At 39.2% G+C, this 144179-nt stretch overlaps 4 protein-coding genes across 19 annotated transcripts in view; 2 read left to right on the top strand and 2 right to left on the bottom strand.

Moving 5' to 3' along the window:
- The window catches only part of FLVCR1 (FLVCR heme transporter 1), a 27212-nt gene extending 7845 nt beyond the window's left edge, over nucleotides 1–19367 (bottom strand). Inside the window, exons 1-5 of the mRNA XM_032393043.1 lie at nucleotides 18398–19367; nucleotides 13055–13199; nucleotides 7145–7285; nucleotides 1673–1740; nucleotides 117–220 (exon numbers count right to left, since the gene is read on the bottom strand). Coding sequence (XP_032248934.1) covers nucleotides 117–220; nucleotides 1673–1740; nucleotides 7145–7285; nucleotides 13055–13199; nucleotides 18398–19132 — 1193 coding nt within the window. The 5' untranslated portion in view covers nucleotides 19133–19367. The remainder of the gene's footprint in view (nucleotides 1–116; nucleotides 221–1672; nucleotides 1741–7144; nucleotides 7286–13054; nucleotides 13200–18397) is intronic.
- A 23-nt stretch (nucleotides 19368–19390) lies between these two features.
- SPATA45 (spermatogenesis associated 45) lies at nucleotides 19391–63426 on the top strand. Of its 9 annotated transcripts, none has more exons than XM_032393051.1 (5): nucleotides 19440–19475; nucleotides 38209–38274; nucleotides 53239–53326; nucleotides 57908–58222; nucleotides 63184–63426. In XM_032393051.1, exons 4-5 carry the CDS (start codon nucleotides 57946–57948, stop codon nucleotides 63201–63203), a joined length of 297 nt encoding a protein of 98 aa, XP_032248942.1. In that variant the 5' UTR covers nucleotides 19440–19475; nucleotides 38209–38274; nucleotides 53239–53326; nucleotides 57908–57945; the 3' UTR covers nucleotides 63204–63426. The 9 variants fall into 9 exon arrangements, with proteins under 9 accessions (XP_032248936.1, XP_032248942.1, XP_032248941.1 ...); XM_032393050.1 differs by lacking the exon at nucleotides 38209–38274 and adding an exon at nucleotides 43159–43232 and having other exon boundaries at nucleotides 19444–19475; XM_032393046.1 differs by lacking the exons at nucleotides 19440–19475; nucleotides 38209–38274 and adding exons at nucleotides 19521–20035; nucleotides 43159–43232.
- Nucleotides 63427–68393: 4967 nt separating this feature from the next.
- TATDN3 (TatD DNase domain containing 3) lies at nucleotides 68394–92222 on the bottom strand. Of its 7 annotated transcripts, none has more exons than XR_004297965.1 (11): nucleotides 92096–92222; nucleotides 90340–90372; nucleotides 89356–89429; nucleotides 88851–88935; nucleotides 84553–84615; nucleotides 83206–83315; nucleotides 82987–83042; nucleotides 81355–81467; nucleotides 76804–76884; nucleotides 69715–73294; nucleotides 68943–68960 (listed from the first exon to the last, which is right to left on the bottom strand). XR_004297965.1 is itself a non-coding variant. In XM_032393145.1 (10 exons), exons 1-10 carry the CDS (start codon nucleotides 92159–92161, stop codon nucleotides 68913–68915), a joined length of 729 nt encoding a protein of 242 aa, XP_032249036.1. In that variant the 5' UTR covers nucleotides 92162–92222; the 3' UTR covers nucleotides 68394–68912. The 7 variants fall into 7 exon arrangements, 5 of the variants coding, with proteins under 5 accessions (XP_032249036.1, XP_032249032.1, XP_032249033.1 ...); XR_004297966.1 differs by lacking the exon at nucleotides 68943–68960 and having other exon boundaries at nucleotides 69441–69861; nucleotides 71036–73294; XM_032393145.1 differs by lacking the exon at nucleotides 69715–73294 and having other exon boundaries at nucleotides 68394–68960.
- Nucleotides 92223–92294: 72 nt separating this feature from the next.
- On the top strand, nucleotides 92295–126678 carry NSL1 (NSL1 component of MIS12 kinetochore complex). Of its 2 annotated transcripts, XM_032393158.1 has the most exons (6): nucleotides 92295–92551; nucleotides 95706–95781; nucleotides 100115–100245; nucleotides 103096–103150; nucleotides 123446–123513; nucleotides 125189–126678. In XM_032393158.1, the coding sequence occupies exons 1-6, from the start codon at nucleotides 92318–92320 to the stop codon at nucleotides 125465–125467; spliced, it is 843 nt and encodes a 280-aa protein (XP_032249049.1). In that variant the 5' UTR covers nucleotides 92295–92317; the 3' UTR covers nucleotides 125468–126678. The 2 variants fall into 2 exon arrangements, with proteins under 2 accessions (XP_032249049.1, XP_032249050.1); XM_032393159.1 differs by lacking the exons at nucleotides 123446–123513; nucleotides 125189–126678 and adding an exon at nucleotides 107157–107431.
- The last annotated feature ends 17501 nt before the right edge of the window (nucleotides 126679–144179 follow it).

Here is a 144179-nt window from a genome sequence, read left to right as displayed (position 1 = left end):
TCCAAGTCTTTCAGTAATAATAACACTCTTTAAATTTCTCAAATTAAAAAGCAAAGTTTCCATTAAACCCAGAATACCCTGGGTTGTACACCATACGTTTATCTACTACCACTTACTTGTATGTTTTGGTATGATCTAGCCACAAGCCACAAAGAATAGAGCCTACCATTCCAGCTACTACCAATGTTAGCCCAATCCTTCCAGCATTGATTTCTTCTCCCTTAAAAAAATTTTTCAAAAGAAGTTAATCAGATACTTCTAACTCAAATAGATCTTTCACATTCCCATACCTTTCACAGTCAATGGAAATAATCGGATAAATTAAGCATACAATACAGTAGGAAATTTAGTACATCTGTTAGGGTGAAGGGGGTGGGGGGCAGGACACTCTATTTTCCATATCAAGGACACTCTATTTTCCAACCAGAAAAAAAAAAGAAAACCTGAAATGTGGGATAAATAAAAGAAATTTTTCTTTTTCTTTTCTTTTTTTTTTTAAAGATTTTATTTATTTATTTGAGAGAGAGAGAATGAGAGACAGAGAGCATGAGAGGGAGGAGGGTCAGAGGGAGAAGCAGACTCCCTGCCGAGCAGGGAGCCCGATGCGGGACTCGATCCAGGGACTCCAGGATCATGACCTGAGCCGAAGGCAGTCGCTTAACCAACGGAGCCACCCAGGCGCCCAAGAAATTTTTCTTGATCCTCCATGGTTAGAAAGTACAATGATTTTTGTTAGAATTCTCAGGTAATTCACAGAAGTCTGAGAAGGAGATTAATCTGATAGTTTTTACATATTACAACTGCTCTCTCCTTTCAAAAGCTAAGACAGGTCACAGCTTGATATTTACTTCTTTATATTTGGGTTGATTTCCTTTAAAATTGTTTGTTCTTTTTCCCATATAACCAGTCATTTCTTTTAAAAAGTACTAAAGAAAGGGGCGCCTGGGTGGCTCAGGCATTAAGCGTCTGCCTTTGGCTCAGGTCATGATCCCAGGGTCCTGAGATCGAGCCCCACATCGGACTCCCTGCTCCGCGGGAAGCCTGCTTCTCCCTCTCCCACTCCCCCTGCTTGTGTTCCCTGTCTCACTGTGTCTGTCTCTGTCAAATAAATAAATAAAATCTTTAAAAAAAAAAAAAGTACTGAAGAAAGACAGGCATTGTCACAGCAATAATACCTTCTGCTTTCCATTTTGTGTGTTTTATAAACTGGATTAAATGTATTCTCAATGAAAACAAATGAAAATCTTTTATTTATTTTTTAAAGATTTTATTTATTTATTCGTGAGAGACAGAGCGAGAGAGAAAGGCAGAGGGAGAAGCAGGCTCCCTGCCGAGCAGGGAGCCCGATGTGGGACTCGATCCCAGGACCCTGAGATCATGACCTGAGCCGAAGGCAGACGTTTAACCATCTGAGCCACCCAGGCGCCCAATGAAAATCTTTTAAAGCAACAAGGTCATAAATCTTTTTTTTTTAAGATTTTACTTTTAAATAATTTCTACATCCCATATAGAACCTGAACCTACAATCCTGAGATCAAGAGTTGCACGCTCCACCAACTGAGACAGCCAGGCGCCCAATAAATCTTTAATCTTATGATCATGCTATCAGGATTTACACTGTTTAAGAAACATTCTTGGCCGGGCATGCGACACAGTATAGACAGAAACTCACCTTATAATATGTCAGTATCATTTGATTTAATAATGTTGAGACTGAGTAAAATGCTCCAGTTATGATACCTACAATAATAAACAGAAAATTATAAACGTACCATTTACTAGTTCATAACGTGATATGGAGTACTCTGTGACAATGGTGAACATACAACGTATGTCTCAGACAGCTGCCAGAGAAAACTAAAAACCCTTGCCCTTCCATCTCAGACTTTGGAACGATCAATTTAACACCTCAACTTACTAGAGATTACAATAGTAAAATTCTGTCATTACACCATTTATTATTATTTAGACTCAGCTACGCCAACCATAACTTCTGTCTCCACACAGAACACTGTATACAGCAATGAAGCACTGAACGGATGGCTGAGCTCCTACAATGTACTCGAGCTAGTGAATGTTCAAACAGGAGACAGAAACTCTGCCTCAGAGATCTCACCCCTGCATCAAAGACTTCAAGGCAATTAGTAAGATAGTATTAATTACAGAATATTTAAAAAGGAAAAATAAAAAACACTTGGTTATCAGAAAGCATATGACTAGGTTTGAATCCTGTGGATTCCTGGCACATTTGCAGGACTTTATTTTATTTTTTTAAAAGATTTTATTTATTTATTTGAGAGAGAGAGAGAGCATGAGAGGGGAGAGGGTCAGAGGGAGAAGCAGACTCCCCGCTCAGCAAGGAGCCCAATGTGGGACTCGATCCCGGGACTCCGGGATCAAGACCTAAGCCAAAGGCAGTCGCTTAACCAACTGAGCCACCCAGGCGCCCACATTTGTAGGACTTTAGGTAAGCCTCTTAACCTAGCGAGGCAAGTTTGTTATTTCTCTCTATTATTAAATACTTCAAGCATAGAATAAAGCGCAGAGAATAATTTAACAAATACCCTTACTCATCACCCAGCTTTGTCAAACATTCACATTTTGCCATCTTTGCTTCAGATTCATTTTTTAGATCTCTAATCCTGTTCTTCTCTCCTATTCTTTCTGAGGTAACCCCAAACCTCATGCTAGTGCTTATCATTTTATCGTATTTACTTTATTTTATTTTAAGAGTTATTTATTTATCTTAGAGAGAGAGGGCATAAGTGGGCGAGGGGCAGAGGGAGAGAGAGGGGAAGCAGACTCCCCGCTGAGTGGGGAGCCCGACAGGGGGCTGGATTTTAGGAACCTGAGATCATGACCTGAGCCAAAACCAAGAGTCAGACATCCAACTGAGCCATCCAGGTACCCCAGTGCTTATCATTTAGATATTAATTATATGTGCATCCATAAATAACAATTAGAATTATTCTGCATGTAATTGAACTATATATAAATAATATATTATTTGTATCTATCTGTAGCTTGCTCTTATCACCCAATATTACAGTTATGAGATTTATCAGAGTTAATACTTTAAATTTTAGTTCATGGGACGCCTGGGTGGCTCAGTCGGTTAAGTATCTGCCCTCAGCTCAGGTCATGATCCCAGGGTCCTGGGATCGAGCCCTGCATTGGGCTCCCTGCTCAGCGGGGAGCCTGCTTCTCCCTCTCCCACTGCCGCTCCCTCTGCTCATGCTCTCTCGCTCTGTCAAATAAATAAATAAAATCTTTAAAAAAAAAAAACAACCCAGATTTTATTTCTTTATTTATTCGAGAGAGAGAGAGAAAGCACAAGCAGGGGGAGAAGCTGACTCCCATGCTTGAGCAGGGAGCCCAACATGGGGCTCGATCCCAGGACTGGGGGATCATGATCTGAGCCTAAGGCAGATGCTTAACTGACTGAGCCACCCAGGCATCCCAAGAAAATTTTTTTTTTTTTAAAGACTTTACCCATTTGTCAGAGAGAGAGAGTGCACAAGCAGGGGGACCGGCAGGCAGAAGAAGCAGGCTCCCTGCTGAGCAGGGAGCCCAATGCGGGACTCGATCCCAGGATGTCGGGATCACGACCTGAGCCAAGGCTGCTCAACTGACTAAGCCACCCAGGCACCCCCAATAAATTCTTTTAAGAATATTAAAGCCAGTTTCCTATATGTACTTCTAAAACTTGGAAGTTCTAATTTTCACCCTTTGGTCTTTACTCCATTGCAATTCATTTTTTTGATATAGAGAGCTAATTTTATTTTTCCCATATGGATAATCAATTATCCCAGGACAATTTACTATATAGTTTCTCTTATACAAAACATCTAGTTTTCATATATACACGTTCTAGTCATTAGAGCTGTTTGCAAATACAGTAGTCCTCTCTTATCTGCATGGGATTTGTTCCAAGTCCCCCAGAGGATGCCTGAAACTGCAGAGAGTACCAAACCCTACATATACCATGTTTTTTCCTGTATATATATATATATATATATATATATATACACATACATATGGTAAAGTTTAATTTATAAATTAGGCACAGTAAGAGATTAACAACAATACTTAATAATAAAATAGAAAAATCACAGCAATATGCAGTAATAAAGGTTATGTGAATGTGGTCACTCTCAAAATCTTATTGTACTGTGATTTTTCTTCTTCTTGTGATGATTTGAGATGACAAAGTGCCTACGTGATGAGATGAAGTGGGGTGAATGACACAAGCCGTGTGATGTAGAGTCAGGCTACTGCTGACCCACTGTAATAGGTCAGAAGGAGGAGCATCTGCTTCCTGACTGTGGTTGACCACGGGTAACTGAAACCAGAGAAAGTGAACTAGGACTACGAGGATCGCTGTATTCTAGTTTTTCTCTTTCCAGACACTTACATGGCCATTTGACTTTAGATGTGAGCAAAAGTGACATTTCCCACTTGCTGCCCTAGTAATCATGATAGCATGTGCAAAGATGTCATTCTGGGTCCCTGAGTTAACTCTGGTGAGCAGCACCTTGCTGCCAATTCGCATTGAACATGCAGGACTGACTGGCAGTAAGTAAATTTTTGACGTGTTAGGCCGCTGAGATTCTTTATTAGCAGAATTTCATTGCTATCATACGAACTAGCCTGCAAATGGATACAGAGAAGTAGGTCATGGGATTGCTACTCTGTTCCAGTAATCTAATAGTCTATCCCTTGATTATATGTGGCATCTTAATTATCATTGTTTTATAAATTCTGGTATCCGAGAATGTGTCCCTCACCTTGTTCTTCATTGACATTATCTTTGTTGTTCTTGGCCCATACTTCTTTTGCAGGAATTTTACAATTAGTCAAGTTCCCTTACAAACCCTGTTTAAATGGAAGATTGCAGGATGAGACATACAGCTGTCTAAAGATGGTATCAAAAAACCCTGAGTAACTGGCCTTGGCTGCTCACTTCCCACTGAGTTCAGATATATATAGGGACCCAGCGTGGTTAGCCTGAGGAGGCCGAGGAAAACAGGTCTAAGGGTACCCTACTGCACTCTACCCTCTGCTGATCTTGCATCTATTCCAGACTGGAGTAAAGATAGCAAGAGTGAGGATAAAGGATCATAAGAGCAAGAAATACTGTTATCTGAGCCTAGACTATTTGTCTGAGTTTCAGACAGCAAATAGCAAGAGTGGCATTGTGAAGGATCGCGTTTTCTCCAAATAGCCTTACCTCAAGAAAATGTTACCTTTGACTATTTGGTTCCTAAGTTTTGGACACTGTATATAATCCTGAAAACCTGTCCTAGGAGTATAGTCCCTATCTAGACTATCCCATGTGCAAGTCTGCTCCAACTTTATATTTTAATTTTTTTTTAAAAAAGATTTTATTTATTTATTTGTCAGAGAGAGACAGCGAGAGAGGGAACACAAGCAGGGGGAGTGGAGAGGGAGAAGCAGGCTTCCCGCTGAGCAGGGAGCCTGATGCGGGGCTCGATCCCAGGACCCTGGGATCATGACCTGAGCCGAAGGCAGACGCTTAACAACTGAGCCACCCAGGCACCCCTCCAACTTTATATATATAATACTAGTCATGGAGGGAGACAGGTGCACTGTCAAAAGGTGTGATGTGACTCACTCATTCAAAACCATGATCCCCAACTAGGCACCCCTTCAGTAAAGAATATGAGGTCAAGAAAGTTTTCCAACTCTCCTGGGGAACTCTCCACAGTGTTTCCCAATGCCTTCTTTCTGAATTTTTTTTTTTTTGAAGATTTATTTATTTATTTTAGAGAGTAAGTGAGGCAAATGTTAAGCCAGCTCTTGTAGGACTGCTTAAGGGGAAAAAGGAGTACATTTCAGGTAAAAGGAATAATGGCACAAAATTACAGAGACTAGAATTCACAGCATATATGCCCGTGGAGGCATGTTTGTGTGTGTGAGCATTTGTCTGTGACAAGGGGCTGGTTATAAATTGGCTCAAAGAAAGTCTTATCTTGGGAGTCAGGGAGAGATAAAGAAGGTAGGAATCTTTCTTCCTTAAACGACAGGCTACAGAAATGAATTTGCTCTTATAAATAATAACCGCCCACTGTATTTTCTCTACTTCCTAGTTATGTGTTTTAGGTTTAAGCTAACCAGTGGAGGGAACCAGCAAAATTAAGAAAAGGAACTATGGCATGGTGAAGTATTTAATGATGATAGGATATAACATCTGGGATTTGCTTAAAAATATTCCAGGGAAAAAAAATTCCAGGAAAAAAGCAGAAGAAAGAGATAAAGCAAGAATAGTGAAATGTTGACCATTGCAGCTGGGTGATGATAGGCACATAGGAATTCACTATATTAAATGTTTTATTTTTGTGTTCAATTATTTTCACTGAAAAAGAAAAAAAAAAAGATCAAGTAACCATGGTAAAGGGGTGAGTGAGCATTTAGGTCAGGGCATAATTTGTTATAACCCGTAAAACAGTTATGTACTAGGGTGTGTGCTCCCAAAAAGATGTAAAGAAGAGAAAGAACAGCAGTGAGTGACTTCTGAAGACAAGTAAGACAGAAATAGGGGGTGTTGGCAATTATTATAAACGGTGTTGATATAAAAAAAAAAAAACAAAGAATAAACTGTCAGCAAACTCTGAATGGAACCAAATGGGTTGGTGCCTACAGTCAAACCTACAGCATCAGAGTGAGTATCTGTCAGCTATCCTGAAATACCTAGAAGGATAAGAATTGTTTTTCAAGTTAGAACTAGTTAAGGTGATTGCATTAATGTCTAGTTTTGACTGAGTAGTCGAAACAGATGCCAGTTTGCACAGGAGCAGAGAAAGGAATTGTTGATGACATTTCCCATATGCTTACAGCAGTTTATGAAGGACTTAAAATACTTGGTGTAAACAAAAAAGAAGACAGTGCTTGTCTATTATATTTTATTTTAAAAACATAACAAATTAGATTAAGAAATTATTAAGAAATTGGATTAAGAAATTTTGCTTTTAGTTCAAAATTTAAGTTTATGACTATGCCATCATTATTTTTATAGTTAACAAACCTATCTCATTAATTAAAGCTCAATCCACTAGATTAAATGAAAAGAATCTACAATGCTCAAAGTTTTATACAGAAATCAAAGTAAAAGAAAACCACTTACCATAAGTGATCAAGAGAAGGACAAAAGGAATGTTTCTAAATAGGTTCCTTATTGATTTCTTATAGGAGTATTCAGCAGGGGAACTTTTTTGAAGAACTGCTTGAGCCTGACTTGGTGGATACTGAGGTTTTTCTTTGAATGCTGGAAACACACATGGAAAGGTAATTAAATACATGGATCTTCCTTAGTGAGCAGACTAAATCAGTTTAAGCTTAAAGAGGTAGTGAAAGTCTTATAGTGAGTCTTTCATTTTCATGAATTTCTGAAGAATATCCTCTCAGTCCTCTGAAGCGGACTACAACTCAGAGATTTGGTCAATTCACATAACTGCAAAACCATCTCAATAATATGTCACAACCTTGCCCACTGATCAGTCCATTCTTAGTTAAGCAAGATTAATTTTTATTCTAGTAAGTATTCAACAATTCCATTTCTAAACTTAGTTCAACTTGTAATTACAGGTAACATCAGAGATGAGCAAACCGGGCTATGTTACCTTTTAGAGGACTGTCCTGAGTTAGTAACTGTTTTCTTCTACTATTTGCTACAAAATTTATCATCTGATCTAATTAGATATGATTTCTAGAATTGAAAAGGTCCAGGTAGATTCACGGGAGCAGAGCTCACCAAAACATCGATTAATTAGGATATACTGAAAACTTATCAAACTAAAACAGACTTCTATTTTTACAGATGTCACAACTAATTCAAGAGGAGACATACTCATGAATATTTACTTTTGAATGTTCTTATATTGGAGGACTGGTAGACACAAAATGTTTAAGTTGTTGCAATCCCTTCTCTTCGTTCACCCTATCTGCTCCTTGCACTGTTGAGGATGCCTGTTGTCCTTTCCTGAAAGTCTCTTTGGGTCCTAGTTAAGATAGGAGATATCTCTTTTTGTTAATAGTGGCAATACACAACTCACGCGGTTGTAAAACAAAGTTTCAGAAAGTAAAAACCGTGCTTATAAGGTAATCGTGGGGATTGAGTCTTCAGTCTCTTACTTAGGTTCTTATTTACTCTGGTAAAGTAAGTATAAGTGGCTCAGATTTGAACTCAAATGCAAAGAGAAAACAATGCCTATTAGTCTTCAACTCCACTGAATTTATTTTCTAAAGACATGTGTTATCTTTCCGTTCAGGTAGTCATCTGCCCTGTTAGACAAAATCAGACCCGTATCTATCAGCTACACAATACACTAAAGTTGGGTGTCAGTCTATACGAAGAAAAGGAAACAGAGGAACAGAAAACCACTGGTCTATGACCCTGTTTACTCTGCACTGCTTCCTTTAAAGGATGGAATATGGCTTTTTCTTTCTCCTTTGAAACTGGAAAACAATAGCCTTCTTCTTTCTTCTCCCCACCAAAAATGTATGCCAATAAAATAACTAGCTATTGGGGCCCCTGGCTGGCTGAGTCAGTAGAGCATGCGACTCCTGATCTCAGGGTCCCACACTGGGCAGAGAGCTTACATAAATAATAATAATAATAATAATAATAATAATAATAATAATAATAATAAAACTATTCAAGCAGTTATTCTCCAAAGTAGCCAAAGGATTTTGGGGCACCACATTCAAACCTTTTCTCCCATGATGAATAAGAAGGAAATCTATGTGTTTAAGACTACTTCTACTTTTGGAATTAAATAATAACATTATCTTTTGATTTCATTATTTGTCCCTGTATGATTCAAGCAGACATTCCACATACTAACTTATCACAAGATATGTAGAGGTTTGAATGCTGGCCTGCCTCATATCTTTGTATAACGCAGAAGAAGTCAATTCCTGTCTCTCAACTATAGCTTTCTCATATATAAAATGGAAATAACAAGTTGTCATGAGGATTATATGATATAATATATGCAAAATAATCTTGTAATTATTGAATGCTACACAGAATACAGTGTCATTTTCAGGAATACTTGGTTTGGTTTTTTTTTTAAAGATCCATCTATTTATTTGAGAGAGAGAGCACAAGCAGGGGGAGAGAGAGAGGGAGAAGCAGACTCCCTCTGAGTGCAGAGCCCAACATGGGGCTCGATCCGAGGACTCTGAAATCATGACTTGAGCTGAAGTCAGATGTTTAACCGACTGAGCCACCCAGGTGCCCCGAGGAATACCTACTTTTATTTTTTATTTTTTTATTTTTTTTAAAGATTTTTATTTATTTATTTGAGAGAGAGAGACACAGCGAGAGAGGGAACACAAGCAGGGGGAGTGGGAGAGGGAGAAGCAGGCCTCCCGCTGAGCAGGGAGCCCGATGCGGGGCTCGATCCCAGGACCCTGGGATCATGACCTGAGCCGAAGGCAGACGCTCAACGACTGAGCCACCCAGGCGCCCCGAGGAATACCTACTTTTAAAAGTCAGAGACTTTATCTCGGGGGCTTGAAATTCTTATAGACTAAGTAAAACATATTTCTGTTAAATGTTTACAATAGCAGTCTATCTATAAATACCCTGAATATAAGAATCAAAAGTAGAATTATACATACATGTTATATACTCATGTGTTTAAGTACCTTAACATTAAATATTTTGATTGCCTTTACTTCTGGTTTCTCTCATCCACTCACATTAGTGAATCAGGAAGGTAAGGATTTTAATTTGCACATTTGAGTTACGTGATAGAGTTTACTGCCCTCCTGCACAAGGTAGTTTTCAAACACAACTGCATTACCACTTATACAAGCAGAATTTGAACTGGAACAAAAACAAGACTAATTAAAAATTAAAATGCCGTATTTTTATATATAACATTTTAAATATGGAGTTAGGGTACCTAGGCTCAAATTTCATCTTCAGTATCCACTGTGACCATGGATAGATTACCTTTACTTCAATTCTGTGTCCTAATTTCCTCATCTATCAAATGGGAATGAGAATAGTACCGCCCTCATATGGCTGTGAGGATTAGATGACGCAGTATGTAGTGTGCCTACTTTAAACATGTTTGGTACTTACCAAACCACCAAATGTTAAAGGCCACAATCGTGTGGGGTATGAAGAATGAGGTATTAGTGTGAGATCTGGTGGAAGGCTTGGGTTAATTCCTAGAAATGCTAGATGGATTACATTCATGAATAAGCTCCAGGAGGGAGGGCAATAGGGTTACATGGCATGAAGCCTCAAGATAGTATTTTTGAAAGACTGCTGAATACCAATTTAGTATATGTCACGTTGCTGAAAAGCAACAGCAAAGCCAAATTACTTTATAAAATTTGGTTGGGCTTCCAAAGTATTTATGGGAAGTATTCAGAGGGAAGTAGGATTGTCTCTTAGTAATTAAGGACCTTTAAAATAATCCCTATCTTCCTCAATAGCAAATATTTGAGTATAAGGAAAACAGATAAATTTTTTTTGCTTAAATGTCACGATTTTCAACCCAAGACATTCATGTCACAACTGTATATTATTATCTTGCTTTTATACTATGCTTGGTATCATAAGGTTAAGACTACAGGTCACCAAGCAAAACTTGACAGTGAGCCCTTTCTTCCCTGCTCCATCTCCACGGTCTCCTCAGAAGCTAGGAGTGCATAAATAAGTAATAATGTACATGAATAGGTCTCTTTTAATTTCTCAAGTAACACAGGTGCTATGTCAAAGGTCAACCTATTATTACTGCCTTTTTGTCCCCTTCCTTTCACAAATAAAAATCTTGTATTTGTTGGGGTGCCTGGGTGGCTCAGTCATTAAGCGTCTGCCTTCGGCTCAGGTCATGGTCCCAGGGTCCTGGGATCGAGCCCCACATCGGGCTCCCTGCTCAGCGGGAAGCCTGCTTCTCCCTCTCCCACTCCCCCTGCTTGTGTTCCCTCTCTCGCTGTGTCTCTCTCTGTCAAATAAATAAATAAAATCTTATATTTGTAGCATCTCATATAGATATGCTTAAACACATGTGTCATATATATGATTTCACATGTATAGATATCTTATATTTTTCCAAAGAGATAAAGCCATGAAAGACAATAAAAAAAGGAAACCAGAATTGATGTGAAGATACACAAGCAATCATAGGAAGGTGGATTTTACATTTTAATAATCCCTATTGCTAATAGAGGATCCATTTATACAAAACATATACAAACTATATGTCACTTAGCAAATCAAATATGGATACCAGAGAAGTAGACTTAAGAGTTTGTTTTTTAAAAAATATACAGATGAGGGGCACCTGGGTGGCTCAGTCATTAAGCATCTGCTGTCGGCTCAGGTCATGATCCCAGAGTCCGGGGATCGAGCCCCGCATCGGGCTCCCTGCTCCGCGGGAAGCCTGCTTCTCCCTCTCCCACTCCCCCTGCTTGTGTTCCCTCTCTCGCTGTCTCTCTCTCTGTCAAATAAATAAAAATTAAAAAAATATATATATACAGTTGACCCTTGAACAACATGGGGGTTAGGGGCACCAATCCCCCACACAGCTGAAAATTCATGTATAACTTTTGACTCCCCAAAAACTTAACAACTAGTAGCCTACTGTTGACCAGAAGCCTTACTGATAACATGGTCAATTGACTCATATTTTGTACGTTATATGTGTTACACACTGTCTTCTCAAAATAAAGTAAGCTAGAGAAAAGAAAATCTTACTAATAAAGTCATAAGGAAAATACTTTTACAGTACTATAAAAAAAATCCATGTATAAATGGACACATGCAGCTCAAGCCCATGTTGTTCAAGGGTCAACTGTAGATTTCTTCTAAAACTTTGTTAAACTGCTGAAATAGTACAGGGATAATTTGTCCTTTTTCAATAGTCTATACACAACAAAAATGTCACCCCCTAATTGAAACATAGAAACCAACCACGAGTAGATTTGGCATGTCAGAATACTTTCTATGCTACCAAGAGAATATTTTTTTCATTATCTGAAGGGAAATTAAATGTATGGGCAGTTCATCTATGAAGGCAGTCTCTATCAGAACAGTCTTCAACCTACATGCCTTTGAAAACCAAGGATTTCCTATCTGGAGATCACAAAATTTGAATTTTTCATTACTATGATAGTCATGGTAAAAATTAATCTTACACATTTTAAAGCTCCAGCTATCATGCAATTTAATGTAAATATTAATGATTAAAAGATGGCCTTTCAACTTTAAAGTTGCTCTCTTCCTCAAATCAAGTTATGATACCCTGAGTGCCCAAAGGGCAATATTCCAGTTATGTTAGCAACCACATTACTTAAAAAAACCTGTCCTTTGCCCTGCAAGCAAACTTGTTTCCCATTAAAAATAAACTTTAAAAAGCAGACCTTCCCAAATCTTCTTCCAAACTGATGATGTGGCTGCTTGCAGCTGATTTTGACTGACTGCTTCAAGAGACAGGCCCAGACGAGAGGACTCAGGGACGGGTGGAGAGAACAGTGCTTTGCTGAAGTGCTCTAACAAGCTCTGCTGAGCAGCTGAACAGCTTGCCACTGCCCAGGATCGTTCACTGGTCAACATGTTCGGATCCAGTTAATTGTTAAAATGGGGATCCTTGGAAGGATTTCTCATTAAAAAAGAGAAAAAGGTTGGTAGCCTCTTTGCATCATTTCCAAGCATAACAAGAATTCGTTCCTGGCTATGTTAGCTTCAGCTGCAGAACACGTAGAGGAAGATGCAAACAGGAGGCAGGTAGCATGTTGGAAACAACAGTTATCCAGGAAGAAAAGTTAGTAGGGAGAGAAATTAAATGAGTTAGTCTTCAAACCCTTTGCGATATATCTAAAATAGATATAGCTGCCCATAACACATCCCTAGGGGTGTAGCATTCATTATCTGAACAGGTGCAACAGCAAGAATGAAACAGGCAAATAGCAAAGGGAGATATTATCATGAAAATGTTCAGGGTCAGCTATTTTTATTTCCGTATGTTTGCCATGCATTTATCTATTTAAGCAATAGGGAAAATAATTTGCTTACCAATTACTGTTAAAAGACATAAAAATGTGGCGACGGATGATGTTCCATAAAACATGGTACTGATATTACAAGCCAGAAGATCTGTGTTATTCTGTGTGTTGGGCACTAAAACTGGTGGTAGCAAAAAGCCAACTGCAGTTCCAAGCTGTAAAACAAACAATCCTGTTAATAGCTATTATTAATAAGAGGGGAAAAAAAAGGACATACTGGCAATTAATATAGAGAAGAACAGCTAGTGTATTTAAGGTGTAAGGTGTACATTCTAAAGCACCATGTTCTGGGATGCTGGGCTGGCTCAGTTGGAGGAGCAAGGGACTCTTGATCTCGGGGTCGTGAGTTCGAGCCCCACACACCGTGTAAAGTTTACCCAAATAAATAACTATTTTAAAAAAAAACCCACCATGTTCTAATGTTGTTTGTTTTTTTGTTTTTTACTACAGTACTGTTAAATGGTAGTTGCTCCTACTATTTGAATGATTCTGCTGTAAGGATATAAGATACCGTTCTTACCTTTTAGATGCTTGCAATCAAAAAGAAGAATAAGAATATGCAGAGTAAGGCTGAGAAAAGATGATATATAGAATGGGAGAAAATAGTTGCAAATCCTATGTTGAAGAAGGGTCTACCATCTAGAACATATAGAGAACTCTCACAACAACAAAAAGACAAACATCCAATTCAAAAATGGGCAAAGGACTTGAATACACATTTTTCCAAAGAAGATATACAAATGTTCAATAAACACGTGAAAAAAAATGCTCAACATCATTAATCAGTAGGGAAACCAAATCAAAACCATAATGAGATACCACTTAATACCCACAAAGATGGCTATAATAAACAAACAAACAAACAAACAAAAAACTGGAAAATAACAAACGTTGGCAAGATGTGAAAAAATTGCAACCCTTGTACACTGCTAGCAGGATTGTAAAACAGTGCATCCACCGTGGAAAACAATTTGGCAGTTCCTTAAAAAATTAAACATAGAATTCCCATATGACCTAGCAATTCCACTCCTAAATAAATACCCCAAACACTAAAGATAGGTATTCAAACAAATATTAAATATTATACGTGAATATTCATAACAGCCCTATCTGCAATAGCCAGAAGGTAGAAACAAACCCAAATGTCCATCAGTGGATGAACGGATAAACAAAACGTGGTACACCCATATAATGAAATATTATTCAGCCCTAAAAAGAATGAAATATTACCATGGATGATCTTTGGATGAACTTTGAAAAACATGCTAAGTGAAAGAAGCCAGACATAAAAGGTCACATAGTGAATGATTCCATTTACATGAAATATCTAGAACAGCTAAATCCGTGGAGAGAAAAAGCAAATTAGTGGTTGTCAGGGGTCAGAAGAAGGGGTGAATGAAGAGTGACTGCTTAGTGTTGGGTATTGGGTCTTCTTTGAGGGTGGATGAAAATATTTTGGATCTAGATAGAGGTGATGGTTGTACAACCCTATGAGTGTACTAAATGCCACTGAGCTATAATCTAAGATGGTTAATTTTATGGTGAATGTGAATTTCACCTCAGTAAGAAAAACATAAGGTTGAATATGATAATCACAAAGCAAGAAATAAAATTAAAGTATTAAAGGAGCTCAATGGAGAAAGATAACGGGGATGGAGATGAGAAGGAAGGGCCCAAGATTGATTTCCAAAAGGAAGAGTCACCAAACACTTCATTTGCTCCTTTACAAAAAGCTGGATAGAGACCATTAAACAGGTAATTACAAGAGAGTTTGGTAAGTACAGTGATACAGTGATGGAGAGGTAGAGGGTGCTAAGACTGGGATGATCATGTGATCTATCATCCAAATGAGAATACTATTCAAAGTGAAAGGGACTAAATGAGTAGTTATCCTAATGAACAGCTCCACACCTGGATTATCCCAGGCAAACTGGAACATACAGTCACCCTAGCTAAGAAACTACTTTGAAGGAGCACTTTGTATAGACTTGGGGTTCAGGAAAAGTTTCTGGAGGAGCAAAGATCTGAAGAAGAAACTGGAGTTAGCCAAGTAAAATCAGTGTGTTCCCAGCCAAGGGAACATCAGGTACAAAGGAAGGAGGAGAGCATGACCTTGTGAGAAGCTGTAAGTAGTGGACAATTCCCCTCAGAGCAGAGAAGAAATGTGGATGTGAGGAATGGGGGCGTGTGGAGAGGTGAAGCCAGAGAGTTGACAGGAGCCAGATCCAAAAGGACTCACACTGTCTCATTAGACAGTTTGAATTTTATACTCGGCAATGGAAGCCACTGCAGAGAGCAAGGGAGTGTCCTGGACAGATTTGCACATCAGAAAGACCACAGTGGATAAATGTGAAGAGTAATAGGAAAAGTGCAAGAGCTGCAGATAGGAAAGTCAGCCAGCAATCTCAAGGTAAGGGCTGCCGGTGGCCAAAGCCAAGACAGAGGCAGCAGAAATGAAGAGAAATGAGCTAGGTGCATTTGGATGGGTGGCAGCATATGGAAATATCAGCTAGCCAGTATCTACATGAATCTGAAGCTCACTCATTTATTCAACCAATTTGTATGGAGCATCTATAACGTGCTGGGCACTGTATTAAATGCTGGTGAGACGTGCTCGCTTCGGCAGCACATATACTAAATGCTGGTGAGACAACTGTGTACATTCAGACCACATGCCTATTTTCATGAAACTTACAATCTAATGGTGGGGATGGGAAATGACTAATAACAATATATAAGCATAAATATATCAGATAGTGATAAGCGCCATATGGAGATAAATATAATGATGTAATAAGAGAGTGACTGGGCAACTCTAAATGGGTTCCTCAAGGAATGCCACAAAATGATATTTAAAATGAATTTAAGGGGCGCCTGGGTGGCTCAGTCGTTAAGCGTCTGCCTTCGGCTCAGGTCATGGTCCCAGGGTCCCGGGATCGAGCCCCGCGCTGGGCTCCCTGCTCGGTGGGAAGCCTGCTTCTCCCTCTCCCACTTCCCCTGCTTGTGTTCCCTCTCTCGCTGTGTCTCTCTCTGTCAATTAAATAAATAAAATCTTTTTAAAAAATAAAATAAAATGAATTTAAACTGAGAATTGCGTGACAGTAAGGATGTAATAATGTGATCCTAGGAGGAAGAACATTCCAGGTAGAGAGAATGCTTCTGCAAGGGCCCTTATGCAAAATCCAAGCTTAGTTTTGTTTAAGGAGCCGAAGAAGACATATTGAATAAGGTTTTGCAACCCAGAGTGAAGAGTTTAGATTTTAAGTACTATGGAAAATCATTGGTGAGTCCAAAGCAGAGCAATGACAGGATCTGATCCATGTTTTAGAAGGGTTTCTCAGGTTAGAGACCTGGCAATAGAGATGAATAGTGAAAAGCCAGGATGCAGGAAATCAGACAGACTTGGGTGTGAATGCTGCCACCAGTTCGCTGTGTGACTTCTGGAAAATAATTTCATCCCTTCAAGTCTCAGTTTCTGTATCTATAAACCGGAGAGACTAATGGTTCCTACCTTATATTATTAAATTCAAGGACACAATGCATGTAAAATACTTAGCATGGTGCCAGGTTCTTAGTGAATGCTCAATAATGTGGAATATTATTATAAATGATCACTCCATAATTTAGGCTGAAAATGAGGGCCATGAAAAGTGCAGTTACTGCAGCCAAGGAAGGACAAGAACACCTAGGGACAATAAATGTACGAAGAAGGCAGAGGTGGGCTGAACATGAGAGGGAAATCTGCCTATGAGAAAACATTTCCATTTATTATCCATAAATAGATAATCCATAGGTATGGAGTTAATAATATTTCTGCCATGCTCAATGAAGTATGAATATGGAATATAATTTTGTTAATGAAAAATACCTTAAGAAAACAGTTCCTACCTAAATATATGGAAGCAACCAACTCAAATATCAGTTATAAATTATTTTGTTTTTTTTTTTTAAGATTTTTATTTATTTATTTGACAGAGAGAGACACAGCGAGAGAGGGAACACAAGCAGGGGGAGTAGGAGAGGGAGAAGCAGGCTTCCCACCGAGCAGGGAGCCCGATGCGGGGCTCGATCCCAGGACCCTGGGATCATGACCTGAGCCGAAGGCAGATGCTTAACGACTGAGCCACCCAGGCACCCCAGTTATAAATTATTTTGAATACACAACAACTACAGTTCAAGCTACCCTTTCTTCTGTACTTTTAGAGAAAGAAGATAAACATAAAGTAATAAACATGTAGAACTAGTCTCTTTACGGATTTTAGCTAAATCTTATTGTGATCTTGAAACAAGTGTTAGACTGGAAGTAAGAGAGTAACATTCTTTTGTTACATAGCACGTAGGAATATAGGCATAGAGACAGGTGATTTTTAACTACATTCTCTTCAAGCTGAATGAACACTCAATACAATGTACATAAAGTATCACAGAATTCCATATGCAAATTTTAAATGATAAAAGAATCAATCTGCAATTACAACACACACACACACACACACAACATTCTACTTAGTAATGCTACAGGAATGCTACTGGAATTTGAACCTATGGTGTTAGAAGGACTAGGAAGCACTTTAAGGGAGAATTGGCAAAATAAGCCACCCTTTTACCATGGGTTCCATGATCTGCGATCTGTCTTGCATTTTCTGACTGTTAAAAATTGGTAATTGGACTCAGTAACGTTGTGAGGTCTTTACCACCAGAACATTTATTTAGCTGTCATTTATAAGCGTTGTGTACCAGGCACTCTGCTGATTGCTAACATATAAAATTAAACAGGAAGGGCACTTGGCTGGCTCAGTCCGAAGAGTGTACAACTCTTGATCTCAGGGTCATGAGTTCCAGCCCCACCTTGGGTGTAGAGACTACTACGAAAGATAAAAAAAACTTTAGAAAAATAAATAAGTAAAACAAAACAAAATAAAATAAAACAGGAGCTGTTCACATTGATCACTCAAAATGAAAACAAACTTCCCAGAATCCAACACCTTCCTTTTACAAAGAATACACTAGGAACGACAAAAATACCTACCTAAGTCTCACTGGTTATTACACTGACAAGTTTTCTATGATGCTAGGGATATATGGGCCAGTTCAGTTAATTATTTTATGGGTAATTCTCAAAACAAGAAGATAAGGTGGTCACTTCAAACTGGTTTTGAAGTTCTGTCCTTACAAATAAATCAAATACCCTCTTTAATCCAAGACTGCCTCCTGTCTTATGACTACACGTCTCCTTTCCTTCATTTATACACACCCGCCTCCTGAGGGTCCATCCACACGCCTGGCTCATACAGCCTATGCCTTTATCTGGTCCTTTAAGGATCCGATTTTCATCTATCACTCCAGTTCTTACCTGATTGCCTAGCACGGCAGTGGCACAAGCTGTGGATACCTCCTTGGGCCCAAACCACACCGAGGCGATGCGGGAGGGCAAGCCGAGGATGAACACCTGGGCCACGGAGCACAGGCACTGGCCCAGCATGGTGACCCAGAAGAGATGCCGCTCGACACTGGCGCACTTGATCCAGGCGCCCAGGCAGTTGAGGCCGGAGCCCAGCAGGGCCGTGAGCCGCAGGCCTCTGGTGTCCAGCAGCCACGTGGCGGGGAAGATGAGGGGCACGTAGGCCAGCATGTACACCATGGACAGCCAGTCGATGTGCAGGGAGGAGACGCCATAGAAGCCCTCAAAGACATTGCTGATGATGCTGTATTGGATCCATTGAAAGGCGTTCACCAGCGAGTACAGGCTGAAGATCAGGAGCACCACAAAGCGCCGCGCAGAGAGCGCCGTCTGGGGCACCCGGGAGCCCTCGGCCCCGGGGGTCTCCTCCCCGGGGCCCGTAGACAGCAGCCGGGTCTGGGTCTCCTCCTCTGGAGCCAGCGGAGTCTGCGGCCTGCCGAGGGATTCAGCGGCGGCCACGAGGCGGTCCCGAGACACTCCCTTCGGGGTCAGGCAGCCGGCTTTGGGTCCGTTCTGCGGCTCGGAGCTCCGCTTTCCAGGCTCGCCCCCCGGGACCAGGAGGTATCCATTCGCGGGCGGGTGCCCGGGTGCCACCGCTGCCCCCTCCTCATCGTCCAGCTTTGCCATGTCCCCGCGCTCCCCCGCGCCCCGGCCCTCCTCCCTGCGCCCCCCGGCCCAGGACCCGAGGCCCTCCCTGCACCCCAGCCGCAACCCCTTGGCCCACCGCTCATGCGACCCTTTCCCTGGCCGGGTGCGCCTGGGTGCAAGGCGCGAAACGTAGTCCGCGCCGCCGCAGGCCGCAGGCGAAGCAGAAGTCCTCGCGCCCCTCCAGGCCCGCGGTCAACCTGAGCCAGGCCCCGCCCCAAGAACGTCACCCGACCAATCGGCGGGAGAGCCAATGGGGCGCTTCTGTCAGGGACGAGGCCGGAGCAAATTTGCTGGGACTAGAGGAGGAAGGCGGGTTGGAAGGGTAAGGCCCTGCGTTCACCCCCGTGGAGTGATGCGGTCGCCGAGAGTAACCTACCTGGGAAGAGGGCGGGAGGCGGTGCCGAGGGGGAGGGGAGGGTGAGCGGGAGGGTGGGAGGCGGCCGGGGCAACTCGGCCCCTCGGAACTAGGAGCGAGGGGTTGGGAGAAACCGGGGAGACCAAGAGGTAGGCCTCGGCCTCTCCACCCGGAAGGGCTCCCTAGGACCAGGTCCACACTCGGGCAGAGGACGAATTTGGCCTCGCCCCAGCACAGCTGGCTGTCAAGATCGGACCCCGCCTTTAGAGCAGACAGGACCACATTGCAGAAATTCGTGCCACCTCGGCAGAGGAAAAATACTAAAAGGCGTTTCAGTCCAAATGAAGAGATTCGTCAGAAATCTGCCCGTGGTGAAGCTGGAATCCTCCACCCCGCTGGTGACGGAGGCGGGTGAGGCGGGCTGTGCCTGAGCAGACCCTGTGACTCAGCGTTCTCGCTTGGACTTGAACCACCTCCTGTAGGTAGTACTTACTGGACACGCACATTCAGGGGGCTCTGGATTCCAGGTACCAGACTTGTTATGTATGTTCCAGACACTGTCGTGCCCTAGGGAATGAAAGTTTCTGCTCTCAAGAGTACGTATACGCAGCCCTGAGAGTCTTCTAGAGAAAATGTCCCGCCTGCTGATCCTTAGGAAACTAATTTTGAAACAAAACAAACCGAAAGATTCCAAATATTCATTATTAAAGTGAAATTGAAACCCGGGGTATCTAACTATGGGTTTAATCTAAAAAAGTGCTGCTATCTAGAAGCCTAAAACCCTCTGCATCTTCTTTTTAATGCCTCTTAATATCATTATTGAGGTGATGTATATCCCATATATGCCTCAGATATATATCAGATGCCTCTCAGTACAGGGGAAATACTACGTAATGCTAAACTTTAAGGAATATGTGCATTTTAATGTCTTCCTTGGCCACCCTATATAAATTGCCACATGCCACCAACCCCCACCCCCCCTCCTTCTTAGTCCCCTTCCCTGCTTAATTTTTCTTCTTAGTGCTTACCACTATCTAAAATGTCCTATATTTTACTTATTTTTTTTCTGGTTATTTTCTCCCTCCCCACTAGAAGGTAAGCTCCATGAGGGCAAGTCTGAAAATTTATTGCTATTTCTTAAATGACTGCAGCTAACAAGCATTGAATTACTATTGAATATTTTAAATAATTACTTGCTTTGTAAATGAATCCATTTCTTTTTAAAAAACATGCAAATTTCCCCTGCAAATGATTTTCTAAACATTGATTAGATAATATTTCATATTATGAAGCTGTGTTCTCTGAATGAACAAACAACTAAATGTGGAATCTAAAGGACTTCAATCTAATGTGGAATCTAAAGGACTTCAATCTTAGTTAAGAAGTTTGTTTTATGGGTTTCTGAAAAAGATACTGATCGAATTGCTTAATATTCCGCACAACTTATTATTCAACATTCAGAAGCATTTTTAAAATACCTTCATGTACCATGAAACTTTCTACATAGCTTGCAGAAAAGTTGTTTAGAAAGGGAATCCAATGGGTAGAATTTTAAATGGACCTTTCTTTCCTTGTGCCAGTCATACCTCCATTCCAGATAGTCACAGTAATCATTCAGATATCTGCAAACTTCCCACCCGCTTCCTGAAACCAGAAACTGGCAGATTATATTAGGCCTCTCATTTCCCCATTAGCCGGTGTGTGTTGGCGATTGTCTTCTGCTAGATCTGAACGATAACTTCCCTCTTTGCACAGAGGCAGCTTCCTGAATGTACTTCTGCAAGGAGGCCATTCTTTCTGATTGTGTAGGCTTCTTCCGTCTAGAGATAATTTGCCTTTTCTGTGTCCTTAGCAAGAAGGATGGGGTTGAGAGTCCTCTGGGTATCCTGGATAACAGTCAGCATCTAATTTCCCTCCACATTTTTACCAGCTGGTACCTATTCTACTCTCACCCACTTCGTCATTTGCCTTTCCTGCCCATGGCAAAGCTCTCTATCTGAAACGATCACCATCTATGTGAAGGAGCATAGCATCAAGGAGGTTTAGAGTAGTGGAGAAAAGCATATCTAGAGATAGGCTACCTGGATTTGAATCCCAACTTTAGTACTCACTAGCTGCCCAACTTTGGGCAAGTTACTTGGCTGTTTTATAATAGTACATGCTATTATGAGGAATAAGGGAGTGAATGATGCCTGGCACATGGTTTAGACATTCTTAGTTACAGTTTTTAAGGTAGTTTATATAGTGGTCCAGGGTCTGGATCCAACTGGCCTGGATTCAAATCCTAGCTCTTTCACTTTCCAGCTGGATGACTTTGGACCAGTTACTCTGTGCCTCAGTTTCTACAACTAGAAAATGAAGACCATATTCTTCATGAATTTGTTGTGAGAAATAAATGGCTAATAAGTACAAAGTGCTTAAATAGTGTCTGACCTCTGATCTGTAGTAATCAGTAATATACTCAGTAAATGTTACCCAAAGCTATTATCAACTCATGTCTGACCTCAAAGTTATATCTTGTTCTCATGTTATCTTAGATTTGACCCCATCTTGCCTATTGAAGCTTGCTTGCATTGTCCTGGAGTTACTCCAAGCTCTCTCCGACTGAATTCATGATTTTAGAGACCCTCTCTGGAAGGTACTCTGAGAATGTTAGTATACACAGTGGTGTATACTAACTACCCTTGGCCTAACAAGAGGTAGATTTCTTATCAGAGGTGGTCAGCATTTGAACAGACAATATCCAGGCAACAGATGCTATCTGTGTTGGACCAGGTGTGTTGTGGATAGGATGCCTGAATTCCATAGAAAATTGAACTATGTGGGGCACCTGGGTGGCACATTTAGTTGAGCATCTGACTCTTGGTTTTGGCTCAGGTCGTCATCTTGGGGTTATGGGATCAAGCCCTGCTTTGGGCTCCATGCTCAGTGGGGAGTCTGCTTGAGCATTCTCTCTCCTTCTCCCTCTGCCCCTCCCCCTCAAATAAATAAATCTTAAAAAAAGAAGAAAAGAAAATTGAACTATGTGAGATTTAAGATGTCTTCTGACTCTAAATTTCTATGATATATGAAAAGTAAAATAAGATATTTCCAAAGAAAGGATTAGACAAAATTTATATGCTGAGTTCGACAAAGTTCCATAAGTAAAGAATGGAGTACAGAAAGGGAAAAACCAGCAGTATCTCTTTGTAGTATCATTCCAGTCTCTTAACCTTGCCTTCTCTCTCTTGAAGCTTCAATGATAGATACTTATTAACCAGTTTAGGTATGAATCATACTTTATATCATATGTTTAGAGGTATAAAACATAAACCTTACTCTCTGCCAGAGAGGACAGTACTGGGAGCATCACTTGGCTGGGAGTGGAGAGGAGATTGAGCTACATTATGGGTGTGGAATGCCAAGTCTGAAAGAGACTTGAATAAGTAACCGTTCAGCAATATGAGATCTGAATAGCATCCAGGAACCAAGGTCCAAGATGCTATCAAGTGTGATGTGGCTGTTCCTGAGCAAAGGTTTCCTGCAGTCTAAGAGGATAAGATGCAAACCAGAACAATGCTACTAGATGTAAAATCCACCACGTATTAGGGGGAGGGGCGTAGATTTTAGCAGCCTTGACTTCAGTTTACATCACTATTACTGTGCCCTGTCCACCTGAGTGGCCAAATCTCTGCTGTTGTACTCTGTGGAAGGATTAAGTTGGGAATGGAGGAGTAGAGGAAGCTGGAAATCAGAATCCTCCCATGTGTACTTTATTTTCCCCATCGAGACATTGTGTGTGTGTGTGTGTTTGTGTGTGTGTGTGTGTGTGTGTAACACTTGTAGACAAGAATCCCAGGGTTTTCCCTTCTGTGTATTTTTGTCTTGCTTCTTGGGTTCTTACAAAGAAACCAAATGGAAGGGATGGGGTGGGAGACTGAAATTTCTAACCCTTTAATCAGTTGGTTTGTTCCCCTGGCAATCAACCCCATCCCTAGGTACTTTCCAAGTCATTTCATTAGTATTACAAGGAAATCATCACAGAAAAGTCCCAAGGTTTGAGAAGCTCTGTGCAAGAAACTTTGTTCTGAAGGCCAAATATATTGTTCTTACTATAAATCACAAAAACACATCAGCATTGTAGCTGGTATGAATTAGCAAGGCTAATTCCTGATCCCCAGGCTTGGGAGTGTGAGGTTGCTAACGTACCACCCCTTTGGTCAGAATTACCAAAGGAGCTGGGTGTGGCTGAGTGTGCAGACGGAGGCCATACCAACCACAGAGGAGGACTAGCACCGGGAGGAAGAAATCACACCACATTAGTCCACTCAGTGCCTCTAGTACGCCACCTTCACATTTATCATGCAATCTGACTCATGATCTGCTCTCCATCTTCCCTTAATTTAGCCAAATCCCACCCATCCTTTATGGTCCAGGTCAGCTCAACTCCCACTCCCTTCCTTAGTCTATCTCCATGATTGGAGCCCCTAGAGATACCATCCTCTTCTGACTATTAACACCCCTGGAGCTACTCACTGAACATTTCCTGGTGGTTACCTAGCTTTTCTTTGCATATTTTAGCCCTTACCTAGAATTTAGCATCTTGAAGCCAGGGACTGGATTTTACTTTATAACACCCTCAGTACCTAAAAAAACTTTTTACATGGCAGTGTAGGGGCCCAGGACAGGACGCCCCAAAATGGGCTACAGTGGCATGTTGATTACTTTGAATTAAAGCTACTGAAGAAACAGCCAGTGCAAGGACACTCTGACCTTCCTCTCTCCTGCTGAAAACGGGAAATAAATCTATGTGAAAGGTACCCTCCCTGTACCAGGAGGTAGAGAGATAGGGAATCCTTATCACCAGAAATAGGGAATTTAGAGCCAAGAAGGCCATATAAACAAACTCTGTTACTTTTTACTAATTTACTACCTCGGCCCGCATTCTGTTTAGAATTTCGTACTAATTGAAGGTTCTGAACATAAGTTTTCTTTTTCCTGTCTACTCCTCACAAATTTATTGTCCCTTTGACTAAAATGTATAAAAACTGCTTGTTGTGGTCATTTCCATAGGTTTCAATTTCCTTAGGTCTCAATTTCATTACCCTCCATGTGCACATAATTAAAATTTGGGGTTGTTTTCTTTTCCTGTTAATCTGTCTCATGTCCATTTAATTTTTAGACCAGATAAAAGAAACTTGAAGGGTACAGGAAAATTTTTGCTCCTGGACAACAATTCATTTCATACAGAGTCACTGGCATCTAACTCAACAAATGCTTTTAGGTGACAGTGACTAATAGGAAAATGGCCAGCTCCATTATTGCAAAATTGTAAAATTTAATTTATATCAGAAGTCAAATCAGGCCCAAAATGTAAATAAACACACTTTATTCTCTTTATTTATTTTATTTAAAATCAATTAGCCAACATAGAGTACATCATTAGTTTCAGATGTTGCGTTCAATAATTCATCAGTTGCGTATAACACCCAGTGCTCATCACATGTACCCTCCTTAATACCCATCACCCAATTAACCCATTCCCCCCCCCACCTCCCCTCCAGCAACCCTCAGTTTGTTTCCTATAGTTAAGAGGCTGTCATGGTTTTTCTCCCTCTCTGATTTCTTCCCATTCAGTTTTCCCTCCCTTCCCCTATGATCCTCTGTGCTGTTTCTTATATTCCACATATGAGTGAAACCATATGATAACTGTCTTTCTCTGACTGACTTCTTTTGCTCAGCGTACTACCCTCCAGTTCCATCCACGTTATCCATTCATCTGTCCATGGACATCTCAGCTCTTTCCACAGTTTGGCTATTGTGGACATTGCTGCTATAAACATTGGGATTCAGGGGCCCCTTAAGATCACTACATTTGTATCTTTGGGGTAAATACCTACTAGTGCAATTGCTGGGTTGTAGGGTAGCTCTATTTTTAACTTCTTGAGGAACCTCCATACTGTTTTCCAGAGTGGCTGCCCTGCTGGCATTCCCACCAACAGCGTAAGAGGGTTCCCCTTTCTCTGTATCCTTGCCAACATTTGTTGTTTCCTGACTTGTGAATTTTAGCCATTCTGACTGGTGTGAGGTGGTATCTCATTGTGGTTTTGATTTGGATTTCCCTGATGCCAAGTGTGTCTGTTGGCCATTTGTATGTCTTCTTTGCAGAAATGTCTGTTCATGTCTTCTGCCCATTTCTTGACTGGATTGTTTGTTTTTTGTGTGTTGAGTTTGATAAGTTCTTTACAGATCTTGGATACTAGGCCTTTATCTGATATGTCAATTGCAAATATCTTCTCCCATTCCATAGGTTGCCTTTTAGTTTTGTTGACTGTTTCCTTTGCTGTGCAAAAGCTTTTTATCTTAATGAAGTCCTAATAGTTCATTTTTCCCTTTGTTTCCCTTGCCTTTGGAGATGTGTCTAGCAAGAAGTTGCTGTGGCCGAGGTCACAAAGGTTGATGCCTGTGTTCTCCTCTAGGATTTTGATGGATTCCTGTCTCACATTTAGGTCTTTCATCCATTTTGCGTGTATCTTTGTGTATGGTGTAAGAAAATGGTCCAGTTTCATTCTTCTACATGTGGCTGTCCAATTTTCCAAACACCATTTGTTGAAGAGACTGTCCTTTTTCCATTGGATATTCTTTCCTGCTTTGTTGAAGATTAGTTGACCATAGAGTTGAGGGTCAATTTCTGGGTTCTCTATTCTGTTCCATTGATCTACATGTCTGTTTTTGTGCCAATACCATGCTGTCTTGATGATCACAGCTTTGTAATAGAGCTTGAAGTCAGGCACTGTGATGCCACCAGCTTTGGTTTTCTTTTTCATCATTCCTCTGGCTATTCGGGGTCCTTTCTGGTTCCATACAAATTTTAGGATTATTTGTTTCAGCTCTGTGAAAAATGTCGATGGTATTTTGATAGGGATTGCATTGAATGTGTATATTGCTCTGGGTAGCATATATATTTTAACAATATTTATTCTTCCAATCCATGAACATGGAATGTTTTCCCATTTCTTTGTGTTTTCCTCAATTTCTTTCATAAGTGTTCTATAGTTTCTAGAGTACAGATCCTTTACCTCTTTGGTTAGATTTGTTCCTAGGTATCTTATGGTTTTTGATGCAATTGTAAATGGGATCAACTCCTTAATTTTTGATTCTTCTGTCTCATTGTTAGTGTATAGAAATGCAACTGATTTCTTTTTTTTAATTTAAATTCAATTAGCCAACATATATCATTTGTTTCAGATGTAGTATTCAGTAATTCATCAGTTGTGTATAACACCTAGTGCTCATCATATCACGTGCCCTCCTTAATGCCCATCACCCAATTATCCCATCCCCTGGAAATGCAACTGCTTTTTGTGCATTGATTTTACATCCTGCCATGTTTCTGAATTCCTGTTTGAGTTCTAGCGATTTTGTGGTGGAGTCTTTTGGGTTTTCCATACAAAGTATCATGTAATCTGCTAAGAGAGAGAGTTTGACTTCTTTGCCAATTTGAATGCCTTTTATTTCTTTTTGTTGTCTGATTGCAGATGCTAGGACTTCTAGCACTATATTGAACAACAGTGGTGAGAATGGGCATCCCTATCCTGTTCCTGACCTTAGGGGAAAAAATTGCAGGTTTTCCCTGTTGAGAATGATATTCACTGTGGGCTTTTCATAGATGGCTTTTATGATATTGAGGTAGGTTCCCTCTATCCCTACACTGTGGAGAGTTTTAATCAAGAAAGGATGGTGTATTTTGTTAAATGCTTTGTCTGCCTCAATTGAGAGGATCATATGGTTCTTGTCCTTTCTTTATTAATGTGATGTGTCACATTGATTGATTTGTGAATGTTGAACCACCTTGCAGCCCAGGAATAAATCCCATTTGGTCGTGGTGAATAATCCTTTTAATGTACTGTTGGATCCTATTGGCTAGTATCTTGGTGAGAATTTTGGCATCCATGTTCATCAGGGATATTGGCCTGTAGTTCTCCTTTTTGGTCTTTTGGGGTCTTTTTCTGGTTTTGGGTTCAAGGTAACACTGGCCTCATAGAACGAGTTTGGAAGTTTTCCTTCCATTTCTATTTTTTTGAAACAGTTTCAGAAGAATAGGTATTAGTTCTTTAAATGTTTCGTAGAAACCCCCCAGGAAGCCACCTGGCCCTGGACTCTTGTTTGTTGGGAGATGTTTGATTACTGCTTCAATTTCCTTGCTGGTTATGGGTCTGTTCAGGTTTTTTATTTCTTCCTGTTTCAGTTTTGGTAGTTTATAAGTTTCTAGAAATGCATCTGTTTCTTCCAGATTGCCTGATTTGTTGGCATATAGCTGCTTATAAAATGTTCTTAAAATCGTTTGTATTTCCTTGGTGTTAGTCGTGATCTCTCCTCTTTCGTTCATGATTTTATTAATTTGGGCCCTTTCTCCTTTCTTTTTGATAAGTCTGGCTAGGAATTTATCAATCTTAGTCTTTCAAAGAGCTTGATCTGTTCTACTCTTCTTTTGGTTTCTATTTCATTGATTTCTGCTCTAATCTTTATTATTTCTTTTCTTCTTCCAGGTTTAGGTTTTATTTGCTATTCTTTCTCCAGCTCCTTTAGGTGTAGGTTAGCTTGTGTATTTAAGACTTTTCTAATTTTTTGAGAAAGGCTTGTATTGCTATGTACTTCCCTCTTAGGAACGCCTTTGCTGCATCCCAAAGGTTTTGAACAGTTGTGTTTTCATTTTCATTTGTTTCCATTAATTTTTTAAGTTCTTCTTTAATTTCCTGGTTGACCCATTCATTCTTTAGTAGGATGCTCTTTAACCTCCAAGTATTTGAGTTCCTTCCAAATTTCCTCTTGTGATTGAGTTCAAGTTTCAAAGCATTGTGGTCTGAAAATACGTAGGGAATAATCCCGATGTTTTGGTACCAGATGAGACCTGATTTGTGACCCAGTATGCGATTTATTCTGGAGAATGTTCCATGTGCACTTGAGAAGAATGTGTATTCTGTTGCTTTAGTATGGAATCCTCTGTATGTATCTGTGAAGTCCATCTGGTCCAGTGTGTCATTCAAAGTCCTTGTTTCCTTGTTGATCTCCTGCTTAGATGATCTGTCCATTGCTGTGAGTGGGGTGTTAAAGTCTGCTACTATTATTGTATTATTATCAATGTGTGTTTTTTTTTTTTAAGGTTGTATTTATTTATTTGACACAGAGAGAGAGAGAGCACAAGCAGGGGGAGCTGCAGGCAGAGGGAGAGGGAGAAGCAGGCTCCCCGCCAAGCAAGGAGCCTGATGCGGGGCTTGATCCCAGGACCCCGGGATCATGACCCGAGCCGAAGGCAGACGCCCAACCGACTGAGCCACCCAGGTGCCCCCAATGTGTTTCTTTAATTTTATTATTAATTGGTTTATATAATTGGCTGCTCCCAAGTTATATAAATATAAATATTTATAATTGTTAGATCTTCCTGTTGGATAGACCCTGTAAGTAGGATATAGTGTCCCTCTTCATCCCTTACTACAGTCTTTGGTTTAAAATCTAATTTGTCTGATATAAGGGTTGCTACCCCAGCTTTTTTTTGGATGTCCATTAGCATGGTAAATGGTCCTCCACCCCTCTCACTTTCAATCTGGAGGTGTCTTTGGGTCTAAAATGAGTCTCTTATAGACAGCATATTGATGCGTCTTGCTTTTTTTTTTTTTTTAAGATTTTTATTTATTTATTTGACAGAGAGACACAGCGAGAGATGGAACACAAGCAGGGGGAGTGGGAGAGGGAGAAGCAGGCTTCCCGCTGAGCAGGGAGCCCGATGCAGGGCTCAATCCCAGGACCCTGGGACCACTTCCTGAGCAGAAGGCAGACGCTTAACGACTGAGCCACCCAGGTGCCCCAAAGGGTCTTGCTTTTTTATCCAGTCTGATACCCTGTGTCTTTTGATTAGAGCATTTAACCCATTTACTTCAGTGTAACTATCAAAAGATATTAATTTATTGCCATTGTATTATCTGTAAAGTCACTGTTTCTGTATATTGTCTCTGTTCCTTTGTGGTCTATGTTACTTTTGGGCTCTCTTTGCTTACAGGATCCCCTTTAATATTTCTTGCAGGGCTGGTTTAGTGATTACAAATTCTTTTAGTTTCTGTTTGTCCTGGAAGCCCTTTATTTCTTCTTCCATTCTGAATGACAGCTTTGCTAGGTAAAGTATTCTTGGCTGCATGTTTTTCTCATTTAGTGCCCTGAATATATATATCATGCCAGCCCTTTCTGGCCTGCCAGGTCTCTATGGATAAGTCTGCTGCCAGTCTAATGTTCCCACCCTTGTAGGTTAGGGAGCTCTTGTCTTGAGCTGCTTTCAGGATTTTCTCTTTATCTCTGAAATTGGCAAGCTTCACTATTATATGTCAGGGTGTTGATCTATTTTTATTGATTTTTGAGGGGGATTCTCTGTGTCTCCTGGACTTGAATGCCTGTTTCCTTCCCCAGATTAGGGAAATTCTCAGCTATGATTTGCTCAAATATACCTTGTCTCCCTCTCTCTCTTTCTTCTTCCTCTGGGACCCAATAATTCTAATATTTTTTCATTTTATGGTATTGCTGATTTCCTGAAGCCTCCCCTCATGGTCCATTAGTTGTTTTCCTCTCTTTTCCTCAGCTTCCTTCCCTTCTATCATTTTGTCTTCTATGTCAGTGACTCCCTCTTCTGCCTCATTTACCCTAGCTGTTAGAGCATCCATTTTAGACTGCATCTCAGTTAAAGGAATTTTAACTTCGGCATGATTAGATTTTATTTCTTCACTAAGAGATTCTCTAGTGTCTTCTATGCTTTTTTCAAGCCCAGCTAGTAACTATATAATCGTTATTCTGAATTCAATTTCTGACATTTTACTTATATCCATATCGATTAGCTCTATGGCAGAGAGTATTACCTCAGGTTCTTTCTTTTGCTGTGAACTTCTTCTAGTCATTTTGTCCAGACAAGAATAGATGACGAAGAGAATATAGTCAAAAATATCAATCACGACCCCAGCGAAATACACCCTAGACAAATCTGAAGAGGTCAGAAACCAAAAAAGAAAAGAAAAGAAAAGAAAAGAAAAAAAAAAAAGAAGGTAAAAAAGAGAGAATATAACCTCACAGGTGGACAAAACAGGGTGATCCACTTGGTCCTGGGTGTATTTTGGTCTGTTTGTTAGAAGATACTAAATCCCAAAATTATAAAGAAAGAATATATTTATATATATATTTATATATATATATAAAAGCAGCGAAAGGAAGCCAAAAATGAAGAATATATCTATAAAATGTAAATGTAAAAATGAAAATTAAAAAAAAGACTTAAAAACAAAGAGTTGATAAAATAAGAAACTAGTTGAAAAGGAAAAAAAAGGGAAAAAGAAAAAGAAAAATTTAAACTGAAAGACTAAAGACTCATGAGAAAAAAACCCTCGATTTCTATATACTATTTTCCTCAGCACAGGAGTTTTTCAGTTCTGAATGATCCGTAAACTTGGTATTTGCCTGATGTTCCTGCTGATCTTCTGGGGGAGAGGCCTGTTGCACTGATTCTCAGGTGTCTTTGCCTGGGCAGAGTTGCAGCACCCCTTCCCAGGGGGCTGGGCTCAGTGTAAGCTGCTTCTCGCTGCTCTATGTGGCTTTTGTTGCCTGAAGGCTTTTCCTGCCGCTTTAGAGGATGAAAAAAAAGAAAAAAGTAAAAATGGTAGCACCTGATCTCCAGCCCCGGAGCTAGACAGTCGTGGCTCCCACTCTTCAGTGCACCCTCAGGGAAAGGCAGTCAGTCCCTTTCACGTGCGCCAAACTCCGCAGAGTCCTGCGATGCACACCTGCATCAATCCTCCCAGGGAGGGGAGCGGGGTCTCACCGGGGCCCTACGGCTGCCTAGGCCCCTACTCGGGAAGCGGTTGCTGCATTCTGCACGCACCTGCGCGGCCGCTCCCCTGGGGGAAGGAGCAGGGTCTCCCAGGGGTTGTCACTTGCTGGGCCTCTGCTTGGAGAGCGGTTGCACAATCATGCCGCGCTCCCAGTTTATGGCCACACCTAGGTGAGAGGCCACTCAGGGGCTCACTAATTGTAGCCAGTTTCCCCGCTCTAATGCTTGGGAACTCTGCCACACTCAGGCACCCCCGGTCTTCCTGTGACCCCGGGGATCCTGAGACCACACTGTCCCACCTAGGATTCTGCCCCACTTTGCCACCTAAGCACCTTTCAGGCAGGGATGTCCCTCACAGAAGCAGACCTCTAAAAGTTGCGATTTTGCACTCCAGGGCTATATCACTTTCTGGTAGCCGGCTTCTGGAGGCTCCATCCCCTCCGTCGTTTACCTTCCCCTCAGATTCACGTCTCCGCCCCTCTTACCTTGCAAAAAGTGGTCTCTTTCCTATTTGTAGAATTGCAGCAATTCTTTTCTTAGATCTCTGGTTGAGTTCACAGGTGTTCAGAATGATTTGATAGATAACTAGCTGAATTCAAGGGACCAGATGAAGCACAGGTCCCTTATTATTTCACCATCTTCCCTCTCCCTCCTAAACACACTTTAAATTCAATTTTACATATTTGGCCATGATTGTGCACGCCTGGTGTTGTATCTTATAACCTTAGAGGAGGAATGAAGTAAGGCCTTGGTGAGGTTTGAAGTGAGTAGCTATCGGGGAGGGGAAAATTTCCCCCTTACCCTCTTAGTTAAAAATATGAAAATATTAAAACAATGTAAGACAGATTAACAGGAGAAAACAAAGTTAATTAATGTGCACATGGGGAATCCACATAAACATAAGAGATTCCAAAGACAGTCAGACAAAACGAGGTGTATATGCCATCCAGAACCAAGGAGAAGGGGTAGGGGTTTAGTAACTCAAAAGAAAGGAAGTAATTCACAGGAAGATGAAACAGAGCAAATGTCTGGTGAACAGATGTTTTCTGGGCCATACAGAAACACTGGGACACAGGAATTTTAACAATCTTGGCTTGGTTCCTCCCTTCCTACCACACCTGGTCCATATTATAATGTAGTTGCCTGTGGAGCAGGTCCTCTATCTCAATTCTTTTAGAAAGTTAGGGGTGTGAAAATGAGTAAAGGAAACCTCATTTCAAATGGAGTCTCGAAGCACTGTTGGGGGTGGGGGAAGGGTGGGGAGCTCTCACACATCCTTGCAGCCTGCATAACCAGTAGGGGAAAAGAAGATAGATAAGAATTATCTTGATAAGGGAGGACATTTTCTACCTAGGTATTTATCTCCTGCTTTTAAGAAAAATAAGAAAGAGCCCTCTGTTCCCCAGCAACAACGCGTTAGTCACTGTGTACAGCCAATGAGAGCCCTCCACAACCCCAAACTCTTGTTCTTCTCCCATGAACTTTTATTCAAAACAACCCTCCCCAATTTCCTTCTAAAACCTAATAAAAACTAACCTTCCCTTTGTCTCTTTGGACTTGCCTGTGGTTCACCATAGTTTGCTTGTCCTGAATTGCAATTCCTCTGCCATTCCCAAATAAAGTAACTGACTATTTTATTTGTAAGGTTGACAGGGGGAAGGTCAAAGGTTCTTCCTGTGCCTTTTGGGCCTTGATTTCAAAATAATCCGCATGCCAAAGCAGCACATCCTGGGTGGCCTGTCCTGAACCTCAATAGTTTCTTCCTCTGAGGCTTTCTTAGAAGTTTCATATATTGAAAGCTGAGCTGGTGAGTGTGGAGAGTTAGTAGCTGAGTGGCAAGAGATCCATAAAGGGAGAAAACAACAAATAGAATAAGGATAAACAAACAGAAAAGAACAAATTGAAGCCCATTACCCCACACCCCATTAGACAAGTCTCGTACTCCTGGGAATAGGTCAGTCCCATATAGTGGGTAAATTTAATTTATCTGATGAAAATTACTAATCCTTTCTTTTAACAGATTGAAGTTAGACATAGAAGTGACATTTTTCACCCATGATTACAAATTCCTCCTTGTTGAGCTAGAGACACGTTTTGGGGTGGCAGATTTCGCTCCCCTGCAGTCCTGCCTTTGAAATTTCCCCAAGAAGTTTCATCATCCAGAAGTTGAACTGGTAGATTGTTTCATCTCATCGAACTAGACTCGTAGTCCTGACAATAGGTCAGTTCAGTTAAATTCCTTTCAGTAGGTCATCTTGCAGATAGACTCCCAAAGTTAGGCCTGTACTATGCAAACAATAAAGTATTGAGTAAGAGGCATTTCTGTGGGAACAAAGAAAAACAACAGTTAATGGGTTAATGATTGGAGTAAATTTTAAACCAGTTTCTGAGTTCTGAGGGTAACCAGTTGAGAAGATTTCTAGATGTCAGGCTTACACATTTCGAGATAGAGTGAAGGCAGCCAGGGGTCATCTGATAGACTTTCCTAGTTTGCAGCTTGAATGTTTCTGGTAATTTTTCTGAGTGGCCCCCACAGCAACAGGCAACAATGATGGTCCATACATGAGCTATTGTGGTAATTCCCCTGAAGTTCATGTATCAAGTTGTCCAAATTTAGTTTGCATGGCTTTAGGAAAAGCACAGTTTTAGCTCTTAATGATTCTAAGACAGGATAGTAGGAGAAAAATTGGAAATACGAGTTTGGAGATTTGTAGCTAGAAGACTTTTGGATCCAGTCCAGTTTGTGATGAATAGTATTAGCTTCTAATATCCACAAAGGTGTGTTATTGAAACATAATTTTTCTCTTTATAAATACTGTCATTTCTACCAAAGATAGCCAAATTAAGACTAATCTGTTTGCAAAATAAGTCTACTTTGAATAAACTTGGCCTGATTATTTACATAAAGACTAGCAAGAATAGCAACTGATCATTTAGGCTCCTTTAAATTTGCTTGCTGGAACTTTTCATAAGGAATCTCCAGGTTGAACTCCTAACAACTTTTCAAGGTGAAGAGGTCAAACCAAATACTTGCCATCAGTCTTGTAATACCTATAGATTTGGGTTAATTCCTCTCTTCTTGGGGTCTCCCAAATATCCTGAGGTACTTGCACCTGCCAAGAAGTGACCTCCTTACTCATCTGATAGGGCTGCTAGGAACCCTGTGAGCAAGGTACCAAGCTGATATTTCCAAGGGGTTTAATTGACTCCATAAAGTCAACCTTAGTCCCTTAAAGCTATCTGGTCACACCTGAGTCTATGCATGCCTCTTTTAAATATGACAGTCCAGGCAAAGCCTCAGTAATATAACCAGCTTCCAATTGTGTCCTGTTACAAGGAGAACAGATTCTTATTGAACTTGGGCAAATAACTATATTGCCATAGAATATAAGACTATTCACTGAGAGTTTCTGAATTCTGGAGAGATCAGGTAGGGAGAAAAAGATATTTCAATTCTGCTTACAAAGGTGCATTTTACCAAATTGCTGTTAAGTCATAGTTAGCTTAAGAGGAAAGGCTTCCTTCTATCTGGAAAAGAGAACATTAAAGAACCAACTATATTTTAAATAAAAAGTCATAAAAATTATAATCGTCCTCATCAGTTCATTTAGTCCCATATAATTCTTGTTCTGCTTGAATTCAGTTTTTTCATTGGTTAAGGAAATTTACCCAGTTTTATGGATATTTACATCTATTTAATTCATTTATTAATAATCATACTTAGATTGCTTATGAAAATTTCATGAGACATTAAAGCAGTTAGCCATCATCTTAAGTTATTTACTTTTTGCTGACACATTTGGTAACAAAGATAACATGAACTTGTTTGACTTTTAGTAAACCAAAGTGGAAAAGTATCATACTTTATGCCAATAACTCTAAAGACATGTCTATATATTTTTTTCAGCATCTGCATCACACTTTTTTCCTCTTTTTTAATTGAAGTGTAATTAACATACAGTGTTACATTAGTTTCAGGTGTACAATATAGTGAGTTGACAATTCTATACATTACTCAGTGCTCATCACAATAAGTGTATTCTTTTTTTTTTTTTTTTAAAGATTTTATCCATTCATTTGAGAGAGAGAGAATGAGAGAGAACACATGAGAGGGGGGACGGTCAGAGGGAGAAGCAGACTCCCTGCCGAGCAGGGAGCCCGATGCGGGACTCGATCCAGGGACTCCAGGATCATGACCTGAGCCGAAGGCAGTCGCTTAACCAACTGAGCCACCCAGGCGCCCCCACAATAAGTGTATTCTTAATCCCCTTCACCTATTTCACCCATCCCACCCACCTCCCCTCTGGTAACCATCAGTTTTCTGTATTTAAGAGTCTGTGGTTTTGGGGCGCCTGGGTGGCTCAGTCGTTAAGCACCTGCTTTAGGCTCAGGTCATGATCCCAGGGTTCTGGGATCGAGCCCCGCATTGGGCTCCCTGTTTGGCGGGAAGCCTGCTTCTCCCTCTCCCACTCCCCCTGCTTGTGTTCCCTCTCTCGCTGTCTCTCTCTGTCAAATAATAAATAAAATCTTTAAGAAATAATAGTAATAAATAAATAAAATCATAAAAAAAGAGTCTGTGGTTTGTCTCTTTTTTTGTTTGTTCATTTGTTTTGTTTCATAACTTCCACATATGAGTGAAATCATATGATATTTGTCTTTGTCTGATTGACTTTATTCCACTTAGTGTTATACCCTCTAGGTCCATCCATGTCATTGCAAATGGCAAGATTTCATTCTTTTTATGGCTGAGTAATATTCCATTGCATATATTGTATGTTATATAATATTCCATTGTATATATTACATATATATCACATCTTCTTTATCCATTCATCTATGGCATGACACTTGGGCTGCTTCCATCTTGGGTATTGTAAATAATATTGCAATAAACATAGGAGTGCATATATCTTTTCAAATTAGCATTTTCATTTTCTTTGGGTAAATACCCAGTAGTGTGATTCCTGGATCATATGGTAGTTCTATTTTAAATTTTTTGACAAACTTCCATACTGTTTCCACAGTGGCTGCATCAGTTTACATTCCCACCAACAATGCATGAAGGGTCCTTTTTCTCCAGATTCTCACCAGCACATGTTGTTTCTTATGTTTTTGATTTAAGCCATTATGATAGGATGAGGTAATATCTCATTGTAGTTTTGATTTGCATGTCCCTGATGATGAGTGATGTTGAACATCTTTTCATGTGTCTGTTGGCTGTCTGTATTTCTTATATTAATTAAACCAACAAATTTAAACTTAGATTTTATTTACTGAAAATTTTCCTAGATCACAGGAACTTGAAAAACAGGTTACCTTCTATTATATTTTTGAGATTTAGAAATGCTTGATTTATAAATGCTTAATTTTAGGCCAATTAAATAGAGCTCTCTTACTAATTAATTTTGGTAATACTATCAGGAGGTAGAAAAATACCATATTTAGGGGCGCCTGGGTGGCTCAGTTGGTTAAGCAACTGCCTTCGGCTCAGGTCATGATCCTGGAGTCCCTGGATCGAGTCCCGCATCGGGCTCCCTGCTCGGCAGGGGGTCTGCTTCTCCCTCTGACCCTTCCCCCCTCATGTGCTCTCTCTCATTCTCTCTCTCTCAAATAAATAAATAAAATCTTAAAAAAAAAAAAGAAAAATACCATATTTATAATATATAAAACAGAGGTTTTTATAGCTTTCCATTTTAAAATTTTACCTATGAATCAGGTATAACAATATAAAAACTCACTAGTTTGTAAGTTAAGTTTATCTGCTTGGATAGCTACAGCTTTTTACTCATAATATTTGTGGAGAAGGCACATGATTTATATTTGTCCTTGACAAGTAATCTTATAGAAGCTGTGGAGCACTTTGTATTTTGTAAGGTCCCTAACCCAGTCCCCCATGTAGTCTGAGGCTTGGCATTGTTTTAGGTACCTCCCAGGGTGTTTATATTTCAAATACAAGGTAAGATTCATATCTTGAAAGGACAGAGAAAGAATGTAAGTTCCTCCAAGAAGGACTTTGGTTTTTTAAGGCCAATAATTTTACAAGCCTTATGAGAAAAATAGGGGAAGTTTTAGGACTGGTAAAAAGGAATAGATGGACTTTGCATTGCATCTAGAGCTGCATTTTTTAATTTAGTAAAGATTTGTAATATAAGGATAATTGCTCTCCATTTTTTTCCCCAAGGAATAACAAGGGGTTGATCTGCCCACCCAGTTACATTAGCTCCAATTTGCTTTATTTTTCTGGATTGTTAAAAAGAAAACCACAGGCCCAAAATGGTGTTACATAGGTTAAGGCCCCACGTCAGTAAACCAAGGCTTAATACCTAACCTGACTGCAGTTTCTTTAACCCCCCAGAATTTTTTTTTTTTAAATGCAACTATTTTTTTTTTTTTTTAAGATTTTATTTATTTATTTGACAGAGAGAGATACAGCGAGAGAGGGAACAGAAGCAGGGAGAGTGGGAGAGGGAGAAGCAGGCTTCCCGCTAAGCAGGGAGCCCGATGCGGGGCTCGATCCCAGGACCCTGGGATCATGACCTGAGCTGAAAGCAGACACTTAATGACTGAGCCACCCAGGCGCCCCAACCCCCCAGAATTTTTAACCAGTCAACATGGGAATTTCCTGGTCAGCACTAGTAAGTTTACTTAGGACGGTGACCTTGCCTAAAACAATGGATTCTTTGCTAATAATTTCCTTTTTTCCCACTCCCTCTCTCCCTTTAAAAACCTTTTTCCTTTTCTGCAGCCCTTTGGAGCTCCCCTCTTGCTAGATGGGATGCTGCCTGATTCATGAATTGATTAAATAAAGCCAATTACACCTTCAAAAATTTCCTCAGTTGAATTTTTGTTTATTAACAGATTTGGTGGCAGTTATGGGATCCAAAGTGAACTTCTGGCAGCATTTGGGGACAACAAGAAATACAGGTGTGGTACCCACAAACACTTTGAGTTCACTCTCTTTCTCACATTTCCAAGGGCTATCGGTGAGTTCCTCTTGGTTCTGAGCTGTCAGTTCTGCCTAGAGCTCACGAGGGCTGGCAGTTTTGCTTGGAAGACTGACTGAGCTGGCAGAAAGGTCTGCCCAGAGCCAAGGCCCTAGCCTATCAGACCATAGATCCCCCGGGGGGAAAACCCTCAGCAAGGTTCCATGGGAATTGATGGTATGTGCACAGGGCCTTCTTGTCGTCAAGATGAAGTAACATCTCTTGGTAACTGCCAATACTTTAAGGTGCACATGTTTGTTTGTCTTGTTTTATGGAGATAAAGGTTACTGCTAGAGGGGATCTCAGAGGCCAAAAAGCCACAAAAATTGGTGGGCATGGGTCAAGCATTTAAAGGCTGCTGGAGCTCTGGCCACCTCAAGAAGGCTCCTGTGATAGGATAAGTAGGTCACAGAATGGGTTAGACTGACACTAGGTCACCTGCCAACCTCAAGAAAATTTCAGTGCAATGAGGTACACTGTCAAACACAACCCCCAATCCAGTGGCATGTTCCTTTTAAGTATTACTTCGGCTCTAAGAAACCCAAAGGCTTAGCTAATGGGATCCTTAAATCCTAGAGTCAAGTGTGCCACCTTTCAGCACATTTTATGTCTAAGAGCTATAGTCCCGGAAGTTGTAGATGTGTAGCAAAAACAGCAAATCTTACTAAGCTGGTTTTGTGTCCTGAGGAACTTCGGTCAGTAACCATCAGGTTGAAGACCCCAAAATAAGCGTGGACAAAAATGTTGGTTAACTCCATTTGCGGCCAAGGTCCTGCCAAAGTGCTGCCAGCCCTTAGGAGAATTACAACAGAGAAGCACAATGGCCATGATGGGGAAGGTTCCAATTAGCTACAATCATTTAAGAAGTGCACTTCAAAGCAAGGTTCCCAAATTAAGCAAAATGGGACATCTGTTTTAATTGGCAAGCAGAAGCCTCCAAAAGGTTATCAAAATTCCAAAGTAGTTTCATCAAATGACTCTCGTCGCAAAAGGCTAATGAAAAATTAAAGCTGTAAATGGTACTTAAAACAAAAGACCGTAAGACTGATGTAACTCCTACTGCTTCTCTCTTTCCTCTTTGGAGTGCTCATTCTACTAATTCTCTGTCTAAATTGTTTTTCCAGCTCTAAACAGACTACACAACCATGAACAAAAGTCCACCAAGTGAATGGCCTTATAGACACCCCCATATCTCCCTTCAAAGTAGAGCCCCTATATGGGTCCCTCCCAGAGTTGTCAAAACTGAGGAATTTTCTGGAACACTGCTATGTTATTTCCTTAAACAGCCAAAGAGAAACTGGTAAATACCTGCAGAGGGGATCCCAAAAAAACTGGCAGAAGCCAGCAAAGGGCGAAATTCCTTATCAGAATCTGCTCTTCCTCATCTCTGTCTGTGGTGCACAGTCAAGAGAAGACAATAACATTTCCATTGTCCCTTCCTTTCCAAATCCAGACCTACTGACTACTGATCCTTTCTCTCCCAGGGAAAGCTACTGTCTTCTTGCTTGACTCATTTTCATAACGGGGCCTGGATTTCTACCTGCCTGGGACAGGCAGGTTGCTGATTCTCTCTTTTGGCTCTCATTGGGAGCAACTCTGGATTTGGGGAAAGTAATAAATATCCTTTGCACCCTGTCTGAGGACCCCTCTTACACCAAAGGGGAGTTATTCAATACTGCCAAAAATATCTAAAGTTAAAACTATGTACGCAGAGGGAAAAAGTAAATTGAAGATAATGTAGTTGAATAGATTACAAAACTAGAAATGCAACTCAAAAGGCAATTCAAAGTTCACCTATTCTTTTACCAATCCCAAAACTTCCCCTATTACATGACTTTAAATTATTGGCTTTAGGAAACCAAAGTCCTTCAAAAAAAAACCAAACAAACAAAACAACTTGCATTCTTTCTCTGTCGCTTAGAGTTATACATCTTATCACGTATTTAAAATATAAACACAGCTCACAATTACCTGAGACTGAAAGAGAAAAAGGGGAAAGAGGCCCTTTTCACATACAAACTGCTGAAAGGGCTCTTGTGCCCAAACTCTAGTAGAGTCTCCTTAAGATTAATTCCAGGGAGGGGCGCCTGGGTGGCTCAGTCGTTAAGCCTCTGCCTTTGGCTCAGGTCATGATCCCAGGGTCCTGGGACCGATCCCCGCATCGAGCTCCCTGCTCCATGGGAAGCCTGCTTCTCCCTCTCCCACTCCCCCTGCTTGTGTTCCCTCTCTCTCTGTGTTGCTCTCTGTCAAATAAATAAATAAAATCTTAAAAAAAAAAAAAGATTAATTCCAGGGACACATAGAAATCTTAAAAATTTTCTCCACAAAGATCCTCCACTGTAGGGTCTTTGCAACTATCTGTGTGTATGTCTCTCTCTGTATATATGTAGTAAATGTGAGTTACTATTCTACCTCCGGACGGTACTGCTAAAATTAATTTGCCCAGGCAAGAGCTTATAAGGACTGGACATTCTAAAACTCTCAGATAAAAACTAACCAAAATGTGTTTTTTTCAAGTTCTCGTGATCTGGAAAAATATTGGTTTGGGTTTTGGTTTAATTGAAATAGATGTGGCTTTAGAGTTAACAGCATTAAAATTAAAACTTTAATTCTGCCTGGGTTTACAAAAAGTCAAATAAGTTGATGTGATCTCTGTTATAAAATGTAAAAAAAAAAAAGGCATCTGGGTGTCTCAGTTGTTTAAGCGTATGCCTTCAGCTCAGGTCATGATCCCAGGGTCCTGGGATTGAGTCCCACATGGGGCTCCCTGCTCAGCCGGGGAGTCGGCTTCTCCCTCTGTCCCTCCCCACCCCAACCCCGGCTTGTGCTCCCACGTGCTCTCTCTCTCTCAAAAATAAATTTAAAAATCTTAAAAAAAAATAAAAAATAAAATGTTTAAAAAAAAAAAAAGAAGAAAAGAAAAGAAAAACCCAGCTTGGGAGAATTAACTGACCTTAATGTCTCATGAAGTTTTTGGGGGGTTATCTAAACATAATTATTAAAAACAAGTAAATTAAATAGGTGTAAACAAAATAAAATAAAATTTTAGGTAAGCTTTTAAGTAGTCTCCCAAATCTTTTTGGTAACCTAAAACCCTAAAGTTTTGCTGAGTTACATTAAATGATAAATTTAGTTAAATTCATTAAATATCTAGATCATTTCTAAATAATATAAAATACTGAAATATCAATTACTGGACATAGATTTATTTACTTTTTGGCTTCCTTATTACAGAGAAACTAAAGATATGTTTGGGTCTGTTAGTAAACATGCTTGGGATTTATTAAATATTATATGATGGCGGGTGGCTGGCTGGCTCAGTTGGAAGAGAACATGCGACTCTTGATCTTAGGGTTGTGAGTTTGAGCCCCATGTTGGGGGTAGAGATTACTTAAAAATAAAATCTTCAAAAAGAAAAAGATTGTACTATGAAAAAGTACATTTCTAAAAATTGTGAAATATATTCATCAGTATACCAACTTAAAAAAATACTGGTGTAACAGAGTTTATCATTGCTTACTTACTAGCTTTCACTAGAAATTAAGGGTTTCTTTCTTTTTTAAGATTCTATTTATTTATTTGAAAGAGAGAGAGTGAGAGAGAGCATGAGAAGGGAGAGGGTCAGAAGGGAGCAGGGAGCCTGATGTGGGACTTGATCCTGGGACTCCAGGATCATGACCTGAGCCGAGGCAGCTGCTTAACCAACTGAGCCACCCAGGCGCCCGAAATTAAGGTTTCTAAGAGCTAAAAAATTCTAGTAAGGGAAACAACACTCCATGCAAAAGAAGTAAGATGTGTATTTTTGGTTACAATAAATAAGAGGGATGCGAATACATTTTAGTTGAGGGAGAAGAAAGTAATCCCGTCCTAAAGTGAGGCTGGTTATTTGAAGATGGAAACTTCAGGACAAAATCCAAATGTGAAAAACAAAGTTGCAGAAGATTTGTGAAAAAGGAATCATTGGAAAGGAATTTTATGGGTGGTCAGGACTGACTAAGATTAAAATGAGTATGTTTTAATATCAAAAGTAAGTTGGTACAAAATAAAAATTTGGTTTTCTCTCTGTTAAAAGGACAAAGGGTATTTTTTGTTGGTTTGTTTGTTTAGACTTTTGGTCTGCTTAAATCTTTTTAACCTGGAACATTCCAAAAGATTTGCTAAACTAAGTAGGCTCACTTGATATGTTAAATTATATAGGGGGCGCCTGGGTGGCTCAGTTGGTTAAGCGACTGCCTTCGGCTCAGGTCATGATCCTGGAGTCCCTGGATCGAGTCCCGCATCGGGCTCCCTGCTCGGCAGGGAGTCTGCTTCTCCCTCTGACCCTCCCCCCCTCTCATGTGCTCTCTCTCATTCTCTCTCTCTCAAATAAATAAATAAAATCTTTAAAAAAAAAAAAAAAAAAAAAATTATATAGGAAGTGTTGCCAAATAAGAAGTAATACTAAGTTTTCTTTATGTTGTATTTGTAAGATTTGGGCACATGTGAAAGCCCATTCTGCTTCTACAAACAATGGCCCCTCACTACCAGACGTTTGCCATCCCGATACCCTTGTAACTTAGCAATAGTCCAATCTGAGAAATTGAACAATGGCTGTAAATTAAACTGTCAGGGATATGGGAAAACCAAGACAGCTGCTTGGTTTTTCCCAGGTCCCTGGCAAATCCCATTTTTTGGGTTTTGCATTCCTTTACCCACCATAAGGAATTTAAGATGACGCAAGTTATAAATAGACATTGGTGGGGAGACTTTATATTGCAAGAACAGTCCACAAGCAATATCTGACTTGTCAGGTGCATAATCCTAAAAAAATTGTTTTTGTCTCCAGAGGCCTCAGACGTCTTCCCTTTGGACCCTTTGAACACCTATAGCTGGACTTCATTCAACTGCCACTTCGTAGGGGTGATCAATATCTTCCTGTTACTGTTTGTGTGTTTTTCCAGATGGGTTGAAGCCTTTCCCCATGGCAAGTCGGGTGCCTTTAAAATGGGTAAAAAAAAAAAAAAAGAATGTTTAAAAAAATGTACTTCCCACTTGGGGTACACCTTCTATAATCTCTGGTGATTGGGGCACTTCACCAGGCAAATCACATGAGCCTTAATAAAAACCTTACAAACTTTTTAAAATTCTACCAGTGTACTACTTTCTGCTGACCTTGGTTGTCTCATGAAAGCATGACCAGCTACTGTAAGTCTCTAATGTCTGTCATCCACAGGTTAAGGAAGGCTCCCTGGGGGCGCCTGGGTGGCTCCGTCGTTAGGCATCTGCCTTCGGCTCAAGTCATGATCCTGGGGTCGAGCCCCGCATCGGGCTCCCTGCTCAGTGGGGAGCCTGCTTCTCCCTCTCCCACTCCCCCTGCTTGTGTTCCCTCTCTCGCTGTGTCTCTGTCAAATAAATTATTTATTATAATAAATAAAGCAGGGAGCCCGATGTGGGGCTCGATCCTAGGACCCCGGGATCGTGACCTGAGCCGAAGGCAGATGCTTAACGACTGAGCCACCCAGGTGCCCCTAAAATCTTTTTTAAAAAGGGGGCTCCCCAGATTCCAATTCAGAGGATTCTGTTGGTCCCAGTTTAGAGCCTGATGATTAGGTGTTCTGAAAATGTTATCAGAGAAAGACAGCCCTTGAGCCCCATTGAAAGGGACTTTAGCAAGTGCTCCTGGTGACCCACACTGCTACAAAAGTAGAAGGCATTGAGCCTTGGGTACACACTTCACAGCTGAAGAAGGCCCCCCCCCCCCGACCCCTCTACAGATGCTGGGGATCTCCAAGTCACACTGGCAAGGAAAGAAGTAGCTGGCACCGAGGTAAACTGCTTCTGCCCAAGACAACAGGTCAAGACTTCACACCTGAACTAAACATGAAACCCTTTCTCCTTTTCCTTAGCTTGACTCTGGCGTTGGCCGGGAAGGATAACATTCTCATTTGTATCTCCCAGGCCATAGCTAAATGGGTGACCTCTGGAATTGAAAGCAACCTTTTATTTCAGGGTCACCCCTCACAACCCCGGGGCAGCAGCTCTTTCTGCCCACAGGTCCTGTCCTGTGCTTTAAAAAAACCACCTTTTTGCACCAAAGACGTCTCAAGAATTCTTTCTTGGTCGTCGGCTCCGGACTCCACCCCACCAAACCTCATCTATATTCCAAAACCCCATCATTAAGATCCAAACAATTAAATGCACCATCTTCTGGCACACCTTTTTAAAGACATTAAATTGTATCTACATTTCCTTCTGGAAGCTACATTATTGATAGAAATGCTTTGTTCTTGTAGATTGCTAAGACATTTGTAAACTGAGGGAGACTCATGTCTTGCAGGATTGTGATCTCTATAAATTAACTTTTTTTTTTTTTCCTTTCCTTAACTTTAGGGCAGCCAGGAGTGTCTGAAGAATGTCACCTATATCCCATGGGGGGGGGGGGTGTGTGGGGTGTCAGCTTCTGCTTTGTCCTCAGCTTGCCTTCTGCTCCCTCATCATTAAGAAGGAGGAATTTATGTTACATGTGGAGCTTTAATTTTTGTTCTAATTTCTGTTTTTTTCATCTTGGAAAAAGGATTCCAAGGATTCCCTTGGTAAAAGCCTGTTACATTCTTTTGTATCCACTTTTGAATTTGGTCTTTACATAGATGCCATTAAGACAATTCTTTAGGATGAGAGAGCCCTGTTACATTTTGCAAACATTGAAGTTTCTCTGATTCAGAAGATCCATTGTCTGGCCATTGATGAGTAGGATGTATTCATCTCAATAGTGAGTCAAACCTAAGCCTTCTTATGGCTTAACCAAGGATACAAGAGGCATCCCACAAGAGAATGTAAAATATGCCGCCCTCACAAGATCTAGAGAGTTCATTTCCAAAGATAGACTATGAAGTAAAGGCTTTTGTTGCTTATTTTTATGACTAGTAAAAATACGCTCTCTGGTCTTCACCATCTGGAGGGTGCACTTACTGGGGTGTACCTGGTAGCCAGTTGAATAGAGTGGGGTTCCAAGACATGCTCTTGGGCTGGCTGTGTCAGCAATCAGAGGAGTTTGTCATAAGGGGTCCCAGAACATACGGGGCATTTGTTATCTCAAACTTTGTTGTTTGTTAGTGCTGGAAAAGTCCCATTTCAGTAGCACCTGCTCGTGTCACAGATTAGTGATCTGTGACTGGAGGTGTTCCATGTTCCTGTGGGAGACCAGAGACACTGTTTTCATGACACCATCCTTATTGCCTGTGCAACAACAAAGGCCTTTGCTATCATAGTTTATTTTTGGGAGTGAAGTTTTTGGATCACGGGGGCTATACTGTCTGCAGTCACTGCAGGGACACCTCTTGCGTCCATGGTAAAGATTTATTCTGGGGCACCTGGGTGGCTCAGTCGTTAGGCGTCTGCCTTTGTCTCAGGTCGTGATCCCGGAGTCCTGGCATCGAGCCCCGCATTGGGCTCCCTGTTTGGCGGAAAGCCTGCTTCTCCCTCTCCCACTCCCCCTGCTTGTGTTCCCTCTCTCGCTCTTGCTGTCTCTCTTTCAAATAAATAAATAAAATAAAATAAAATAAAGATTTATTCTAAGCTTTGGAAATGAGCTCCAGGACTTCCCATAAAAAGGCTTATTGGATTGTGTCACTATTAGAATAAATATACTAATGGAGATCCTACTCATTAATGGCCAGATGATGGGTCTTTTGAGTTGGAAAAACTTCTATATTTGGAAAATTTTTTAGAGAACTCTCATTCCAAGCAGTTGCCCTTCCGGTATTTATGGGAGGATCAAATTTAAAGGAAAACACAATAAAATTTTAACAGCTAGCCTCAGGGAATCAATAAAATGAAAGAATAAAAGTCAGAACAGAAATTAAACAAATCTGACATAAATCCCCCTTTTGCTCTCCTTTATCCCCCACTCCCTGTCCCTGACCCTCTAGATATTTTGGATCTGGGCCCCTGGTCTAAACTCCCTTTCTCAAAACCCAGCCCCATCTCCTCAGCCAATTTCCTTAAATCCTGAAATTCCACCTTCCCCAGAAAAAAAACCTCTAACAACCAGCTGCCTGTTATAATTTCCCTTTCTTCATGAGATTTGCAGAGAGCACTTCTGCCTGATCTCCAGGCCCAGGGAATACAGTTTGCTTATGTAAATACTGAATGTCAGGAAGTGAATCTAGCAAAAGTGCCCAGGAAGAGCAACAAGGCTTGCTTTGCTACCCCTTATAATTCAATTCCTCCTACTTTCCAGGGCTCTGTAATCAACCTCTGCCAGTTTCAGGCATTCCTATGCCAAGTCCTTTGTGGATGTATCCTGGACCCCTAGGGCAAAGAATTCACGTCCCCAGGACAGCAGCAGATCTTTTAAATTATAAAATCCCTTTACCTCTGCTCTTGGAGTGATGTGAAAATGTTGGGGTTCGGGAGCGAACAGTCATGAAAGAATTCTTGAGATGTCTTTGGTGCAAAAAGGGTGGTTTTATTAAAGCACAGGAATAGGACCCGCAGGCAGAAAGAGCTGCACTGGCGTCATGAGGAGTGGCTGATTATATACTTTCAAGTTGGGAGGGCGTTAGGGATAGCTTAAGTCTCTAAGGAAGACTTATAGGAAGACTTATAGGATCCTGGAGTTAATGTTAAGCTAAGGTTGCCTTTTGCCCATATCAAAGTATTAACATGGAGGCAGTTGAGTTCCAAGAGGAATGTCACTCTGCCTATATCAAGGACTTGTCAATGGACTGTAAGTTGTAAGTAAATTTAATTTTGTTCTTTTGCCTTTGTTCTCCACATCAGGAGGATCCTACCAAATTTAAAGACAAATTAGAAAGATTAGTGGTTATTTACAACCCCACTCCCAGGGACCTAGACTGGCTATGAAGGGGTGTTCTTCCTACCCATGATTATATGATGGTTAGGAGACAAGCTAGATGGTCCCTGGAGAAAACCCCCTCAGAGAGGAAACAGACGGCCTGAGCCTTTCCCAGGCCTTCCTGCGCATGACCCAGAAACGGCTCAGCCGGAGGCTGATATCCAAGGCCTCAATATAGGAGCTATATTAGAGGTGTTACCCCTCAAAGTAAATTGGTCTGAGGTTGAACGATGTACTTAAAAAGAAGAGCACATAAAAGCCTTTGTTGAATGTATATACAAACTTTTCAAAGGCAAACTGTTAAATCCAGAAGCCCTGGAACATAGGAATCTTTTAATTTCTGCTTTAGTGAGAAGTTTTCTCCCTGATATTAAATAACAAATCCACATGGTCGGTTGGTCAGGGCAACCACTAAGCATAATAATGGAGGCAGCTACTTAATTCTTTGAAAAGAGCTTGCCGGAAAGCAGGAGGAAAAAAGAACTCATAGCAGCAATTCTTGCTTTGCAACTTGAGTCTTTGGAAAGGTGAAAGCATGACTGAGAGTAATTCAAGGCCCATTCAGAGCTCTCCCTATTTGCCTCTAGGCAATCACAGATATTGCAAAAATGCAGGTCACTGGAAGAGAAATTGTCCTGTACTTAAGAAAAAGTAAAGTTTAAGAAGCAATTTCCCTAAACCCCATCATCCTGAGAAAATTTGTTTTTCTCCTGAGAGACAATTCCCCCTTAAATGACAGTGTCAGCCAGGCCTCAGTCACACCCCAAAGCCCACCATTAACCTTAAAACAGAGGATCAGGAATTGGATTTCTTAATTGGCACTCATGTGACTTTCTCTACCATCTGCTCAGAGGATTTATCTCTACCTGTCACCTCTGATTCTAATCAGGGGGAATCAAACTAAGCAGGGAGCTCTTATAGTCGCCCTCATCCTCCTAAAGGCACTGGCTGAATGAGGCCATAAAGCCTCCAGATTTAAACTTCAATGGGTGCAAACAACTGTTAACTACTTAGGACCTGAGATATCTCAGGGCATTCAAAAGCTGACTCCAAAACACCTTGAGTCAATTTTGTTCATCCCTCTCCCCAAAACAAATAAGTGGTTATTATGTAAATTTTGGGGCCAGCTGACTATTGCAGCCAATGGATTCCTGATTTTGTAGACTTTGTTAAACCTCTGTATGCTCTTCTCCCAGAGAACCCCTACCCCGCCCCCAGCCCATTTCCTGGCCTTCAGAGACATTACCATCTTTTAAAGCCTGGAAATTAATATTGTCAACACCCCCAGCTCTAGGCTTACCTAATTTTAACAAACCTTTACATCTATACTCCCCTGAAAATAATGGCATTGCTATAAACATTCTATGACAATCTTGCCTCTCAGGTACAACCTATAGTATATTTCTCATGCCAGTTAGACCCTATAGCACTGGGTATGCCCTCATGCTTATGTGCACTGATTGTTTGGGGCTCAAAATAATGCTCACGCTAAAGCATCACATCCTGTGGTGGCCTACCCTAAACTCATGATAGCAAACCAGAGTGAATCCAGGAAAATAGGGATAGGATACCTTAGAATGTAGCCTGAAATCTTTACTGGGAGAGTAACCTTTGAGTGAGGGAAAATTGTTGGCTTAAGAATTATTCAAATTGGCTTTCTTATGTGACAAATAATTGCATTGTAAAATAATGATGGAGAATTACTGTTGGATACAACACACACATAACTTTCTGAATTAATAATCTAATCTAACCAATGTACATTTTAGAAAAACTCATAATGCTTGTGTTGGGGCTCAGGGTAGGTGACCCTAAAATATGCTATGTTGGCATCTTGATTATTTTGAATTAAAGTTACTTAAGAAACAGCCAGTGCGGGGCTCCTGGGTGACTCAGTTGTTAAGTGTCTGCCTTCAGCTCAGGTCATGGTCCCAGGGTCCTGGGATTGAGCCCCACATTGGGCTCCCTGCTCCGCAGGAAGCCTGCTTCTCCCTCTCCCACTCTCCCTACTTGTGTTCCCTCTCTCGCTGTGTCTCTCTCTGTCAAATAAATAAAATCTTAAAAAAAAAAAAAGAAGAAGAAAGAAACAGCCAGTGCAAAAAGGACACACTGACCCTCCTTTGTCTCCAGAAAGCAAGAAATTAACCTCCCATGTGCATGGTTCGCTCCCTGTATCAGGATGTAGAGAGACATCCTTATCATCAGAGAGAGAATTTAGGATGAAGAAGCCTATATAAACAAACCTTGTTACTTTTACTAACTGACTACCCCCATCCAAATTGTTTAGAATTCCTTACTAGTTGAAGTTCCCAAACATAAGTTTTCTTTATCCTGTCAATTGCAATTTATCGTTTCTTTGTTTAAAAAAAGCTGCCTGCCTTAGTCATATCTGTAGGACCTCGTATGTACAAATTAAATTTGATTCTTTCCTGTTAACTGTCCATGTCAATTTAATTCTTAGACCAGCCAGAAGAAGCTTGAGGGTAGAGAAAAATTTTTTTCTCCCCAACATTTGCTTTATATACTTTATGGTTTACAAGTCCCTTTATCTGTTATCTCATTTAATCCTCACAATAGCTCTGTAGTGATATCAGCCCATTTCACAGCTAAGGACACTGAAGTCCAAAGATGTAGAAATCTTCCTCCAGGTTGCACTCTAAGAAGAGAGGATTTGAATATAGCCCCAAGCCCTCAGGTGCCAGGGTTGTGCCCAACCAAGTAGGTCTCTTGATAAGCCTTTTGGATTATCTGGGAACTTTGCTAAAAAACAAACAAAAAACCCAACATCGGCAAAATACCTTCTCATCTTCAGGGGCCGCCCTGCATTAGGCTCAAGAGTTGTGTTTTTGTTTTTGTTTTTTTTACTACAGTCTCATCAGAGTTGGGTGGTCTTTTTTTGCTGACCCTTCATATAGTTCTTTAGGGAATTCATTTCTCTGGTATTGTGAACTACTTTCTTTAATACCAATCTTACTTCTTCTATCACAAATTCTTGTAAAGAGAGAAAGAAATTATGACTTTTGTATTTCTAAAATGTATTTCTGAAGATTTGTTTTTGTGGGAGGCTTCCTCTTCTGAGAAAAAAGATAAATGAATAAAATAATTCCTAAGTAAAATATGAAGTTTTAATAAAATCAATAAAAATAGCTATGATTTACTAAGTACCTACCTTAAACCTTTAAACTCTAAGCTTCATGGGGGTAGGTACCCATTTGTCTCTAGTACCCAGAACAATACCAGGCACAGAGTACATGTTCAAGAAATATCAGTACATGTAATAAATTGATACCAGGCACAATGTAAAAATGTAATATCTCATTTAATTTACATGTATATCTCATTTAATTCCAACTCCCTCCCTACCTCCTACCACATACACACAAACATACAACTTAATGGAATAGATATCTTTATCTCAGATGAAGAAATTGATATTAAGAGAAACTGAATGATTTATTCAAGGATACATGGCTGGTTAGTAAATGGTCTCTCTACTTCCAAAATTTCTCTTAATTAGGGTTCTATGAATAGAACAAAATTGGAATGGCTTAGATCATAATGTTCCATCACCAGGGTAACATTTCAGTAGGCTGATCCAAACCAGTGGATTTCAAATAGGCTTTGGGTTGCTGCACATTAAAGGTAATTTATAATAACATACCTGTAGAAACAGTAGTATATTTTCTATATATATGCAGTTGATTCTTGTTATTGCAGTAGGTATGTTCTATAAAGTGGCCCCAAACATCGAATTATCAAATACTCAGCCACTGCTCCTAGGGGAGATACAGGGTTAGCTTCTTGTGAGCCTCTGGTCATAACATTTTTGTCAACCAATCAATACATAACCTTATTTTATGTATATAACATTATTTAATACATACTATTGATTCATTAACATTGAACTCACAACTAACAGCATTATAACTCATGCCTGAACAAAGCTTATCTAACACATATAAGGCACATTACAGCCTTCTTGCTGCTTAGGAGCACTGGACAGCGCTTTAGCACTATACTTGGGGGGCATCCTAAAAAATAATGACACTAAATAGATCAGGAAAAGGACACTTGTTTACAGTATGAGAGCTGAAGCAAGAACGCAGAGTATCCCCTTGTTTGACCTTAGCTGGGAATATGCACATCAAGGAGACTAAAATTTTTGCTACTCTGTGCATTTCTGGGAATGATGATGAAAATGCCACAAGTATTGATTTTGAGATAACAAATTTTTATGAGTAGACAATTTTGCTAATATGGACTCCATGAATAATGAAGATGTTCTCTCTGTAAATCCTTAATATTTTCAAAGCCCTTTTCTTAATTTTTGGGTTTTTTTAAGATTTTATTTTATTTTGGGCGCCTGGGTGGCTCAGACGGTTAAACGTCTGCCTTCGGCTCAGGTCATGATCTCAGGGTCCTGGGATCGAGTCCCACATCGGGCTCCCTGCTCCTTGGGAGCCTGCTTCTCCCTCTGCCTTTGTCTCTCGCTCTGTCTCTCATGAATAAATAAGTGGAATCTTTAAAAAAGAAAAAAAAAGATTTTATTTTATTTTTTTAAGTAATCTCTACAACCAATGTGGGGCTTGAACTTACAACCCTGAGATCAAGAGTCACATGCTCCACCAACTGAGCCAGCCAGGCGCTACTCAAAGCCCTTTAAAGAGCCATAGGTTGTTCACGTTACTTATCTCTGTTTAAAAGACTAAAACTGGGTGAATTAATCATAGAAGTCATCCTGTTACTATGTAATACACAGAGTCAGTTTCATAGGCATGTGACCTCTGCACTAACACAGGGACCCTATGCTCAAAAGGGCCCCACAGTTGGTTTAATGCTCTGCTGTTGCCATCTTGAAATTTTCAATGAATTTTCAATAAGGGGCCCTACAATTTCATTTTTCACTGGGCCCCACAAATTATGTAGCTGATCCTGGCTGCATAGCAAGTAAACAGATCAATAACTGGAGGGACAAACAAACAAAACAAAACAAAAAATAACTGGAGGGACAAAAAATAACTGGAGGGACAAATTTCCCCAACTTATCCAATTGAACAAATCCTTTATTTCACAGTGCCTAATTGATATATTAAAGTTACCATTTATTGAGGATTGGCTATATTAGGTCATTTAATCCTTATGACACTCTGTGAGTTGGATATTATTTCCAATTAACATATAAGGAAACTGAGTGCCCAGAGAAGGTCACTTAACTAAGGTCATACAGTTATTTTGTATGACATATAAAAACATACCTTGTTTTCTTTTCTTTTCCTTTAGTCATGTCCCAATTTGATTTCAACCCCTAGAGAGGATAAACAGTAAAAGTGTTAGAGAGGATATAATTCAAAAAGTTTAAATTCTGATAAATTAGTATCTCTAGTAAAAGTAAGTTGAAACTGATGACAACAATAAGGTATTTAAACTATTTGAATAAAACCATATTTTGTTTCCACTACACTGGATAATAATTGGTGATTGGAATAGAGTTAGCTTTGTTGAGGCCAATTTAATTCTTTAGTGTTAATTGAGTGTGTAAAATATTTTGTCTTCCTTCAATTTAAACTTGCTAGATCCAATGCTGAAAAGGCATCTTTTCTCTTTTCATGTCTGCAATTGACATCTTGTCTAAAGAGAAAGTTTACTTAAATCATTTGAATACCAAGGGATCATTTTCTGGTGGGTTGTGTATTATCTTTTATATTTGTGAGCAAATATTACTGGATTTATACATTTAAGAAGGTCAATTTGTCAATTGCTTTTTATTGGGCTCCTACATTATATGAGCTTGAACTCCAATTTTATTGTGAAAGATATGCTGCCTAAGCTTGAGGATTTTTCAGGGAGATAGGAAACAGAAATGGGAAATGGAAATGATGTGCCTGCCAGAGGTGGGAAAATGAAACTGCAGTTCAAGAAAAAATTGTTTTCTTCTCATATCCTTTACCTTAAAAAAAAAAAAAATTCTCTTATGCTATTAAAATTCCTAGAAACAAAATAAGGATAAGAGATTTAGATCCCATCTGACATGTTGGATTAAAGGAAAATAGCTTTTCTTGTTTTTCCCAGTCCTAAAATTTTGGGAGCAGACCTAAGCTCAACCTTCACCGGGGAGCCAAGCCCAGCCAGAACTTCAAGCCAGAAGCCAAGTTCTCAGGTGAGCCCAGCCCAGCTCAATCCACCACTGAGCATGAGAATAAATGTTTATTGTTGTATGCTGTTGAGTTTTGCAGCATTATTGTGGCAATAACTGCTTGAGACAATTCTTTACCATCTTTCAGAAAATTCTAGTCTTCCTTGGGCTTTGGACAGGGGGAGGGGGAAAAAAGTTCAAATTCCATTCTCCCTTAAACCATTTCCTTTTGTTTAGGGACAACTATTTTCTGCAAGTACAAACACATGTAAGATTTATGTGTTAGCCAGAGAACTTTGAAACATACCTCTTCTCCTTTTGTGTATCCAGGAATGACAAACGATGACTCTGGCAGGTTTCCTAAAATAGTGTGTGTTTGTGTGATTTTTGTCACTTCAGTGTGTTTCAAAGTGTATTTTTCAAAGTGTAAGCAACCTACAAGTCTAACAATAAATGGACTAATCAAATATATTATTTTAAGTCCATATGAAAGACTACCACACTGTCATCAAATATTTCATTTTTATTATGAATGACATATATGTAATGGCATGAAAAATTCTCATGATATAATAGTGAGAGAATAGGAGTCAAGATTTATAAGTAATATACTTTTCATTCATTCAACAAATATTTATTAACCACCTGATATGCATTAGGCAATGTGCTAGGTGCTGATTCCAATTTTATTTAACAGTTTTATTGAGATGTAATTAACATATGATAGACTGTACATGTTTAAAGTACAATCTTGTAAACTTTGACATATATATACACCCATGAAACCATCACCACAATCAAAATAATGAACATAGTCATCACCCCCAAGAGTTTACTCATGTCCCTTTATAACCCCTGTCTGCTGCCCTTGTCCTCAACCCCTTCCCATTCCCAGGCAAACACTGATCTGCTGTCCCAGTAGAGTAGTTCACATTTCCTAGCATTTTACATGAAGGGAATCATATAGTATATATTCTTTCTTGTCTGGATTTTTTTTTCACTCAGCATAATTACATTGAGATTCATCCATGTTATAGTGTGTAGCAATAATATATTCCTTTTTTATAACTGAGTAGTGTCCATTGTGTGGATATACGATAATTTGTTTATCCATTCAACTGTTGATGGATATTTGGGTTGGTAGAACTTATTGGCTCATAAAAATAAAGCTGTGATGAACATTCATATATAAATTTTCTTGTGTACAAATAGTTTCTTCATACACTTGTATAGAGACTTTCACTTTTGTTGGGTAAATACTCCGGACTAGAACATATGGCAGATAAATATTTAACTTTTTTTTTTTTTTTTAAAGATTTTATTTATTTATTTGACAGAGAGAGAGACAGCGAGAGCAGGAACACAGCAGGGGGAGTGGGAGAGGGAGAAGCAGGCTTCCCGCAGAGCAGGGAGCCCGATGTGGGGCTCGATCCCAGGACCCTGGAATCATGACCTGAGCCGAAGGCAGACGCTTAACGACTGAGCCACCCAGGCGCCCAATGTTTAACTTTTTAACTACCGCACTGTTTTCCAAACAGTTGTACCATTTTACAACCTCACTAGTAGTGTCTGAGAGTTCCAGTCCTCTACATCTTCACCAGCACTTGATTTGGTCGATCTTTTTAATTTCAGCCATTCTACTGATAGGCAGTATCTCACTGTAGTATTGATTTACATTTCCCTAATGATTGATGATGCTGAGCATCTCTCTGTGTGCTGACTTTACCATCTGTATAACTTCTTTACCGCATTGAAAATATAATTTCTCTGTTTTATGGCTTCTATTGTTCCTTTTTGAAAAGTCAGCTGTTAGTTTAACTGCCCTTCCTTTTATTCTCTCATTGCTTATAAGATTTCCTTTTTTTCCAAATTCCACTATGATTTAAGTGTGGATTAAAAAAAAATCTAGGGGTGCCTGGGTGGCTCAGTTGTTAAGCGTCTGCCTTCGGCTCAGGTCATGATCCCAGGGTGCTGGGATCGAGCCCCGCATCGGGTTCCCTGCTCAGCGGGAAGCCTGCTTCTCCCTCTCCCACTCCCCTGCTTGTGTTCCTGCTCTTGCTACCTCTCTCTCTCTGTCAAATAAATAAAATCTTTAAAAAAAGTAAAATAAAATAAAATAAAATAATAAAATAAAATAAAATCTTGACTGCTATTCTTTAAGCTTCTTGAGTCTCTGGGGTGGTATCATTTGTCAGTTCTGGATATTTCTCAAACATCTTTTTAAATCTTGTCTCTGCCTCATTTTTGTCCTCTGGATTTCCCATCTCCTGTAGGTTTGACCTTCTCACTGTGTCCTCCACATATTTAGCTTTTTCATACTTTTTGTCCTTTTTTGTCCTTCTATGCTGCATTCAGGATAATGACTTCTGATTTATCTCCCAGTCCTCTAATTATCTCTTCATCTGAATCCGTATCTACTGCTAAACCTATATGAAGTGTTATTTAATAACATTTTCTCATTTCTAGAAATTCTTTTTGGCTTCTTGTTTCCTGAAGATAGCTGCAAACTTATTTTCTCGTTTCTTTAGATGTAGTCTGTGTAATTGTTCTATAATTCATCTGATGCTTCTCCCGTATGTAGATTTCATGGTTTTGTTACTGTTGTTCTCACTTTATGATGCCTCATCTACCCTTGTGCTTGATTGCTTATCCTTGGCTGTGTGCTCTTTGTTGTCTTTGAAAAAGTACTGGGGATTCCCCGAGGCCTAGGATGAAGTTCTTCCAGAAAAGATTTGAGTTTGCTTCTGTCAGTCACTTGGATGTACTCCCAGCCTGGAACCCCTTTAGCTAAATTCTTGCTACACCCTTGCTTCACAGCTTGATGTTTCTTGCACCATTCTTGCTTTTCAGCTTGACGTTTCTTGTAACCGCCCTAGCTTTGAATTTGGGTTGAAAATCAATGTGAGAGTCAGGAAGCACTTACAACTTTTCAGGGAGGGATTTTCCCCCAGAGCTGTGCCTAGTGCTAAAGCAACATTCTTCCTGCAAGTTCGTGATGGAATGTGAGTTTATTTCTTATTCACTCTCACCCTGAGGGGGTAGCCCTTTGGATGCCAACTTAATATGGAAAAGGTCTACTTTAGGGTCTCCACTGTGCATAGGCTTTGAGCTTTGATTTTTCTGTCCCTTGCCCTCTAGGCTAGCAAAATGACTTCTTTATTAACCTCCAGGATTAGAAAATGTCCTCAGGCAAGCGCAGGTTCTGTCTACCTCTCTATGTCCTTGTTCTTGCTTTCCTTCATTTTGGACCTGATATTTTCTAACTCTCTTATCATTTCATTATTAACAAATTAAAAAAAAATTTTCCCCAGAATTTTTAGTAGTTTTCACTGGGAGTTATGTCTGAATAATCGAGTCCACCATAGTCACTTAAAAGAAAGTTCTGTTCATCGATATAAAATGTTTATGTGAGATTGTTTTTTTAATGTCTGAGAGTAGCCTTTGTGTGTAGAAAGGACTATATAGTTACTTGGATTTCAAATTAATATTGATTTTATAAAATTAAAACATTAAAAACCTTTCTGTCAGCCTTTGATTTCAACATATAATTCTTATATTCTATCTATAAATTGAGTTATTTTTATATATAGAATATCCTCATTTTCTCTGAAATTAATGTTCAGTTAACCAAGTTGAAAAGACTAAACACTTCTAAGTAATTAGTCCATTTACAAACTTAGTTAATGCTTTAAATATTTAAATATTTTAAACTTCTTTTGTAAATTGAACATATTTGATTTTTAAGCACTCATATGTCTGAAAAGACAAATTGATAGTCCTAACAAGCAAAATCTTCCTAAATACTTAACATTTTACGTTTTTAAGTTTATGTTCTGCCATAGCCATTTTAATGTCTTTTTCTGTACTTTTTATAATAAAATCCCTTTGGATATTTATTGGGAAAGAAACATCCAAAATGTTAATTTGGTTGTCTCTGGATCAAGAGTGATTTTAGTGGGGCGCCTGGGTGGCTCAGTCATTAAGCGTCTGCCTTCAGCTCAGGTCATGATCCCGGGGTCCTGGGATGGAACCCCACATAGGGCTCCCTGCTCCTTGGGAAGCCTGCTTCTCCCTCTCCCACTCCCCCTGCCTGTGTTCCCTCTCTCGTTGTGTCTCTGTCAAATAAATAAATAAAATCTTTAAAAAAAAAGAGTGATTTTAGCTTGTCTACCTTATGCTTTTATGCATTTTCTTAATTTTCTACAATGAATATGTATTAGTCATATTACAATACGCTTTAAGGGACTCTCATTGTCCCTTAAAGCAAGAATCAATACATAGCGTTTCAAAAACAAAATATATTCTCTTACTAAAATCCTCTTTTTTCTTCTTTTATTTACTTAAATTCAATTAGCCAACATATAGTACATCATTAGTTTTTGATGTAGTGTTCAATGTAAAATCCTCTTTTTATGATTTTTTTTTCCTGAAGAAATATCAAAAACCAAAAAGATCTTCGGAAACAATAATAAAAATGGAGTGAGATATGGAGTGAGGGGCACAGCACAGCGGTAGTGGTATTTTACAGGAGGAGAAAGAGGAACTGACTGAAGACTGGCCGCTAGGTCAAGCAACCACTGATAGTATTTTGTCATTTGTTTGCAGGACAGTAAGAATCACTTGATGACTGGTTTGTCAGCATAATGACTTCTATGAACAGAACCAGTGAAATAATTACAAAGCTCAAAGAAAGCGAACAATGTCTCCTGAAGGAGATAAATGAAAAGCGTGAATCCAACTGCCTTGTGGAAAGAAGCAATCAAGTCAGTTTACTGAGAGTTCAAAAGAGGCATTTCAGTGGTGCCTATATGCCCTCAACTCACACCCAAATCAAAGAATATGTTCCTGATAGTGGCAGGAGCTCCTGGCTCACACTGAGTCTCCTTGCTCACACGGAGAAAAAGCACTTTCCTGCAAAAAGTGAGTTGTTGTGGTAGCATTCCCACCCAATTGACAGGAGGGATTTATAAGTAAACTTGGGGAGAGTTTCTGGGGTTGAGAGAGTTTCAGGAAGTATCTCTCTGGGATAGTTTAAAGGAAATCTGTCTGAAGTAAAAAGCATCAGTAAACAAGGTTCTTTGATATAAGATCTACTAGAGATCAGAGATTCTCAGTTTCTTGTGCTTAGAGAATCCCAAACTCCACCTCCAGACTGACTCATTCAGTAGGCTCTCCTTTGGTCCCCAGAATCTGCATTTTTCAGCAGGCTAAGGAGATGCTGATGCTGATGGCCTGAGAACCATATTTAGAGAAAAGCCGTTGTAGATAATTATAAGAGACCACAAAAACTCCAGAGACCTCCTCTCACCAATTTCTGTTGCCTATGCAAAAATTTCACATGCAAAATTGAGATACAATAGAAACTATTTTGATGACAAATATCAAACAAGAAGCCCTGAGTCACAATAATAAAGTGTGGAAGGAGGTTGGCATGGGGGTTTGCGGTGGTAGTGATATTATTTTGCAGGAGGAGGAAGAGAAAGGGTAACTACTATTGATTGGGAACACTTGTTCCTAAGTCAAGATAAGCAACTGATGGCATTTTGTCATTTATGTAAAAAGAAAAAAGAGTGTAATTGTATTAAATACAAACAACACATGATTAAGTTAGATCAGAAACAAAAGAATCACTATTTTATTTTATTTTATTTATTTATTTATTTATAAGATTTTATTCATTTATTTGACAGAGAGAGAGAGAGCGAGAGCAGGAACACAAGCAGGGGGAGCGAGGGAGAGGGAGAAGCGGGCTCCCTGCTTAGCAGGGAGCCCGATGTGGGGCTCAATCCCAGGACCCTGGGATCATGACCTGAGCTGAAGGCAGACGCTTAACGACTGAGCCATCCAGGCGCCCCAAGAATCACTATTTTAGAGATTTAACTTCAACAAGATTAACTTGATGAAGGAGTTGTGACTTTTCATTTGCCCCAAGCTCTTAGTAAATGGGATAGAGAGGTGATACAGTGTGGCATGGGAAACTGAGATTCTCCATTGTGCTTCAAAGTTAATCTGTAACAGCCATGTGTTTATTTTACTCAAAAAATAACTCTTTACAAGGAGGAGTGCATCTAGTGTTCTAATTCTAAGTGGATCTGCACAATCTTTTATTCTGCTTGAATTACTTGGAACTAGATGAGGTAAGCCACAACTAGTAGGTTAATTCTCACAAGCTTAATGGTGGTTGGTAATATCCACCTTCTATGACAAACATAGTTTACCACTTTACGTGAATACACATGGTTTTCTACAAAACAGAGTCTAACAAACATAATTTCCATAGCCAACATTAATGATATCAAGGTTATAAACCAACAATTCTGGAACATTGAAACAAACCTTTAAATATTGCAGAAAAGCTCTTTGTTTCTTTTAAGTAAGCAGAGTCAAACAGAAATTCAATTTTATGATGATGAGATACAGAATAAGCATAGACCTAATTTTTTTTTTTAAGATTTTTATTTATTTATTTGAGAGAGAGAATGAGAGAGAGCATGAGAGGGAGGAGGGGCAGAGGGAGAAGCAGACTCCCCGCTGAGCAGGGAGCCTGACGGACTCGATCCCAGGACTCCAGGATCATGACCTGAGCTGAAGGCAGTTGCTTAACCAACTGAGCCACCCAGACGCACAGCATAGACCTAATTTAAAGGTTATGGTAATTGGAATGTAAATACATGCTTTTTCTTTTTTAATCTAAGTTGGTAGTTCTGAAAGGGTGGTCTGGGGAACCCCTGTGTATTCAGGTCTTTTCAGGGACCCACAGGGTCAAAGCTATTTTCATAATAATGCTGAGATATTACTTACCTTTTATACTCTCATGGGAGTACAATAGAGTTTTCCAGAAGCAGTATGATATGCAATCACATCATTTTTCTGACCATTAAATGGAATGTTGACTTGTATTCTTGAGCTTTAAATTTTTTCTCCATTTAAATTTCTAATGTGGTAAATATTGAGAGGTACAACACACATGAACAAAACTTTGATAGGGTTTTTATTTATTTATTTATTTATTTATTTATTTTTTTAAAGATTTTATTTATTTGACAGAGAGAGACACAGTGAGAGAGGGAACACAAGCATGGGGACTGGGAGAGGGAGAAGCAGGCTTCCCGCTGAGCGGGGAGCCCGATGCGGGGCTCGATCCCAGGACCCTGGGATCATGACCTGAGCCGAAGGCAGACGCTTAACGACTGAGCCACCCAGGCGCCCCTGATAGGGTTTTTAATAATTTTTAAGAATATAATGGATCTTGAGACCAAAAAGCTTGAGAACTACCTGTTTGAACAAATGGTAGGTAATTATTGACCCAGTACTGTGTATTCTCAAAAGCTCATTAGAATTTTTTCCCCATTAATCTCTACTTGAAACTTAAGGTCTCTGGTTTCAACTTTAGATAAATAAGAGATATTGGGGGCTTTTTTTTTTTTTTCCCACAAGTAGAAAGTATGTGGGTATAGAGAAGGGTGCTGACATTTTTTTGAGTGTCTACTTTATTCTGAATACTGTAGAGGCTTGAAAAAACAATATCCTTCTATTCCTCAGTTTATATCGATTGAGAGACGGATGGAGGTAAAAATTGGCTTTGTCACTTTGTCACTGGAAAACTATCTATACTGGAGAAATTGGCTTAAAATCAGTGAAAGTTAAACTCAGCCCAAAAGAGAACTTACCACATTCCAAACCAAAAGTTCAGCCCCACCACACTAGACTGAGAACAGATATGAGAGAATACCTCCTCCCAGGAGGCCAGAAAAAAAATCCTCATTTGTAAAAATAAGGAGATGGGACATTCCTTATAAAATTTGATGAACATATTACTCCAGTAAACCATCAACAAATATGTATTGAGTTGAATGATAAACATCATTAACTGTAAAATCACATCCTTTTTCTGTAAGATGGCCCACTTCTCATCATCTACACTTAGTTTTTAGGTGATCTCAATGAGACAGATTGCTGGTCTTCAACTGTTACAGAACTTGAAAATCTCATCTCTATCCTGCACATTTCTATTTCCGGCCCTGACCTTTCTCCTGAGTTGGAGACACCCATCTTGTAACACCAGACCTGGCTACAGTGTTTGTCACTCCCTATGCTCCTTGATGGTGTCTGTTTTTTCACTGCTTTATCCATTCCGTTCCTAGAATGGTGTCTGGCATTAATTAGGCACTCAGAAAATATTCATTTGATGACTGAATAAATACTGGGACATAGAATGTATTTTTCCAGAAGTAATGGTAAATCTTACCTCATTCCTCTCGAGACCAGTAGCTGTGCTCTTGGGCGATGGCTCACAAACCTAGAGTTTCCCATGGCACATTTGTTGTTGCAGAATAATCTTTAGAAATAGAAGAGGATAATAAGAAGGTACATTTTGCTGGATATATACAGTAAGAATTAGAAAACGCTCTTTTCCTTCGTACATACCTATGTTAGAGGAAGAAGCACATTCATTCGGCAAATTTTTATGGCACTGTTCTCTGCTTGGCAGTACAGTGATAGATAAAACCCCTGCCTCATAAAACTTAGATTTCAGTGGGTACTTGAGTGGATAGAGGCAGGGAATTTTTAAGTGGGTAAGTGATATGGAGGAACATAAAGCAGCAGGCTGGGAGTGAAGAGGAAGTGCTGGGTAGGGGTTGCACTGCTGCTCATAGAGCTATGTGTTTAGCATCAGGAGATGTGGGGCAACCCAGAACTCCTGGCTTCCTTTTTTCCCCATTATTTTTATTTTATTATTTTTTTCATCATGATAAGTATACTCTTTAATCCCCATCACCTATTTGAACCATCCCCCCACCACTGGTATCCATATCGTATGACTCTATAGTTGAGTCTGTTTCTTGGTTTGTCTCTCTCTCAGAACTCCTGGCTTCTTGAGGTAGCCCAAGTAAACAGGGATAAAGAACAGAATGAGGGGGCGCCTGGGTGGCTCAATCATTAAGCGTCTGCCTTCGGTGCAGGTCATGGTCCCAGGGTCCTGGGATGGAGCCCCGCATCGGGCTCCCTGCTCCCTCTCCCACTCCCCCTGCTTGTGTTCCCTCTCTCGCTGTGTCTCTGTCAAATAAATAAATAAAATCTTTAAAAAAAAAAACGAACAGAATGAGATTAGTCTTAATGGTCTCAAGTAGTGGTGAGGCCATGAGTGTTAAAGCTGAGAATGGTTGGGACTTTGCTAAGAGTGCTTGGGGTTCTGGGGACTCCTCTTTGCTTCTATCAATAGGGATATAAAGACCAGGGAACAGGTTTTCTTAGCTGGAGATCTCCAAGCTCTCTTCTCAGTCTTCCACTTGGAGATGTGGAGGCCCAAAGAGGGGCATACTAGCCTTAAAAACAGAAGATGCAGGTATCTTAGTTCAGGCTGTTAGTTTACAACAGATGGGATGGCTGAAACAACATTTATTTCTCACAGTTCTGGAGGCTGGAATTCTGAAATTGGGGTGCCAAAACGGTCGGGTTCTTGACGAATGCCCTCTTCCTGGCTTAGAGAGGGCTGTTTTCTTGCTGTGTTGTCACACGGCAGAAAGAGCTAGCTAGCTCTCTGGCCTCTTCTTCTAAGGGCACTAATCCCATTTATGAGGACTCCACCCTCATGACTTAATTATCTCCCAAAAGCCCCAGCTCTTGACACCATCACACTCTCATTAGGGTTTCAACATAAGAATTTGGGGTGATGGGGGGGCATAAACATTCAGTCCATTGCACTTGGGTTCAAGTTCTGCTTCTGCCATTGACTAATGTCATGCGCTTAGTCATTTAATGTTTCTAAGCCTTCCTTTCTGTATCTGTGAAGCAGTACTCATCCTCTCTGCCTTTAGGGTTATTCTGGAACTATGAAATGTATTATATGTTATCAATAACTACTTCTTTTTATTTTTCAGATAATGCCATATTTGGATAAAGTGCATCTCCAGAGACACAAAGAAATATAATCTCTTTGATCCTTCTTCAATGTCTGTCTTATTTACAAATATTAATTATAAAAGAAGCAAAAAAAATTATTCACTGGATCACCAAGAAAACATTTTATTGTCACATAAAACATATCTTTATTCATTCCAAACCATTATTTAGACTTGGGATGTTCTGGAAAGGTTTTGAGTGATTAAAGATAGTTTCAAAGATGAATGACCAAAAAGTTCACTTTACAGTGATCTTCTCTTTTGTAAGTTAAAATGTTTTATTATTTTTTTTAAGTTTATTTATTTAAGTAATCTCTACACCCAACATGGGGCTCGAACCCACAACCACAAGACCAAGAGTCGCATGCTCTTCCAACTGAGCCAGCCAGGTGCCCCTAACCTAGAATGTTTAAATAGCTTGTTTTTGAAATTAGTAGATGTGTTGACCAATCCCACTAGTCAAGTTGAAGACTCAAGTTTCTCAAAGCTAACACTTGCTTCTATTGCGTAATTGCATTAACTTACTCTGTTAAAGCTGCGATTTTGATAATTTGAAGAAGTACATACTTGAGAAGGTAATATAAGGTGCCTATAGACTTCTGTTCTATTTCATTGCCCAGCTCCAAAGTGGGCATTGCCAGAATCATCTTGTGGCGAAACCCCATTTGGCTACCATCACCTCTGTGTCATTGTTTCCTGGATAGCAGACTATTTTTTGATTTTAAGCTGGTGTGTGTTCCATGTTGTAGGCTGAGGTCATAGCCTATTCCATTTGGTAAGCCAAGCACTGCCTGGCTTCTTGGCATTTGTCTTTACATCAGTGAAATATTCACCTTGTATTTAGTTGCCCTTTGCTTCCACAGAAAGCTCAGATTCATAAACCAGAGTATTTTTGTATTAGAAGGGATATGGATTCTTCAACTGGCCTAAAATCCTACCTCAGCTAGGACTTCACAAGTGCCCAATATGGATAAGATTCATTAACTCTTGATGTTAAAAAAAAAAAAAAAAAGCCAGACCCAAAACTAATTTTTTGCTTCTCAAGAAGGCAAACACCTAGTGTCAAGAGCTTTGAAGGTTAGCTTACCACAGCTTCATGAGCTTTGACAGAAAGCAGAAGACTCCTAGCTCTGAGGCAAAGGACTTTATTACTCCAAGCACAGCAAGTAGCACAAGCCTCCTGTTTAGGTGGGTCCCCCTTGCCCTCCATGGCAATATGGAACTGTCCAGATAGATGCCACATACACAGAGGTTTTGCCTCACACCTGAGGACCCCTGAGCTTAAGAAACCCAAACTTTATTATACTGGATGGTAAATAAACCTTCCCTCTGTTCCAGTGAGACATTATTTCTGCCATCCAAGGTCCTTGGCTACAAACATCCTTGAAGAGATAGTCTGGAACAAAAGCTGTTGGTGCCTCTGCTCCCAAGACATGCAGAAATGTGAGAGCTCTGTGGAGAACTATCTCCCAACACCGAGCAACTCAAATAAAGACCATCAGATACAACATCATTCCTTGGGTTCACTCTAATATGAATCCTGGGGAATAAACACACAGTGAATGAATGTCCAGTTATGTACTATATAATTAACAATTCTTCTAACCTCATTTCTCTGTAATTCCCCTCCTACCTTCTCCTCCAGGTTTTAAGGAACTATTTGTGGTTCTCTGCCTTATTGTTATCCTCCCTTCACTTGGCTCGCTTTAGTTTAAATACCACCTTCTCCTGGAAGCCTTCCCTCCCCCAGCCCTTTTTCCTAATAGGTGTTTCCGCATCCTCTTCCTCTATACATCCTTCGGCAGCCAAGGGCTAAAACCAGAAACTCAAACGTCACAAAACCGTATATATTTCGGACTCTGACCCTACAGATGGGGTTTTGGAATATAGGTGAGGTTCAGTGGGGTGGGGTCCGGAGTCGATGACCTAGAATTCTTGAGACGTCTTTGGTGCAAAAAGGTGGTTTTATTAAAGCACGGGGACAGGACCTGTGGGCAGAAAGAGCGCTGCACCGGGGTCTTGAGGAGGGGTGATTATATACTCGGGAGTTGTGGGAAGTAAGGAAAAGGGAGGTTTCAAAAGAACTTTCATATGCTAAAGAGGACAGATCTACAAGATACCTACAAGATACCAGAGGTCTTGCCATTGTCATGTTAAGGTTGTTTTCCCCTCTAGCAAAGTATTAACATTAAGATAGTTGGGAGATTCCTGGAAGAATGTCACACATGTCCCACCCAGGAGTGGGGGGTGCGGGTGGGGGGAGGTTGCAGGGTGTCAGCTTCTGCTCTGTCTTCAGCTAGCCTTCTGCTCCCTCATGACTACCTGAAATCACGAGGAGTCCAGTCACCTCCTCTACCCCCTCCCAGTAATGTTTCATATCTGTTGATGCACGTGTTCCCTCATAAACATGTGGGGACCAGCATTTTCCTCCTTTTCTGCTCTGGATCTCTGTATGGCTGTCTGCAGGTGAGTTTCCAAGTGAAGGCCAGTAATGCTCCTGCAGGAAGGCCCCCCGTGGCACCCCTGGTACTCCAGAAAAGACTTCAGCATGGCTCACCATTGCTGCTGTAGGCAGCCATTTTGGCATGCAGATGACTCTTGAGCTGAACACCAGCAAGACCTCAAAGACTAAGGAAGAAACTTTGACCTTCCCCCTAACTGCCTGAAAGAATTTAGATTGAGGACCTGCTCCAGGAAGAGAACTATCACCATCAATAACTACAGGGCAATATGAACTAGGTGTGGAATAGGGAGGAACCTAGCAAAGTCTGTTACAAGTCCTCTCCGTGTCCCATTATTTCGGTATGGCCCAGCTAACACTCCTTTTCATCTTCCTGTGAATTGCTTTCCTTCTCAGGGTGACTGAATTCCTCTGATTTTCTGAGAACTGATTTCAAGGTGATATACCCAGCAAGGATCAATGGAGGCATCTCCTTTTTAAACATTATCTTTCCTATTAATGAAACAAACAGTATCAATCTCTGTCACCCTGTAGTCACAAAGGCCATTCAAAAGTGAGTCCTTCTTGCCGTAGGGCCATCACATCAGCTCCTCTCTGCCTGGGCAGTTCTTTCCCCATTCTTCTCAGATCTGACCCCTTTGCACCCTTCAGCAACTCAACTAGCATGTCATGTCCTCAGAGGCCTTAGCTGACTACCATATCTGAAGTAGAACTCTTTCGAGCAACTACTCATTACTAAGCAGGCAAAAATACAACTCATGGAATATGTTCTACAGGTTCAATGAAGTCCTTGCCCTCACCCTGCTAGTCGCAGATGAGCAGCATCTGCAATATCTGCAAGTTTTTTGAAATATGGGATCTTAGGTATAAGGGAGGAAAACTTTTCCTTCTTCCTTTATAGGTTCTTTGGCTGGCTAATAATTAAATTGACGTAAGACAGAGTAACAGGAGAAAGGCAAATTTAATTTCATAGGAGAGCTCACAAAAATATGAGACTCAAAGGAAGTGACCAAAGCAGAACTTGTATACCTTTCAGACAAAGAAACAAGAAAATTGTGAGGAACTGACAAGACAAGTCTGGGCTTGGGCTAGTAAACTGGTGAAGAAGAAATGAGTGTTTATACTAAGCCTCTCAGTGCTGAATTCCCTATCTCTGGTGATAAGGATGTCTCTTCACCTCCTGATTTGGGAGGGTACCTTTCACAGGGGAGATTGATTTCCTGCTTGCAGGAGGACAAAGGAGGCTCAGAGTGCCCTTCTTGCACTGCTGCTTCTTAAGTAACTTTGATTCAAAATAACCCAAATAATTAATATTGCAGAGTGGCATATTTGGGGGGGCCTGCCTTGGACCCCATCACAGGTTTCACCCCAGCTCTACTGAAATGGAACCTGTCTTTTAACAAGATCCTCAGTTGACTTATGTATAAAGTTTGAAAAGCACTGCAGTTTAAGGCACAACCACAAACACCTTTCTTGGAGTCACTCCATTTTCCAGCACATGGCTCTCAACTTTGGCTGCACTTCAGAAACATCTAGTGAGCTTTTCAAAAATTCATTTCCCTAGACCCCGATTCCAGCAATTCTCATTTAAATGATCTGGGTCGGACCAGACATGTGGGAACTTTTTAAAAGCGCCCCTGGTAATACCGATGTGCAGCCAGGAATGAGAACCACCGCTCTGGTTGGGACTGAGTGAGCCTTCCAGTTCAATTCAGGTGACTGGATCCTCTTTAAGGGGCTGAATTCCAGACCAGGAGACACCCTGGGCCTCAGGCATTATTCTGAAAAGTATAGGCCAGGGGTCAGCAAACCATTTTCTGTAAAAGGCTAAAGGTATTTTAGTTTTTACGTCCATGTGATCTCTGGTGCAAATAGTCAATTCTGTCACCGAAGAATGAACACAGACACAGGAAAACGAATGAGCATAACTGTGTCCCGATAAAACTTTATGGACACTGAAATCTGAATTTCATATAATTTTCACATATTGTGAAATATTATTATCCTTTTGATGTTTTTCCAGCCATTTAAAAATATATCTAACTCATGCAAGAATTATATATCTAGCTAATCCAAATATCTGAGTTTTACTCATTCCACCAATGAAAAGTTTTCTCTATTTTTTTTTTTTTAAAGATTTTTATTTATTTATTTATTTGACAAAGAGAGACACAGCGAGAGAGGGAACACAAGCAGGGGGAGTGGGAGAGGGAGAAGCAGGCTTCCCGCGGAGCAGGGAGCCCGATCCGGGGCTCGATCCCAGGACCCTGAGATCATGACCTGAGCTGAAGGCAGACGCTTAACGACTGAGCCACCCAGGTGCCCCTTCTCTCTATTTTTAAAAATTTTGGATACTTCAATGACAGTTCCGGACTCCTTAACTTCTATTAACAAATAAATGCTTCCAGTTGGGCCTAAGATCAGAAAGTTAGAAGAAGCAGATAAAAATGGATTTACATATAGATTTCTTCCTTTAGGGAGCTACTGATTGCAGAAGGTGCCTGTTAAAATGGACTTTAGGGGCGCCTGGGTGGCTCAGTCGTTAAGCGTCTGCCTTTGGCTCAGGTCACGATCCCAGGGTCCTGGGATCGAGTCCTACATCGGGCTCCCTGCTCTGCCAGGAGCCTGCTTCTCCCTCTCCCACTCCCCCTGCTTGTGTTCCCTCTCGCTGTGTCTCTCTCTGTCAAATAAATAAATAAAATCTTTAAAAAAATAAAATAAAATAAAATGGACTTCAAATTTGTTTGGTGAAAGTATTGCACTGACGAACTTTGTTGTGGTGGTGTGGACAGCAACGTGAGACACGCCCTGGGTGGAGTTTTGTGGACTAACTATTACAGCAGTCAGAGTTCTTAGTTTCAAGAAACAGAAACCAACTTGGAATAATTTAAGCAGACAAGGAATTTATTAAATATATTGGGTAGCTCACACAAGCTCCGAGAAGGCCAGTGGACCAGGTTTGTAGGTCACAGAGCTAGAAACAAGGCCCAAATCGGGCCACAAAGTGCAGGAAGACTCACTGCCTTCGGACGCTCCATACTCCAGTACACTCAAGGCCAGCAGCGCCTCCCAGCTGGGTGCAGGTGCCACCTCCCGCCCCAGCATGCTGTCCACACAGCCGGTTTCTTTATCTTTACATCCCTGGCTTCAGATTCCAAGACTGGGTTGGGTGCAGTATTGGTGGAACTTAGGTCATATAACTGTGATAGTTGGTAAGAAAATTTGGGAAAGCAAGTATTTGGCATCTTCAGCTTCTAGAGTGGAAGATGGGCTGTGCCTCGTAAGCTAAGGGATTCTACAAATACAGGAAAAGTGGAGAAAAAGAATGAAATTGTTCAATGCAGTGTAGCCTTTGTGTTATCCCCAAATCAACATGTATCCTTCTTGCTCTAAGAATGTCTTTTTGAGATGCTTTCACGAGACAAATCAGCATCTGCCATGGACTGCCAGTGTCTCCTCCCTGAACAGTAACGGGACACGTGCTGCCCGAACGCTCTACAGGCTCTATAAGGAATCCCATTGTTCCTTCTCTCCCTTCCTTCTTTCCCTCACTTCCCCAAGGGTTTCTTTTTTTTTTTTTTTAAGATTTTATTTATTTATTTGACAGAGAGAGACACGGCGAGAGAGGGAACACAAGCAGGGGGAGCGGGAGAGGGAGAAGCAGGCTTCCCGCAGAGCAGGGAGCCCGATGTGGGGCTCGATCCCAGGACCCCAGGATCATGACCCAAGCCGAAGGCAGACGCTTAACAACTGAGCCACCCAGGCGCCCCTCCCCAAGGGTTTCTTGGTGACAACTACTTTAGGGTATCGATCTTCTCACCAATCAGGATTCTTAAAGATATAAACAACAGAAACGAAATCTAGCTAATTTAAGGAAATGAACTTACTGAAGGATATTGGATAAAATCTCCAGGAGGGCTGAAAAACCAAATTGATGCCACTGAACTAGAAGCATAAAGAGCACTGCCACAGCCACTGGGCCCAGAGCCTGCAGTGCACACTGCCAACCTCGCCAAGCTGGACTCTAAACTCACTGCTCTACTGCCCACCTCACCAGAATGGAGTCGGTCAGTCCTGGCCCCTTCAAACCCCTCAGGTAATTCAGCCTCACGGGTGGGTCACGGTGTCAGCGCCTCGTTGCAAAGGCTGGAAAGTGACTACCTGGCATCTTCAACTTCTACAAGGTGAGAGATTCACTAAAGAAAGCAATTTACATGTGTCATGGCCAAAAAAAAAAAAAAAAAAGATAGATGTCCATCCATATGACCCTCAAGACCCCTTCTCTCTCCTACTGCTTCCCTTAGTTACTGCCTATCTACTTAAATTCAGAGTTCTTGATTTGAAATACCCGAAGGATGGCTTTTGAAGGATGTTAAACTAATGCAAAGATCAAATTGGGATATTTGGAAAAAAGTGCTGGAATGGAAGTCAGGGGGTTATAATTCTAAACGTATCACACATAAACTGTGAGCATTTACACAATTTATTTAAATTACTTGGGCTTCAGAAGCAATCCACAGAAAGGTCCCGTACAGAGGACATTAGACTTTTAATACTTTCTGCTTTTATATGCTATGCATGGTTCTCTATGTTTATTATATTAAACTATTAACTTGGGAAATGTTATTTGCACCAGTTTTAACATGCAAGGTATAAATAATACTCAGGTTGTTAACGAATTACAGAGATGTTCACCAAAGAGGTCATCTTTTTTAGAGATGTGCTTGCTTTGGAATTAGCCAAAAATAAGGAGGGTAAGGAGGGCGTACTAGGATGTTTTTGCTTGAAGCCTCATGTTTAAGCTTGTAACACTGATAATCCCTGAATTAACTAATTTCTTTCCACTCTATCTTTTGGACTGACTTTGTAATTATTAGCACAGACTCTGTCATAGTTTTAAAAGGGCCGTGAAAAAAATAAATAAAAAGGACAGTGAGATTTGCTTATGATTGAAAAGCTAAACTCTAAAAAGTACAAAACAGTTTCTGGAAACCCTTTGTAAGTTACCCAGATCCTGTAAATGAAATGTCAATTCAAATATGTTACTGTGAAGTATTCAATCAAAAGCATGAAAGGGGCAAGAAAGGGCAAATGAAAAAATTAAACTCTGAAGTATGAGTGTAGCTCAAGCATGCAAAAACAAGACTCTTCTTTATGTTCAGCTTAGAAGAAGGATCTGGGAGAGGGGAAGGAAACATGCAACAGCAAGAGGATGGTGGAGGATTATTAAGAAAAGTAGTGGGCAGGAGATAGAAAAGCAGCAGCAAGGTGATCAAATGAACCCTTGGTTGCATAATAATGGAAGAAAAGAGTTGATATTAATTTTTCTTTTTTAATTTAAAGAATGATACATATTCATCTGATTCTTACCTTTTCTTACCAGAATAAAAAAAGACAAATGCTGGAATAAGAAATGTTTCCTTTAGTAAAGAAGGTCACCATATGCTGTCAGAGGGGAGGGGGGAAGAAAAGCCCTTCTAGCCTTTCACTTGGGGGAGGGTATTCCTACAGAACATTAAAGATTTGCTTTTCTGGACCATGAGAGTTTATTCCTATTTTTCAGAATGTTTAACATTAGGAAATCTTTGAATAACATTTAATACATTCATAGGCTGGAGATGAAAAATATGCACCTCAAAACAAAACAAAACAAAACAAAAGCCGAACCAGTTAAAAGGTACAGAGTATTAAATCTCCATTTCAAAGAGCAGATTGAAAGAGAACATATCTAACTTGTCAGCTGCAGTCAGTTGGACTTACTACCTCCATTCGCTTATTTTAAAAGATATGTAAGAGCATATGATATTGCAAACTTTGTTTCAGACCACAGAGAAGATGCAAAAAGAAAATAAAATTGGTTTGTTCTCAAATGGTCTGTAATTTCTAAAGACAAAAACATATACAAGGTAACCCTAGTAAAAAGGAATGTGTGTTAAATGTCATCTGACTGGTTTTGTAGAACCTCATTCCTCCTTTATTATAGTACTTCTCACATTGTTTTGAAATTATTTGTCCACTTTATTACATTTTGAACTGAAGGCAAGGACCATGTCTTATTCCTCTCTGTAGCCTATGGACCTAGATTAGTGGGAAACCTATTGGAGGGGCTCCATAACTGTTTGTGTGATAAATGAAACGAATAAATTGATGAGTAAATGAAGAAAGCTACACAATTCAGAGGCAGGGATTGTATGTGGCTGGAGTGATGGAGCCAGGGGAAGTCATTTAAGTTGGATCTTAAAGGATTTAAAGGTGAGAGTTTGACAGGGAGTGTGGGCAGAAAGGGTAGGAAATAGGCGGAAGAAATAGAGTTGAAAGAGAGCCAGAAGTCTGATTTTAATAGAATCTCCCACTACATGTAGGTAGGAATGTCATCTCTCGTGATGCTGATGGGTGGTCAAGTGCCTCATGAAGTACCCTCTTCTGTTTCTTAGCTAATCTAGTTTGGTTTGGACAGTCTGCCCTAGAACTAGTTTTGATTCCTCTATAAATAAATTAATTTCAAAATACTAAAGATTATATAAAATCACTTAGCTTTTCAGGAAATTAATTTTTTTCTATGATAGGTACTTTTCCCAGTATTTGCTGCTTGTATAATTTAGTAAAATTAAATATGCAGGCTTTGGTATGGGTCTCAACGTTTAGTAAACTACATATGAGATTTTTAAAAATTGGGGTAAAATAGACATAACATAAAATACCACTTTAATAACGACCAGGTGTGTAGGTTAGTGGCATTACATACATTCACATTATCGTGCTACTGTACCCACCATCCATCCACAGAACTCTTTGCAGCCAAGATTTTCAAAACTTAAAAATAGAAAATATCACTGTATGCAAAAATAGTCAGATACATTTTAATAAAGCTATGTACATTTTAAATGTGACAATATTCAGACTGGAACTTAAACTCGGTTTATTACCTAAACTTTGGGGCTTGGCACTTAATGGTGATTGCACAAACCACTGGCCTCATAAGTCAAAATCTATGATCAATATAAAAACCCTATACATTTTTCTCTTAAAAAGAAGTAATTCAAAGTACTAACAATTCAATTTTACAAACCCAGAAAAGAGATCTCTGACAGTGTAAGAAATGAGATGATCTCCTTCCACTAGATAAATCCTGTGGTGGTGAAGGATCAAACGTTAGCTGTCCCAATACCGCTCATGTCTTACCTGGGGGAGCCTCCCTTGCCAGAAGAAATGGTTTCAGGTCATATGGTGGGTTCTACTTAATGGTGTAAGGTAAGAAGCAGTGGTGTTTCCCAATCTCTTGCTAGGACTCCATTAATTATAAAGAAGCACAAGGTAGAATCAGAATCCAGGGTTTCAGGACCCAAGCCCGGTTTTAGGAGAAATATTTCTCTAAAATCATAATCTTCTATATCCTTATATAATGGCCTCACACTTCAGTTCAGACTCCTACTCAGAACATTTCTTTCTCTCAAATGCTGTCCCCTATGTCATTTGGTTTTGAAGCTACTTCTGGAGCAGATGCTGAAGCTTAGGAAACAGCCTCAATGCATTCTGTGTTGTCACTTCTATAACTTCTTCTACTGAGATCCCCTTCACCTGGGCAATATATTCCGCTGAAATGGAAATGTTTTGGGGTTCATTTCGTACCTGAAACAGAACAAAGCAGAAAGTGAATCAGATATGACAGTCAAGGGAAGCAATCTTGGAGACCATAGATAAAACAGAACAAAGTGAGTTGGTAAAAACCAATGAGCTCTTTTTTTTTTTTTTTTTAACGGGCAGGTTAGGGGAGGCAAGGTGGCAAGGCTGGGGAGAAGGCCCTGAACTTAAGCTTAAGAGCTACAGCCACAAGGCTGGCCTGTACAACGTTGACTGTAAGTCAGTGTTGCTCTTTAAAAGAGCCCTGGCACCTAGCAGATGAAGCAGTCTGTAGGTGGTGAACACTTGGTGACCTGCCTGACCTGATGGATTAACTGTGCTTGGTTTGTTGCATAAGTGAGCGCTTGTAAAGGTCACTGCTCTGCGGCTTGGCCTCTTCACCTCACAGGTTATATTACAGTTGGATTCAAGAATTGCTACTGTGTGTCTGGAAGACTAAATAGATTATACACTGGTATTTCACTGATTCTAAGACACATTTCCTCCTATGTAACATCTCTGAAATTGATAGATGTTTTACTTACATTCAATGGCATGTCACAGCACGACTGGAAGTGTTTTTTTCTTTTTTAATGGTTACAAAACAGTGGTGTATCTATAATCAGTAGTATTTAGATTTTGTGAATTTCATTATTATTATTTTTTCCTACTCAGGATGATAATGATGTTCAGAGGAATAAGAGAACTGTTAAAGTTAAAAAAAAAAAAATGACCTTGATAATTAGCCTAAAAGAACAATGAAAAATGTGCACCAAGATTTTTGTTCAAGGACGTTCATCATATTGTTTATGATACTGTGTTGGAAACAACATAAATGACAATATCAAGTTACATATATTATGGTCTGTTCACACACTGGAATATTATGCAGTTATTAAACATGATGAGGAAAAGTATATTTATTGACATATATATTTACTGCATAAAAGCAAGTCAAGAAATGTGTTCAAGCTAATCCTATTTTTATGAAAAATATATATGTACATATATGGATATTAAAAAGGCTGGAAGGACATAAAAACTTACATCTATTTAGTGCTTATTGTTGGCAAGGTTTTGTTGTCAGCTTTTCATGGAATTTCTCACTTATTCCTCAAAGTAACTCTGTGAGATAGGTACTATTGTTATCAGTTTTATTTGTGTACCGTTTTTTTGTTTTGTTTTATTTTTTTAAAGATTTAATTTATTTATTTGACAGAGAGAGACACAGCGAGAGAGGGAACACAAGCAGGGGGAGTGGGAGAGGGAGAAGCAGGCTTCCCGCGGAGCAGGGAGCCCGATGCGGGGCTCGATCCCAGGACCCTGGGATCATGACCTGAGCCGAAGGCAGACGCTTAACGATTGGGCCACCCAGGCGCCCCTTGTGTCCTGTTTTCATAGATAAGAAGGAATCCTACACAGCTAGTATATAGGCTGGCTGAGGTTTGAGCCTGAGCAATCTGGCATCAGTTTATGCTCTTAGCCACTGTACTCTAGTGGTAACCTCTCAGGGGTAGATGGTTCTATTTTCTTGTTTATGATTTTCTGTGTTTTCTAATTTTCTAAACAAAACACATTTTACTTAAAAAAAGCATATTCAAGCTACAAAATTCATTGGTTCAATAAATACTTCTGAGTACCTGTTATGTGCAAGGCGCCATGCCAGAAACTCAGAATTCTTGTCAAATCAACTAGATGTAAATATAAACTGAGTTAGAATAGCATTTGAAATTCATTCCTGTTGGGGCACCTGGGTGGCTCAGTCGGTTAAGTGTCTGCCTTCAGCTCGGGTCATGGTCCCAGGGTCCCGGGATTGAGCCCCGCATCGGGCTCCCTGCTCCACAGGAAGCCTGCTTCTCCCTCTCCTACTCCCCCTGCTTGTGTTCCCTCTCTCGCTGTGTCTCTCTCTGTCAAATAAATAAATAAAATCTTAAAAAAAAAAAAAAAAGTGTCTGCATTCGGTTCAGGTCATGATCCTGGAGCCCTGGGATCGAGTCCTGCATTGGGCTCCCTGCTCAGTGGCGAGTCTGCTTCTCCCTCTCTTTCTGCCCCTCCCCCAGCTTGTGCTCTCTCTCTCTCTCAAATAAATTAAAAAAAAAAAATGAAATTCATTCCTGTTTAGGGAAAAAAAATGCTAGGTCCTTTTCCTTCTAGTTTACACTAACCAGGAAAGCAATTCTGTACCATTTTGTCCTATACCCAAACAAATAACTGGAGTTGTGATTTTTCTGTCTTCTATATTCTTTTAAGAGCTGACTTACAAAAATATGTATCTAATTGGACATTAATTAGCAATATTCACATTGCAATCATAAACAATCACAGTTTATTAAAAATCACATCACAACTACTCCCAAACCTCTGAATCTTGAATGCCAGTCTTTTGAACCTGGCAGGCATGGAGACACAGATCTGATGGGCGGTCAAGGACACAAGTTAGCTACACACTGGTAGGTGAATATAATACGCACTAAGGCAAAAAGGGTAGATACTCTGGCTTCCTTTCAGTTATAATTTTAAAAGGTAGCAATATTTAAAGTATGATTCTTTGTGACCTATAATAACAAAATGTAGAGAAAGATCACATCAGTAAATCCATGACTATATCAATATTTGTACTGAAAGAAACAGCCTCATTATAACATGCCAATTAAAAGAAAAAAAAATTTCTTGAGCATCTACTATATACCAGACACTGCTAGACATTTCATATACATTATTTCATTTAATCCACACTGTAATATTTTAATATTATTGTCATTTTGTAAACGAGGAAACAGGTTTTTTTTGTGTGTGTTTTTTTAAAGATTTTATTTATTTATATGAGAGGGAGAGTGAGCAAGAGAGAGAGCACGAGCAGGGGGAGGAGCAGAGGGACAGGGAGACAGGGGAAGCAGGGAGCCTGACGTGGGGATTGATCCCGGTACTCAGGGATCACGACCTGAGCCGAAGGCAGACGCTTAACCAACTGAGCCACCCAGGTGCCCTGAGGAAACAGATTCAAAGAGATTGAATAACTTGCCCAAAGTCACTCAGCTAGTGGGTAGCAGAGATAGGATTTGAATCCAGGTCTTTCTGACTCTAGACACTGAGTTTTTTTACTATACTGGTGCGGCTCTCATTATTATGTAAATTAAGACCTGGCCAATATCCAGTAATATTCGCTGGAGCACAACAGCTATAAAATTAATAAAACCTCTCAACCAAGCATTAAAACAGGATTCCAGTGGGGCACCTGGATGGCTCAGTCGGTCAAGCGTCTGACTCTTGGTTTGGCTCAGGTCATGATCTTGTGGTCGTGGAATCAAGCCCTGTGTTGGGCCGTGTTCAGTGTGGAGTCTGCTCAGTGTGGGATTCTCTCTCCCTCTCATTCACTCTCTCTCTTTCAAATAAATAAATAAAATCTTAAAAAAAAAAAAAAGGATTCCATTGTATTTACACTGTAATGAGAAACACAGCTAAGGTGAAAATAGCTCAAAAGAAAGACAATCTAAATAATGTAGGAATTAGATAATCACCTGTTTTTCTGGTCCTAGTGCAGGTGAATCTGTTTCTAAGCAAATTGAAGTTAAAGGCAACTGTTTCACAAGTTTCTGTTTCTTAGAGAAAAGAGAAAGCTAGTCAGTTTAAAACATGAGACATAAAGATAAAAAAAAACGGAGCATTAAACCCATATACCAATGCATCCTACTTTGCAGGAACCTAAAATTCATGCTTTCATATTCAATTAATTATTAAAACTTTCAACTGTTACTAAATGCTCACCACAATAAATGTAGTTACCATCTGTCACCATACAAGATTATCACAATACTATTGACTATATTCCCTATGGTATACTTTTCAACACCATAACTTAGTTTGTAACTGAGAGTTTGTACCTCTTAACCCCCTTCACTTATTTTGCCCATTTCCCCACCCCCTTCCCTTCTGGCAACCACCAGTTTGTTCTCTTATGAGTCTGTTTGGTTTTCTTTGTTCATTTGTTTTGTTTTTTAGATTCCACATAAAAGTAAAATCATATGGTATTTGTCTTTTTCTGTCTAATTTATTTCACTTAGCATAATACCCTCTTGATCCATCCATTTTGTTGAAATGGCAAGATTTCATTCTTTTTTATGGCTGAATACTGAAGCACTGTTTATAACAGTGAAACACTAGAAATGACCTAATCTTAAGGTAATGATTAAATAAATTATGGTACATCCAAACTGTGAAGTATTATGCAATCACTTTAAAGATGAGGTAGATCCATATTTATAGACACAAGCAGATACCCACAAATTTTCCTAAGTATTTGGAAATTGAGCAACACACTTTGAAATAATCGATATGGTCAAAGAGGAAGTCACAAGGTAAATTACAAAATATTCCAAACTGAAAGAAAGTGAAAATACAGCATCTATCAAAATCTGGGATTGCAACTACAAGATCCAGTTAGTGCTAATGAAACTATCGCAGTAAAGGTTTACATGAGAAAATAAGAAAGATTACAAATAAATAATCTAAAGTTCTACCTTAAACTATAAAATGAAACTATAAAAAGGATAATATGCAGGCCCACCTTGTTTTATTGTGTTTCACAGATAGTGAGGTGTTTTTTTTGTTTGTTTTTTTACAGATTGAAAGTTTGTGGCAACCCTGCAAGTCTATATAGGTGCCATTTTTTCCAAAAGCATTTTCTCATTTCATGTCATTCACATTTTGGTAATTCTTGCAATATTTCAACCAAACGTTTTCATTGTTATTATATTTGTTATGCTGATCTGTGATCAGTGCTCTTTGATGTTGCTATTGTAATTGTTCTGCAGCACCATGAACGGCGCCCATACAAGATGGTAAGTTTAATTGATAAAAGTTGCTTGTGTTCTGACTGTTCCACCCACCAGCCATTCCCTTGTCTCTCTCCCTCTCCTTAGGCCTATTTCCTGAGACACACAATACTGAAATTAGGCCAACTAATAACACTACACTGGCCTCTAAGTGTTCAAGGGAAAGGAAGAGTCACACATTTCTCATTTTAAATCAAAAGCTAGAAATGATTAAGCCTGGTGAGAAAAGCCAGGATAGGCGGAAAGTGAGACGTCTTGGGCCAATTCACTGAGTTGTGAATGCAAAGAAGTTCTTGGGGGAAATTAAAAGTGCTGCTCCAGGGAACACACAAATGATAAAGCAAAACAGCCTTATTACTGATATGGGGAAAGTCTGAGTGGTCTGGATAGAAGATCAAACCAGCCACAACCTTCCCTTAAGCCGAAGCCCCATTCAGAGCAAGGCCCTTCAGTCCTCTGCAGGCTGAGAGAGGTGAGGAAGCTGCAGAAGAGCCTGATGCCAGCAGAGGCTGGTTCATGAGGTTTACAGAAAGAAGCCGCTTCCATAACATCAAAGTGCAAAGTAAAGCAGCAAGTGCTAATGTAGAAGCTGTGAGTTACCCAGAAATCTAGCTAAGAGAATTTATGAAGGTGGCCATGCTAAAGGACAGATTTTCAGTGCAGACAGAACAGGCTTACACTGGAAGAAGATGCCATCTAGGACTTTTGTAGCTAGAGAGAAAAGTCTATGCCTGCCTTCAAAACTTCAAAGGACAGGCTAACTCTCATTAGGTGCTAATGCAGTTGGTTGACTTTAAGTTGAAGTCAATGTTTACTTACCATTCTAAAAATCCTAGGGCCCTTAGAAATAGTGCTAAATTTATTCTGCTTGTGCTTTATAAATGGAACAACAAAGCTTGGATGCAGGCACATCTGCTTACAACATGATTTAATAAAAATTAAGTCCACTGTTGAGACAAAAAAGATTCCTTCCAAAATATTACTGCTCATTGACAATGCACCTGGTCACCCAAGGGCTCTGCTGGAGATGTACAAGGAGAGTAATGTTTTCATGCCTGCTAACACAACAACCATTCTGCAGTCTGTGGACCAAGTAATAACTCTGACTTCCAAGTGTTACTATTTAAGAAATACATTTCATGAGGTTATAGTTAGTATCACATAGTGATTCCTCGGATGGATCTGGGCAAAGTAAACTGAAAACCTTCTGGGAAGGATTCACCATTCTACATGTCATTAAAAACATTTGTAAGTCATAGAAAGAGGTCCAAATATCAACATTAACAGAAGTTTGGGAGAAATTGATTCCAACCCTCATAAATGACTTTGAGGGGTTCAAGACTTCAGTGGAGAAAGTAACTACAGATGTGGTGGAAATAGTAAGAGAACTGGAATCAGAAGTGGAGCCTGAAGATGTGAATGAATTGTTGCAATTTCACAATAAAACTTGAATGAATGAGGAGTTGTTTCTTATGGGTGAGCAGAGAAAGTAGTTTCTTGGGATGGAATCTACTCCTGGTGAAGATGCTGTGAAGATTGCTGAAATAACAATAGATTTAGAATATTACATATATTTAGTTGATAAAGCAGTGGCAGGGTTTAAGAGGATTGACTCCAATTTTGAAAGAAGTTCTACTGTGGGCAAAACGCTATTAAATAGCATCATGTGCTATAGAAAAATCATTCTTGAAGGGAAGAGTCAATGGATGCAGCAAACTTCACTGTTGTCTTATTTTAAGAAATTGCCACAGCCACCCCAACCTTTAGCAACCATCACCCTGATCTGTCAGGAGCCACCAACATTGAGGCAAGACCCTCCACCAGCAAGGAGATTATGACCCCCTGAAAGCTCAGATGATGGTTAGCATTTTTTAACAATAAAATACTTCTTTTAATTTTTAAAATTTTACTTATTTATTTGAGAGAGAGCAAGCGCACACCAGCTGGGAGGGGTAGAGCGGTAGAATCTGAAGCAGACTCTGCACTGAACGAGGAGCTGGACATAGGGCTGGATCCCATGACTGCGAGACCATGACCTGAGTTAAAACCAAGAGCTGGACACTTAACTGACCGAGCCATCCAGGTGCCCCACAATAAAACGCTTTTATATTAAGGTATGTACACTGTTTTTTTGGACACAGTGCTATTGCACACTTAATAGACTACAGTATAGTGTACACATAACTTTTATATGCACTGGGAAACCAAAAAATTCACTTGACTTGCTTTACTGTGATATTTGCTTTATTGCAGTAGTCTGGAACCGAACCTGCAACATCACTGAGGTATGCCTGGCTCATGACCAAGTAGAATTTATCCAAGGAATACAAGGTTGGTTCAACATTAGAAAATCAATCAATACAATTTACAGGCCAAGAAAAGAAGACCAGTATGATCATCTCAGTAGAGGCAGAACAAACATTTGACAAACAGAAAATGGAAATAAGGTTGATAGAAATAAAGTTTCTTTAAAAAGAAAAAAACATTTGACAAAATCCAACATGTCTTTTTTTCTTTTTTTTAAGATTTATTTATTTATTTGAGAGCGAGAGAGAGAGAGAGAGAAAGAGAGAGAGAAAGTGAGTGTGAGCGGGGAGGGGCAGAGGAAGGAGGAGGGAGGGAATCTCAAGCAGACTCCCCGCCAAGTGTGGAGCCTGATGCAGGGCTCAATCCCACAACCTGGAGATCACGACCTGAGCTCAAACCAAGAGTTGGACACTTAACTGACTGAGCCACCCAGGTGCCCCAGATTATTTGTCTTTCTACTTGGTGAGTTGTAATGGTATTTTATGTACTCTGAATACTAGACCCTTACCAGATATAGTTTGCAAACACCTTTCCTCCTTCTGTGGGTTATCTTTTCACTTTCTCAATAGTGTTTTTTGAAGCATAAAAGTTCAAAAACTGTTTTATTGTGGAAGTTTTAAATTTTGACGATGTCCAATTTATCTATTTTTTTCTTTGGTTGCTTGTGCTTTTGGTGTCATATGTAAGAAACCACTGCTTATTCCAAAGTTACAAAGATTTTGATTTGTTTTCTTCTAATAGTTTTATAAATTTAGGTCTTGGGTTTAGCTCTTTGATTCATTTTTGAGCTACTTTTCATATACATGTGAGGTAGGGACGACGATTACTTTTTGTAATGTAACTAGAATAGTATTACAAGTGTGTAATAAAAGCTCATGACTTAAAGGGTATTTTACAAAGCATAAAATGAGGCTTAGTTAAGGAACTTACCTGTCCACTTCTTATGATAGAAGGAGGAATTGAGAAGAAGTACCCAGCTCTTACTCCTTCCATCGCTACAGATGGCCGGCCATCAAATGCATGCAGGAGCACTTTGTCAGCACCTGTTAAAAATTAAAGATAATTTAGAGTTTCCTTTCATTTCCTTAACAAGAAATTTTCCCACTAATCAAAGTGGGCAACACAGATTATAAATTTTAAGTAAACTTTGGTCACTATAATATAAAGATGAGGTTCTATGACTTCTTTTTTTTTCTTAAGTTTTATTTATTTAAGTAATCTCTACACCCCATATGGAGCTTGAACTCAAAACCTGAGATCAAGAATTGCATGCTCTTCCAACCAGGTGCTCCTATATGATTTCTAAAGGGTAAATGTACAGTGTTCAAACAGTAAAATAAAAAATAGAGAACATTCTTAATCTTCAGAATAAAATCGAAATATAATTTTTTAAGGGCCCCCGGGTGGCTCAGTCAGTTAAGCATCCAGCTCTTGATTTCAGCTCAGGTCTTGATCTCAGGGTTGTGAGTTCAAGCCCCACGTTGGGCTCCACACGGGACGTGGAGCCTACATTAGAAAAAATATAAATTTTTAAATAAATATTTAAACTTCTTATACCATCAAACTTTTTCTAGAAGTTTGTAAACTGTCAAATTATTATTCCTGCTAGATTTTTAAGCAGTGAAATTATCCTTAACAAGAATGCTAGTGAAAGAAGAAACAGGGAGCTCAATGACTCAGAGACTCAATAGTTAGGACTGGCTTCACCAAATCACTTCCAGTTCTTAAAGGATGGCTGCTCAGCCTGCATAAAAATCATGCTCAGTATGAGTAATTCCAGTGATTCTCATCACTGAGAAATACAATGCTTTCTAGTTGCAGGCAATTACATTTACTTTACTATTTGATAGTTTTTTTCAAACAGTAGACATGATCATTAGTGGGTTACAATCATAAATGAATTATGGACTCAATTTAGTGGGTCTCGACTGACCAGCATATGCTTATGTGTATATGTGTGACTGCATATATGTATATGTACATATTTATATATGCCTATCTGCACATACATATAGATGTACTGCTCCTTAAACTTTGGCCAGTTTTCTGTATATGTATATACTGAGTCTCAAAATAAAGTCTAAGTACCAAAAAAAGTACTCAAGTGTATTTCTTACTGCGGATGGTACTTTAAAGTCTGAAAAGTAATGCTATAAGATATATTTTTACTTTAGGAGCAACAGGTGAAGATAACAGTGCATTTCAGGTATGATGGCCACGACCTGTATAATACCATTTTCTGAGGCAGCAGCCAGAAAACATGCAAGACAGTAACCCATCTTTGCTTTGTTTTTTCCTCTCTCATTAATCAGCTACTTAAGCTGATTAAAAAATTAGAGCTGATCCAATTTTTCATTTGCTCTATGCTGGCCTTCTAAATGTCATAATCACTCTTGAAAGTAGGCTGACTTGCAAAATCACCTTAGTTCATTTCCACCTCCACTCTTGCCCCACTCCCTTCCCTTTAAGAAATCAAATTAAAACACGGCTTATTCTATGCGCATGTGGACTGGAACTGTCAAACGTAAATATTAGGCACACTTCTCTCAGGAACCTAAATACCTTGCTCATTCAAGAGGCTGATGGTGGGTCTTCCAGCAGAGCGTGAGTGAACATTTCTGTTTAACAACAAAAAATTCCTTTTAGGTACTTAATCTGAAAGTATTATTTTTGTTCTATTAAAGTAATTCAGAGAAAAAGAAATACAGAGCTCCACTCAGGAGAATCATTATTTAATTTTCTCTATAGCTATTAATATAGAAAGATGATTAATTAACCTACAAAGGCAAATTTAATCTTTTGGCTAACTGGACCTGTCGGATTAGGACTTGTCGTTGCTCTTCTTTCTGCTCATCAGTGCCAGCAAATCTGGGGGAGAAATCTAGTCCCACCTGTAACAGAAAGATAAAACAGATTTACATGTTTACGGTTTAATGAATTCAAAAGACATACTGTGGAGCAGTGCTGTCCAAGAGAAATATGATGGGAGCCATACACGCAAGCCACATATATAACTTTACATTTTCTAGTAGCCACATTAAAAACACTAACAAGAGGGGTGCCTGGGTGGCTCAGTTGTTAAGCATCTGCCTTCCACTCGGGTCATGATCCCAGGGAGGCCTGCTTCTCCCTCCCCCACTCCCCCTGCCTGTGTTCCCTCTTTCGCTGTGTCTCTCTCTGTCAAATAAAGAAATAAAATCTTTAAAAAAAAACAAAACACTAACAAGAATCAGGTGAAATTAATTTTAATGATACACTTTATTTAATCTGTATGTCCAAAACATCATTATTATTATATAGTAATATTATTATTTCAATACAAAATCAATATAAAAAAATCATTGCATTATTTTACATTCTCTTTTTGGGTACTAAGACTTTGAAATCCTGTGTGTTTTATATTTATAGCATATCTCAATTTGGACCAATCACATTTCAAGTGCTGTATGTGGTTACTACATTGGACAGTGAAGATTATAAATGACTGTTTCCCTTGATACTCTTTTGGCATACATTGCTAAAGTCTATATTCTAAATTTAAGTGTTACTCTTATCTTTTATCTTTGATTAGAAGTGGAGTTTATTACCAAGTGATAAAAATGCTTCACGACTGTAAATTATTTAATAAAAAATGTTCTTTAATTACAAACTCAAGCCTATTTTTAAATTTTTAAAAAAAATATTTTATTTATTTATTAAGTAAGTTCTATGTCCAATGTGGGGCTGGAACTTAGGACCCTGAGATCAAGAGTCACATGCTCCACCAACTGAGCCAGCCAGGCACCCCAACAAACTCTAGTCTATTTAAAGTATGTTTGTATATACTGTGTTAACTAACTATAGAGATGATGACCCTATTTAAGAAAAGGGAAAAAAAAGAACAAAGTACACAGAAATGCTAATAAAGTAGTTTTCTTTCATTAACATAAATCTATAGTGGGGCTTTCTACTGTCTTACCTCAGGCTCTTTTGCTTATTGAGGAAGTAGTGACAAATTATTATCCAGCTAAATGAAGTGAATATAATTATCTAAGTCAGTTATAGTCACCAATAGTGAACTAAAGATTATATTCATATATCATATGGAAGTCTGGATTAGCAGTCATTTGATCAGCTATTTGGTGTTACCTCTCCAATTGCCAACAACTGATCTTTATAATTCTCCATAATGGGCAAAGCTACATCCAAATCCTAGGAGAAAAAAAAGTAAATTTGTTTAAATAGAAGTGTAAGGGAACTGATACTTTAGAAAACACCTTTTATATACCAGGCACTATACTATACTGGGTCCTTTACATACATTCCATACCTTTAACCAGTTGAAGAAGTAGTGACAGTCATCCTTCTATAATGGTGAGTACTACTATTTGGAAATTTGAGTAGAAACATCCCACACCCAGTCAGGTTACAAGAACATGACTTTCAATGAAAAGTCTCACTTAAACACTTCCTAATATTTAGGAGGAATTTCCTGACATTTAGGACTGATTTGGATTTCCTCCTGGAATAGGTGACCAAGAGCCTTCTTTGGCAGTCACCTTTGTAACTGAGTTTTTGGGGAGTGCACTGTGCTATGTCCTCCTTTTAGGATGTTAATGGTTTTTGAGTTTTTTAATAGCAACAATCCCATACATCCTCTGCACTGTTTTCACTGATTTCTTTTGTCTTTATAATCCTGCTTAGCCTATTTTTGTCCTAAAGGTTCAACAGCATAAACACTAATTATCACACATATGCTTGTTTGTCAATTATTGAAGTAACTAAGTACTGTTAGTTTCCATGGTATTACTATTTCCATTTAAAGAGAATTTACTCTGTGAGGGTTCCCTTGTAAGACAAGGGAAAGACAAATATATGGAAAATTTGCTCCTAGGTATCTTTTAAACTACTTTGAGGGTGTTAGTCTCAGGATATGTAAATTGCAAAGAACTTCTACTGAGGATAATTAGAACAAAGGAGAATTAAGAAAAGAGAGGTGGAACAGATGGTAGAGGAGCAGGAGATTTTACAATTATGCCTCTGGAGACAGATAACATGAGGGACAGAGTAGATCATGGCCTCAGAAATATATTCTAGTAGACTCGATAAAGAGGAATTAATAGTGTTGTGAGGAGCTAAGAGTATAAAACCCTACAGATCAGAGACGGTGTCTGACAATAGTTGAGGAGGTTAAACATCGTCAGCCAAAGCTTTTTCCATATCAAACATCCAAACTGCTCTGTCTCTGAAGTTCAGAGGGGCTGGAGAAGGTAGAGATTACCCAGGAAATGGTTGACACTTGGAAAGTCTTAGAAAGGAAGTGTACATTTGGATGAAGACCAGATAGAGGGAAAAATGAGCTTCTTGGAATATCTATTATCCGTGAAAAAAGCAAAACAAATTTACAATGAGACTGTTTCAACTTCTCATGAAATAATCTGGAAGTTTCTGGCAAGTCAAGCATAGTAAGTAGAAATTAATATAATTCATATTACTAATTTTATATGTGTGTATTCGTGTGTGTGGTCCCTATCGTTTTATTTCAATAGATGTAAACAGTTTTATAAAGACATTCCACAGGTCTATTTCTGACTTCATTTCTATTCCCACCTCTTGAATGATGTCTCAAGTTCTTTAATAGCCAATGGTTCTATTATGGGGTTTTTAAAGATCCTATACCTCTACACCTATGACCGGGACTACTACCATTGTATAATTATTCATGGTTTACAAATGAGGAAATTGAGACTTAGCAAAGTGAAGTGCCACAGATCAAAGAAGCCAGTAGGCCAGGTCTCTGTGACTTCAAAGCCTGTGCTGTTCCCATTATGCTGCTGAAAAACGAGAGAAGAAAGAAAGGAGGAGGAGAAAGGGGGACGGAGGGCAAAAGGGAAGGAGAGCAGATTGATTCTGAATGATTTTAAATAATTACAATAGTTTTTTTATTAAACAAAATGTTTAGTCTTCACAATCTTGAAAACAGGGTCAGGTGTGTAACACAAACGTGTGCAGCAGGCCAAGCACGGAGGAGAGCCAGCTGCAGAGCACATGCCCTGCCTGCAGGGGGCAGTAGATCACACACAGTGAATTGTGGTTCCCTGAAATATCTCTGGGTCCCAAGCCCTGCCCGGTAGTAATATTTATTGAACGAATAAGTTCAGGAATATGCTGAAAGATTTGTGTGAGCTAGGCAATTTTAATTTTATTTATTAGAGCGAGGAAGGGCAAAGGGAGAGACAGAATCCCGAGCAGGCACCACACGTAGGGTGGAGCCCAATGTGGGGTTTGATCTCATGATCCTGGGATAGAAACCTGAAGTGAAATCAAGAGTCCCAGTGTTCAACTGACTGAGCCCCGAGGCGCCCCAGGAACTTTAATTTTATGAACCAAGTGAATTTACTAAACACTTACTACATACCAAGTATCAGGGGTTTATATTAGGGGTTTATAATCTAATCGTTATAAGAAAACTAAACTAGGGTACGGACTACAAGCACACTAAGAATAAAAGAGGAATAACTGCTTATCTTTGGTGTTTTCCAGAGGGCTATCCTGAGATTTTATGAGTTCATATCTGCTTTGAGAATCTGGAATTACCTATCTAATGTTGCTATTCTCATTAGTTTTGTAAGTTAAACAGTTCTATCAGTTCTACATTTATGCCAAAATATGTCAAATCCAGCCACTTCCCTCTCGCCTCTGCTGCTGGCACTCTGGTCCAGTCTGCCATCCTCTCTCCCAGGGACTACTGCAGTGGTCTTCTCACTCTTCTTGTCTTCCTTTTTTTGCACTCTTCAAAATTTGTTCTTCACACCATACCCAAGGGGATCTCTTCAAAACATAAATCCCATCTTGTCCCTCCTCACTTCGAATCCCCCCACTGATGCAAACTGAACTCCAGCAAGGCCCCGGACGCGGTGCTCCCTGCCCAGTCCCTCTGACCCCGCCACCGTTACTTCCCCTTCCCTCGGCCACAGCAGCTCTCTTTCTGTTTCTTGACCACGTCAAGCTCGTTCCCACCTTAGGACCTTTGTGCTGGGTTGTTTCATTTGCCTACAACACTCTGAGCCCTCTCTCTGCAGGGCCAACTCCTTGGCAGCATTCAGGTTGCAGTTCTCATATCACCATCTCAGAGAGGCCTTCCTTGACTACAATCCAAAAATCAGCATCCACAATCCCTATCACATAATCTTGTTTGATTGTCTTAAAGCACTGAGTGCTACCTACAGTTTTCCTGTCCATGTATCTAATTGTTGATTGTCTGTCTGCCCCCGACTAGAATCTAGCTTCCATGAGAGGGATTTCACGCTACAGTGCTTACAGCAGTGCTTGGAATGCAGTAGGTGCTCAGTAAACACTTGCTGACTGACTAACTAAATGAATGCCTAGTCATATAAATCTCTATATAAATGAAATAAATGCTGTCCTGCTATGATCCCCAACATTTTGGGAACCGTATCTCTCTGGCAATTTAACTAATTTTATCATCCCAGGAGAACAACTCAGGAGAACTACAGGACAAGTATTTATTTTTTCCTGAAGTGAATTAAAAACAATTGTGTTTCAAAATAAATAGAACTATCTGGGGTATCCTAATGTAGGAATACAGATTCACTACTATAAAAAATGAAAGACCTTGTATCTTAATTTATTCATAGGTAACAAAAAGTCTTTACTTCTTCAAAATGGGGGGTGCTATCACTCACATTTATGTAATAAAGCACTTAAGAAACTGGATCTCCCTGATGCCAAGTCAGGAGATGAGTCTGAAATATGAGACATATTGGCTATTGTCAGTCAATGAGATCTTGTGGGTAGGATTTGTTTTAGAGCCGGTCGGTATAAAAGCAGTACAGTTTCATAGGTCAAGAGCATTCCATTAGAGACAGTTTAACGTTCAAGATGATACTGTGTTCCCTTACGGTACTATATCTATGAATTTGTATCTTTCTTTTTCTGGATATTTTATCACTTTTTGGCCAAACAATATGACAACATGGTAAAAAATGTGAAAACTACCAGATCATCACAGCTAATGTCATTTCTGTGTTTTTCCCTCTAGTCTTTTCCTTATAGAATATATTTTCACATGAACGTCACAACTAGGGAATAACCATTTGGCATCCTGCTTTTCTCCCTATATTATATTGTAAACATTTTTCCTCATTGCTACATAAAATAAACCTTATCGTTCTCATCTTCCATGTATGCATTCCATACATACATACGTATATTTAACACTCTACAAGTTAATTTTTCCTTGATTTCTGAGCCTCTAGGTTGTTTCTGTTTTTTTTCTCTACTACAAATAATGCTGCAACAAACACCTTTGTGAAAGGTAGCATTTCCTTCTTCTGGATTATTGCCTTAGAATATAAATCAGAAAGAGGAGCATTACTGAATCAAAGGTATCATTTTTTATGGTTCTTGTTTTATATGACTTTTACCTTTAATGTGACACTTCTTTGATCTCCTGGTGAAACTCCTTGAACAGGGTGAACACCCAAGCACGGCAGGACAAACCCCTTATACCTAAAAATGTAGAACAAATTAAGAAAGTAGGAATATTAAACTAGTAGACAATGTTACACTAAAGAACAAGTATGAAAGAATTTTTTAGGGCTATGTTGATGGATTTTCTTCTTCTCATTCTCTTTGAAATTGGATGACCTTTGATAGTACAAGTATGACATAACTGCATCCTTATTAGCAACTCTTTAAATTCTTATTTTTTTTTTAAGATTTTATTTATCTGTTTGAGGGAGAGAGCACAAGCAGGGGGGAGGGGCAGAGGGAGAGAGGGAGAAGTAGACTCTCCATCTAGCAGGGAGCCCAACACGGGGCTCGATCCCAGGACCCTGAAATCATGACCTGAGCTGAAGGCAGACACTCAACCCACTGAGCCACCCAAGCGCCCCAGCAACTCTTTAAATTCTTAATGAAAAGTAGCACCTTTCTGAAAGCTGCATAATCTTTTCAAATTCTCCTGAATGTTCAGCAACTACCACAAGAGCCATAACATTGGCCTGAAACAAAAATGAATAGAATAGTTAGAATCTCAAACAATATACATCTAACATAACTGAAGAGAAATTTATAATCTTCTCTACTTTTAGTTATTCTTGCTCACTCATACTCCATCAATATAATCATGATGGCAATCACTGAGTACTTACTATGTTTCAGGCACTATGTTCAGTGAATATAAATATTACCTCATTTAATCTACACAGCCCTATGAGGTAGGCATTGCTGTAATCCACCATATTGATCAGGAGTTCTGGATGGAGTCAAATAACTTGCTCAAGATCATTATGCCTGTGTAACTCCAGAGCCCATGCTCCTAATTAACCTGCCATATTGAATGATGGCTGTGTATGTAAAAATGTTTTGGCAACCGTTTCTGACTATCACTTTAAGGGAAAGCTACAAAGAGGTAGTTACAATGAATTTCATAAAAACTTCCAAAAATTAGTATTTTTTTTCCTGAAACAAATCAAAATGTCTCAGAAAACTTTTATAATTTCTTCAAGATCTCCGGAATAATGTTAATTTTAGAACTGGGAGACGGACCAATCTGTTCCATATAACTGGTAAGCATGGTAGCTGTGGGAACATGTTCTGGATTCAGACTATCTTGTCTGTATCACTTTACTAGCAGTGTATCTTTGGATAAATTAATCTCTAGGTCTGAGTTTCCTCCTCTATCAAATGGGTAATGTTTGGCCCTAAAATAGCAGCTTCTTCATAAGGATGTTGTGAAACATTAAATGAGATAACGTACAGAAAGGACTAAGCTCCATGCCTGGCATATAGTAAACAGTAAATTAATGCTACTTATTAACAAAGCAACATAGGCATAGTAAATCTAAATTTCAAGCTGTTCTAGATTGAAATTAATAGGAAAACAAAGGGCAATTATAGATATTGACTTACTTTCTTGGCTTTCTCCAACACATCATCCAGATCCTAAAATAAGCATAAGTCATCACAATTATTTTAGATGAATAACTAACTGCTCTTTGGCTGTGTATATCAATGTAGTTGAGACAACAATGGCAAGGAACAGTGTGATAGAATGTGAAGAGCTACACTCCCCCACCTTCTGTTTACTCTTCCTTTCTCTCAGTAAAATCTGGCTTCTGTTCCTACTCCACTAAAACAGAAACTGTTATTGTCAAATATAAAGGACACTTCTCTGTCCTCCTCTTACTCTACCCCTCAGCAGCATTAAGAACTCCTCACTTGTCCATTTCTTCCTTCCTGAAATATTTCCCACTCTTGGCTTCTGCAATACCGCTCTCCTGCAAACACCACCCTCCACTAGCTGCTACTTTCAGTCTCCTTAGCTGGCTCTCTCCTCTATTGGATTTCAGCATAGGGATGCTCCTCTCTCTGTACACACCTCAGGTGATGGCATCCATAGGTTTTGATATCATCATTATGCTAATGAGTCCCCAGTTTTGAGCTCCAGCCTAGAATTCTCTCCTGAGCCCAAGACTGACATTTAAAATAGACTATATGACATTTCCACTTGGATGGATATTAGGCTTCAACATGTGCCAAACATAGCTCTCCTCTACAAACCTATTCCTTCTATCTGCCCTCCCCAACCTCAGTCTTCCCTCCTCTCAGTAAACAGCACCACCATCCTCCCTACAGCATCCTCATGTCCTCTCTTTCTCTCCCTCTCCATACCCAATTCCTCAGCATGTACCATAGATTCTGGCTCTAAAACACACACTGAATCCACCTGCTTTTCTCAAACTCCCCTGCAATCATCATCATCTGCTGTCTACATACAGCAAAAGCCTTCAAACTGGTTTTCTAACTTCCACACTTGCTCTCCATCAGCTAAATGGTTTTTAAAATGGAAATCAGATCTTGTCACTCTCCCTTAAAAAACAAAAACCAAAAAACCCAAACACCTTTACTGGATCTACCTTGTCCTTACTGACCTACCTCACCTATCCCCTGCAACCCTCTAGTCTTATTCCAGTGGCTCTCTCTAGCTCATCACCCTCCACCTAGCCTTTCTGTAGCTTGAACGCGTCAAATTCTATCCTGTCTGGAGCCTGCGACCTGCTTGCTTTCTACACCACCGTACACCCACCTCCTTGCTTGGCTGGCTCTTTGCCTTTCCAGTTCCAACTGAAGTGTCACCTCTTGAGAGGTTTTCCCCCTTAAGAGACTGTGCTCTTCCTTCTCATTTATCAGCCTCTGGTTTCCAATGTAGCTGGTAAAACACTTTGTAACTCGGATTTTGTGTGTGTTCTGTTCTTTCTGTTTGCTTCTCTCCCCCATTAGAACAGGAGCACACGGCGCGCGGGAAAGTGCCGAAAGCACACTTCTCCTGGGCAAAGTGGATGCTCGGCCAGGCCAGGAGCTGCGAGGCCGAGGCCGGTGGGGTAAACAGCCGGGCCAAGGGAAGGTAGGGGGGAAGCCCTCTCGTAAGCGGGAAGGGCAAATAAAAGCCACGCAGAGATAGAGAGCTTAACGCTATTCAGGGTCAGAAAGAAAAATCAGAATGACTGAAGTTAAATAGAGAGCCAGGGGCAAGTCACTCAGGGCCACGAACAGGAGCCTGGGAGGATCTGAGGCTTGGTCCTAAGGGAGGAGAGCAAAAATAACCTGAAAGGAAAGGACGGGAGGGCCTCCCCGCTCCCACGGGCCGGGCCTCGCCCATACATACGCTGTCAAAGTCCGGGGCCGAGAGGTGGCAGTGACAGTCCACCAACCCTACGCCCACCGCCCCCATCGCCACAGCCGCCGCTGCCCTCCACTCTCCCGCCGAGCCTCAGCCGGAACGCTGCCGCTGCACGGGTTCAGTTTCCGGCCGGACGCGTGCCTCTTCTCCCGGTGAGAGCCCGCCCTTCCGCTCCCAGCGTTCCCGCCCGCCGTTCAAACTGGAAAAATGGCGGCAGCTCCTGTGTTGGTGGTCCCTTCCCCTCCGCGGGACGTGGAGAGAGTGGCCGGGGCGGACGACGGGGCCTCGGTCGCCGGCACCTCCCGAGAGGACTTCCGGGTGCGCTGCACCTCGAAGCGGGCCGTGACGGAAATGCTAGAACTGTGCGGCCGCTTTGTGGAAAAGCTCGGGGACGCGCTGCCAGAGGAGATTCGGGAGCCTGCGCTGCGAGATGTGCAGTGGGTACGGGCCCGGTAGCTATCTCTTATCACCCCCTTACCCTATACCCCTCTCAAGGCTCAGAAAGAGCCTACGACAGGCTTCCCAAAGTTAACGGTGCTGCCCGCTCCGGTAGAAGCAGCCCGAGAAACGCGAGGGGTCGAAATAGATGCTAGTGTCAGCTGGGTATTAATCGCTTAGACCAGCGCCTTCCAGTAGAAAAATACAAGGCGAGCTATGTATGTAACTTGAAATTAAAGGAAGAAAAAATAGGTGAAATTAATTTTAATGTTATGTTTTATTTAGCCCGCTGTATCCACGATACTGTTTTAACTTACAATAGTAAAAAGGAAACGAACGAGATCTTTTCTATTCTTTTGTTCCTACTAAGCTTTTCAGATCTGGTGGCGTAAATTTAGAGCTCATCTCCTTTAGGGCTGTAGCCACATTTTAAGGCCTCAGTAACCACAGAGTGGCCAGTGGCTCCCCTATTGGACAGTGCAGACTGACTCTAGGAGGAATTCTACAGGAAGGGGTAATCCTGGAAGTCAGCCAGTCACCACACTGGCCTTTGGTCTTTTCCTTTTGCCTGTTTTAGAACTTCATGTAAAGTCGTGAAAACATTTTCCCTCCAACTCTAAAGTAGATAAGGAAGCTGTCTTGATTAATAACTTCGCTGGCCCTCATAACATTTCCCCTTCCTTTCTCACATATTTTGCAAAGCCCTGAAGAAGCTAGTTTTTTGAGGAAAGACACAGCATTGAGGGATTGGTACCTGCCTTAAGGAAGCATACAATCTATCTCTAGAAAATAAGTTTAAAAGTTCATAATGCAGCACACTTGTGAGTTCGAATGACCACAGTGCAAACAATAAAAATAAACGTCAAATGGAAGAATAAAGAAACAGCACCTGGGTAGTGAGTCTGTGTTCCAGTTTTGTATACAGTAACGCTGTTACTACCTTCTTGCAAGGAAGGGAAGAATAGAGACATACCTCAGGACATTTTTAGTAGTTTTTGGGAGAAGCCTGTTTTGTTGCATAATGATCTTAGAATTTGCCCCTTTCTAAGAAGTGCTAACATATTTAGAACATTTACTTTACAGAAAAAGAGGAGCTTGGCTTAACCTATTAAACCTTATTTAATGGATGATAAAGTGAATTAGAAGATAAAAGTTTGAAGACTTAAACTACCAACGAATTCACTTATGTTTTATATTAAAAGCAGATAAAAGGCAGAGGCTTTAATTATGTTGACGTATCTCTTTATCTAAAACCATGTAATATTGTAATGGGTATTCTAAAAAAAATCGCATTGATATGATTGTGCAATGAATATTACAGTTTGTATTCTGAGATAATCCTTGAATGCCCATATATAAAGTAAGGATTTTATTTTATAAAATCTTTAAAATGTAGAGTGTGTACGTTAACTCATAATTATCAGTCATTTGATTTATGCTTATTTTTACTTCTACAAAGTGTGTAAAATACATTCTCATTGTAAAAAACAGCATAAAGCAAAAGTCTGAATTCCTCTCCCCCATCCCTCTTCCTTCCTGGAAATAACTTACTATTTTGGAGGGCCCATGGAGGGTGTAATCCTTCTATACATTTTTTTATGGCTTTACATCTCTCTGTTGTTTTAGATTTTTGTTTGTTTTTTTACATTAATAGTGTTAGGATGATGTATTTAGCAATTTAGCTTTATTTTTCCTCCACCAAATCTGTCTTCGACTATTATTTGTCAATGTTAGGTAGAGATATACTTTATTCTTTTTTAGTATTGCATGATATGGATATAGTATATTTAACCATTTTCCGAATTTGAATTTAGATTTTATTTTCCCCTCAGTATTTTATAATTTCAAATAGTGCTTTAACAAACATTACTAGTACATCCTTTTTATGTTTTTATGAGAACAGTTTTTTAGAATACATTGCTAGAAGTGAAATTGTTAGGTAATAGGGAATGTGCATTTAAAATTTTAATGGCACTACCAAATTCCTTTAGTCCCTTATTTTTTAATGTAGTATAAACATTTTTAACCTTACAAAAAACAGACTAGTACAGTGGACACCTGTATATCCATCACCAAAAATTTTTTTTTTAAGATTTTATTTATTTATTTGACAGACACAGCGAGAGAGGGAACACAAGCAGGGGGAGTGGGAGTGGGAGAAGCAGGCTTCCCACCAAGCAGGGAGCCCGATGCGGGGCTTGATCCCAGGACCCTGGGATCATGACCTGAGCCTAAGGCAGACGCTTAACGACTGAGCCACCCAGGCGCCCCTGTCCATCACCAAATTTAACAGTTATCAAAAATTTGTTACACTTCCTATTTTATTTATTTATTTTTTAGGTAGGTTCCATGCCTAAGGTGGAGCTTGAACTCATAACCCTGAGATTAAGAGTCATGTGCTCTACTGACTAAGCCAGGTGTCCCTTTACACTTCCTATTTTATTTTATTTTATTTTATTTTATTTTTTTAATTTATTTTTATTTTTTAAAGATTTTATTCATTTATTTAATTGACACAGAGAGAGAGACAGCGAGAGAGGGAACACAAGCAGGGTGAGGGGCAGAGGGAGAAGCAGGCTTCCCGCCAAGCAGGGAGCCCGATGCGGGGCTCGATCCCAGGACCCTGGGATCATGACCTGAGCTGAAGGCAGTCGCTTAACCGACTAAGCCACCTAGGCGCCCCTACACTTCCTATTTTAAAGCAAACTTCAGATCTCATGTCATTTGATTTCTATGTACTTCAGTGTACATCTCTAAAAAAATATAGTCCTTTATGAAGTAGAAATTAATTTTACTTTGTTTTAAGCATTTTTTTCCTTGTTAACACTGATGCTTGTTCAGCAGCATATGTAGTACTTGTACCCTTGAGACTCAGCTGAGCTCAACTTTGTTAGCTTGTATTTTTTCTTCATTTAAGGAGTATGTAAATTTTTGCATCAAATTTTCTCAGGTGTAGTGTAATGGTTATTATCAGAGCTAAAATGTAGGTAGAATCAATGATTGAAATGGAGTCTTCATTGAAAAGAATATAGTAATAAGCTAGTCTATTTTTCTTGATATCCCATATTACAAATCTGAAATTCTTATTTTGCCAAAATGTTTTAGTTCAATATTTAAAGTTATTTTTAGTGACTTGAGTATTGTGAATTTATTTCAGACTTTTGAATCAGCTGTGCAAGAGAATGTCAGCATTAATGGGCAAGCATGGCAGGAAGCTTCAGATAATTTTATGGGTATGTGATTTAACTTTCCTTCTGTCATTAATTTCTGAGTTATTTTTGTAGCTAATTTTATCTCGAATGCTAATTTTTAATCCCCATTTTCAGTCTCTTTTTTTTTTTTAAGATTTATTTATTTATTTATTTGAGAGAGAGATAGCAGAGTGAGAGATAGCACCAGCGGAGTGGGGGGCGCAGAGGGAGAAGCAGGCTCCCCATTGAGCAGGGAGCCCCATGCAGGGCTCAATCCCAGGACTGAGCCACCCAGGCACCCCTCAGTGTCCCTCTTTTAAAAATTTTCCTTCACTGGGGGGAAAAGGGAAACATCTAGAAGACTACTGAGGCAAACTACACAGTAGGTACCTTGATTTTTTAATATATGCTATCTGGCATTCTCAACAAGATTTTCACCTCATTAGTCTTTGAAAGTACCCTTGTCAGTAGTTTACTGGAAAATACTGTACAACTATCTCCAGATGAAGAAACAGGCCCAGAGAATTTCTGTGAGTAATACCTTATAAATCAAGTTGTATTTTTACAAATGACCCTTATTGTAGATAGCGAAGTACCCTTAGAAGTATGAAGTTAAATTGTAAGAGTACCAACCATGTAAAGGATGAGGTAAATATATGGAGAAACCTCTTTAGAGACAGAATACTTCCTTTTTTTTTAAGATTTAATTAATTTATTTGACAGAGAGAGCAAGCGTGAGAGAGCACAAGCAGGGGGAGCTGCAGAGGGAGAGGGAGAAGCAGACTCCCTGCTGAGCAGGGAGCCTGATGAGGGGCTCGATCCCATGACCCCAGGATCATGACCTGAGCTGAAGGCAGATGCTTAACCAACTGAGCCACCAAGGCGCCCCAGAATACTTTCTTCAAAGCAGACTTGATTGTACCCTAACTAATGGTGTTGACATATCTAAAAAAAATCAAAGTTTTAATGGAAAGAAAATGGTCAGTGGTCAGTGTAAGAAGGAAAAAATTTAGTAGAAAAGGAAAGATTTGTGTGAGAAAAGAGTCAGAATTCTCCAGCAAAGTCTAGGAGAAGGGCTACCCTGACAAGAGGGTCAGAGTGTCTTGTCTTTCCCCATAGTGATATTACAGAGTCTGACCAGCATAACTTGGTATCACTGCTTGATATTACTTGCTATCCAGTTATACCCTTGAGCTGATTCCAAGCTCATTCTATCCACCCTCTGTGGTTATAATTTTTCTTCTCAACATTAAGATAATACTTTGCCCAGAAAACTTCACTGTCTAATCCTTGGGATTATTATAGTTATCTCTTCAAAGTCACCAAAATTTACTTTCTGGTTTATATATTGAGATGGTAAAAGCAATAACATTAGATTTCCCAAATTTTATCAGAATGATTGCCAATTAGTAGGGGAGAGGGAGTGTATCACAATCACCTAAAGTATTTTTAAACTATACAGGCTTTCCTGTGTATTTGACTCTTGTTCTCTGAAGTCACTTTGGAGTTGCTTTATTGTTTGCTCCAGGCTGCCTTTAGCAATATGATTCATCAATTTATAGATTAAGATACATATTTTCTGATAGGTTGGCAGCCTTGGTAGAGTGTGGTTATTCTTTGTCCCTTTTCCTTCCTATAATCATGAGGGGAAATAGTTGAGAATACTACAATTTTACCTTCTTTCATGGGCACTTGATAATGCCAAGCACCATACCAAATTCTAGGATGTAGATGAAAACACATGGTCTTACTATTTAGGAACTCATTGTTAATGGAAGGAAATGGACAAGGAATTACTATACTGTTTAGGAAGGGGGATAAGACCCAACAGAGTAGATTGTTGTTAAATTAAATGCATTTAATGAATGACAGCATGCTAGATAAAAAGGAGGAAGGATATTTGAAGCAGAGAGAACAGCATGTACAAAGGCACAATGGAGTGATATGTTTGGAAAATGTCAAAAATGAATTGGGAAAACTAAAATGGCAGGTGTGGCCAGAGAGATAAGTTGGGGCCAGATCACAAAGAACCTTGAGGGTTTGCTAAGGAATTTGTACTTTATCCTGTAGGCAATGGGGAACCAGTGGAGATTTTTAAAATAGAATTTACATGAAAAGCTTTGTGTTTTAGAACACTAACTGCTGGCTGTGTAGAGGTGGATTAGAGAGGGGTGAAATTCAAGGCAGGCTGATCTTAGGGAAGTTATTGAAATAGTACAGTAAAAGATGGTGAAGGCTTGCCCTAAGATGGTAGGAAAGGAGAGAAAAAGGTTCAGCAGATAGGATTAAAAGCATTTGTATCTGATCTAATACATAGAAGCAATAAGTAAGCTTCGCAAGGGCAGAGGTTTTTTGTCTGTTTTGTTCACTGGGATCATTGTAAAAATGAGTGAACAAGTAAAAGGAAAAAAAGTGAATGAATATACAAGTGAAAACAACTTTCTCCCTTCCTCTGTAACTACCCTGAAAGGACTTGACTTCAGGCTTGACCAGGTACATTTAAGAATTAAGGTGTAAGTTCCTTGAGAGCAGGGGCTATATTTGTTTTTCAACACTTAGCTTGGCATATAGTAGGGACACAGTAAATACTTGTTAAATTGGTGACAAAATCTTCCCTGCTCAAATTGTTTATACATTTCAGTTTTGTAGCTTTATCATCAGGTGGCGCTGAAAAACCATTTTCCTGCTCCATAGAAAAACCATTTTCCTGCTCCATAGAAGATTTAGCTGGGAGACTTTTTTTTTTTTAACTGTGAAATAGTTCATTATTTCAGGCTAATGATTGAACTTTTTATATGGATAAATTAAAATTTAGGAAGGGCTGCTCATCTAAATGAGTGTTCAAAGTAAGCAGTGACTGTTTTTCTCATAATACTCTCAAAAGAATTTAGTTGGACTTAATATTTGTTACATGAATGAGAGATACCTGATGTACTTCATTAATCTTTACCCAATATGTATGTGTGTGCGTGTGTATATATATATATATATGCTGATATATGTCGGCAATGTTTGAAAGTTTCCAAAAATAAATATCACTGTTTCGGACTTCTTAATGAAGCTTCTACTTAATAAAATAGATATATTTCTAGCATAGACTATGACGTAGCAGAACACGTGTGATGAGACCAGCTTAGCCAATGACCTAGCTCTTTAGTATTTTTTTTTAAAAGATTTATTTATTTGAGAGAGAGTGAGGGTTCGTGTGTGCACGTGAGCAATGATGGGGCAGAGGGAGAAAGTGAGAATCCTCAATTAGATTCCCCCCCCCCCGAGCACGGAGCCACTCTGGGCTGGATCCCAAGACCCTGAGATCATGACCTGAGCCGAAATTGAGAGTCAGACCCTTAATGAACTAAGCCACCCAGGCACCCCATTCTTTAGTGTTTTTAACTACTTATTTTTAAAGATGATTTTCAAAATAAGGTTGATGTACCACCTGCATTCATTTCATCTTCGGTGCTTAATTTTGGGGCCCCATTCCAGAAGCTTCTGTTGAATAAAAATTTCTGCACTTCTGACAAGTTCCCCATGTAATTTTTCTGCTGGAGTTTGAGATTCACTGTTTTAAAACAGGAAAGCAACAGATAAATAGTTTTAGTTAAATCAAATAAATTATAAAGTCACCGTGTCTCTTACTTTTTCCTACTATTCCAGTTGTGTCTACTTCAAATTTAGCTATTCCACTCTGCTACTGTCACAGCTTTGGTGCAGCACATAATGAAGTCAAAACATGTTGGAAACTCTGACATTAAATGCCCTTTACAGTCTAGTTCTTTTATATTTTATCATCCTTTCCTTACACTTTATCCTGCAGCCATTTAGAACTTTTAGTTTTAGAACAAAGTTTCCGAAAACCTCTATGATCTTGCAAATACAGTTTCCTCTGCCTAAAATGCTTCTCCGTGTTATTTTTTGTCCCACCTTTTTTTAATCCAATGGATTTACATTTATATTTCAAGGCTTATTAGCTCAAATGTTGCTTTCTGTTCAAAGTCTTAAATTCCCTAGGCAGAGTTAGGGTTCCGTTGTTCTCTGTCCGAATAGCATTTTGTTCATACCTCAATTGCATTTATCAGTTGTTTCGCAGTTATGTTTCTTCCAGGAGACTGTGGACTCTTAGAGAGCAGGGATCATGTTATATTCATCTTTGTATTTTTCTAATTTCGGCCTGGCTTCCCATAGGTGCTCAGTAATTGATTTTTCAATGAGTAAATAAATGAATTAATCACCAAAGTGGGGGCATCCATTAACTTGCCATATTTGTTTTTCTTAATTATTTTGTATTTTCTAAATTTAGCTTGTTATATTTTTATATAGAATATAAGCAATGTGTTTTAAGAAATTTTTTGATATTGTTTTTCTCTTGAAATAGATTCTGATATCAAAGTACTTGAAGATCAGTTTGATGAAATCATAGTAGATATAGCCACAAAACGTAAGCAGTATCCCAGAAAGATCCTGGAATGTGTCATCAAAACCATAAAAGCAAAACAAGAAATTCTGGTAAGATGATTTATCTTTGAGATAATAAATTTTGTGTTATGTCTATTTTACTACAATTAAAAAAATTAAAGTATGAGATGATATCTATGTGGACACAGATGACATTTTGTTTTCTTTGTCTTTTCTTCCTCAATTACTACTGTTGATCTCTTGTAAGATTTTTTCCTGTTCTAAGTTATACTAGATTTTGAACACAGCTGATTTTTTTTTTTTTTTTAAGATTTTTATTTATTTATTTGACAGAGAGACACAGTGAGAGAGGGAACACAAGCAGGGGGAGTGAGAGAGGGAGAAGCAGGCTTCCTGCGGAGCAGGGAGCCCGATGCAGGGCTCGATCCCAGGACCCTGGGACCATGACCTGAGCCAAAGGCAGACGCTTAACGACTGAGCCACCCAGGTGCCCCAAACACAGCTGATTTTAAAATAGAATTTGAGGGGGCGCCTGGGTGGCTCAGTTGGTTAAGCGACTGCCTTCGGCTCAGGTCATGATCCTGGAGTCCCTGGATCGAGTCCCGCATCGGGCTCCCTGCTCGGCAGGGAGCCTGCTTCTCCCTCTGACCCTCCCCCCTCTCATGTGCTCGCTCGCTCTCATTCTCTCTCTCTCTCAAATAAATAAAATCTTTAAAAAAAAAAAAGTAGAATTTGAGGAAGGAAGACTAACTTTACAATTCTGAGACCAGGAAGGAAAAATAAATTTATCTTTTTTTTTTAAAGATTTTAATTATTTGAGGGGGTGCAGAGGGAGAGAATCTTCAAGTAGACTCCCTGTTAAGCGTGGAACCTGACTTGGGGCTCCATCTCACAACCTCTGAGATAACGATCTGAGACAAAACCAAGAGTCGGTTGCTTAACTGAGCCACCCACGAGCCTCAGTAAATTTATCTTTTAGGCCTTTTCTTTCTGTGTGTCATTTGTGTTTGGCACATTATTTGTATGTGTGTATATATTTTGGAAGACCCCTTTAGCTTAAAATTGATGATGACAGCTGAATACCTGTTCATGACACCAAAATTTGCTTTATGAATTCTGTATAATTTGTTTTGCTCCAGAAGTCATGATGGGGTAGGAGTAGGTTTGCTGGGAATGGCACTGCCTCTGGAGCTGGAAACACATGTTGCTTTAAATTATGTTATACTGTTTGTCATTAATTTTTGAAATTAGCATACTTTCACATTTAAATCTTCCAGTTGCTTTTTGTCAGGAATTTTTTTTTAAAAGATTTTATTTATTTGACAGAGACAAAGTGAGAGAAGGAGCACAAGCAGGGGGAGAGGGAGAGGAAGAAGCAGGCTCCCCGCCGAGGAGGGAGCCCGATGTGGGGCTCAATCCCAGGACCCTGGGATCATGACCTGAGCCGAAGGCAGACGCCTAATGACTGAGTCACCCAGGCGCCCCTGTCAGGAATTGTTTTAGACAGTAAAGACATTGTTCTATGAGAAAAAAATATAAGCAGAATTTTTCATTTTTTCTTCCAAAGCATTCTCAAAAAAGTACCCTACTCTATCTCCCCCCTCCCAACCTTGCTTTTTAAAGTTTCTCCAGGAAAAACATTCAAAATGTATTTATTTTCTCTCTCCCTATTACTACCCCCTTCTTTCCTGGAAAGAGTCTAATTGGTAATCAGTATTGCATAAAAGAAAGAAAGTTGGCAGGCCTAGGTGGGTACTGCTGTGGAAGTTTAAAAATGGATGCAAAATGGATGGATGGGGTGAGGATACTAAAGGCAGCTCTTTTAGAAAACATTTTTGGCTCCTGCTGGCTTTGGGCAGGAGTAAGGAGGAACATTTTACTCTTTTTGCTGAATTGTAGGTCTTACTCCATGTCAACCTTGCACAGGGGCCCTTCTCTGTATCATTTCAATTTTAGTGTATGTGCTCGCTGAAGTGAGCCCGTGGATCCTGTGCTATAGTTCTGCTCTCATAGTCCCAGCCTATCACAGGATGTATAGGCTTCAGTGTGCTGACATGGTAGCGGCCACTTTTTAAAACAGCTTCTGTGCAAATATGAGTTCTGAGTTCCAAACATTGTCTTAAAATGAACTTTTGAGGGGCGCCTGGGTGGCTCAGTCGTTAAGCGTCTGCCTTCGGCTCAGGTCATGATCCCAGAGTCCGGGGATCGAGCCCTGCATCGGGCTCCCTGCTCCGCAGGAAGCCTGCTTCTCCCTCTCCCACTCCCCCTGTTTGTGTTCCCTCTCTTGCTTTCTCCCTCTCTGTCAAATAAATAAATAAAATCTTTAAAAAAAAAAAAAAGAAAATGAACTTTTGAAAAAACAATCTATTCATAATTTGGAGACTACCTTGTACTTTAAACACAAAATTCAATCTCTGTGGCTTTAATTTGCTTGTTTGCTTTTTTTCAACTTTTTTTATGGTGCTATTTCTTAGTGTATGCGGTAGGTGGCAGTGCTATAAAAGGTATAATTCAGACTGAGTTTGATCTTTTGGCCTCCTTTCCTACAGATTTCAGGATCTTTTTTCTTTCTTTCTTTCAATTTTTCCTTTTTTCTTTTTTTCTTTCTTTTTTTAAAGATTTTATTTATTTGAGAGAGAGAGCGCACTAGTGATGGGTGGTGGTGAGAGGCAGAGGGAGAGGGAGAAGCAGACTCCCCGCTGAGCAGGGAGCTCAACGCTCAACAAGGGGCTCCATCTGAGGACCCTGAGATCACGACCTGAGGCGACCTGAGCCATAGACAGACGCTTAACTGACTGAGCTACCCCTGCGCCCCGCCCTTTTATTTTCTTTAAAAGAATGCTTCTACCAGCTAATAGTATATTTGCTTACATTAATTGAAGGAAATGTTTATATGAAGGATTAAGTGATTAAATCTGTTTGAATTTATATTGTGTTTAGAAGCAGTACTACCCTGTTGTACATCCATTGGACCTAAAATATGACCCTGATCCAGGTGAGTCAGTGCTCATTTGTGGTAAAAGTGAAGTATCAGCTTGTAATTTTTATGAGTTCCTGATACTCTTTTAAAGGTGTCAGTGTGAAGGGTATCTTCCCTTCGATGCTCTAACTCACTACCAGTCATCTGTGTTTAGCTCTTCTCTAGGATTATAAAAACTTGCTCTAAATGTACTGACTCAGCAATCTCCAGGAGTAGGTCCTAGGAATCTGGACTTTTATAAAGCTCTCCCCTGACCTAGACTATTATATCTTCTCAATCTCTAACTTCTATTATAGTATCTTCCCATTTCTAACTGCTACTATACTGTCCATTCTTTGTATTACAGCCAAAGTTATACTGTTAAAGCATTCATGGTGTCACTCCCCAGTGTGATAACCGTCATTGGTTTTCTCATTGTTTACAAAATAAAATCCAATAAAAATATAATGTTGAACTTAAGAGATATGCATACTTGATATACCTTTGAACTCAGTTCTGTTTCCATTTAGATGCATCCTTTAAAACTCAGAGAAATAAAATTGATAAAAACTTAAGTAAACCCAGCAACAGAATTTGCATTGCTAAAAATGTGGATCATACATATTTTTAAATGATTCTGTTCTCACATTTAAAAATTTGTAACAGTTTTCCTAAGAGACCTTTTGGTGTTTTCCTTTGGCACTCAAAAGTACCATTTCTTTCTTTCTTTCTTTCTTTTTTAAGATTGTATTTATTTATTAGAGAGAACGTGCGCGTGCCCATGAGCCAGGGAGGAGCAGAGGGAGAGGGACAAGCAGACTCTGTGCTGAGCATGGAGCCTGATGCAGGGCTCAATCCCATGACCCCGAGATCATGACCTGAGCTGAAATCAAGAGTCAGATGCTCAACTGACTGAGCCACCCAGACGCACACCCCCTTTTTTTAAGTACCATTTCTGAACTATTAGAAAAACCGTTAAAACCTTGATTTATTTGTATGGGCTTCTTATACTTACGGTTTTGAGTACTTTATCTTTGTCAAATTGTGCACTACTTTCTAACATGTCTCCTGCCCCTCATAAATCTCCCAGTGCCAATGGGGATAAACCAAGAGGGGGATGTACAAGTATATAGATACTCAGAAATTTGTTAAAATCACAGCATTCACTCTGTTTGACAAATAAAAATTGACCTAGGCTCACTAAACAGGGAAAGTTGCCAAAATGCAGTAGTTGACATATACTTGTTTTGGTTTTGAACAATATAAAGATAATAATTGAAACTTGTGGTATCATAATTACCCAAGTATTACTTTTCTTCTTTTTTTTTTTTTTTTTAATTCTACACCCAACATGGGGCTCGAACTCATGATCTGGAGATCAAGAGTCACATGCTCTACAATTGAGCCAGCCAGGCATCCCCCCAAGTATTACTTTTTAGATATAATTATCCTCTAAAGAAACTTGTAACCTTTTTATCTTAGGAGGGAAAACAAATTTACTTAAATGATCTTTAAAAGGTCTACATGATTTTTTTTCCCGTACCATTCCAGTTATGTAGTAATAGTGGAAAAATCCTCTATATCATATTATTCTTACTTCAAAAGTAAGCAAAAGAATAATTAAGAATCTATACTTTGGATAAATTTTGAGATTTTGTTGTTATACACTTTCATAATGTTTATGAACTTAGAATAGCATCAATTCTGTAAGCACAGCAAAGTTAACTTACAATTTTGTTAGCTGTGTATTTTGGGGCAAGTCCCTTGATTTCTTCAAACTTCAGTTTTTTTTTTTAAAAGATTTATTCATTTGAGACACAGAGATAGAGAGAGAGAGAGAGCATGAGCAGGGAGAGAGGCAGAGGGAGAGGGAGAAGCAGGCTCCCTGCTGAGCCAGGAGCCCGATGTGGGGCTCGATCCCAGAACCCTGGGATCATGACCTGAGCCGAAGGCAGACGCTTAACCATCTGAGCCACCCAGGCGCCCCAGAACCTCAGTTTTTTTATGGTAAATTCTAGATTTGGAGCCTGATGCTTTAGGTATGAATGCCAGCTCTGTCAGTAAATATTACATTGTTCTTCCTACTTACCAAGGTTGGATTATGAATCACAAGAGATGAGGGGTTCAATAATCTATAACTAAAATACGTAAGTACTAGTTTATAAAGAGATACTATGTAATAATAACCTTATTATAGGGACGCCTGGGTGGCTCAGTTGGTTAAGCATCTGCCTTTGGCTCAGTTCATGATCTCAAGATCCTGGGATTGAGCCCTGTGTCTGGCTCCCGGCTCAGGGGGGAGCCTTGTTCTCCCTCTCCCTCTTTCCCTTCCCCCCACTCATGCTTCCCCCCACGCTTTTTCAAATAAATAAAATAAAATAAAAAAACCTTACGATAAATCCTATCTCATTTACGCCATACCTTATACATAACTTATAATACATCTAACTGGTAAAATCATACAAAATTAATTAAAATGGCTTAGGAAAATAGAAAGCATAAATTTGTATAGAACCTAAAAATGAATAAGCTGCATGGGAAAATTTTTGTGGGAACTCCTTGAAAGTTTTTTCTTCTTGCTATTAGAATATTAAGTAATTTATTTATTTGAAAGTTGACATTTTTAAAGAAGGTTTTCTGGTTTTTAAAAAGCAATACTTAGCCAATGTGTATAACATTGATTTGGCAGTTATGTTAGGAACTTTGAGGGATACAGAGATAAAGTAGACAGATTCTCCCTTTAAAGAGCTTATGTTTGAGTGTAAAAGATGAACATAAAACAGAATTCGTTCATGCCCTTAACTGGTTCTTTTCCGAGTTTTCCCTGAGTAAATGGCACCTTAATCTACATTATTGCTTTAGTTAGAAGTCAGCCTTGATTCTTTCCTCCCCTGAACTCCTCATATCCAGTCCATCAATAAACTACAAATTATTCCTTTGAAATATAATCTCACCATTCATCTATTTCTCTCCATCCTGCTATTATCACTTCTAATCTAGATCACCGTCACTTTAGCCAGGATTTCTACACATGCTTTCTAGAAGGTCTTTCTGTTTCACTCTTGTTTTTTCCCATTCCATGGTATATATATATATATATTGGACAGTTGATTTTTTTAAAAGTTCTTTGAAATATTTCAAACATTACAGAAAATACGGAGTATAACATAATAAACATCTTTGTTGCTACCACCCATATTTAAGGGGTATTCACATTTTTGCCAGATTTGTTTCAGACCTTTTTAGGAACTAAAAGCTATGGATGCACCTGAAAGCTCTGTACTCCTTCACCATCCTATTCTATTCTCTCTTACTTCAGAAGTAATCACTATCTTCAAGCTGAGTGGATCCCTTATTGTCCATGTTATTTATGCTTTTACTCTATAGATATGTAACCATAAATAATATATGGCATTTGTTTTTAGATTTTTCTATAAATTGTATCATACTGATCATATTCTGCAACTTTTTCCCCCTTGACATTGTATATACAGAAAGCTTTCTATTCGTTGAGCTAATACACAGTATTCCGAATACACCACTGCTTATCCATTCCTCTATTGAGAGAGACTTAGATTATTATTATTATTTTTTTTTGCTGTTATAAATAGGATTACAAGAACATTTATATAACTGTTTCCTTGTATAGTGTAAATATGCCACAGATTTTCTGGAGTAGATTTCTGGAAGCAGAATTTCTAGGTCATAAGGTTTGTTTCTATTCAGCTATTACATTTGAACTGTTACTATTCAGCCTAACCCTACAGTTTCTTCTAACCCTACAGTTTCTTCTGTGAGTTGCCTATTTATATTCTTTGCCTATTTTTCTGTTGGTTTGTTTGAACTTACTTCTAAGAGTTGTACATACAGGCATATATCCATACACATGTACACACACACATTTTGGATATTAATCCTTTGGCTATAAGCACTGTAAATAATTGATCTCAATTTTTGGCTTGTCTTTTAATAATGATCTTATATATAAATTTTAATATAGTTGGATTTACTAGTTTTTTTCCTTTATAATTTGTTCTTTCAGTGTCTTTAAGAAATCCTCTACCCAAGTGACATAAAGATCCTTTGATATTTATAGATTAATTTAGAAAGAAGTGCCATGTTTAACAGTGTACATCCTCCTATTTGTGAATATATTATATCTCATTTTGTTTTTTTTCAAAATGTCCTTCAATAGTGTTTTATAAACACATGTAATAAAGATGATTGTAAGAGCGGTGCCTGCTTGTTTCTTTGAGAACAGTGTTGTTTAAGGGAATGGATATGGTAGGCATTCTGTAATGATGTAGAGAAGTATTTAAAAATGTGTAATAAAGATAGTTATAAGAAAAAAAATAGCGTTTTATAAATTTCTCTATAGGTTTTGCACATCTTTTATTTGTTCCTAGATACCTTTTTGTAGCTATTGTAAATGGTAGCATTTTGCGATTACATAGTATAATTGTTTAAGAACACCATTGATTTTTATTTGCTGAATTCTTTTTAGTTCTAATGGTTTATCTAGTTTCAGTTAGATTTTTAAAAATGTAGATGATCATATCATTTGCAAGTAATGATGGGTTTTATCTTTTTTCTAACTTTATACATCTTTTTTTGTCTTATTACATTGATTAGAATCTTCAGTATAATGGTGACTAGTAGCAATGATAGTGGTCATAATATTTTAAAATGAGTAAGTGTCTAATTTTATCGAATACTTCTTTTGCACAAACTGAGATTATATATTTGTTAACCAACTTTATTGTGGAATAATTTACATATAATAAACTACATTCATTTTATGCATACAGTTTGAGTTTTGACAAATGTAGACAACTATGTAACCATCACCACAATTCAGATATGGAGCATTTTCTATAATTCATAAAGTTCCCTTGTGCCCTTAGATCATATGCTTTTTATCTCTAACTCCATTAATACGGTGAATAAACATTGACAGATTTTTCTGATGGTTATCTTTGCCTTCATAGAGACTTTGCCTTCATAGAGAAACCCCACTTAATATATTTTTTTTCATGCACTGTGGAATTAAATTTACCTATACTTTATGCTTATACTTTGTTTAGTATATTTGCTTCTAGTATATTTCCTTCTGTAGTTACACACAAAAAACATACATGTGGTGTTTTAAAACATGCTGACCTTTTCTAATTTTGGCATCAAGGTTATACTGCCCTCATAAAACAGTTTGTAAATACAGAGGTTATTTGTTCTTTGAAGAGTTGATAAGATTCATCTATAAAACTGACCCTAGTGGGTGGTTGGGGTGATATCTGACTTAGCCTTTAGCTAGCTATTCTAAAAACTAGTATACTTAATGCTTATTTATTTCTTCATTTTTTTTTCTTTCTTGAATCAATTTTGGTAATATTTGTTTGGAAAATAGTCTGTTTCATCCATGTGCTCAGTATGTTGATATGAAATTATTTATAGTAATTGCTTATGTTTGAAAAATCTCTACTCCACATATTATTTTCTTTCTTAACATTGTTTGTTTAAGCTTTCTCTTTTTTGGTAGTATCTTGCTTTAGGTTTCTGTTTTTATAGTCTTTTCAAAAAGTCAGCTTTTAGTTTTTCTGAGTTTCTCTCTGAGTCTTTTTTTTTTTTTTTCCAGTTTTCTGGTTCCTTGAATTCTTATCTTTAGTTATGGTCTTCCTGCTTTCTTGAGTTTTCTCTGTAATTTATAGCTTCTTTAGTTGAATACATTGAGAGTTATTTTTTTTTAAAGATTTTATTTATTTATTTGACAGAGTGGGAGAGGGAATACAATTGGAGGGGGAGTGGGAGAGGAGAAGCAGGCTTCCCGCTGAACAGGGAGCCCGATGCGGGGCTTGATCCCAGGACCCTGGGATCATGACCTGAGCTGAAGGCAGACGCCTAACGACTGAGCCACCCAGGCACCCCTTGAGTTATTTTTTAATAAATGCATTGAAGGCTGCTACGTCCTGCTTTAGCCATATTTCCAAGTCTTGACATATAGAAGTTTCATAGCTCAGATCTGAGTAGTTTTTAGTTTGCAAATTTAGGAGTTTTCTTTTACCATTTTCCCTCTTTTTTTTGGCCTTCTATCATGTTGGTAGAATTTTCTTTATTCTCTTTTTTCTGGTTTGGAAGCTATATGCTATGTTTCTTTTTTTTTTGAAATTATTATTTTTTTAAGATTTTATTTCAGAGAGAGAACAAGAGAGAGAGCACAAGCAGGGGGAGTGGCAGGCAGAGGGAGAGGGAGAAGCAGGCTTCCCGCGGAGCAGGGAGCCTGATGTGGGGCTCGATCCCAGGATCCTGGGATCATGATCTGAGCCGAAGGCAGACACTTAACCGACTGAGCCACGCAGGCGCCCCTATGTTTCTTTTCTTTTAGTGTTACCTATCAAACTTTAGCTTAGCTAGAATGTGGCTTAGCTAGAATTCTAAAATTATCTGAAAGTCTGGAGTTGTTCAGTATTTCGAGTCCCCTCCTGAGCAAGACAAGGACCTTATTACACTTTACCCACTGAATAAGCACACCCCTTCCCTGGTTTTTTTTTTCCTTTGTGTCTAGAATGTTAGTTTTTCTTTTGTTAAAAAAATACAGTTTACTCATTACTACTTTTTTGTACTCAATGATTACATTTATCAACAAAATTTTCCAAATTCTGTGATTACTGTTTCTTGAATCTCATGCCTTCCTTCTAGGTTCACTATTCTTGCTGATGTGCTTCTTTAGGTACTTTGAGTAAAAGTCTGTGGGTGGTAGTTTCTCTTAGTTTTTATTTCATCTTGCTCTTAAATTTTGTTTAATTTACCTTCATTTACCATAGGGAATATATTACATCATTATCTCCGGTACTCCTTTTTTAGATGACTTTATTGAGATATAATTCATACACCATACCAATTTACACATTCATTTAATTTTTAAAAGGATTTTATTTTATTTTATTTTATTTTTTATTTTTTTTTTTTAAAGATTTTATTTATTTATTTGACAGAGAGAGAGATAGCGAGAGCAGGAACACAAGCAGGGGGAGTGGGAGAGGGAGAAGCAGGCTTCCCGCCGAGCAGGGAGCCCGATGTGGGACTCGATCCCAGGACTCTGGGATCATGACCTGAGCCGAAGGCAGACGCTTAACGACTGAGCCACCCAGGCGCCCTGAAAGGATTTTATTTTATTTTATTTTTTATTTCTCTATTTTTTAAGATTTTATTTATTTATTTGACAGAGAGAGACATAGCGAGGGAGGGAACACAAGCAGGGGGAGTAGGAGAGGGAGAAGCAGGCTTCCCCGCGGAGCAGGGAGCCCGATGTGGGGCTCGATCCCAGGGCCCTGGGATCACGATCTGAGCCGAAGGCAGACGCTTAACAACTGAGCCACCCAGGCGCCCCTAAAAGGATTTTATTTTTAAGCAAACTCTACACTCAACATGAGGCTCAAACTTACAACCCAGAAATCAAGAGTTGCATCCTTTAGTGACCAAGCCAGCCAGGCGCCCCCTCAGTTTACACATTTAAATTGTACAACTTGATGGCTTTCAGTATATTCACAGAGTTATACAACCATCACCAAAATAAATTTTTAAACATTTTCATCACTTCAGAAAGAAATCTCATACCCCTTAGCCATTCTCCCCCAGTCTCTTCTCTCTCTGTCCCCTGGCCCTAGGCAACCACTAATCTGCTTACTGTCTACAGATTTGACTGTTCTGGACATTTCATATAAATGGAATCATGCAATAATATGTAGTCCTTTAAGAATGAAACAAGACGAAACCAGAGAGGGAGACAAAGCATAAGACAAACCTCTTAATCTTAGGAAACAAACTGAGGGTTGCTGGAGGGGAGGGGTAACTGGGTGATGGACATTGGGGAGGGTATGTGCTGTAATGAGCACTGGGTATTACATAAGACTGATGAATCATAGACCTGTACCCCTGAAACAAATAATACATTATATGTTAATTAACTGAATTTAAATTTTTAAAAAAAGAATGAATGGCTTTTTTTTTTTTTTTAAGATTTTATTTATTTGACAGAGACACAGTGAGAGAGGGAACACAAGCAGGGGGAGTAGGAGAGGGAGAAGCAGGCTTTCCGCTGAGCAGGGAGCCCGATGCAGGGCTCGATTCCAGGACCCTGGGGTCATGACCTGAGCCGAAGGCAGACGCTTAACGACTGAGCCACCCAGGCGCCCCGGAATGGCTTCTTTCAATTAGCGTAGTGTTTTTGAGGTCCATCCATGTTGTAGCATGTATCACTACTTCATTTCTTTTCATTGCCAAATAATATTCCCTTTTATATATATATACTTTTTATTTATCCATTCATCAGTGTAGAGATTTTTTTTTTAAGTAAGCTCTGAGCCTGGGGTGGGGCTTGAACTCACGACCCTGAGATTAAGAGTTGCATGCTCTACTGACTGAGCCAGCCAGGCGCCCCCAGTGTAGACATTTCTGAGTTGTTTCCACTTTTGACTATTATGAATAATGCTACTCTGAACATTTGTGTACAAGTTTTGTGTGGACATATGTTTTCAATTCTCTTGAGTATATGTAACTAGGAATGGGATTACTGGATTATATGGTAACTCTAGCTTTTTTTTTTTTTAAGATTGTTTGGCACTTGTGGCTCCCTTAAATTTCCATGTGAATTTTAGAATCAGTTTGTCAATTTCTGCAAAGAAGCTAGAGCTGGGATTTTGATAGGGATTGTGTTAAAATTGTAAATTAATCTGGGAGTAATGCTAACTTAGTATTAAGTTTTCCAATCCATGAACAACAGACGTCTTTACATTTATTTAGATCTTCTTTGATTTCTTCCAATGAGGTTTTCTAGTTTTTAGCACTTCTTTTTTACATCATTCCCAAGTGTTTTATTGTTTTGATGCTAATGTAATTGGAATTTTAAAAAATTTTATTTTCACTTTGTTCATTGCTATTGGTATAGGAATGGAATTGATTTTTATATATTGATCTTGCTGAACTCATTTATTAATTCTAATAGTTTTTTAGTGGACTCTTTAGAATTTTCTATATAAAAGATTGTATCATATCATCTGCAAATAGGATAGTTTTACTTCTCCCTTTCCAATCTGCATGCCTGACATTCATTGTTGATAAGTCTCCTGAGAGTCTATACTGCCATTCTTTTATAGATAGTCTGTTTTTTCTCTGATTTCATCTCTGACCTTGGTCTCTTATCATTCTCACCTTTTCCTTATTGTGCTGCAACCACACTAGCATTCTTGCAGTTTCCCCAAGGACATACCAAACACACAGTGGCCCTGTGGCTTTTGCACTTGCTGTTCCTTGGTTCCTATCTGAAACCACCTGCCTGACTCACTTCACTCAGCTCTCTGTTCAAAGTTACCTCATCAGAGAGGTCTTTCCTGACAACCTATGTCACATTCCCTTCTGACCCCCTTGCTCATACTCTGTCCCCTTAATCTGCTTTTGTTTTTTTCACCACTTAAATGACATATAATTTCTGCTTATTTTATCATCTGCATCCCTCCCCCCACTGTATTATAAACTCCCTGTGAACAAGGACTTTGTTTTGTACTTCTGTGTCGCCTGCTAACTCTCTAAGATCATTATCTGACATTGTACACTCAAGAAGTATCTATGAAAGAAATACATAATTTTATATAAATTGATCATATATATTTAAAAAAATACAGTATTCTATTTTTTACTTTTTGTTTTGGCTTCCTCTCTCCCTTCCATTCACTACACCTTCAGATATCCAATCTTAACCTGGTACAAATCCATTTATCCATCTTTCTCCACTCATATAATCATACAGGAATATATATGCACTGAACATTTGTGGGATAATTTATTTTACAGAAAATTGAGTCATGTATTCAAACTATGTGCCGTTTACTCTTTTAACCTACGTATATGGTAGAAATCCTCCAGTTCAACTGCCATAGATCTGTGTTTGTATTTTAAATTATGTTATATTTTTATACTTTTGTGCTCATAGTAAATGCAAGTTTAACATGAAATTTTAAATAACCAATGGTGTATATATAGTAGTAAATGAAAATCCTCCCAAGTCTGCCTGATTCCACACACCTTCAAATAGACAAGTACTTTGACAGTTTGATATGTCTGATTTTAGATCTTTATCAGTGTATTTGTAAGTGAGCAGACAGGCACAGGGGGTTTTAAGTTGTTTATTTTTTTATTTTTTTAAAGATTTAATTTATTTATTTGACAGAGAGAGACACAGCGAGAGAGGGAACACAAGCAGGGGGAGCGGGAGAGGGAGAAGCAGGCTTCCTGCTGAGCAGGGAGCCCGATGCGGGGCTCGATCCCAGGACCCTGGGATCATGACCTGAGCTGAAGGCAGACGCTTAACGACTGAGCCACCCAGGCACCCTAAGTTGTTTATTTTCTTATATCAGTATTACATAATACATTCTTGACTTTTTCACTCAACAGTTTAACAGTAGTTCAACTCTGCCTTTTATTGGTAATTTCTTTGTGCTTTGTACACACACAATTTTATTTAAATAGATTTATATACATTTCAGGGAGTGGGATTTTTATTTGTTTTGCTTGCATCCTCTTTCCTCCCATCTTCCACTCACATCTCCAAGTATACTTTCAATCAGAGGACTCCCATCTTCTAGAAAACCTTTAACCTAATCTTTCAACTTTGCTTCTTTATCAATTCTTCTATTTTTGTATTCTTGTTTTTATTTAATAATTTTTTTCTTTTGTACTGTCTATTATGATTTCCTTTAGCTATGAGAGGATCCTAAACTTTTAAAATTTAGATTGCTCTATTTTTAATGCCATCTGCAGTAAGTTTCTCACCTTGACATTAGTTATATTGGCTGTCATTCATGGTTGTGATTTCTTCATGTATTGTGGAATTTTGATTTGCAGACTCTTCTTCACTAAGGTAATTTATGTGCCTATTTTCTTGTCACTGCTTTCCCCCCTTCCTGTCTAGTAGTTTTGTGGTTGCCTTTCATCTGGCCCCTGAACAGTCTCAGCAAAGAGCCAATCTTGAGTTGGCAGCTTGGGGCCCCTGTTCCACTGTAATAGAGGAGATAGTGGATCTAGTCACTAAGTCAGCAGGCAGCTTGGTCCAAGCCCAGGCTTTGAGGCATTATCTGGCTCCCATCATTTCTAACGTACGCCTCAGCTCCTGGCCATGGTTAATGGCGGGTCTTTTTCAGCCTCCTTTTCAGGGTAGGAAAACTCTATCTCAGCCATTGGTTTCATACAGTGAAGCTGACTCTTCCCATTTCCTGCTCCTCTGGAGCACTTTGGGTGGGCCCCTTTTATGTTATAGGAAGCAAAGTCCTGGGTACCGACTGGCTACTTACCATCTGCTTACTGGTGGATCTGCAACTTTGGCCTGACTTACAGCATTTTCTCTTTTACTTTTTTATGGTTCATAGAAATGTTTATTTTGTATATGCTTTGGGATATCTTTTTAATTTTCTATATTTATGTGATGATGTTTTGGACAAAGGTGGGGAGTTTTGTGAATTTTCAAGACCAAGTTGACCAGAAGTCTACGATACTCTTAAAAACAAATCAGTTTTCATTCCTCTGCTTAAAATCCTAAAATCTTCCAATTAAAAATAATAATAATAACATTTCAAACTTCTTAACATTCCCTTCCATGATCTGGCCCCCACTTAACCTCTCCAAATTCATTTCAGGCACTTTCCTTTTTGCTGTAGCCCTATGGTCCACCTTTCAGTTCTTTGAAAGTGCCTCACTTTCACACATGCTTTTCCCTGGTGCTTCTAACGTTGGCATCTTCTCAATTTTTCTTTCTCATTTAAATGCTGCCTCCTCAGAGAGATCTTCCCTAACTACCGTAATGACAATAGCCTCTCCCCAGTACTCTGTCATAATACTTGTTTATTTCCTTAATAGCACTTGTTAAAATATATTTGTGTATTTCCTTGTTTATGGTCTCACAAAACTGAAAGCTCCATGAGCTTTTTTATTTTGCATTTGCATTATATGTGACCAGTATATAGCACCATGCAGAATAAATATTGAGTGACTATTATTCATCCATGCACTCATCATATTTATCAAGTGTCTACTATATGCCGGAACTGTTCTCACTGTAGAGGATATAATGGTGAGCAACACAAACAAGGTCCCTGTTCTATGGAAATTATGTTCTAGTTGGGAAAAGAAAAGTATAAACAGATATAAAAGTAAACAGTCAGTGGTAGGGTGATGTGTTTAGGTGATGGAAGACACTTTCTGGGGAAGTAACAAGAAGGAATTTATCTTATGACAAGAGGAAGAGCTTTTCAGTTAGGGAAGAGCTAGAACAAGGTTCCTAAGTCAAGAGTGAGCTTCAATATTTATGGAGTAAAAGACCACTGAGGCTCCAGTGGAGGGAATAGTGGGAAAGAACATTACAGGATAATGTTAGAGACTTGGCCCAGGCCAGCAAACACAGGCTAGGAGTTTGAAAATATATGGTACCTTAAAAGAGATACAACTCTTAGTACAGAAGATGCTGGTGAGGTGCAGGTGGGCGTGGATATAGAGGATTATATATATCTGTGACCTAGTAGGTGTGTTCAACACCTCTGTTTAAGTTGTAGCAAAGGGTTACCTTCCAGAAGTCATAAATCACTGCTTAGATTTTTGTTTCATTTTCACCAAGGGTGCTACTTTTCAATTCATGGTTCTTATTCATGCCTTTAGTTATCCCTTTAGCAACCTGTATAAGCCAGACATCCTATGTAATGCATGCTTGCTTGCTCATTTATGCACATGAAATACACTGGGAATAGAAAGGAAGCCCTCAGTTAGTGATTTTTTGCTGAATGTCTACATTCGTGCAGGCTTTTAGAAGTTCATGTTTCCCAGTTTAGTCAGTGCAGTGACCTGAAAGCAAAACTAGGTTGATTACCCAATCTTTCATATCCACTTTTTCATTTCCCTCTGTTTTAGAAAGCAAGTGCCTAGGGAAGGCAATGTCCTCAAGGGTGCCTACTTCCACATTTTTAAGAGCAAACTTTTTTTTTTAATATCCTTGCAGCAATCCTCTGATTAGTTGTCTAGCAGTAAGATGAGTTTTCATTTGTCAGTTATAACCTTTTGTGATCCTATTAGTAAAACTAATAATTGCTTCTATATTGTCTTCTTTTTTAAAAAAGTTCTTTGAAGTTAATTGAAGAGACTCCCTTTTCCCCCCGTCCTTCACTAAACATGTACAGATGACAAGGAGCTATTTTAAGTTTCTCTACAGTAGACTTGATACTTCCAGTTCTTTTGCTGACCGTACAAGCAGAAGACTTAGAGACAGTTCCTCTTCTTTCCTAATAATGCCAACTTGCTTAAGCCACTGCCAGAATATTTACAAGTAGTTACCCACTTACAAATGGTTGTTTCAAAAATTCTTATTCAATCTGAGCTTTGGAATTTGAAATGCATTTCCCCTCTGAAAAAATTTGCAAGTGGTATTATAAATGGGTAAGTTTCTAGGCTACCCTTTAAAGACCTATTTTTTCCTATAAATGTAGCTGAAATACTACCCATTTATGTTGAAAAATATTAGGAAAATCACCTTTCAGATGCACATTAGTTCCACTACGGATGCTTAAATAGGATTTGGAGGGAACAGTTTGGATCCCTAAACACCTTTGCAGTGAGAGGATAGTGGAGTCACAAAGATGTCCCCATGAAGGCTATGGAGAGAAAGCCACTGAGAACGCCTCTGAAGGAAGCCCATCTGCAATCTCCTACCTGGCAGGGACTAGCCATCTGCATGTGATACATTCTTCAGTCAGATGTTTGTATATCAGGACTACCTATATGCTCTTACCAGTTATAAGAAGTGAAAAATTCATTTAAAATAATCTTGAGTGAGGGACTGAAAGTTTATATATTTTGAAAATTTCTAAGCAGATATTAATGTTGGAAAATGCTTTTTTGATGCATTTATAGGCAATATATTCACATATTTAGTGATCATTTTTAATTGTGTGTTTGTTTTCCCCCCTCTTTAGTGCTTTTTAAAATCTTTGTGTGCTTGGTTTTATTCCTAAAATTATTGATGTTCCTTAGTTTTCAATGAAAGGAATTTAATTCACTTAACTTAAAAAAAAAAAAAAGGATACTATAATGTTAATAGTTAAAACAGAGTTAACTCTAGAATTGTTCTATTTTCACAGTTTTTTTACCAGACATAATTTCTTTTTATTTCAAGAGATTTTTATTATGTTGGAGCTAACTTTTGACCATTTGTTAATTTATATTCTTATGAGTATACTATAATTCTGGACAAAGGGGTATTTTAGAAAGTTACATATAGAATATAAAACAGCGTATGCTTTGAATTCTAGGAAATGTGGGTTCTAATTCTATTCTAGATCAGTTCTCAGTTCTCACAGCTTTTGTTTTCTTATCTATTAAAGGAGGCTGATGAAACCTGCTTGCTTCACAGGGTTGTTAATGGTTATTACACAAGATTGATTGGCAATGGATGCCACCCCATATTACCATAGGAGTGGGCTGTCGGGATTAAGTAGAGACAGATGTCATGCCATTGTGTTTCTCATCTCTGTACTCCTGTTTTCTTTTCATAGTCAAGTTTCTCAAAGAAACTGCATTCACCAGCGTCACTTTTAATCTCTCATTTTTGTCAAAAAATCGGTAGTATTTAGTATTTATATTGTTATGACTATATAAATGTTCTTCATTATGAGTCAGGTAATCATTACTATGAGTATATTTTTCTTGAACAGCTTCTCATCCTTTGGAATGATAATTGCTTTATTTTTCTGTTTGTTTAGTTTGCTGTTGTGTCTATCACTAATTCTTTCCCAAACTCTTCAATAGAACTGTAAAATTACTCTCAATATGGTAAACACTTAAGGTTATCCATCAAATCCATTTTAAAACCTTTTCCTTTTTCTTGGAGATATTCCCCTGGGAGCCTTTTGTCTTCCTGTTCTAATCTGGACTGGTTGCTGTCTAGGCCTCTGCAAAGCTTTTGTCCCATCTGTTCTTTTCCTCATCATCCTAGGAATTTCCTGTACTTCTGTTTTGAATCATGTTTCCTGGTTCCTGTGTTTTCTTCTTTCTTGATTTATTCCCTTGTTTTGGTATAGCACATCCTCTACCACCAACCTCCTATTCCCACTCACCCCAGCCATCCAGCGCAGATCCTCTTCTATGGAGACTTTCTTATAACACCTGTGAAGTTTCTCCTCTTCTTTCAATTCCCCTGTTGGATTGACCTCACCCTTCTTTGTGCCTCCACAGCACACTCTTGTCATAGCCTTGTTTCGTCGTACATATTGAGCACCTGCTCTACGTGTCAGGCACTGTGTTCGACACTAGGGAGTCCAAGGTTAAGAGAATGAGGTTCTTGTTCCCAAGAAGTGCTAACAGATAAGAACACCATGGTTCTCACTGGAGACAGTACTGCCCCCTAGTGGCACTTTTGAAAAAGTGAGGGAAATTTTTGGTTACCACAGGAATGGAGAGGGTACAGCTGACATTTTGTAGTCAGGAGCCAGGAATACTAAACGTCTTATATGTCCAACACAACTTTAGAATATTCCACCAGAAATTCATGTGTAAAAATCTGTTTATAATTATCCAAACCTGGGACCTAACTCCATTTTACACATAAACTACTCTTCGCACTTTTACATAGTCATTGCTTGTGCAACAGATAACAGCTATTGTTGTCCATAAATATGGGTTTATAGACAGTTTTTTTTTCCCAAATAGCATGTGTTTATACAAAAATTAAGAATCCCGTGGATGATAGATTATTTTGTAAATCATGCAGTAATAATGAAGAATATAAATTAGCATACCCTATAAATGAAAGTAAGATAACTTTCTAGAGTAGATGTTAAAAAAGATTCTGTTCATTATTGTGTGGATGTGTGTATAAATTGAGGTATAACATACAGTGCATAGCTTGATGAATTCATATACAGGCATACTCATAAACACATGTAACTGCCACCTTGATCTAGATATGCTGAGTGTCTGCATGGTTGGGAAACATAGGACAAACTTATTGGTAAACAGTATGTTATATTTTCAAATAATGTGCCCATTATGTTTTCATGTATACAATAAGTACAACTGAAAGTATCCAAAAAGTCTAGAAACAAGGAAAATAGTGTATTTATTATATATTAACAATTGGATCTATTGCCTTAAATTTATAAATATTTTACCTGAAAAGGTAATTTTGAGTTTAAAGAAAAAGATATTGAGTATATTATCTGAAAATGTAACTAACACATATTTATCCTGCTTCCTGACTTTAGGGACAGTCTGTACTGTGTAATATTTCCAGTACCCAAAGCAGTTTCCTTACCTTCATTTCTGGTTAGTACTCCCTGGCCATCAGAGGTAACCACATTCTGACTTACATCATCATATTTCTTCAAATATTCCTTCTCTGTCAACATGTGCAGGAAAGGGAAATAAAACTTTTAAAAAGAAACAAACTAAACAAAGGAATCTTTGCAACCAGTGCTACATTTTATCAGTCTATGAAATGTTTTAGGTTCAGTTACAACTTTCATACTCCTTTTTTTCAAAGGACAGTGAATTACTTAGCATTTCAAACAGCATTTTTAACTGAAAATGATTTTGGTACAGTATGTGGTTATTACAAAAGCAAAAAAGCTGATGGAAAATACGTTATAGAAGATTTGAGAGTCCTTTTAAATAGGATTAGAACTAAATGTTACTAAGTTAATGGAAACAAAATGTAGGAATCTCATTTTTTTTTAATTAATAGAAATGATTTTTTCCTTCATTATTCTTTTTTTAGAGAGCATGTACGTGGGGGTGCAAGCAGGGGCGGGGGGCAGAGGGAGAGGGAGAGAGAGAAAATCTTAAGCGGGCTCCACGCTGGATTGGGGCTCAATCTCACAACCCTGAGATCATGACCTGAGCTGAAATCAAGAGTCACATGCTTAACTGAGCCACCCAGGCGCCCAAGAAATGATTTTAAAATACTTCCTATTATTGCCACACTAAATTCTAAAAATTATATTTCTGTATAGTGATAAATTATGTGACTATTAAAATTTTAATATTAAAAAATCTGTTTAAAATTCTGATTATATTTTTAGATGCCTTATGTTTATTCTTATTCAGAATCTATCCCCAGAGATCTATCCACAATCCAGAATTGATCCACAGAGATCAACCACATATCTTTATAGTTTCTCATATTCTTGTTTTGGTCCAGTCTATCCTGTGTTCCTCATCGCCTTTTGATAGTATGATCACTGAAGTCTTTTTAAGTAAATGTATATACTAAATGTAGTCTGAATTATGGTGCAATTACAGAGTAGGATTTAATCTTACACCTTCCCATATTACAAGGTAGGGAATGATTTTGACATGACATTTTTAATAAGGCCATTTCATTTGTAGAAATATTGCACCTTCTAATTTTCACCATTTCAACAGCCTATACTTTGTCTCAGTAGGTTATCCATACTCCATTATTTCCTCCTTATCATATTCAAATAGTATAGTCTGTTATTTCTCATAAAACACTAATTTTTCTATTTCTGTATATCTGATCTTTTGTTTTCTATGTAGAATGACTTCTGATATAAATTTTCTTAAATCCAAACTTAGTATAATAGGTACAGTTATTTGAGTACTTCATTATGTCTTCTGATATGGTTGGATATGAACATATTAAACGTATTAAGTAATATTTTATTATGATAAATGTCTATTTTTCCTTTGTATTTTTATTTATATGTACAAAAATATCATCTATGAATTTTTTTGGAATAGTAAGGGGAACTTTACGAAATATGTTCTAAAGAGGGAAGTTGGGTCTGATGGGGTTGAGAAACTGTTCTAAACAAATCAGTGCAGTGAAGTCTACCAGGTATTCTACTAGAACTGTCAGGACACAGTGGCAGTCTGTAGCCCAGGAATGCTCAGTTCAGGCAGAGGGTAGAATTCGTGGCAGGGGATCATGGAAACGTGAGGCTGCACAGGAAAAGTTTGGTTTGTTTCTGTGTGTTTCTGTGTGTCTCTCTCTTCTAACCTGAAAGTTCCTTGAGGGCAGAGACCATTTTTCCTTACTCTTAGTCCCTAGTGCTGGGCCTAGTCTACGGAAAGTACATAGTAAATGTTGGAAGAATGGGCAACTCCCACACAGGTGTGTAAGTTTGAGAGAGAGAGCTGAAGGGTGGGCTTGGCCAGAAGCCAGACTGCTGCAAGGGTACCAAGACATGGATCATGTATTTGCATACTCAGAAGGAAATTTAATAATTGCCTAAGTACTTTGGGGAAATCTCCCTAAATCTTAAAAGAATTGAAATTAGCATATTAATCTAAGGCAAGGGTCCTTAGAATAAAGGGGGATTATGAATTTGGATAGAAAAAAATTACATTATTTTTACTAGCCTCAGACTGAAGTTTAACATTTCCTTCAATGTTGAATGTAGGTCCCAGTGGTAGTATTAGCAGTACCTGTAATGTTTTTTGCTACTAAAAGCCATAGATATTTTCAATTTCAGTTGTTGCAGGTACCTCACAATATTGTTTATGCTCATTATTTTCATATTGTATTATTAGACCTGCCGCTTGATCTTGTTATTTAAACCATTAATAAAGAAGCACATGTATTACCTATCATAACTTTGTAATAATTGTATTTTTAAATTTTATTTTAAAACATTCTGAAATTCTAGAGTAAGCAAAAACAGTGTTATAATGATAGAAATCAGATGAGTGGTTGCTTCTTGTAGAGAAGGTTGATTGGGAAAGGGATACAAAAGAACTTTCTAGGGTGATGGAAGTGTCCTATGCATGGTATGCATGTATCACAGGTGACTGAATGTTAAAATTGAGATCTGCATTTCTCTGTATGTAAATTATACCTCAATTAAAAAACGAATACATTTAAAACTATTCTTAGAAGGTGTCTGTAGGCTTCATCAAATTGCCAAAGAAGTCTCTGGTAGGAAAGATGGTTAAGAGGCCTTTTTCTGAGGTCATCCTGTTGCCTTTGCCTTTCTCTTTCTTTGAGTACCCTGTTTCTCCCAGTTACTTTTGCTATTCATTTCCCCTTTTTTCTAAATGTGTTCTCACTTTTTTGACCTAAGGAAAGTCAGAAAAGAAAAATAGCTATGAAAGAAATTTTTTGCTTGGTTGTTTGCCCCTTTCTTGAAGCCAGTAAGGCTGTAGCTCTCCTAACATGGTTATGTATTTGCTTAGACTTGACGTAATTTCTAGTGACAACTACTCTTCTAAAAACTAGCTTGTAGGTGATTTCAAAATGGAATGATTTTTCTTATCCAGCTTTGCTTGGAGTTTTAGTAGGATTTTTATCCCTTTGTATCATTTAATATGCAGTTCTGTTGTAAAGTAGCCGTGAACATTTATAACAAAGATTGGAGGAAATAAAATGTATTAGGAATCAGAAAAGCATCAAAGAAGGAAGGAAAGAAGAATTAATATTACAGTCTAATCCAGATTTTTCCCCCCAGAAATCCCATCTAGGTATCCTCAATGCAGTGTGATATTATATATTCCAAATTCAAATATGTTTTACTTATATAAAACTCAAAATAATACACATATCAAATATTAGCCTATATCTATTTTAAAATGTGGTGACAGGGCTTGAAGATTTAAAAAAAATTTTTAAGATTTTATTTATTTATTTGAGAGAGGTCAGGGGAGAGCATAGAAGGAGAAGTGGACTCCCTGCTGAGCAGAGAGCCCGATGTGGGGCTCGATCCCAGGACCCTGGAATCATGAGCTTAACCGACTGAGCCACCAAGATTTTCCTTTTTTTTTTTTTTTTTTAAAGATTATTTATTTATTTATTTGAGAGAGAGAGAGAGAGACAGCGAAAGCAGGGGGAGTGGGAGAGGGAGAAGCAGGCTTCCCGCTGAGCAGGGAGCCCGATGCGGGGCTCGATCCCAGGACCCTGGGATCGTGACCCGAGCCGAAGGCAGACGCTTAACGACTGAGCGACCCACGCGCCCCAGGCTTGAAGATGTTAAACACAGTGTAGATATGTATAGAACAAACATTGGACTCTTAGTGGCACCCAGTGCTATGACTACTCCTAGTATAACTCTTGTTGCCTATCATCTTATAACTGTTAGTTTTTCTCTACTGTTCTAACATTTCCACGGTCTTTTTATTTATCTAAATAAATTTAATAGGACACTTATTTTAATAGATTACAAAGTATTCTAAGAAAGATTGAGCTAAGGTGGATAGTACTAACAGATTTTTGTCCAAATAGTATCTGTGTCTTTTATGACTTGGTATTAGATAAAAAACCTAAAATACTATTTGGCGGTTTCTTTGCAGCCTCTCGTGTGGAAAATTTGAAATGCAGAGGAGAAACAATAGCTAAGGAGATCAGTGAAGCCATGAAGGTAAAAGCTACATGCTAAAAAGTTATAAAATGAACAATATGTAGCTAGGTATTTGCTTTCAACATCCATATGTATTTTAGTCTATTGTAACAGGAATTCTCAGTATCTTTTAAGTAGATCTTTAATGAATTTATTAAAGTGACAGTAACATTGGGAATAACCAACATTTAGTAGGCACCAGTATGTGCCAGTATTATATCTGGCTTCTTTGAAGATTGATTATATTTTTGAATTCTTTTTTTTTTTTTTTTAAAGATTTTATTTATTTATTTGAGAGAGAGAGAATGAGAGACAGAGAGCATGAGAGGGAAGAGGGCACAGGGAGAAGCAGACCCCCTGCTGAGCAGGGAGCCCGATGTGGGACTCGATCCCGGGACTCCAGGATCATGACCTGAGCCGAAGGCAGTTGCTTAACCAACTGAGCCACCCAGGCGCCCTATTTTTGAATTCTGAGAGTTAGCAGTCTATCAAACAATTTTGGATAATAATACCACTTAACATTTAGTGAGCATTTATGGGTCAGGCACCATCTAACTGCTTTACATATATTATCTTATTTAATCCTTGCAATAATCCTATGAGGTAGATACTGCTAATTTCCCTATTTTATATTTGAGAAACTGAGGCACAGAGAGAGGCTATAGATTGCCCAAATAAATAAATGAGTCAGGACTTAAACCCTGGATATTTGGCTCTAGAGCCTATATATATATTCTTTTTTTTTTTTAAAGATTTTTATTTATTTGACAGAGAGAGACACAGCGAGAGAGGGAACACAAGCAGGGGGAGTGGGAGAGGGAGAAGCAGGCTTTCCGCGGAGCAGGGAGCCCGATGAGGGGCTCGATCCCAGGACCCTGGGATCATGACCTGAGCTGAAGGCAGACGCTTAACGACTGAGCCACCCAGGCGCCCCAAGAGCCTATATATATTCTTAACTGCTATATTATGCTGCATATCCAACTTGGATATCTTAATATTATTATAATAAAATTGTTTATATTCTTGACATTTATTTTATGCATACAGGGAAACATTTGGATTCCTAGTGTATGAAAATTACTTTAAAACTCCTCTAAATCTCCCATGTTCTGATAATTTTCTGGTTTGTATTGATTCCATGATTTTCTGGTACTCATAGCATTTTATCAGTAGTTGGCAAACTGGTGGGCAGGCAAAAACCCAGCCTTGCCACTTGTCTTTGTAAATAAAACTTCATTGGAACACAGCTATTTCCATTCATTTATTTATTGTCCGTGGCTTCTTTACATTACAATGGCAGAGTTGAGTAATTGTGACAGAGATGTAAGGCCCTTTACAGGAGAAATGTACTGATTCCTGTTCTTGATGATCAAGATTTCTAAAATACTTACTATCCTAAAATATGGAATTTCAGACGTTAAATCCTTGGCTCTGAAATTCTGTTACTTCCTGCTGCCAAAGTTTTATTTTACTACCAGGCATTGTAGGAACAGAATGTATCTTTTAGTTTTAGTTTTTGGTTAAAATCCTCAACTAATATTGGTATTTTAAGTAAAGCCAATATCCATGACCCAAATAATTAGGTCTTAGGAAAAGCCTTGACCTGAAGAATTAGAATCGAGAGTGTTGTATCTGTCTCTGTGTGTTTGTGTTCCAACCTGAAATTAATGTTAAGTATTACTGTTGTTTGTTTAAGTCCTTGCCTGCATTAATTGAACAAGGAGATGGATTTTCCCAAGTCTTAAAGATGCAGCCTATTATCCAGCTCCAGAGAGTCCACCAAGAAGTCTTTTCTGGTTGTTGTAGGAAACCAGATGTTAAACCTGAGAGCTTTATAACACAAATAGAAACCACACCAACAGAGACTTCAACCAGGAAAGCCACTGACCTGGTCTTGAAAAGAAGGCGAACTAAAGACTGCCCCCAGAGAAAATGGTATCCGCTACGGCCAAAGAGAATTAATCTTGACACATAAGCTCTTGTTTGTCGTGAGAGTTGAAATTTGGCACTGTCAACATTTAGATTACAGCCTAATGCCTAGACAGGAAAAGACAAATAACTCTTTAACTAGTGATTCCTTTATACAGATATAGTAGCTCTGTGCTGGGATGTAATGTAATAATTGTATTTCCTTCTCATTTTGTCTTTAGTAGATGAAAAGCATATTTTTTGAATATTGGCACAAAGCCCATCAGTGGGCATTAAGAGTGCAAGCTTAAATGTCCTTAAATGTAATCAGCTCTTGGCTGCCTTACAGCTTTTGTGGAATATCACGAGTAACACATTCTATTGGATTTCTAGTATACATCTTTTAAAAAGAGCAGTATCACAGTTGTCTCTATTTAAGTGCTAAAAGTAATCATCAGTTCTGTTTAGGAGCTAGGAGCAGATAAAGTTTTTTTTTCCCCTCTCAGTGTAGTTTGATTTATCACATTGATATGCAGATAAGAAGACTGGCTTTGACTTTGTTACTCTAAGTTCAGCTAATTTGGATTTGTGGTATTATTTTTAGGATTTTTTTGTTTTTGTTTTGTAAGACAGATGACTTAATTATGTAAGACTTTTTCTTAGAAATAAAAATTGGCATGTAGCCAATGTTTCTTGTCCACACTTATTTTCTACAGGCTTTTCAACTTAAACATTTGATTTGGGACTAAGGGTTTCTTTTCAAGATTTCTCATTATATCTTTGTACATGATTGCAGTTCAAAAATATGTACTGGATTAAAAATTAACAAATTGTCATTGTGGAACAAATATAGATGCAATCATACTGAATTATTCTACGTTTAAGGATGTTTATTTATCAAGGATGTTATTGGTAGAAGGCTGAGGAAGCTATATCGCCTATAGCTCTAACATTTCACTATAGTTTCTTATAGCTCTTACTGTGTCTCTTCCTCACATTAATACAATGTAGGCAGGGCCATCCAACTTTTATCCTTTTCTCCTTTGATGACTGTATAACTTCATTCATTTGCAGAGGAATTTACTAATCATGACGTTGGGAAATCTGTACTTCTTATTTATTATGTCTTACCAATCAAATATCTAAATGTGACAGAAAGTGTGTCTCAGCGAAGAAAATTTACAAAGCCACTTTATTGCACTCTGTATTTTAATTTACAATTTTAGATCTGTATATCTGTAATAACAGTGTGTTTTTAATTAAAATACTGTACAAAGACTGAAATCTTGATACTGTGTATTTTTTTAGTTGTAGACATCTTGAACTTAGCTGTAGTTGAATGGTAGGTAAGCATCCTGCCTTTCAGAACATAATAAATTTCCCCTTCAAATTGTTTTGAAGCTATAGAATATTGTTATTCTAATACAGTGCTATGTTTTTTATAGTATAAAAATTCTGTATGAGTTGTTTCATTTCAATAGCCTGTAAACAAAACAATTATTGTTTTTTTTTAAAGATTTTATTTATTTATTTGACAGAGAGAGACAGCGAGAGAGGGAACACAAGCAGGGGGAGTGGGAGAGCGAAAAGCAGGCTTCCCGCTGAGCAGGGAGCCCGATGTGGGGCTTGATCCCAGGACCCTGGGATCATGACCCGAGCCGAAGGCAGACGCTTAACGACTGAGCCACCCAGGCGCCCCAAGCAGCTGGTTTCTGAAAGAAGTGAAGGAAAATCTGTTTTCTAAACTTCAGCCATTGGAAACTATTAGTCTGATTGAGTTGTTATAACAAAATATTAGACTGGATGGCTTCAAAAACAAATTTAATTTCTTATATTTCTGGAGGCTTAAAGTCCATGACCAAGATGCTAACAAATTCAGTTTCTGGTGAGGTTTCTCTTCCTTTGTATATGCGTGGGGGTGGGGGTACTTCTTATAAGGACATTAATTCTGTTGGATCATGGTCCCACCCATATGACCTCATTTACCCTTAATTATTCCCTCAGAGGCCCCCCCATCTCCGAATAGAGCCCACACTGGGGGTTAGGGCTTCAACCAGGGATCTTGAGGGGACACAAACATTCAGTCCATAACGGTAGACAACAGAAATCTTATCCTAGACCTTCTTCTCTGCGTCATTATGGCTTGGGCTGCATGAAGAACAAAGTCAATAAAGTCAAACTTTTTGTTTGCTTCAAAATATAGCTGTCTCTAAGACTGAATTTGTTTGACTTCTGTTGAAGGCCATGGTTTTTCCTTCTCTCCCTTCACAGTCATCCATCCAACAAATACATGTTAGGCACCTACTCAGTTCAAAAGTCAGAGAGGTTCAGAGCGTAGTCTCAGAGCCAGATCATCTATTAGTTATTATTAGTTAATATTATTAAATAGTATTGGAGTATTAGAGTTACTTAACCCCTCTGTGCTGCTGTCTCCTCTAATGTAACATGGGGGTGATGATAATACCTATATCATAGGTTATTATATGAAGTAAATGTGTTCATAATATAAAGTCCTTAGGTTAGTACTTGGCACATAATTTACATAGTGAGCATTCTATAAGCACTATTACTACTTGGTTTGATGAAAGAAATGAAAACACTCATAGGATTAAACATTGTCTTCAAGAAGCCCATATTCTAATGAGAAGAATGAGCATGTAAACAATGACCATGCAAAGCAGCTAATGCTCTATAGATGTATATGTGGCAAACTTTGGGAAGAAGTCATGAAAGTCTTTGTGGAGGAGGTGACATTTCAGCGGTTTTGAGTATTTTAGGCAAATAATCAGGAAGATTCCTGGCAGTGTGAAGAGAATTTCCCAAGGCAGGTGGTTGGGAGAGAGCATGGGGTACTGAGGACCATCAGGTAAGGCTATATGAATAGGTCTTGTCTAAAAAGACTTGCTGTAGGTGAACTTGAAGAGAGGCAGGGTCAGCTCTTAAGAACTTTGTACTTTTTAGAATTGGCAATGAGGAGCCATTAACTTCAACAAAGGAGGGGAAAGGAAGGGGAAATTTGTTGAATCCATTTTTCTCCTTGTGTAGCATTTACCCCAAAATAGCAAGAATGAGAGAAACACACACTCATCTGATGATGAAACCAGGAGGTATGTCGCCCAGGCCATAGCTTATGAAGAAGGAATGTGTATGGAGGAAACAGTAATGAATTAGCAGATCAGAAGAAGATCAAATCTAAGTGTCTGCAGAGAGAGACATTGGTAAGAGAAATTTGCCAATTTGCCCCCAGATTCTCTGGAGAACTGAAGAATGGAGGACACTGTAGAAGGCTGAGATGAGATGGAGGAGCCTGAAAATGAGATTGTGTCCACCACCCCTCCAACTCACTGTCAGTAATTGCCTTTGCCAGAGGAGCTTGTTTTCTGGAAAAAATTGAAATAAAGAGTCCCTGGAGAGTAAAGGTGAAACTCAGAACAAACAAATGGTCAGAATGAAATTCTCCATTGGAATGGTAAGACTTAAAGTTCCAGGATACTGGCTGTTTGGCTCAGACATCTTAGATGATCCCTTAGAGAAACTGAACAACCTGAGAGAAAAGAGCTAGAATAGTGTGATATTTGAAGATCCCAAGCCGGTCCAATCACCCTATACTGCAGAGCCATTCAGTGTCTAAGTCCCAGTTACATAGAGCTTCCAGAAACATTTTTGTATTTCATTCTAAAAATTAAGTGGACATAATAAAAAACTGGAAGCTACCCACATATCCATCAGTAGTAGAATGAAAAAAATAAATTGTGGCATAACATAATGAAACACAACAGAAGAATTTTTAAAAAATGAATTACTGATAAACACAACATGGATGAATCTCAAAGATGTTATGTTGAATAAAAGAAGCCAGACACAAAAGAGTGCATACTGTGTATGAAATCAGAATAGGCAGAACTAATCAATGGTGATTGCCCATGGGGAGAGGGGAGATATTAATTGGGAATGGAATGGGCACTGGGAACTTTTTTGGGTGAAGGAAATGTTCTATATCTTGATCTGAGTGTTGTTCACATGGATATATATATATATATAACTGTTTAGCTACATATTTATGCACTTTATTTTATGTAAGTTTTATCTAAAATAATAATAAATACACAAATCAAGATTCACCAGACATTTGAGGGAGGCATTTATTTATTAAAGGTTTATTTATTTTAGAGAAAGAGCATGCACAAGTGGGGGTAGGGCCAGAAGGAGAGGGAGAGAATCTCAAGCAGACTCCCCACTAAGTGCAGAGCCCAACATGGGGCTCAATCTCACAACCTTGAGATCATGACCCTGATCATGACCTGAGCTGAAACCAAGAGTCAGATGCTCGATTGACTGAGCCACCCAGGTGCCCCTTGAGGGAAGGCTTTAAATGCAGAGACCAAAGACTATGAGTCCCACAAAGGAAAGAATCTTTGTTCTGATGTATCCCAAACACCTAGAAAAGTGCCTGGCATATAGTTTCTCAGTGCATATTGGTTAACCAAATGAATGAAAACAAGCACACAAAAACCAAAGAGAAAACAGGACCTCAAAAAACCTAGAGAGAAATACAAAACAAAGTTTCAGAATAATTACTATCCTCCCAGAGATAACAGACAATATTCCATTCATTAAAAAAAAAAAAAGAAAGAAACAAGAAAGAGTTCTTGAAAATTATAGGTGTAAAAGTTGAAAGAAATTCAGTAGGAAGGCTGGAAGATAATATGAAATTTTCCCAAAAGTAAAACAAGAAGATTAAGAGATGGCAATTTAGAAAAGATAAGAATAAAGAAATAAATTCAGAGGGTCCAATATCTAATTGATATCCTTTCCAGAAAGTGCAGAAAAGAACCAAGGAGTCAAAATATCAAATATAATGCAGTTATCATGTGACCCAGGAATTCCAACTCCAAAGTCTAAACCTAAAAGAATTGAAGACATGTCTACACAATACTTTGTACATGAATGTTTGTGGCAGCTACTCAAATGTCTATCAGTTGATAAATAGAAAGATAAAATATGGTATATCCAATTGATGGAATATTATTTGGCATTAAGTATAGTACATAATACAATGTGGATGAAACTTGAAAGCATGCTAAGTGACAGAAATCACTCACAAAAAACTTTTGTATGATTCCATTTATATGAAATCTCCAGAATTGGCAAATCTATAGAAACAGAAAATAGATTAGCAGTTGCCCAGGGATGCCCAGGGTAGGAGGAATGGGGAGTGACTGCTAATGGGTATAGGGTTTCCCTTGGGGGTGATGAACATGCTCTAAAATTGATAGTGGTGATGGTTGATTGGTGAATATACTAAAACCCATTGAATTGTACACTTTAAATGGGTGAATTATATGGGATGTGAAGTATATCTCAATTTAACAAGAATAAAGAAATATAATACAAGAAACATTCCGAGATACCAAGACTCCAGATGGATTCCAAAACTCCAGAAGGAAAAAGCCCACTGAATATTCAGCACAAGAAATGAAGACAAGAAACAAAAAACCAAAATCACCCCCACCAAGGCATATCACTGTATTAGATAAAGGGAAGTTCCTAAAAGCTTCCACTAGGGGAGAAAGATCATAAAGGAAGAGGAATTGGCATGGCATTAAACTACTAAACAGTAATTTTTTTTTTAAGATTTTATTTATTTACTTGAGAGAGTGAGAGAACATGAGCAGGAGAAGAGCAGAGGGAGAAGCAGTCTCCCCATCTGAGCAGGGAGCCTGACTCGGGGCTTAATCCCAGAACTCTGGGATCATAACCTGAGCTGAAGGCAGATGCTTAACCAACTGAGCCACCATGTGCCCCTAAACAGTCATTTTTAATTTAGAAGTCTCTGGAGCAATACAACCTAGAAATGTCCAGTATAAATGATTTGCAACCTAGAAATCTATACCCAGCCAAACTATCAGTCAAGTGAGAGGTTAACCTAAAGCCATTCCCAGACATGCAAAATCTAAATAAATACATACCTTAAAATATATACATTTTATCCCAAAACATGCTGTTTGGGACACTACTAGTGGATGTAAACAAAAAAGCAGCCGTGGGATCTAGCAAAGAGAAACTACAAGATGGAGAGCAGCAAACTCAAGTCCACAGGACACTAGTCAGCAAATCTGGAGGAGAGTCCAATCAGACCAGGCTGGAATAGGAATATGTAGAACTCAAAAAGAGGTATTTTCAGGAGGAGGAAATATAACTGGCAAAATGAGTGATAGTTTTAACTACCTGGAAAACTGTACAAAGGAGATACTTTGTGGTATTCAGATGTTCAGAGAAACAAACCCAATAAGAGATCAGGCAATTATTCACTACAGTAAAGCAGAAAACTGTACAAGAAAAGAAATGTAGTCATAGTTACAAGTCAGCTTCACAGTGACCAGTGTTTATATAGATACAACAATGAACACCCTAAATCTGAATTCAATAAAAAATTGAAACTGTTATATTGGGAGGGTAAAAGGATTGGGAAGTAATCAGTACACGAAGGGCACCCAGCAGTCAGGGCGGGTAGTGGTCAAAGTGCTGGCGCTGGGTTCAGGGTTCCCCCTTAACTGCTGGGCTCTGGGGAAGTCCAGGGTGTCCCAGGACAGGAACTGGAGCAGCCAAGGTGACAGGGATTGGGCACGCAGGGAGCTGCTGGACCAGCCAGTACAGAAGTTCATTTTGTAATACTGAAACAACTCATGTGGTCGTAACTGTGTGACCACCTGAGTATCAGCCATGAAATGGGAATGTTGGGGAGTGAAATCTTCACCACAAGTAAAAGTCAGTGCATAATCCCTGAAATAGCTGAACCAAAAGACACCACAATGTGGATATTATTCAAATAAATACCAGAAAAAGCAAACAAACAGCTAAGAGAGTGGAAAGTGGATGAACCTAGGTGGGTGAAGCGGGCCAAGGAACTGATATTTTTCTGTTATAAGCCTTATAGATTTGATTCTTTATGTGCGTGTAATACTTGCATAAAAATAAATTTGACTTTTAAGTGATTTAAAAACTCACACAATATGCAAGTGAATTGAGTAATCTTTGATTCTATCTTTCATTATTCATGTCATTGAGAATTAAGAAACAAATTATCCCCCAGAGGCTTTTGCAGGGTTTCAGTTCCATTCTCTCAGTATATTTCAGATAAGACTTGTAGACTGTTTTTAGCTGAGAGTTTAGTTTTGGTTTCTTTAGAGGGTTTTTTTTTTTTTTTTTTTACCTATTGCTTTGCAAATAGGGTTCTATTATGAAGCCCCTATATACAAAGATGATGAAAAAGTATCTTTCTAGAGAACCACTGAAGAGGTTGTAGTGATTTTATGAAAGGATTTGGGGGAAACTAATGTTATATTCATTTGAAACTTCAGGGCTATAAAGTCCTCCCATAATCATTGCTTATACCCTGTGGGCTATTCACTAATAATATTTGAATGAATGAATGATTTCATATTGCAAATTTCTGACTTGTCAGTTCCCTCTAGATCACAATCTCAGACATTAATGACTTGGCATTCACATTCATTATTAACTGAGTTTAGAAGATGGGCTTAGTACTGCAGGAGGTGGGGGGTGGGGCCATGGAAGAGGGTGGGATCTAAAGGACTGAGGGCAAATCCCGGCGAAACTTGCCTGAATTAAAACCCTAGAGTCTCTTGGCTGCTGAAGCTGAAGCCTACCCGCTAAGCCCCGAGGATATCAGAGCAGAGGATAGCATTCACACTCTCAAATTGACTCCATGGTGCCAACAGATACATTTTCCCTCTGGCCCTCATTTCCTTGGGTTGCATTCCTTTGACTTCTGTGTGGCCTGGTGTAGCCAGATAAGAAAACCTGGCCCCTCCGAGTCCCCTGCTCCGGCTGATCCCTGTGCCTGTGAAGGATCAGGCAGTCTGTATTTTCACCTTGACTAGCCTCATTCAGAGAATGGCTCCTGCTCAGAGATTTTAAGGCCTTCCTTGCTGCCCGTACGTGCGGCTCTGCAGCCCGCTTCTGCCATTGGTGGTACTGGAACTCTCCGTCCATCTCTGTCCCGGGTGTTACCTTGATGGGAATCCCCTCCGTGCCCTTCTTCACCAGGCCGTAAGTATACAAAAGAGCATTTCATTTTTTTTTTTTGTTCGTTCAAACTCCCCTGAGGTTGTTTCCCCAGGAAGCAGCCAGAGGTCACCCTCCCCCTCAGAGTCCTTGCTGCCTGCATCACCCCAACCGCCTCTCGGTCCTCCCTCCCTGCTCCCTGGCTGCACTGATGGTTTCCTAGCTTTTTCCTTTGTTCCTGCATTTGAGCCTCCTTTTCTTTTGAGTCATTTTACAGCTGAGTATCTCCACCAGAAGAGTAGGCAGAAAAAGGAGAAGAGGGATGCTCTGACCTGCATATCTTGCTTCATTTCCCTCCCTGATTAAAAAATATATATATATGGGAAAAATGTCAGAATAAGTGTGGGTATGAACTTCCGCTGATCTGTCATATTCTACATACATCACATCTGCCCACCTCTGATCCTGTGAGGGTGTAGAAATTAGGGGATGACAGTGGGAGCATAATAATATTTGGGCAACTTTGTAGGACCCCTCTGCTCCAGGTCCTGAAAACCCCAGCCTCAGAGCCTTGTGGTCTTTCCCACTCACATGCCATACAATATTTTAAAATCATTTTTCATACATACCTTCTTTTATTCCACAAATACTCAATGAATCCAAATAGTGTGCTAAGGTGTGTATGGCTACGCGGATGTGAGCCGAGGCACAGGTCCTGCCCACAAGCACTCTACCCTCGGTCACTGGAGAATCCAATAGGGTGGTAAAGGGGAAGTGGAGGGAAAGACTTGGGAGCAGCGGGGGGTGGGGGACACACACCTTACTGTTGCTGAGGTTCCAGGTTCCCAGAAGGAAGATGAGACTGAAACCCAGAGGATTCTGAGACTTCTGAGGAATTAGCTGCTTACAAGAAGTTGGTTTGTCTGGTTTCAGCAACTATGATGGAGTACTAAGGAATTCCTGGCAAATTTTGATTTTTTTTTTTTTACTGGCAAATTTTGATACTGCAATTTCTCTTTGTTAGAAGCCCAACCCAAGAATTTTTCTTTTAAAGGAAATTATCAGATTTGGCGAATGATTACTTCTCTAGAAATACTTCTTACTAAAATGAATAATTTCTTTTGTCCTTTACACTCAAAGGGAAGCACAGTTCAAGACCATAAGCCAACATTGCATTGTCTCTGTCTGGGTGATGGACTCCATGACCTCTATCTCCTGACCCCAGCACTCTCTGGCTGCTCTCCCTGGAACACTGCACTTCATTTGCTGGGGGTTCTGCCCGGACCCCCTTCACCCCATCCCCCAGCTGTTATGTGAGTCACAGAGAAAGGAAACAGAGGAGGGATACTCCGAGACGTGGGAACAAAGGCACCACGGTCAGGTTTACCCCCTATGTTGTCTGTGAAGTGGTACACTCTCTGGGGGGCTCGTCAGGTGGTATATGTAACGTGCAGAGAAACCTGTGGTTTCCTTCACTATATAATACATGGGATCAGTGCCTTAGAATGCTCAGAAACCATGTTTTTCCATAACAAACTCCTTTTCTCTTTCATATCTCCCCAGAAATCTGATTTGAAAAAAATTGTTTAAACAAACCCATAATGTCCGATTTGTTCCAGCAACATGAGGTCACAATATATTCGACTCTTGGGAGATGAAGATCCAGATTGCCCAAAGAAAAGGAAGAGATTCAGTGAAACCACAACTGTAACCATGCCGCAAAACCGGGTGAAAGGCCATTAATAAATAGCGTGAATTGTAGCCCTGTGAAAAGGAGCATATTTTTTAAATAAGCATGTGAAGAGTCCACTATATGCCCAGAATTATACAAAAATATTTTCCTGTGAATGTTTAAATGTAGTCTTATAAACTGATTTGCTGAAGCTACTAGTAATAAAATACTAGTAGTTACCATGGGCAGAGTGCTTCCTATGTGTCAGGAACATGCTAAGAGGTTCACATGCATCATCTCATTAAATCTCAGAACAATCCATGAGGTAGAGGCGATCATCTCCATTCTCATGATGCAGAGACAGAAGTCAGAGAGAGTGCACACCCAGCCACTGTCCCAAGGGTCTGCAGACTACCACAGTGGGGCGAGGCTGGGTGACCACAAGCCCTGCCTGTGTCTCTCCCCATGGTCCACAGCAAAGGCCCCTTGCCCTGGGTCTCAGATACCCGTGCCATTACACGACAGCCACCTTGCTGGACCCCTCCTCCCCCTCTTCCTTCTCCTCCCCCTCCTCTTCTTCCTCTCCTCCTCCCCTCCTCCTTCTTCTTCCTTTTCCTCGTCCTCTTCTTCCTTCTTCTTTTCTTTTTCTCCTTCTCCCCTCCTTCTCCTTCTCCTCCACCTCCTTCTCCTCCTCCTTCATGACTTATGATAACATGTGTTAACAGCAAACATTTCTCAATTTTTCAGGAGTTAATGAATAGCTAACATTGCCAGATAATATCAACATCTAAGAAATTGCCCAAAGTGATTTAAAGCAGTTGATTATCTTCCAGAGATTCAATATAGTCGTCCCCCCCCCGCCCCCAATCCATGGTTTTGCTTTCTTCCATTTCAATTATCCACAGACAACTGGATGAAGCAGGTGATCCTCCTTCTGGTGTATTGTCAGAAGGTCAACAGTTGACTAATGCTACATCACAATACCTGCCTTATTCACTTCACTTCATCTTATCACACAGGCATTTTATTATTCCATATCATCACAAGAAGAAAGCTAAGTACAGTAATATATTTAGAGAGACCACATTCACATAACTTTTTAAACAGTATATTGTTATAATTGTTCTATTTTATTATTAGTTATTTGTTATTACTACTAATAATATTACTGTGCCTAATTTTTAAGCTAAACTTTATCACAGGTATGTATGTATAGAAAAAACAGTGTATATAGGATTCGGTACTATCCATGGTTTCAGGCATCCACTGGGGGCCTTGGAACGTATCCCCTGAGGAAAAGGGGGAACCACTGTATGTCCTTTTGCTGTCAATTTCTTATGGAAATATAAATCATCGATAGAGAACCATTCCTTCATTGTGGGAAGCTAATCATCATGTCTGTTCAGAATTACACTTATAAGGAATTCCAAACTGGCAAACTAAGAATTAATAAGGTTTTAAAGCAAATTCCAGACAGTTGAGTCATCAAGTCTTTTTGGGAATTATGTGCCACACATTTAATTCATTGCCCTATCTCTTTGGTGGCATGTTTGTGATATTTACTAAATTATAAAAGAAACAATTTTAGTTGATGGCTGCTCGAAATTGTATCTGTCTTCCAAATTTATGCACTGTCTGTTACAAGAATGATGTTTTGAAAACACTGACCTGACTTATTTTTGTTTTTCTAAGTTTACCCTTGTTCCCTCCTGGCCTTCCATGTCTAAGGCAGAGCACTGAGGCTTACTGCCCTTCAGTAATGAGGAGGGGGCCATGGGCCCTGCTTGCAAGAAGGGGCTGTGGGACACCTGGGCATCAAGGCAAGTCCTTGAAAGCCCTATTTTGTTTATAGAGAAAAGGATTTTCTAAATTCCATTAACCTCTGTGTCACACATTAGGAGTCCGATCTGGTAGACTAGTTTTTTTTTTTTTTTTAAAGATTTTATTTATTTATTTGAGAGAGAGAGAGTGAGAGAGAGCATGAGAGGGGAGAGGGTCAGAGGGAGAAGCAGACTACCCACTGAGCGGGGAGCCTGATGTGGGACTCGATCCCAGGACTCCAGGATCATGACCTGAGCTGAAGGCAGTCGCTTAACCAACTGAGCCACCCAGGCGCCCTAATCTGGTAGACTAGTTATAAGCACAGTCTAGGAGAGGAAGGAGACCTTTGTCCCTCTGGCCCCTGTGAAGTGTGGGAAGATGAAAAGGATGAAGCCGGTAGACTCAGAGCCCCACTTCTCCCCTCTGGGGAGTGGTCTCAGACTAGAGGAGAATGAAGGGACTCTGATAGGACACAGCCTGGAAGCACATTGTCCCTGTGCCCCTCATCTAATCACGATCAGACAGGAGGGTAAAATCAATGCTGTGATGGTGCTCCCTAATTTAGCCCCTGAACCTGCCTTAGCTCTGTTGTTTCACAGAAGGCATTTGGAGATCCCTACATGCCACGCAGAAGATTGTGGGAGGAGCCAGTGGAGGTGGCTGGCAGCCTATCAGAGGGATGCTGGGAAGAGTGAATCATCCTACATTGGTCTGGACATTAAAGGAGAGTCACAGCCATCCTCGTGGGTAATGCAGTGTCAGTGGGAGCTGAGGTGAGCTACATGGTCAGGGAGGGCCACAAGCCTGGACCAGATCCTATAAACCACAATGTCAGATGTGCCCAGAGACCAGGTGGACAGGGGCATCACCATGGAAACCAGAGGGGCCAAAGAAGGTACAAGGATCTGTCCAGAAGACTCTAGAAACCCTTCTTCCCCCCTACATCCACATGCAATCTTAATGAGGAACAAGGAAATCTAAAAGATACTAAATCATCCAGGAGAGCCAGAGTTACTTCCTATAAACTGTTTCAATAATTGGATTGAACTAGATTTTCAGAGTTGGACTAATGCTAGTGCTTTTTTTTTTCTCCTACCACTCAATAGAATAGTAGTTTATAGGGGAGATCTAATCCCTTTATTTTCTTTCAGATGGCTAATTACCTGTCCTGACACCATTTATTTAATAGTACCTCTTTTTTGATAGTAACCACTGATTTGAGATGCCACATTTTCCATTTAATAAAATCTAAAATCTATTTGGGGTCTGTTTCTATTCTGTTCTATTCAAATGCCCATACCAAATTGCTTTAATTTTTTATAGTTTTATGATATATTTATTTTCTCTTAAGACTATTTCTCCTCCATCCATTTGTTATCATTATTTTTCCAGAAAGTTCCTGGCTACTTTTGCTTATTTCCCCACATGAACTTTAGCATCAGATGCCCCCCCCCAAAAAATCCTGTTGGTAATTTTTGAGATTGCACTAATTTTATAGCTTATTTTTAAGGAAGATGGACATGTCAACTCTTATCCAAGAGTTTGGTATGGGCTAGTTTGTTTGTTTTTTAAGGCCTGTTGCTACCATGATTCTACTTGATTGTTAAACTTGGAAGCATTTAATCTATCAACATATCTTGAAGCCAATTTGGAAGACCATATATTCCCCTCCCCATTTTCAGGAATGATCAGTGTTTTTGTTTTTTATTTTGTTTTGCTTTGGTTATCAATTGCTCTATAACAAATCATCCCAAAAAAGTGGCTTAAAACAATAACCAAGTGGTTATTTGCTCATAGGTCTGCCATCTGAGCTGGGCTCAGCAGTGTGGTTCTTCTGCTGGTCTCGGTGGTGGTCACTCATGTGGCTGCACTCAGTTGGCAGGTTGGCTGAAGGCTGAGTTCAGCAGGGACTCAGGATGGCTGAGCTTCTCTCTCTTTCCTTGTAGTCTCAGGGCCTCTGCCTTTCCAAGTGACCTCTCCACATGATCTTGCCAGTAGAGTAGCTGGACTTCTCACATGGTAGCTCAGGGCTTCCCGAACCACAAAAACAGAAACTGGCAGGTCTTCTTGGGCTTAAGCCTGGAACTGGCACATTACTTCTACTCTCTATTATTTATTTATTTATTTTTATTTTTTACTTTTTTAAAGATTGTATTCATTTATTTGACAGAGAGAGACACAGCAAGAGAGGGAACACAAGCAGGGGGAGAGGGAGAAGCAGGCTTCCCGTGGAGCAGGGAGCCTGATGCGGGGCTCGATCCCAGGACCCCGGGATCATGACCTGAGCCAAAGGCAGACACTTAATGACTGAGCCACCCAGGTGCCCCTACTCTCTATTATTTAAAGCAGATCATAGGTCCACTAAGATTGAAGAAGGGGTGGGTGTGGGGGCTACACAAAGGAATGAATACTGAGAGGCATGGTTCAATATGGGCCACCACATTTGTGGGCCACCATAGTAGTCTTAAAAACTTCCAGTAGGCACTATTTCTCCAGTATCTAAAACAATGCTGGCTGACAGTAGATTCTCAGCACACATCTGTTGAATGGCCACTATTGAAGCATCTGGCTAATAACGCTGCATAGATAAGCAGCACCACTAGAAATGTAGAAGTTCAGTTTCTGAAGGCAATGTCTGAGCAACTATCTGCAAAGTCATACCTATAGCAATGCTTGTTTACTGCTCTTATGTGTTGGGGTCATTTACACATCCGTTAGATACCATCCAACTTCTTGGAAGTCATCACCTATTATTATGCCTCAGGAAGGCATCCTTCCTGAGAATCTATTCAAAATACACATTCAACTAATAAATAAGTTGCAGCATTTATGTTCTGTGGAAACAAAGGGGAAGTTCTTTGAGGAGAGTGGTTAGTGGGGAGGGAGGCCAGGAGGTTTCATTGCTCTAATGAGTCAGGGAAGACTTCCTGGAAGAGGTGGTTTCAGAAACCCTTTGAATGATGGGAGAAGATAGAGGTGATATTGGTGATATTCTGGGCAAGTAGTATGATCTAAAAAAAAAATATCCAAAACACAAGAGTAAGATCGGTGAAGGGGTTGGTGAATAACTGCAAAGAAAGGGGGGCCAATTTGGGAAGGTGTCTGACAGAATTGTCCAGGCACTTTCTGCAAAAGCTTTCCAGTGCCTGGAATGCTTTTGCAAAGGCGCACATTTATTGAGTCAGACTCTAGAAGAAGATCACTTTGGCATTGTCACTCCACTGCTTGGGCTCCCACTCCCTTGGTCTTCCCATTCACTTCTGAAAGGGTTCAAATAGAGGCACAGGATGAACATGGCTATATCTCACAGGTACCAAAGTGCAGCAATGGACAGCCTCAATAACACCACGTTTAAAAGCGGCTTTCTTTCTTTCTTTTTTTTTTTTTTAAGATTTTATTTATTTATTTGACAGAGAGACACACAGCGAGAGAGGGAACACAAGCAGGGGGAAGGTCAGAGGGAGAAGCAGGCTTCCCACTGAGCAGGGAGCCCGATGCGGGGCTCGATCCCAGGACCCTGGGACCATGACCTGAGCCGAAGGCAGACGCTTAACGACTGAGCCACCCAGGCGCCCCTAAAAGCGGCTTTCTTGAAAAGAAACAATGAAACCAGAAGGAGGCACCCAGGTGAGCCCCAACTACCCAGAGATCTGTTCCATGTTGAGTAAAGTTGCCCCTGGGAAGTCTGAGCTCCTTGAAGAAAATAATCTGCAAGGCATGTCCCCTGCCAAGGAGCACCATGCGAGGGGCAATGTGGGGTTCCTCAGATCATTCTTTTTGACCATCCATTTCACAATGAATGTGGGGAGAAGTGGCTGGGAAATGGGCAGGAGGCATGCATTGTCTTCCCAGCTTGATCCAACACTGCTGAGTAATCAGCAAACTCCTGGAACTGCCTTTACCATCTGTGGCTCTTATTAGGAACCACACTCTTGAGTCAGATAGCCAGGAAGGCTTACTAAATATTTGCCACATGTAGAATCCTCAGCTCAGGCACCATAAAAAGATGCGTGAAGTCACAAGTGAAAGTAAGCCCCCCAAATCATCTATCCAGTCTCCCTGCTCTCAGGAAAGAGAATGTGAAATAGCCAAGTCACTTAGTTGTTAGGAAAAATATGCCTTGCTCTCAGCCCTTAGAAGGTCCTGGGGATACTTCAGAGTGATAAAATAATTGGAAAATGAGACTCAAATGTCAAGGAGAAAGATGATTGATTCACCCTGGAGAAAAGCAGGTTGAAGGTGCAATAGTTTAATTCTGTGGAAGATTCTGAGGTGGAAGAGACAGGTCAACACTTCTCTGCCTCTGCTAGAGAGAGAACAAGAGGAAATGGGTCTGCAGAACAGCATGTGGAACTGAAAATAAACACGAAGCACTGCCAACCATCAGTGTTATTATGTCCTGGAACAGCAAGGGTAGGTATAGACTCTTCACTGAAAAAAAAAAATCTATCAGTAACAGTCTTGTCTAAACACCAACCAAAAAAGAACTAAACAACCTTTCCAAAGTCCTATGTTATCAATAGTAGTCGCTGAGTAAAGGGATTATGGTTGGTAACAATAATTAATTATTTCTTAATACCTAATAGTTTATTAATTATCAATAATAACTATTACCATTCTTATTTTCTAATTCTCTGTAATAAATGGGTTTCATTTTTATGGTAAGGTAAGAATTCCCCCCAAAATTTCTTCTGGTCTTCTGTGACTTAAAAAAATTATAGTTTGATTTTTAATAAAGACTGGAATTACCTGGTGTATGAAAATGTGAGATATGAAATTTCACAGCTACTTTTATGTAGATAAGTTGTATGAATATTTCCTAGAATTTCTTACTTTAAAAATAACAGAGGGTATTATCTAGACTTGCTTTTTTTAAGTCCTGTTATATTACACAGTCTACCAGTCTACTGAAACTATCATCTGGCTTAAAGAAACAAAAGTTCAAAACTCAGTGAAGTGTTGTCCATAAGACAAACTCAGATTTTTAAAAATATATTTTTCAGTTGTTTTGCTAGTACATGTCCCACATTCAACTGACATGTATATAGAAATCATTTCAGAGCATGAGTTTATCAGTATTCTAAATTATTTATTCTTCTAATCTGTTCTGCTCAACAAATTGGGGGTTTGCCTAATATACTACTTTTGGTAAATTTGGTCATTTGAGATAGAATTTTAACAATGCTTACCATGTGAGCTAGAATATTAATAAAGGAGAGGCACTTTGCCTGCAAGCCAAGAAACAGATGTACAGTAACAACAGCACAGTCCTGGTCTGAATCACTGAATGAAGCCACGCAATGGTTTACCAGATGTGTGCATTATGATACCGAGATATGCACCATTATAGGATAGATGTTATAGGACAATGGAAAGGGCAATCACTTCCAGCTGGAATGATCAAGAAAGTCTCTATAGAGACTTTTTTTTTTTTTTTTAAAGATTTTATTTATTTATTTGAGAGAGAGAGAATGAGAGAGAGAGAACACCTGAGAGGGGATAGGGTCAGAGGACGAAGCAGACTCCCTGCCGAGCAGGAAGCCCGATGCGGGACTCGATCCAGGGACTCCAGGATCATGACCTGAGCCGAAGGCAGTCGCTTAACCAACTGAGCCACCCAGGCGCCCCTCTATAGAGACTTTTGAGTCACATTTAGAGGTAGGATTTTGATTGACCAAGAACATTCTAGGCAGAGGGAATGGCATGGGCAAAAGCGTGGAGGCAGGGGCCGACTTACTAGAGAACAGCAGGGCATCGACATAGCTGGATTAGTTAAATCAGAAGTACGTCACATGGGCTTTACATGCCAGGCTAAGGTTTAGGTCTGTATTTTTTACACTTGATCTTAGCCAAAAGGCCAAGAAGTGATAGGACTCTATTTTTTAGAAAATGGGGAGTCATTGAAGGTTTTTGACCTAAGTATGTGTCTAATTGTTGTGGCACTGTGCCAGATGGAGATTATCCAAAGACATATTCCTGACTTCTCTATTCAGATGCATCACCAGGGTCACTACATATGTAAGAATAAAAACAAGAACAAAAAACAGAAATAAGAGGAAAAAAAGTTTGAATAATTGGTAAGGAAAGTCTCGGGGTGCCTGGGATCGAACCCCGCATCAAGCTCCCTGCTCAGTGCGGAATCCACTTCTCCCTCTCCCTCTGCTCCTTACCCTGGCTTGTGCTCTCTCTCTCAAATAAATAAATAAAATCTTAAAAAAAAGTCTCAACTACATGTTTTAAAAAGTGCAATTAGGAAGGAAGGAAAGTATTTAATTTGATCCTCGATTTTAATAGAACTCAGAGAAATGCAAGTCAAGACCACGAAATAAAGTTTTCCACCTACTAGACAGGCAAAAATTAAGACATCTGACAATGATTAACAGAACAATTAGACAAAAATCAGCAAAGATATAGAGGAACTCAACAACACCATCAGCCAACATGATCAAATAGATATTTGTGGAACACCCCCCCCAAAACAGCAGAAGCACATTCATTTCTAGTGCTCATGAAACCTAAAGCAAGATGGGCCATGAAACCAACCTCAACAAATTAAGAAAGAATTAGAATCATACAGAATGTATTTTCTGACCATATGGAATCAAGCTAGAAATCAATAACAGAGAGAGAACAAAAAGTCCTCAAATAGGTGGACTAAACACTCTTCTAAACAACCCATGGGTCAAATAGGAAATTTCAAGGGAAGTTAAAAAAGATACCCAAACCAAATGAAAATGAAAATAGAACATATCAAAATTTGCATGACACAGCTAATGCAGTGCTCAGAGGGAAATCTATAGCACGAAATCTCTCAAGGTTTCACCTTAAGAACCCAGGAAAAAAGAAGAGAAAAATAAAAGCAAGCAGAAAGAAGGAAATAATAAAAATCAATGAAATTAAAAACAGAAAACAATAGAGAAAACCATTGAAACAAAGAGCTGATTTTTTGAAGCTCAACAAGATTGACAAACCTCTAGCAAGACTGACAAAGAAAAAAAGAGGGAAGACACAGAGACTAATATCAGGAATGAAACAGGGAATATCACTAAAGAACCTTCAGACATCAAAAGAATAATAAGGGAATACCATGAGCAATTACACACACATAGACTTGACAACTGAGATGAAACGGGACCAATTCCTAGAAAAATATGAACTCACCCAATATGAAACAGACAATTTTAATAGCCTTTTAACTACTAAAGGAATTAACTGTAATTTTAAAGCGCCCCACAAAGAAATCTCCATATCCCAATGG

The sequence above is a fragment of the Phoca vitulina genome, unplaced genomic scaffold (assembly GCF_004348235.1).
Source record: "Phoca vitulina isolate PV1807 unplaced genomic scaffold, GSC_HSeal_1.0 scaffold71, whole genome shotgun sequence".
Taxonomy (NCBI): domain Eukaryota; kingdom Metazoa; phylum Chordata; class Mammalia; order Carnivora; family Phocidae; genus Phoca; species Phoca vitulina.
The sequence above is the reverse complement of the archived record's forward strand: the minus strand, read 5'-3'. Positions and strand labels throughout refer to the sequence as shown.

Coding starts and splice junctions, on each gene's coding strand:
- SPATA45 (XM_032393045.1), top strand. CDS start 57,946: ATGACTTCTATGAACAGAACCAGTGAAATAATTACAAAGCTCAAAGAA. Junction 58,223..63,183: donor AAAGCACTTTCCTGCAAAAA/GTGAGTTGTTGT, acceptor TTTATTTTTCAG/ATAATGCCATATTTGGATAA.
- TATDN3 (XM_032393141.1), bottom strand. CDS start 92,161: ATGGGGGCGGTGGGCGTAGGGTTGGTGGACTGTCACTGCCACCTCTCG. Junction 89,430..90,339: donor TGTTGGAGAAAGCCAAGAAA/GTAAGTCAATAT, acceptor TTTTTGTTTCAG/GCCAATGTTATGGCTCTTGT. Junction 83,316..84,552: donor AGTTGTTGGCAATTGGAGAG/GTAACACCAAAT, acceptor TTTCTGTTACAG/GTGGGACTAGATTTCTCCCC.
- NSL1 (XM_032393158.1), top strand. CDS start 92,318: ATGGCGGCAGCTCCTGTGTTGGTGGTCCCTTCCCCTCCGCGGGACGTG. Junction 100,246..103,095: donor AAGCAAAACAAGAAATTCTG/GTAAGATGATTT, acceptor TATTGTGTTTAG/AAGCAGTACTACCCTGTTGT. Junction 103,151..123,445: donor AAAATATGACCCTGATCCAG/GTGAGTCAGTGC, acceptor GTTTCTTTGCAG/CCTCTCGTGTGGAAAATTTG.